Source organism: Leopardus geoffroyi, chromosome B1, assembly GCF_018350155.1.
Source record: "Leopardus geoffroyi isolate Oge1 chromosome B1, O.geoffroyi_Oge1_pat1.0, whole genome shotgun sequence".
NCBI lineage: Eukaryota > Metazoa > Chordata > Mammalia > Carnivora > Felidae > Leopardus > Leopardus geoffroyi.
In genome coordinates this window covers 28,238,827-28,383,005 of record NC_059327.1, presented here as the reverse complement: position 1 = coordinate 28,383,005, position 144,179 = coordinate 28,238,827, and the positions used below count along the sequence as shown (strand labels likewise).

Sequence of the window (144,179 nt, the reverse complement as noted above, 5' to 3'; positions counted from 1 at the left end):
TGGGAAGCTTAACTGACTGAGCCACCCAGGCGCTTCCCCCCAACCCCCACCCTCTGGGAATTTCTGACCAGAGTCAACGTTGTGGCTGGACTGGCCCTTGTGGTTCTCATTATGACTGCACCAGAAAAGAGCAGCAGGATGGAACTGGGCTCGGCCTTTGTTAGGATCTACCTAGGGTTGCTCAGGTTCTCTCTTTATTGGCAAATGTAAAATGTAAGAATGGGACTCAGGATGCAGGGAGGGAGAAGCGGGGGCCACCCAGGTGGTCAGTTATCCAGGTGACCCAGGGCATTCCTAAAAGGGGAACCTGATGGGTGGGGGTGGCCTGGTTTCTTGACTGGTTGGTTTGCTAGTAGCTGTATCCTACAGCGGACAATGTGTTTATCGGGATGAGTGTCTTTGAAATGGATACCTTGGCAATTAAAAACTTAACGTCAGGCGCATCCACCACAGCTTCCCAGCATTTCTTTACTGCAGGAGCTGTTCAGCCTGGGCACAGAGTAGACCACAAGTGCCACAGGAATGATCCTCAACTAAAGAGAGGCAGTAATTGGTGAATTAAAAAAAATCTCTTGCTCTGGGTATGGTCTGCAGGGTCTCCCAGTGGGTCCCTCATGGGCAGACCATTGCCACCACTGTAACCTGCTCACTGAGGAACATTTATTGACTTTCCTCTCTTTGTCTTACTTCTCCAACCTTTTTAATATGCTTCCTGGGATACCCTCTGAATAAACTACTTGCTCCCAAATCATTGTCTTAAAATTGCCTTTTGGATGGTTCAAAAACTAAAAAAACAAATTACTAATAATCTAGTAAGCCAAGGGACTTTCTCTTATTATGCCCCTGACCTTGTAATTCCTTTTACAGAGTCTGTGACCTCTGGGCTCTAAAGTTATTAGTCAGGGAGAAATGTGGCTTTGAATCCCATGAGACAAATTTTGTTATTCATCAGAGTGAATAAAGATTGAATAATAATCAGATTCTGTTGGTTATAAAGCCAAAGCAAAATATTCATTTATCAAACATTTTTGAGAAGTCTGAATACCAAACTGTTGAACCAATCATTTATAATCCATTTCCAAGAGACTTGTATTAATTCTAGTATTAATTCCCTACGTAGACCCAACTTATTCTTACCCAAATTACTTACCCTCTCAGCAGCTCCATTTTTCTTATTTGTGGAATGGAGATAATCATGCTCGCCAGCTCCTTCACAAGGACACTGTGAGGATTAATGAGTTAATGCCAGGAAGCACGTTTCTGCCTTAGACGAATGTTGCTATATAAATGCAAATTATTGCATTACAGCTAGGCTTACATGTGCTAATGCAATAAGTTTTAGATCCTAGCTTCTTTCATAACACTGAGAAATAATTCTCCTCTGAACACAGCTTTCTCAATTTTGTTTTGTCCAAGAGAAAAAGCAATCAGTGTGAAGGGTAGCCAGGGATGATAGAGTTGCTCCTCATACTTTTTCCCAGACCCTCTCCCTGTCTGCTAATTGCTCAGTGATTGTGTGTCTACTCTCTCCTCAGCTACCGTGCAGGGATCATCCCTCTCTCACCTGCTGTGTGACCAGGTGTTCCCATCACTCCTGGAACCCTTTGTGGCTTATTTAAATGAACTGTCTGCTTCTATTAAAAGAAAATCATCCTATATCTTACTTTTTGAATTCTTACAGAATCCTTCTTTCTCCTAATTCACCTTTGAAGCCTGACTCAGTAGAGTCTGGGCAGTGGTCAAAGAGGAGAGGAGTAAAGTCTTTAGTATTCCGTTGATCATATTTTCCTCCTGCATAACACTTGGGCAACTTTCCATGACCTGCAGGATGACGTCCACACTCCTCAGTCTGGCACTCTGCCTCGTCCGTTCCTAATTCGACCAAAAGGCTCTTCCATCCCTCTCTGTCACTATTATCCTGCACAAAAAGAACACCCTTCTCTTATCTACCTTACAGCTCAGAACACCTGGATTTAATCCTGTTTGGGCCCTTACTACCTGTGTGATCTTGCATAAATTCCTTTTTAGCTTACATTTTTTTTATCAACACGTATACACGTGGTACAAAATTCAAAGGTACAAAAAGTGTAAAAGCAAGTCCAACGATCTGCTGTCTGCAAGCTGAAGAGCCAGGAAAGCTAGTGGTAGAATTCATCCCGACACTGCAGGCCTCAGAACTGGGAAGACCGCTGGTGTAAGTCCTGCAGTCCAAAAGTGTGAGAATCAGGAACTCCAATGTCCGAGGACGAGAAGATGGACCTCCCAGCTCAAGAAGAGAGAGCAGGAATTTGCTCTTCTGCTGCCTTTTTGTTCTATTTCAACCCTCAACAGGTTGGGTGAGACCCACCCACATTGATGAGGGGCATCTTCTTTACTCAGTTTACCAACTCAAATGCCAATCTCTTTTGGAAGGCACCCTCACAGACACATGAATAAGATTTTATTAGGTATTTGGGGATTTCTTAGCCAAGTCAAGTTGACAGATAAAATTAACCATCGCAACATATTATACAAATGAAAGGTACTAATTTTGTTACCTAGCTATATCTTGTGTGGGTGTGTGTTTCATCTCTACACTGTCACACATGTTCTTCCCTAACTCCTCCCAACACTCCAGCTTTATCTCAAGTGTCTCTTATCCTTATTCTCAATGCTCCAGTCACTTTGAAATTTTAATATCTAGTTTTTGTTGCCTAATAAAAACAAGGATTTATAGTCTTTTTTTATTTCTTAAATTTTTTTTGATGTTTATTTATTTTTGAGAGACAGAGAGACAGAGTGTGAGCAGGGGAGGGGCAGAGACAGGGGGAGACACATCATCGGAAGTAGGCTCCAGGTTCTGAGCTGTCAGCACAGAGTCTGACGTGGGGGCTCAAACCCACAAACTGTGAGATCATGACCTGAGCCAAAGTAGGACGCTCAACTGACTCAGCCACCCAGGCGCCACTATAGTCTTTTATTAAAGTACAGAGGGTGGGCAAAAAGGGGGAAGGTGATCAAAAGGTGATCAAAATTCCAGTTATAAGACAAATAAGTCCTGGGGATGTAAGGTACAGCATGGTGACATAGTTAACAATACTGTATTGTACATTTGAAAGTCGCTGAGAGAGTAAATCTTAAAAGTTCTCATCACACATACAGAAAGTGTAACTATACATGATGATGGGTGTTAACTGAACTTATATAATTATTTCACAATATATACATACATAAAATCATTATGTTGTACACCTAAAACAAATACAATGTCATATGTCAATTATATCTCAGTAAAAACAGTTTTATTTTGAGCCAAGTAGCACTATACATTTTCAAAACATTAAACAACAGTTCCCAAGTTACTCGACTCATAGTCCTACCCCACCTACAGCTCTTTCGAGTGTTTTATTTTTTGTGGTATTTGCAGATATTATTATCATAATGTTCTGTTCTTGATTTATTAATTTCAGATATTATCTGTGAATTCCTCATGGAATGTATTCCTCAACGGAATTTCCTCATGGAAAATAAGGATTTAGCATTCATAAGCCATCATTCCTAACAGTTCTCCTCTGATAATACCAGCAATTTAGATATATCACAACTTAAAAAACAAATATTGTGATTTCTTCACTGTGATTACGTAATTATTGTTCACTACTAAACCCAAAGTATAATTTGATTACATTTTATTTTCTTTTTAAGTTTATTTATTTATTTTGAGAGAGGGAGAGAGAGTGCCCATGAGCAGGAGAGGGACAGAAAGAGAGGGAGAGAGAGAATTCCAAGCAGGCTCCACACTGTCAGCACAGAGCCCCACATGATGCTCAATCCCACGACCATGAGATCACAACCCAAGTGGAAATCAAGAGTCAGATTATTAACCCACTGAGCCACCCAGGTGCCCAATTTCTGGCCTTATCTGGAATTAATAGTTGATTCTTCCATTCCTTTGCTTAAAGTAAATGATATGCATATAATCTTTTTTCTCCCAACTCTTCACAGAATCATAAAACCCACTTAAGGGGTGCCTGGGTGGCTCAGTCGGTTAAGTGTCGACTTCCACTCAGGTTGTGATCTCAGGGTTCATAGGTTTGAGCCCCACATCAGGCTCTGTGCTGACAGCTGGGAGCGTGGAGCCTGCTTCAGGTTCTGTGTGTATCTCTCTCTCTGGCCTCTGCTGCTCATGCTCTGTCTCTGTCAAAAATGAATAAACATTAAAAATAAAAAAACAAGGGCACCTGTTGGGATGAGCACTGGGTGTTGTATGGAAACCAATTTGACAATAAATTTCATATTTAAAAAAAAATAAATAAATAAAAATAAACACGACCACTTAATAGTATTTTTCATATCCTCAAATGCATCAGTGCTGGTGTGCATGCATCTGTGTTTTCTTAGAGCTTACTAGTCATCTACTCCAATCTAACTAGTTGTTTTCTAGGCTTTTGGCAAAACTGTTATCCCAGGACTTTCTTTCTTACTTTTTTTTTTTTTAGTTCTAGGACTTTCTTTTCTCATCACCTAGGGCGTTCTCTCTCTCTCCTTTTTTAAGACTTTATACCAACATGGGGCTCAAACTAATGACCCCAAGATCAAGAGTCACACATTTACAGACTGAACAACAAGCCAGGGACCCGTCAGGAGTCCTCTTTATCCCTCTTCTATGTTGTATCTCCTATTTCTTTTGATCCCATGTCTACCTCCTTTTTTTTTTTTTTTTTTTTTTTTGGAAATGTACTTCATTTTGAAGGAATATACCATGCAGAAAGTTCCTGAGAAACAGGGTTTGGGAGGTAAATGTTTATGTCTGAGAATATCTTTTATTTTCCCGTCACCATTTCTTAAAATTTTTTAAACATTTTTTTAAGTTTTACTTATTTATTTTTGAGAGATAGAGCGAGCACAAGCTAGGGAGGGACAGAGAGGAGAGGGGAGACACAGAATATGATGCAGGGCTCAAACCCCTTGAACCCTGAGATCATGACCTGGCCAAAGTCAGATGCTCAACTGACTGAGCCACCCAGGTGCCCCTCCCATCACCATTTTTGATAGTTTATCTGGGTAGAGAATTCTAAGTCAAAAATATTTTTCCCTTAAGATTTTGAAGACATGTCACCTCTGCTTTCTTGCTTCCGGTGTTGGTAATAAGTACAGCATATTTCTAATTCTTGACCCTCTGTAGATTGTAGCTTTTTCTTTATTCCAGTGAGGATGATTCTGGGAAGACAGCAGCAGCAGAAGCATTTTGAATCTCTCCAAATCTTCACTTAAAAACAGAGTAATTAAAGGGAAAACAAACAAACAAACAAACAAAAAACTAAGAGATATCCCCTGAATCCCAAAGTACAAGCAGGTGAGAACAAAATAGCAGCCGTCAGTCATAGGACCTGTAACATCATCTGCGTTTATGCAGGAGAAAAGCAGGGGCAAGTAATGGTATTCTGAAAGACCTGAAAATAGGAGAGCCCCATGGCTAACAGGTATTCATCGGAAAGCACAGTGAGTCAAATTTAGAACAGCATCTGAACATGGGAAAGGTTTTGTCCACTCCAGCAGCAGGTGAGAACAGTAAATGTCTCCCTTGTAAAATAAGCTGGACAAAACAAATATTAAAACTATAAGTCAAGACATCTTGTCTAAAAAAAGAACAGCCAAAAAATAAAAACCCTTAAAACCACATGTTGAAAGAGTGTGCCTCATATCTAATTATATCAACCTGAAAATCACCAGCCCAAGACAGATTCTAATAAAATTATTGGACTTGAAAGAAAAATTGTTTGGGCAACTAGGCACAAACAGCAAATGATATAAAGGAAAGAAAATTAAACTATCATCAGACTTTTGTCAGCAACAGATTATGCCAAAAGAAATGGAGTGTCTTTAAAATACTTAAGAGCAGAAAATGTGTAAAGGATTTTATATCCAGCAAAAATGACTTTCAAATAAAAAGGCAGAGGCGGACTATTATTAACACACATAAACTCAGACTTTCTTGTGTGTTGTTTTCATGGGCCCTTCCTGCGGAATCTACTAAAGGAGAGCTTTGAACAACCAAGGTAACTGGAATACTCACATAAACCAAGACTATAATCTAATACTTCAGCTAGGTGTTTCTTCATGCATTATCCTGGGAATTTGAAGGATGGTTTCAATCTTAAAACTTAGTTCAGAGAATTGTTCTTGTATTATTCATTTGAAAATCCCCTCCCCTAAAATAGGTGGGGAGAGGGTGTCTGGCTTGCTCAGTAGGTAGAATGTGCAACTCTTGATCTCAGAGTTGTGGGTTTTGAGCCCCAATTGGGTGTAGAGATTACTTAAAAATAAAATCTTTTTTTTTTTCTTTAGAAAGAGAGAGAGTGTGTGTGATCGGGGGAGAGGAGCAGAGGAAGAGACAGAGAATCTTAAGCCAGCTCTACGCTCAATGCAGAACCTAATACAGGGCTTGATCCCGTGACCCTGGGAATCATGACCTGAGCCGAAATCAAGAGTTGGATGTTCAACCGACTGAGCCACTCGCGTGCCCCAAAAATGAAATCTTTAAAAAAAAGGAAAAAGAAAATGTCTTCCCCTTATATATATTTTTTCTCTTTCTGAAACTCCTATACATCAGTTTACCATATGTTCTGTCTCTTTTCCTTTTTGTTGTACATTTTGAGAGTTTCTTGACTTTATCTTCCAGTCTCTATACTGAAAGTTTTTATTTTTCTTTTAAAGATTTTATTTTTAAGTAATCTCTATACTCATTGTAAGACTCAAACTCACAACCCGAGATCAAGAGTCACATGCTGTACGAACTGATCCAGTCAGGCACTCCTGAAAGTTTTTACTTAATTTCTCATCTTTTTAATTTCTAAATGCTCTTCCTGCCATTTAAAAAAATATTTTTAACATTTATTTATTTTGAGAGATACAGAGAGACAGAGCATGAGCAGGGGAGGGGCAGAGAGAGAGGAAGACACAAAATCTGAAGCAGGGTCTTGGCTCTGAGCTGTCAGCACAGAGCCTGACATGGGGCTCGAACTCACAAACTTTAAGATTATGACCTGAGACAAAGTCAGACGCTTAAATGACTGAGCCACCCAGGCACCCCTCTTCCTTCCATTTTTTTTAACAGAATTGTGTATTGTTTCATGAATAGAGTATCTTCTCTGATTTCTGTGACGATATTATACTTACAAGGTTTTTCCTTTGCTCTTTATAGTATCTGTTTCCTTTGAGTCATTTTTCTAGTCTTTGTATTTCATGATACTGGTTTTCTTCCAATGTATGAAGACCCATGATTGTCCCCTCATATTAAATTGGAATATTACAAAGCTGACTGAAGTTCTGTGAGCATAGACTGGTTTGACCACTATAGGCATTTAGGCAAGGACCTAGTGATTTAAGAGACCTAAAAATATCAATTCTTGTAACTTTTCCTCTGGGACCATTCTGTTTCCCTAGAGAAGTGTCTTGTGTTTTTTTTTTTTCTACCTAGGAAGTATAACCTTGATTGCTACCATTCTGGGAGATGAACAGGAAAAGGTGGTTGGTTGGGTGGGGTGGGATGTCTGCCTTTCAATATGCAAATTCTTACTTATTCTGTTTTTTATCAGTCCTGCACCTGACTGTCTTTAATGCTGCCTGGTGTCCTCAAGCATGGAACTTCTCTAATTCAATTTCTCCAGATTATAAACCTCTGGTATCCTGCAGAGGCTGGAGGAAAGTTGTCACCTAGCTATGAAACATGGGGAAAAAGAACTGGAATCTATTTATATACAGATTTTTAGCTGATCATTGGTTTTAACCCCATCACTTACCCTTACCTTCCACTGCTCCTAGTGCCTCCAGGGACTGACACTTTCTGTGTTTTTTTTTTTTGGGAAATGGACTTGCTCCTTTTTGTCATCTTCCTTATGCAAACATGTAAGGTTTCAGCCTTCTCTGTTCTGTTAACGTTATTAATCACTCCCCCCCCACCCCCGCTTACTATCTTCCAGAAATTTGTTGACATACTATTGTTGTCTCTGTTTTTCTTTATCTTTGTGAGTTCTTATATTTAAAATTCATTTTCTGTCATTTTATTGGGGAATTGGAAGGAAGAAGCTATAAACAAACCTGTTCAATGTGTGCTTAAAAGGGAGTCTTCCTTTCTATTGCTTGAATTAAAGTATTGTGTTACTTTCTGTAGCAGGTTTTCACACATGCTGTTTCCTCTCTGTAAAAGACTCATTGTCCTTCCTTCACTCTGGAATACCCATTCAACTGATGTAGTGGGTTGAATTGTGTCCCTGCAAAAGATATATCTGAGCCAGTACCTGTGAATGTGACCTTATTTGGAAATAAGACCTTTGCACATGTAATTAAGTTACAGATCTCAAAATGTTACAGATCAGTCTTAAGGAGTGGTTTTCTCATAAGAGAAAGAAGAGGGAGATTTGTGACCCACATGATGAGGTTTTGAAATGGTAGGGATTTGGAGCTGATGGCCAAGAAAGAATCTTGGAGACATCTTTCGTGCAAAAAGGTGATTTTATTAAAGAACAGGGACAGGACCCGTGTGCAGAAAGAGCTTCACTGGGGTTGTGAAGAGTGACTGGTTATATGCTATAGAGTTGAGGAGGTAAAGGCAAACAGGAGGCCTCCAGAAGGACTCTGATTTGCTTAGGAAGATTCCTAAAATGCCAGGGCCTTACTATTGTCAAGCTAAGGTTGTTTTCCCTCCAGTAAGGCATTAACAAAGGGCAGTAGGGGGTTCCTGGAGAAATGTTATACTCCAAATTTGTCTCAAGTATTTGTCAATGGGCTGCAGGTTATAAGGAAATTTAATTTTACCTGCCATTTCCTTCTTGCCTTTGTTCTCCGTATCATCATGGAAGGGAGGGTGATATTAGAGCTCCAGGAAAATGAGTCTATAGGTTTTTGGAAATTAGGCTATTGGTAAGATTGCCTTTTTTCTTGTAATTTACTAAGATATTTATAAACTGATGGAGACTCATGTCCTGCATGACTGTGATCTCTATCAGTAAACTATTTGTTTTCCCCTTTTCTGTGTTCTTGGGCAGCAAGAGTTGCCTGAGGAATATCACACATATCCCACCTGGAGCTGGAGTTGTGTGCTAGTTTGTACTTTGCCCCCTCACTTGCCTTATGCTCCCTCATCACACAGACACAGAGAAGACCCAAAGGGCTCTCTGTGAAGACAGGAGCAGAGAGTTAAGGGATGCAGCCACAAGCCATGGAATTCCAGGAGGCAGGAGAAGCTAGAAGAGGCGAAGAAGTATTCTCCCTCTGAGGCTTCAGAGGGAGCACGCTCCTGCCAACACCTTGATTTTGGACTTCCGGGCTCAAAAAACTGTAAAAGAATAAATTTCCATTGTTTTAGGCCATTAACTTTGTGGTTATTTGTTGTGGTGGCTCTAGGACACTAATACTCCTGGATAATTTGAACTCACTCTGCAGGTCTCTGCCTAAACATCACACTAAAATAGGTCCACCACATTCAGTCCCTTTAATATACCACCTCATTGCATTCCTTTGTAGTATTACAACAATTTTCATTGTATAATCATTTGTTTACTTTGTTTTGTATCTACTTCTCACAAGTGGCAGGACTATATTAGTCTCATTTACTCTTACATCTTTCTGACACAGTGTCTTTTATATAATAGACGCTTCATTCATTCATTCATTCATTCATTCTTCTACAAGGTCTTCCTTCATTTTTTTCAATTCTACCATTATGATGGGTATAGCTACATATAACTATGATGGGTATACCTTACTACCCTAACTATATTACTGATGACCTAGACTTAAAATACTATAATTGCTTTTTCATGTGTACATAATCTATCTCCCCAACTCCACTATGAGGTCTTGGCATTCTATTCACTCATTCACTCATTTGTCTGCATACATTAAGTAAAAACCATCTACACGTAAGCTAACAAGTGACACATAACCTCTACATCCAGAAATCAGACACAATTAAAGAGCTAGAACAAGCTGTAATATATAATGTGATAAATGCCAAAGAAGAGGTAAATGTGCAGGGAAAAATTTAGCTGAAGAGACCAGGAAAGTCTTTGTAAAGGAGGTGACCTTTAGGCTCTCTATCCCCCCAGAAACCACAGCATCTATCATGATGGAAGCAAATAAACCTTTTTTGGTGGTGGTCATGATAGCTCCTTTAAGAGCTAATCATTTATTGGACACTGTGGTTAAGTTGTCTTCTCCTCTGTCTCATAATCAAGACTTAAAGCAGCCAGAGGCAGATGCAACATAATACTCCCACTGTATCTCTGGTTGGGAAAAAAAATTAGTGACCTTGTGGGCTTCTGTATTTATAAGTTTTAATCACAATTTTACCAAGGATTCCCGAGGCTGGAGCAATGTGTTCTACACCTCTGTTAACCTGTATATGCCCCTAGTTTTGTACCCAGCACAAGTATATATTGTAGAGGTATGTGTTCATATTATGTAATTATATACTTGTGTGCTTCCCCCACTAATTTGAAAGCTCAAGGAGAAACACTGTGACTTATTCATCACTGTATGCCTCTTTCCTAACAAAATGCCTGGCATGCAATAGGAGAACAGCACATCTTTGCTAATTAAATAAATGTCATTTAGTTAAACTTGCTCTGTCCCTGTAAGTTCTCATTTTGGATAATTTCTAAGAGCTGAACTTTTTTTTTTTTCACATTTTAGCTCCTCTGAAATTGGAGTATATATATATATATATATATCATATATGTATGTATATATGTATATACATACATATGTATATATGATATATATGTATATATATGTGTGTGTGTATATATATATATATTTAATATTTATGGTTTTTTTGAAAGAGAGAGTATGAAAAGGGGAGGGGCAGAGAGAGAAGGAGAGAGAGAATTCCAAGCAGGATCCACACTGTCAGCACAGAGCCCAATGCAGGGTTTGATCTCACAAAACTTGAGATTGTGACCTGAGCTGAATTCAAGAGTCAGATGTTCAACTAAGCCACCCAGGTGCCCCTAAGGGTTGAAATTTTTAAAAATTTTCTTTAGTTTATTTATTTTTTGAGAGAGAGAGAGAGGGTGAGAGAGAATCCCAAGCAGGCTCTGTGCTAGAATTGTGGAGTCCGATGCAGAGCTGGAACTCATGAACCATGAGATCAGGACCTGAGCCCAAATCAAGAGTCAGACTCTCAACTGACTGAGCCACCCAGGATCCCTGAGTTGAACTTTTTTAAACTATGGTTATGTGTGCAGCCATCTAAGATGCCTGTAAATCAGGACTTAAACTGGATGGGTGCTCTTCTGGAGTTCCTGGACCCAATTCCAATGTGTTACGGGGGTGGGGAGCTTCCCATACACAACACCTAGACATTTTTTTGTTGTTTTAAGACTTTATTTTTAAGTAATCTCTATACCCAACATGGGCTCAAACTCACAATCCCAAGATCAAGAGTCACATGCTCTACCAACTAAGCCAGCCAGGTGCCCAAAATAGCAATTCTTGAACACCAACCAAGTGTCCAAGAATTCACCTCAATTCTGACACTATCTACCTGGAGATAGAATCAGATTCCACAGGTTAAGGGTTCAATTCTATGAGATGCCCTTCTCCAACCCCGATCTCAGACACCAGTCACAAGCTCCAGGCTGTTATCTGTGTCTCTGACCAACAGGCTACAGATGGAGGTTCCAGCAACCTCCTCCTTAGGTTGAACTAATTTGCTAGAGCAGCTCACAGAACTCAGGGAAATATGTTTACCAATTTATTAAAGGATATAATAGAAGATATGAATCAACAGACCAGTCAAGAGATACATAGGGCAAGATCCTAAACAAAGAAGCTTCTGTCCTCATAGAGCTTGGGCCTGACTCAGAGGCATGTGGAAATGTTATGGTTCCTGAAACTCTCTGAAAAGGACCAAAGAGTTATTCTCTTGGGTTTTTATGGAAGCTTCATTACATAGTTGTGATTGACTAAGTCATTGGCCATTGGTTGATTCAACCCCCAGCCCCTCTCTCTTTCCCAGAGGTCTGGGAGTTGTGGGACTAAAAGTTTAATCACAGGGCACCTGGGTGGCTCAGTCGGTTATGTGTGTGACTCTTGGTTTTGGCTCAGGTCATGGTCTCACGATTCATGGGTTTGAGCTCCACATTGGGCTCTGTGCTGACAGTGTAGAGCCTGCTTGGGATCCTCGCTCTCCCTCTCTCTCCCCCTCCCCTGCTCTGTCTCTCTCTCTCTCTCTCTCTCTCTCTCTCTCAAAATTAATAAATAAACTTTTTTTAAAAATTCAAAAGGTTAATCACAACCTTTAATCATAAGGTTGGCTCTCCTCACTTCCAACCTCTAGCCTTGGTGAGCTCCAAAAGTCACCTTCATTAATAACAAGACACTCATTTCACCTTTATGGCTCTGAAGCATTTTCAAGAACTGTGGATGAAGACCAAATATATCTGAGAAATATATTTTGGTCATCTGAATGATCGAGTGTATGTATTCTTATAAATCATTACATCACAGGTACTCATTAATTCTCAGATCCACATCCTGCTGTTCTATTTGCTTTGTGTTCCTATAAATAGGTATCGTGTAGAAATTTATCCACAGTGAAACAAAGGACAAGAATAGCCACATCCTTCCTTTATACTACTTTCACTAATGTGGGCACATTAATCCTGATGGCAATTAAACGTGGAATACAAGCATGTGCCCAGAAGAAACCTGCTAGTTGAAGAGTCACAAAGCACACACATACATACACACAAGAGAAAATTCTCATCTCATCAATTCAATAAATAGTGTAAAAGATCTACTGGTTTGGCTATGGTATTGTCCAAATGCCTGTGGTTTGCTCTCTTCTCTCACCCAGAGGTCAAACTTTTACGGAACCTGGTCTGGATCACCCGGCGGAAGAACCAAGCAGCACTCAGAGATCTTGGAAGGCAGGAGGTTTATTTCACGCCGGCGGGCTCAGAGGAGATCACTCTCCAGAGGTCTGAGTCCTGCATGTAAGCATGGGGGACAATTTATTGTCTGTTACTTCCGCATTGGTAGTAATTTAGTGCGCAGGAGAGGCGGGGCAGAAAGAAGAACCTGGAAGGGGAGTTTTCGGGTGGGGACTGGAATTTCCCTATCAGTCCTTTGCGCCATCTTATAACATAATTTTTCCCAATCAAAACTACCCAGATAACGAGGAAAACCTCTTGGAAGAACTAAAAGATATACCTCTATGCCTCTTTGATCAGTGGACATTTTTGGGTTTGTACTCAGATTCTGTTCAGGCTCCTTGAGAACCTTCTTTTCTGCAGAAGTGGCCTCAGTGTCCCTGGCCAGAAAATAGCAGCCCACCCCTTGCCTAAAGACTATAGAAGGCTTCATGGGGCTTCTGGGTGGCTCAGTCAGTTAAGTGCTCAACTCTTGATTTCAGCTCAGGTCATGAACTCATGGTTCATGAGTTCAAGCCCTACATCAGGCTCTGAGCTGACAGTGTGGAGTCTGCTTGAGATTCTCTCTGTCTCCCTTGCTCTCTGCCCCTCCCCAGCCAACATGTGCTCTCTCTCTCGAAGTAAAGAAATAAACTTTAAAAAATAAATAAATAAAAATAAAGACTACATAAAGCCTCAAATGAAGCAGATGTCCTGTGCTCTTCAGGACAAAATTTGCCCTCCTCCTCCAGTGTGGCACCCTCCTCCCCTCCTGGCCACACTAAACCAGGAACAAGGAACAAATCTCACTGCAGCCTGATTGGAGAGGTACTGGCCTTGCCACAAAGAATATTTACTGAAGGAGCTTCAAGGCCTGGCTAACCTATCTGGGAGTGGATGTTGAGGGTGCTGGACCTGATTGGGGACAGTATACTAACCTGGATAAGGAAGAGTTTAATATGAAGCACTATTATATCACTCAGGATTTAACACCCTGACAATGGAACCAGTTCTAATGTGCTGTTGAGATGGCTTTTAGAAGTTTATGGGGGAAAATGGCCCACATTAAAAGAAGCGGAGATGCCAGAAATGCCTTGGCAGGGTGTTAAGGATGGCGTTTAAAGGCTCAGAGATAAGAACATGTCAGAACGAATCAATTATTTAAAACTCAAGGACCCACTCTGTTCCTTGTGAGGGCCCAAAGGACACTCCTTTCACTTATGCAATGAGGAATGTTCTAGTGAGAGGGACATAGCACTCCTGAGACCTCCTCAGTTGTGATGTCCTCCATTACTGAGGGCTGATGGTTCCAGATGCTGTTATAGAACCATTCTCCTTAATGACAATGGGGATGGAAGGATTCCAGAATAGTAGACGTTGGGGGACAGATCTTAACCACCAGAGACAAGGTGAGCTCACTTACTATAACGTTTGGTCTGGTTGGAATAGTTCATGGTTGGTCAGCTCATTGGAGCAAGCTACAAATGAAATGGGCTGCACTATATCCCACCGCATGCAAAAAGTGTTCTCAAAAGACAGCGGTGAGGAGAAATCCATTTAAAGGTCTGAGTTTCAGGTAGTGTACCTGGCCACCCACTAGTATGGAGAGAAAGGGGTAAGGATATCATGGTATCTTGGACAGATACTGTTGGGAAATACCACGTTGTGGGGAGGGACAGTGGGAGCACTCCACCCCAGCATGGAGGAATAGTTTAATACCTACATTGCTTAAAATTGTCACTGCACAGTGATAATAAAAAGTGAACTGAATTTTAGGCATTTTTATTATTGTTTGAAATGTAACGCCCGAGGTCGTGAAACCCCCCACAAGAGACCACCAGAGTCGTAAGTCAAAGCCAAGCGGCAAGGGTCGTTTATTGCAGGTTCGAACCTGGACCTCCGCACACTCGTTGCCAGTGACGCTAAGAGGCCCCGATCAGCGTTGGTACAGCGTTTTTATAGACAGAGACAAATAGCATAGGGGAGGTTTCAGATTATGGGGGGCCTGATTAGTTGATTTTAAAGTAAGGACATTTGTTGTTCTCTGATTGGGCGTCCTTTGTCTGTCCTTTGGCGGGAAGGCTTTGTCCGTTACTTGTGGCGGGAGAAAAAAGGGGAAGGTGGAAGGGGGAAGGGGGAAGGGGAGGTATGTGTTAAGCAAGCAAGATTACAGAAGCGAGAAAATGCTGGTTAGTAAGTATTTTCATAATCTTAGGGTATAGCAAACTAAGTCTAGAAAAATTTAACGGTGCTCACATCGAACAATAGGCAAGACATACAAAATTTTAAATTCATTTTCTACAGAAATTGTCTGCCAACAACATATACCCCTCTTGCCTGCACAGGAGCGGACCATTTTTGCCACTGTCTCCCTAGTTCACCATTGCTCATAGGCTGTGGTGAATAATTTGGTTGGTCGGTCAGAGCTCTGGAAGGAATAAGACCGTGGATGTGACAGCCTGGGGGCCTATAGGAGTGGGCCAAAGTGTGATGCCCGTCAGAGTGGATCCATTGCAGAAGAGGCATTAAACAGCTAAGGACTTGCCCAAAATGTCAGACTTCTATCACCAGCCACCTGGTGCCTGAACAAAGACGGCCAAAATGGAGCCTAGCGGCATAGACTCCCTTTCACCAAGGCTGATTTAGCGATTGCGATTGCGGCTGCTAAATGTGTCTGGTCTATCACTAGCAAGGACTGCCACTGAGCCTGCAATATGGCACTTTCCCTCAACAAGGAAAATCAGTGCCATGGTGGCAAGTTAATTACATTAGATCCCTTCCACCCAGGAAGGAGCAGCCACTCTCCTCACTGGGATTGACACATTTTCTGAGTTTGACTTCTTTGCCTACAATATCTTGGGATCCCACATAACAAAGCCTCACTCTGCATACAAAGGGAACCAATTAACAGCAAAGAAGTCACAGGAAGGGCCAATGGCCACAAGATCCATTGGCCCAACCACAGATGGCATCACCTAAGTACAGCTTGCCTGATAAAGAGGTGGGATGCTTTTAAAAATGCTCTTAAAGATGCAGCAATGGCACCAGCTTAGAGAGGACTCGCTCCAAGTTCAGGCCAGGATGTTATTATACCTTCAACTAACAGCCTTGATATGGTGCTGTGCGCAGTGGCTTTGTTCACTATCACTTCTGGAGACCCACTTGGAGAATTTATCCTTCTTATCTCTATAAGTATAGGTTCGCTCTGTCTACATATCCTGGCTGCCAGAAAGGAAACGCTTCTGCCTTGGGACACCCTAAGGGTTCTAACAAACTTATAGCTATAGCTGTCACATAGTCATTCCGTGTTCATGCCATTCAACAAAAGGCAAAAAAAAAGATGAGTTACTACACTGGCAGGGGCAGGTGTCCGTGTTCATCATGAGGAGATAGAGCTAATGCTATAGAATGGGGCAGGAGAGGTGCCCTTGGGACTCAGAGGACCCACTGGGGCAAGGCATGCTACCCTCGTGCTCAGTTTTAACTCAAAATAGGCCAATTGCAGCAGAAATGGCATAAGGGCCTGGGAACCAGGGGCTCACCTAGCAAGGATGAGGGTCTGGGTCACTTCAGTAGGTAAGCCTCCTGGGATCAGAAGAAATGCTTGCTAAGGATGAGACAAACTAGCATAGGTAGAGAAGGGAGATGATGAGTATCACTTATGACCTCCAGACTGACTGTACCAATGGGGCTTTAGCTCACTTCACCAATGCTCTTTTGGTAAGTTCTGCTCAAGAAACGTGACCAGTCTCCATCTTGAAGGAGCCAAGACAGGATAGAATGAACTTAAAGCGAGACTCAAGTAGATCTGGGTATTAGAATGAGTGGATGGCAGTGGCCACTGTTGGTACTTTACCGGATCCCCTATAATTCTGTAATTCTTCCTGTGTGCCCGTCTCCCATTTTCTGGGCTCTTTTGTTTTTAATGGCTTGCACATGCAACTTTATACAACTGACTTTATGTCTTTATACAACAGACTGCGAGCTACTGGAGCCTCTGCCTATACTTGCTGGGAGCCCAAAATACCTGGGAGTTTGTATCCCCTGGAGACGGCTTAACCAGTAACCAATTGGTGAGAATATGAAAGTCAAGCTTCCTTGCCTCAAGTTTCCACAAACTCTGAAATGTAATTCATACTCCAGAGCTCCCCATGGGATCATGCTAAGGCTAGTGATATTGCCTGTGGTAGGCAGAATTCTAGGATGGCTGCCAATGACCCACACCCTTGTATAATCCCCTCCCCTCAGGTATATACAGCACCTGTGAATATTGTGGACTATCGCTCCCGTGGTCATATTGTATTACATGGCAAGGTGAAGGGATTTTGCAGTTGTAATTAAGGCCCTAAATCAGAGGACTTTGAATTAATATAAAAGGAGATCATCTGAAGTGAGCCTGATCTAATCAGGTGAACCTTCCAAAGAAAGCTTAAGCCTTTCCTGAGAAAGGGAGCCTTAGTGAGGAGGTGACTGCAGTGGTTCAGGCAGGAGTTGATGATGGCCGCTGGGCTAGAGAGAGGGTAAAGGGAAGCGCTCAGTTTACAGATAAACTTTAGAGGCAGAATGATCAGCTTGCTGATAGCTTAGATAGGAATTCTCTCAAAACCATCTTCATATATCTTTAGACAACTCTAATTCAACTAACAGCTGATAATTCACTTTTTGGACAGCTGTAATTAAGAGAACTTTCTTTTCTTTGGTGCACTAAGTCAGCCTCATAGGACTCTGCCATTTGGTCTAGCTCCCATGAAATGTACACATCTGACAGTTGATTTTTTTATTACAATGGAAGTACCTGACATTAAGCTTTTGATTGTTGAAGCATCTACTTCAAAGACTACTTTCTCAGGGCCTGGGTGGTTCAGTCGGTTAAGCGTCCAACTTCAGCTCAGGTTATGATCTTGCTTTTCCAAGTTTGAACCCCCATCAGGCTCTATGCTGACAGCTCAGAGCCTGGAGACTGCTTTGGATTCGGTCTCCTTCTCTCTGCCCCTCCCCTATTTATGTTCTGTCTCTCAAAAATAAACATTAAAAAAAATTTTTTTAATTAAAATAAAAAATAAAATTCACCAGTAAGGAGCAAAATCCTTCTCTCTGCCCCTCCCCCATTCATGTTCTGTCTCTCAAAAATAAACATTAAAAAAATTTTTTTAGGGGCGCCTGGGTGGCGCAGTCGGTTAAGCGTCCGACTTCAGCCAGGTCACGATCTCGCGGCCCGTGAGTTCGAGCCCCGCGTCAGGCTCTGGGCTGACGGCTCAGAGCCTGGAGCCTGTTTCCGATTCTGTGTCTCCCTCTCTCTCTGCCCCTCCCCCGTTCATGCTCTGTCTCTCTCTGTCCCAAAAATAAATAAACGTTGAAAAAAAAAAAAAAAATTAAAAAAAAAAAATTTTTTTAATTAAAATAAAAAATAAATTCACCAATAAGGAACAAAATCCTAGGCCCTCAACCCCAATAAAAGCAGAACTCCAGGCCCATGTGTACTCTGTCCCTGAGAATTTTCTGTGTGGCCTTACGTGTACCAAGGACCCTCCAGGACCTGTGAGAAAAAACCTTATTTTTCTTTCCAAAATTCCCTGATAGTTGATGCTGAGATGTGTCTTATAATCATAACAAGAATCACAAAGGCCATTCCAGACACAACATTGGCTCTGAAAGGGGAAATGTCCAGTGGGATCTCACCTCTCAGGCCTAGGTGAGTACCCACAGGCATTGGCTAAATATCAGCCACTACTAACTCACGTTGTGCCCTTGGCAGGCTCAGCCCTACCCATTTTTTAAACCCATGAAAACCTAGTGTGGTAAGAAATGAGAAGCTCTCCCCAGGGGTAAGTAGTGGGGAAATGGAAATTACTGGTAAACCAAAGGTGAAGAGAGTGCTGGAAGTCTGTGTAAGCCCTGAGCCAAGCCTGCCTACAATTTCCCACCCCCCCACAAACAGATACACTCACTCACTCACCATTTCCAAATATAGCCTGTGTGTCTGATTTGCCTTGTAGGGTTCTCTGCCCCCAAGCAGCTTCCTCACTGGAAATAAAGCTTGGTCCTGAATTCCAGCATGGCAAACCATATCCCAGATTTCCTGGATTTATTCTACTGTCTTTCTTTAGAACTCTTGAGGGGCGCCTGGGTGGCGCAGTCGGTTAAGCGTCCGACTTCAGCCAGGTCACGATCTCGCGGTCCGTGAGTTCGAGCCCCGCGTCGGGCTCTGGGCTGATGGCTCAGAGCCTGGAGCCTGTTTCCGATTCTGTGTCTCCCTCTCTCTCAGCCCCTCCCCCGTTCATGCTTGTCTCTCTCTGTCCCAAAAATAAATAAACGTTGAAAAAAAAAATTAAAAAAAAAAAAAGAACTCTTGTTATTCCTTGCAGTGACTCTACTCTGAGTTTCCCCTGACTTGTGATTTGCAAATGCACCTGCACAGCACTGTTCCCACTGCTCTCAGAATCAGGTTTTCTCTCTTGGAGAGCACTGTTGATTTAGAGCCACCTGGAGTTTGCCACATCCCCATGGACTTGCTGTTTGATTGCACACCTCTTCCTCAGGCTGAGCTGATGCCCCTGGGGTTTCTCTACAGCACTGCCACTTTTTGGTCCTTGTTCCCTGATCCTGCTTGTTAGAATGTCCCAGCAGGCCATGCAGCTCAGACTGTGAATTATGACATATGACTGAAAGAATGTTAGAACTCAAAGGAATCTTACAGATCATCTTGTCTGGGGCCTCTCAAACTTTTCTCTGAACCACGCGTCTCAGGAAAAAAACACAAATAGCAGTGAATACCTTCTCTTTACAGACAAGAAAACAAGCTAAGTGCCTCACCAAAGGTCTTACAGCCAGTTATGATTAAGAACTAATTACCTGAGGAGCACCCTGGTGGCTTAGTCAGTTGAGCATCCGACTCTTGATTTTGGCTCAGGTCAGGATCCCAGGGTTATGAGATCAAGCCCCACATCAGGCTCTGCATTGAACATGGAGCCTGCTTAGGATTCTCTCTCTCCCTCCACCCCTCACTCACACTCTTTCTCTCTCTAAAATAAAACAAACAAAAAACTAATTACCTGAAATGTAGTATATAGCATTTATGTATCATTAAGAGTCACATTGATTTGGATCTTTTTTCTGCCAACTTGGGTTTATCACCAACCTATAAGAACTTTGAGGGATAGTATGTGCACAATTTAACTTTAAAAACAGCCACTGAGAGGCACCTGGGTTAAGCGTCCAACTTTGGCTCAGGTCATAGTCTCATGGTTCCTGGGTTCAAGCCCCACATCTTTATGCATTTGTCAATTGATGGACATTTGGGCTCTTTCCATAATTTGGCTATTGTTGATAGCTCTGCTATAAACATTGGGGTGCGTGTGCCCCTTCAAATCAGCATTTTTGTATCCTTTGAATAAACACCTAGTAGTACAATTGCTGGGTCATAGGGTAGTTCTGTTTTTAATTTTTTGAGGAGCTTCCATACTGTTTTCCAGAGAGGCTGCACCAGTTTGCATTCCCACCAGCAGTGAAAAGATACCCTCTTTCTCTGCATCCTTGCCAACATCTGTTGTTGCCTGAGTTGTTGATGTTAGCCATTCTGGCAGGCATCAGGTGGTATCTCATTGTGGTTTTGATTTGTATTTCCCTGATAATGGGTGATGTTGAGCATCTTTTCGTGTGTCGGTTGGCCATCTGGATGTCTTTGGAGAAGTGTCTACTCATGATTTTTGCCCATTTCTTCACTGGATTATTTGTTCTTTGGGTGTTGAGTTTGATACATTCTTTATAGATTTTGGATGTTAACCCTTTATCCGATATGATATTTGCAATATCTTCTCCCATTCCATAAGTTGCCTTTTAGTTTTATTTATTGTTTCCTTTGCTCTGCAGAAGCTTCTTATCTTGATGAGGTCCAATAGTTCATTTTTGCTTTTATTCCCCTTGCCTCCAGAGACACGTCAAGTAAGAAGTTGCTGTGGCCAAGATCAAAAGGTTGTTGCCTGTTTTCTCCTCAGGATTTTGATGGTTTCCTGTCTTACATTTAGGTCTTTCATCCACTTTGAGTTTATTTTTGTGTATGGGGTAAGAAAGTGGTCCAGTTTTATTCTTCTGCATGTCACTGTTAAGTTTTCCCAACATCATTTGTTGAAGAGACTGTCTTTTTTGCATTGGATATTCTTTTCTGCTTTGCCGAAGATTAGTTTGCTGTACATTTGTGGGTCCATTTGTGGGTTCTCTGTTCTATTCCATTGATCTATGTGCCACTACCATGCTGTCTTGATGATTACAGCTTTGTAATACAGATTAAAGTCTGGAATTGTGATGTCTCCAGCTTTGGTTTTCTTTTTCAACATTACTTTGGCTATTCGGAGTCTTTTCTGGTTCCATGCAAATTTTAGGATTGTTTGTTCTAGGTCTGTGAAGAATGCTGGTGTTATTACGATAGAGATTGCATTGAATTTGTAGATTCTTTGGGTAGTATAGACATTTTAACAATATTTGTGCTTGTAATACATGAGCATAGAATGTTTTTCCATTTCTTTGTGTCTTCTTCAATTTCTTTCATGAGTGTTCTTTAATTTTCAGCATATAGATCTTTTACCTCTTTGGTTAGGTTTATTCCTAGGTATTTTACATAAAAGAGTCTTGAAAAAAGATGGTGGGCACTATAGTAAGTCGGCCAGGCCTGCCATAATGGAATATCACAGTCTGGTTGGCTTAAACAACAGAAATATTTTTGTTTAAGATCAACAGAAAGATCAAGGTGCCAGCAAGATTGGTTTCTGCTGAGGCCTCTTTTCCTGGCTTGTGGACAGATGCCTTTCTCTGTGTCCTCACATGGCCTCTCCTTGGTGTTTTCACACACAGCCAGAGGGAGATCTTTGGTGTCTCTTACTTTTCTTTCTGTCTTTTTTTAAATGTTTATGTATTGGGGTGCCTCGGTGGCTCAGTCGGTTAAGCGTCCGACTTTGGCTCAGGTCATGATCTCACAGTTCTTGAGTTTGAGCCCTGCATCAGGCTCTGTGCTAACAGCTCAGAGCCTGGAGCCTGCTTCAGATTCTGTGTCTCCCTCTCTCTCTGCCCTTCCCCTGCTTGTGCTCTGTCTCTCTGTCTCTTTCTCAAAAATAAATAAATATTAAAAAAAATTTTAATAATAAATGTTTATTTTTGAGAGAGAGAGAGAGAGAGAGAGAGAGAGAGCACATGAGCACGCACGCACTCCAGCATGGGAGGTGCAGAGAGCTACGAGGACAGAGGATCCAAAGCAGATTCTGCACTGACAGCAGCAAGCTGCATGTGGGGCTCAAACTCATGAACGGTAACATCATGACCTGAGCCAAAGTTGGACGCTCAACTGAGTCACCCAGGTGCCCCTCGGTTCTTTTTCTTAAAAGGACACCAGTCCTATCAAATTACGGCCTCACCCTTACAACCTCATTTAACCTTTACTACACATTCCTAGAGGCTCTATCCCCAATACAGCCACACTGGAAGTTAGGGCTTCACTAGAATGTGGGAAGGACACAATTCAGTCTATTAAAAGGCACTTCCTCAAGCTTTTCTCAGTATTATGCACCAACTCACTCCTTTGCTTGAAAGTTATCTCATGTGTTTACAGAAGAGACACAACAAAGAATTAGTGTTTGTCAGGGTAACAGCTTTGCCTTTGTGATACAATGTTTATTGTGTGAGTAACGGGCTTATCTGTCTCCAGAGAGCAAGCAATACCTGAATTCACCTCCTATTCCATGTAAATGCAACAATGTAAATGCAAGGCAGAAGATTTGGCCACTCTTCATCTTCCTGTCACAACCCACTCTGCACTGATCAAATCAATTATTAACAACTCCCAGCCTTCGTCTTAATTTTGTTCAGGCCTTTGCTGTCGCTGGGTAGCTTAGTTTTTTCTTCTCTGGAAATACTGCCAGTTTTCTCCATATAGTTACACTGGCAGCATATATATTAAAACTGGTTCAATAAATTGTTGATATCTGATACAGCAAAAAAGGAAAATATTATGAAAGCCATAGGTAAATGCTGGACTAAATTTCTCCCTTGAACTCTGAAGTTAATGGTAATAATAGTGTTGGTTAATTTTGTTAAACTCTTTAGGTAAAATGCTTTCCTTTATTTTTAAAAAAATTTTAAATGTTTTATTCATTTTTGAGACAGAGAGAGAGAGAGAGAGAGAGAGAGAATTAGTGGGGGAGGGGCAGAGAGAGAGGGAGACACAGAATCTGAAGCAGGCTCCAGGCTCTGAGCTGTCAGCACAGAGCCGGACCAGGGGCTCAAACCCACCAACCGTGAAATCATGACCTGAGCTGAAGTTGGACACTTATCCGACTGAGCCACCCAGGCACCCCTATTTTTTTCCATTTATTTTAGTTGCAAAAGCAATATATAAAGTTGTTTAAATTAAAAAAACACCCAGGAGTATAAAGTAAAAAATTAAAATCTTACCCACCTGCCTTATTGTTACCCCACTCACTCATTCTCCCCACTAGGGATAATCGCCTAGTCTGATGTGTTTTTTTCTAGATCTCTTACTAAACACACACACACACACACGCACGCACGCACACGTACACATGTACACATGCACACACACATACACACACACTCCCTCTCTTTCTGTGTGTGTTACTTTTAAAATAAAAATTGGATGATACTTTGTATTCATGCGTTTCACTCCTCAATGTATCACAAACAGAGAGATGAAATGAAAATTGCAGGAGACTGATAATTGTTGAATCTGGATAATGGATACATGGAGCTACATTATTCTCTTTATTTCTGGGCTAAAAAAAATCACAAATATCCTTCAATGTGAGAAAAAAAAAAGAAAAGAAAAGAAACGTCAGAAAAAAAGGTCAGATGTAGCAGAGGCAGGGATAGAGGGTGGAAGACTTGGATGAAAGTATTCAAAAGGTACAATTCCAGGGGCGCCTGGGTGACTCAGTTGGTTGAGTGTCTGACTTCGGCTCAGGTCATGATCTCACGTCTGTGAGTTCGAGCCCCGCGTCGGGCTCTGTGCTGACAGCTCAGAGCCTGGAGCCTGTTTCGGATTCTGTGTCTCCCTCTCTCTCTGCCTCTCCCCTGCTCATGCTCTGTCTCTCTCTCTCTCTCTGTCAAAAATAAATGAACATCAAAAAAAATTTTTTTTTAAGGTACAATTCCAGACAGAGATAAATTAGTGCAGGGGATGTAATGTACAATATGATTACAGTTAACGCTGCTGTATGGTATATTTGCAAGTTAAGAGAATAAAATCTAAGACTTCTCATCATAAGGGGAAACAAAAACATTTTATTTCTTTCTTTTTTGTATATATATGAGATGATGGATATTTATTAAACTCATTGTGGTAATCATTTCACAATATATGTAAGTCAACTCATTATAATATACACCTTAAACTTAAACAGTGCTATATGCCAATTGTATTTCAGTAAAACATGGAAAAAAATAAAGTTCCATTGTATAATATCATATACAGAAGGAGACTGCTGATGAGAGAATTGAGTTTTCCATATACTGTGTCAAATTATGTCTAATATCTCCCCTTTCCGCCACCGACTCCCTACCGTAAACCAGGATATACTTCATCACTAAGGTCAATTCCAATCTTTGGAAGACACTGAAGGAGTTTGAACCCAAAAATGTTGAACTTGGTACCATCACATGTACACTCTCACACTTCTCATACTTTGCCTGAATTACAGTGACTGGCATTCTTCTGCCTTGCTCCACATTGCTTAATTCTAATCTTGGTCACCTTTCCAGGTCCACAGTCTCTTTAGGATTGGAGACCTGAATTCTTCTCAGTTGTTGACTCCAGTGGTTGATCTCTCTGGCTACCTATTTTTTTAAGTAGGGTCTGTGCCCAACATGGGGCTCGAACTCATGACCCTGAGATCAAGAGTGGCATGCTCTATCGACTGAGCCAGCCAGGCACCCCTTTGGCTGCTTATGTGAATCTCTGATTTCCATTGCCTCCAGAATTCACCTTTGTTTATTCCCCAAGCCTCTTAAAGCACTCCCTACCTTACTTGTGGACTACCTTGAGATCAATCTTGTTGATTTTCCCGATCTCTCAAAAACTTTGTTCTACCTGTTGGTCTGGACTCACTCCCCACCTCCCAGGACATGCCACATCTGTTCTGCATGGCCTATTCCACTGTAGGTCTAGTTCAGGGTCTGCATAATCTCCTGTGGAACTGTGCTCTGTGCCTATAATAAGACTCTTCAAATGCTCAAAAGATCATTTTCTACATACCTGAGAAATTTTCAGACATTTCTAGAAATGGAAAGAAAGTGTAAACAAAGAGTTATTCTGAAGAGAGAGAAGCCAGTAAGAATCAAATTATAACCGTTCAGGTGAAACTGGGAAAGACCTGTACTACAAATAGAGATTATGATGGTGTGAGTAATCTCATGAGGCTAGTTAAAGATGACTTATTTTAGAATAAAGGAAATTGCATAGAGATTAAGGGGTCATATTGTCAATAAATAATAAATTCTACAGGGGCCCCTGGGTGGCTCAGCCGGTTGGGCGTCTGACTTTGGCTCAGGTCATGATCTCACAGCTTGTGAGTTCGAGCCCTGAGTCTGGCTCTGTGCTGACAGCTCGGAGCCTGGAGCCTGCTTCGGATTCTGTGTGTCCCTCTCTCTCTGCCCTTCCCCTGCTCATGCTCTGTCTGTCTCTCTCTCAAGAATAAATAAACATTAAAAAAAAATTTTAAATAAAAAAATAATAAATTCTACAAAGTAGAAATCTCTGCCCAAAATAAAATAATAAATGAAGCTATCAAGAAAAAGAAAACTTTTTAAAAAATCAATTGCTTGGAAATGTTAAATGAAACCTCTAAATAACTCTTAGGTAAAGAAGAAATTAAAACTGAAATTACACAATAAAACTGATAAATTCTGAAATTATAGGTTATTTACAATATAACAACTATACCACACTAGTGATCAGAACTTTTAGAATTTGGTTTAAAATCCTATTTAGGGAGGAGTGTCTGGGTAGTTCAGTCAGTTAAGTATCTGACTTTGGCTCAGGTCATGACCTGGTGGTTTCTGGGTTCAAGCTCCATGTCTACATCAGGGTCTGTGCTGACAACTCAGAGCCTGGAGCCCACTTCGGATTCTGTGTCTCCCTCTCTCTCTGCCCCTCTACCACGAGCGCACATGCGCATGCTCTCTTTCTCTCTCTCTCTCTCAAAAATAAATAAACATTAAAAAAAATCCTATTCAGGGAAAATTCAATGATGTTTAGTAGTTATATTAATAAGTACAGAACATTGATCATTATACATTTATCTCAAGAAACAAAAAAGAGGGGGGGCACCTGGCTGGCTCAGTCAGTAGAGAATGTGACTTTTGATCTCAGGGTTGTGATTTTGAGCCCTATGTTGAGTATAGAGATTACTTAGAAAAAACACAAACAAACAAACAAAAAAGGAGGTAAAATAAAGGAATGTTCTAAGTAGTACACCAAAATCAGAAACTGAAGGAAAACATTGACAGGTTTAACTACAAAACTTATTTTTTAATTTCTAGAGCAAAATGCACCATAAATAACAATAAAATGCAAATGACAAACTGGGAAAAATACATGCAACATATGGCAGAAATATATTTAATACATCTAGCATTAGTATATCTTTCAGATCAATAAAAATCAAGAAACACTTCAGTAGAACAATGAATGGGGATTCAACAAAATTTGCAGAAACAGAAGCTAAGATAGTATTACCCAGATAAAAAGATAGTAAATTCACAGACCATCAGAGAAATGCAAATCAAAGAAAAAGAAAATACTTTGAATCTATGAAGCTGAGAAAAATTTAAAGGATCGATTTTGCCCAGAACTAGTATGGAGGGGCGCCTGGGTGGCTCAGTCGGTTTAGCGGCCGACTTCAGCTCGGGTCGTGGTCTGGTAGTCTGTGGGTTCCAGCCCCGCGTCGGGCTCTGTGCTGACAGCTCAGAGCCTGGAGCCTGTTTCGGATTCTGTGTCTCCCTCTCTCTGACCCTCCTCTGTTCATGCTCTGTGTCTCTCTGTCTCAAAAATAAATAAACGTTAAAAAAATTTTTTTAAATAAATAAATAAATAAATAAATAAAAGAACTAGTATGGGAATGGGAAACCGGCATACTTGTCTACTACTGATAGAAGTGTAAACAGGTGCAAATTTTATTTTGGAAGGTTGATTTTGACAATATGTTTTGTATTTAAAATTTGCATATTAACTTGATGGCCCCAGCAGTATGCTTATCTCTCACACCTGCCAAAATCTCATTGAAGTGATGGAAAATACATCAAGGGAAGTTCTTGGGCTGTCTGACTGGATCAGTTGGTAGAGCATGAAACTCTTGATCTCAGGGTTGTAAGTTCGAGCCCCACATTGGGATAGAGATTACTTAAAAATAAAAATTTTGGGGGAGTGCCTGGGTGGCTTACTTGGTTAAGTGTCCAACTTTGGCTCAGGTCATGATCTCACGGTTCATGAGTCCGAGGCCCACATTGGACTCTGCTGACAACTCAGAGCCTGGTGCCTGCTTTGGATTCTGTGTCTCCCTCTCTCTCTGCTCCTCCCCCACCTGCACTCTGTCTCTCTCTCTCTTAAAAATAAATAAATATTGGGGCGCCTGGGTGGCGCAGTCGGTTGAGCATCCGACTTCAGCCAGGTCACCATCTCGCGGTCCGTGAGTTCGAGCCCCGCGTCGGGCTCTGGGCTGATGGCTCAGAGCCTGGAGCCTGTTTCCAATTCTGTGTCTCCCTCTCTCTCTGCCCCTCCCCCGTTCATGCTCTGTCTCTCTCTGTCCCCAAAATAAATAAACATTGAAAAAATAAATAAATAAATATTAAAAATTTGTTAAAATAAAATAATATTTTTTTAAGAAAAAGATGTTCTTTGCCTGGTGGGGAAACCATAAACTAAGAAACCTGAAGCCCAAAATAGAGGCCTCATACCCAGCTTTCACCAGTGGTTTCTAGGAAGAACTCAAGTTCACAGTGAGCCGCAAGATGTCCCCTAGAAGGCAAAAATGCCCTGGATTGAGAACCACTAATACAGATATAGACATTAGCATGGTCTTACCTATATCAAGGTCTTAACAATGATCTTGTGGGATGAGAATACAGAGTTTGACTTCTGATATGTTATTTGAATATATCATACACACACACACACACACACACACACACACACATTTCCTTACAGTCATTATTACTCTCACTAAAAAAATTCTGAGGAGATAAAAGGATGAGGCACACCATTTTGTACCCATTGAATAAAGCCTCAGAGTAAATAAAACCTGAATATGTTATTCTGAGTTTAGGGGGAAGAATCCAAACTCCAAATGAGAGAAACTGGACTGGTCAAACCAAACTGCATTTTAGGAGAAGATCAGAAATAACTCCTGAGAAAATATCCTGTGGTATTTTGTGAGGGACTTGTTTTCTGAAGAATTTCAGTGTGAGGTCATCTCTGATATTCACCTTTAACTTGAAGAGTTTTGTACTGTAGGTGAGCTAGGTGATGCTTTACTGAGGAGCCAGTGAGAGGATACATCACTGAGTGTATGTGTTACCCTCTCGTAGATTTACATTTATTTCTCTAGTCGCTTCCTTCGTAGATATGAGGTCTGATACATTTCCAGTGACCTATAGGTTGGACTAAGAATTAGAGAATCGATCAATACAACAAAATGTGTATCAGAACTCTGGATGGGGCGCCTGGGTGGCGCAGTCGGTTAAGCGTCCGACTTCAGCCAGGTCACGATCTCGCGGTCCGTGAGTTCGAGCCCCGCGTCGGGCTCTGGGCTGATGGCTCAGAGCCTGGAGCCTGTTTCCGATTCTGTGTCTCCCTCTCTCTCTGCCCCTCCCCTGTTCATGCTCTGTCTCTCTCTGTCCCAAAAATAAATAAACGTTGAAAAAAAATTAAAAAAAAAAAAAAAAAAAAGAACTCTGGAAAACAAAAATCACTCAGCTGGCAGCACCCATGAAAGTAGGCCTCTTTCCAAAAAACAACGCTGGGAAAAAAGAAATCCTGTGCTAAAATTTTAATAAATCTCATGTATTACTTTACCATGGTATTATATTTAAAAAGATAACATGCCTCAGAATAAGAAATGACTAGAAATTTAATTTTTTCTGCCTGCTTTTAAATTGATTCACACACCATGAAATTTACTTACTTATTTATTTATTTATTTATTTATTTATTAAGAGAGAGACAGAGGAAGGGGGCACCTGGGTGGCTCAGTCAGTTAAGCCACTGACTTTGGTTCAGGTCATGATCTCACAGTTCATGAGTTCCAGTCCCGCGTCAGGCTCTGTGCTGACAGCTCGGAGCCTGGAGCCTGCTTCGGATTCTGTGTCTCCCTCTCTCTCTGCCCCTTCCCTGCTCATGTTCTGTCTCTGTCTCTCCCCAAAATAAATAAACATTAAAAAAGAGAGAGAGAGTGCACAAGTTGGGGAGATGGGCAGCAGGAGAGAGAATCTTCAGCAGGCTCCATGCTCAGCTCAGAGCCTGACCCAGGACTCAATCCTACTACCATGGTATCAGGACCTGAGCCAAGATCAAGAGTCAGGAGCTCAACTGACTGAGCCACCCAGGCAACCCTAAAATTTACCCTTTTATTCTGTACACCGCAGTGGCCTTTAGTATACTTACTATGTTGTGCAACTAGCCCCAGCTGGTAATTCCAGAATATTTGTCACCACCCCCAAAAGAAACCCATATCCAGTAATGATCACTCACCATCCCCCATATCTCCTGGCAACCACTAATCTACTTTCTGTCTCTATGGATTTGTCTATTTTGAACAATTTGATATAAATGAGATCATACAGTATGTGACCTTCTGTTTATGGTTTCTTTCACTTAGTATGATGTTTTCCAGCCTCATCTGTGTTGTAGCATGAGTCAGAACTTCACTTCTTTTAGGGATGCTTGGATGGCTCAATCAGTTAAGCAATAGACTCTTCATCTCAGCTGGGGTTTTGATCTCAAGGTCTTAATCTCAAGGTTGTGAGTTCAGGTCCTGCACTGGGTCCTCCCATTGAGTGTGAAACCTACTGAAAAAAATAAAAAGAACTTCACTTCTTTTGATGTCTGAATAATATTCTATTGTATGGATATGCTACATTTCGTTTAGCATTTATTAGTTGATGGATATTTGGGTTTCTACTTTTTGGCTATTATGAATAACGCTACTATGAACATTTATGTACAGGTTTTTACCTAGATGCATGTTTTCACTTCTTTTGGGTATGTACCTAGCAGTGGAAATCCTAGATCTAATGGTAAGCCTATATTTAACTTTTTGAGGAATTGTGAGACCATTTTCCACAACACCTGCACCATTTTACATTCTCACCAGGGAATGTATGTATGAGGGTTCTAATTCTTCATATCCTCACTAACACTTATTATTTCCATTTTTTTACAAAGAAATTTAAACTTAAACCTGTTGGATATGAATTTAAGACGAAATCTGAAAATGTGTGCATTCAAATATTCTTCAGGTATATACCACATTGCTCATAAAGAGACAGGATTTAGAAATAATGAATCCAAGCTAGTTAGAAGAGGCAAGTTAAACCAATCTTCAAACTGACCTTGGGATTACAGATCTGCACTTGAACTCTGCAAGGTCTGCGACTTGAGAGAAATTGTTAATCTCCTGAACCTCAGTTTTACTTCCCTATTATGGTAATAATTCCTATTTCCAGAATAGCAGCCTGGATTTGGGGTCCTGAATCTTATATGGTTTTGAGGGCCCATGTTTAAGGAAAAGAATAAAAAATTATGAACACAAAATTAGGTGTGAATAAGAAAAAAATATCATTAACAAAACACAGATGTAAGCAGTTGGAAAATACCACAACACCATGAGATTCAGGAAAATAACACGATATTTTATTAACTACCTGATACACCTCTAATATATGTTCTTTCCATGTTTAGTCTTCACTTTCTCTTAAAACTGCTTTGTGTGATATAAATGTTGCAGTGCCATTTTCAGTAGTGAGAAAAGGAAAAGAATGTAGTCTTCCAGCTTGGTTGGATAATTTTTTTATTATTGATAGTTGGGATATTGAAATAATGTGAATTTAAACCTATATATTACTGTTTGAAGCTCTATTACAGGTTTGTGTCCTACAAACAGAAATTCTGGTAAATATTGGTGCTGAGCACAATAGAAAACATTTATTTATTTATTTATCCATTTATTCACTATTTTTTATTAAAATTTTGTTTAATGTTTATTTATCTTTGAGAAAGAGAGAGACAGAGTGGGAGTGGGAGAGGGGCAGAGAGAGGGGAAGACACAGAATCTGAAGCAGGCTCCAGGCTCTGGGTTGTCAGCACAGAGCCTGATGCAGGGCTCAAACCCATGAACTGTGGGATCATGACCTGAGCCAAAGTCAGATGCTCGACTGAGCCACCCATGCACCCTGGAAACATTTAAATCATGATGCAACTTCTCAGCATATACACTAGACACAGAAATGGCTGTTAAATAAAAAATTTATGACACGAATTCAAATTAAATGTATCCCCAATTCAAGATCCTCACAGTCACATCCTAAAATTGCCCACAGCCCTTTGAACACCACCCTAAAGGAGAAGGGAAGTGGAAGAGGGAAATGAAGTTGAATCCATGGTCTTAACCAATTGCCATTAAAATATATTTTATAAATTTTAACCAAAACATACAGCCATGCAAAGACACTGCTGCAGCCTCTTTCAGGATCTTGGGAGGGGTCAGGCAAATGAGAATCTTGAAACTTACATTTCTTTTTTTTTTTTAAGTTTATTTAGTTTTGAGAGAGAGAGAGCAAGTAGGAGAGGGGCGGATAGAGAGGAAGAGAGAGGATCCCAAGCAAGCTCCACACTGTCAGTGCAGTCTGGCATAGGGCTTCAACTCAGGAATAGTGAAATCACGACCTGAGCCGAAATCAAGATCCCAACACTTAACTGTCTGAGCCACCCAGGCACCCCCTGAAACTTATATTTCACTGGCTTTGTGCTAACCCTGCCCCTGCCTATTTCATAGAATAGCTGTGGTGAGTGAGATAACATGTTAACTATTTACTTGTGTTCTGCACAGAACTTTGCAGAGTTCCAATCCCACCAGAATACTACATTTTTTAATGTCATAAAACTGGTGCATCTCAGTGGGTATATCTTTTCTTGTTGGAAAAACAAGAGAAATCATCCTTCCCCCCCCTCCCCTGCATACTATATAAAGCTATAATAGAAATAGAACACACTATGAACATGATCGCTTCTATTTTTTTCTATGATAGGCAGTTTAGTATATGATATGAACCAAAAAATCATATGGAAATAATTTCTTTAAAGGTTATATTAATGTAATAAAGAGTGATGACAATACCTACAATATCTAGAATTCTGCATAAATATACCCAAGTACTATTGTTTAAAAAGAAAAGATTGCCTATGTGGATTTTTTTCCCCCAAATGTTTTCAGGTAAGAGAGTTCTGCATTTCTAATTTCTTTTTAACATTTATTTATTTTTGAGAGACAGAGAGAGACAGAGTGTGAGCGGGGGAGGGGCAGAGAGGGAGACACAGAATCGGAAGCAGGCTCCAGGCTCTGAGCTGTCAGCACAGAGCCCGGTGAGGGGCTCAGACTCACAGAGTGTGAGATCATGAGCCAGCTTAGCACCCAGGCGCCCTGAGAGTTCTGCATTTCTAAAGAAAAGACAGACTAAGATTTTGATTGAGATTTTTCAATAGAACAAGAAAAATTGTGCAGGATGTGTGAGTCTTTCTCTTAGACTGACTGACCTTGATTCTGAGTGTATGGGCACAAGCCCTAGGGTGGGGTGGGAGTGCTGGAGTGACGGCACTGCTATAATTAGAGAGTGGGAAGTACAGAATTTTTCAAGTACAGAGGCTGGTTTCCTCAGTCCTGATGCAGGGATCGCTCTGTACAGTACTGTATGCATAGCTGCCCTCTACTGGATGGAATGACAATTTGCCCAAGTTCATTGAAACTGGAATTCATTTACTAACATTTAACAAATATGACTTTCTTAAATATTGTGTTGAGTTTCAGGGATATAGATATGGGGAAAACAGTACCTTCCCTCAAATCGCTCATGGAAAGTTGGGGGCGACTCTAAGAAAATCAGTGATTGTACTATAATAGTGGTAGACATAAATACTATCAGATAATAGAGAAAATACTATTTATACTCCACTTTAGTTTATTATCTAGTATGACCCCTGTTTTAGACCTCATCTGATAAAATTATGCAAGACATTCTGTAATTTTTACCTTAGGAGTGAGGATGACAGATAAAAACACACACAGTTTGAATTTCAGACGAAGATTACATAGAACATACTTCTATCATTGTTACTTTTGCAGGTAAGCATCTTTCAAAACCAAAAGATTTAGAATTAAGTATAAAAGTATTTAAGAAAATTTTGGCTTTTTAATATGTCTGAGTAATCTTAGGAGTTTAGTTGAAATTGTATAGCTAAAATAATCTATATAGGCTATAATTTTAAGGTTAAATTTTAAGCTTACAGTATTGGAACCATGAAAAAAAATCTCAAGAATCACTATATTTATGCTTAATTTTTTTGCATTATAAAAATTATTCAATACTTAGGAAAGTTTGTTCGTTGGACAACTAATACATAGAAAAAGAGCACTGACTTCATTAAATTTATAAGTGCAATTCAAAAAATAAGTTCAATTATCTAAGTTTATAAATGGGACCAAATATTTAGCAAGTGCCTTTGAAAGTAATTATTATAGCTTAATACATTTATAAATCAAATAATAGGATTTGCAAGGTGGATTCAAAAGCTTAAGGAAGAAACAAATTTTAAAATGTGTAACCTTAATAAATAGCACACTAATTTTACAAAAGCAAGGAACCCTAGAGTAATCTTTTCTGGGCATAAAAGCAATCCTCAAGGACGCCAAATGCATACATTGAAACCATTCATTCATTTGATAAATATTAATGGAACATTTACTCTCCGTATAGTGTCTGAAGACACAGTAGTTAACAAAACAAACAGGAATAGTTTCGCTTTTGTAGATAAAGCATGGTGTTTGAGAGGATATGAGAATTATGGATTTTAGTTCAAGTCAGAAGACAACAGTCAATAGGTAGAAGGAGGGGGAAATTCTTCTACAAATGAAATAGCTGAGGGTTCCTATATGGAGCCCAAGGAAAGATCGTGTAATATGGAAGGAGGAGGTACAAGTCAGATTTTAGATTCAAAGGGAGTGCGTATATTTAAAAGAAAAACTGATAGAAGAAACAGATATAATTTTAGAAAACATCTTCTTTGTACCTGGAAAACTCAGAAAATATAGACAAGCCCAGGGATGAAAGATGAGATTATAAGTCAATAGACTGTGATAAAAAGGAAGTAGGTAGAAACAGAAACTGAATTAGGTGCAGAATGGCAGAGTTAGAAAAATCCTTGCTTTGGGAAAATCACCATAAAAATTGATCAGACCAAAAAAAAAAATCAATGGATATTAAAATTATTCAGTGAAAGTTTGATGGGAACAGCAAATATACACAGTCTCAAGATATTTCCTAACAAATCACATATTAATTGTAAAGTGAAAAAGTAACTTTATAGTGGAGAAATCTGGTGGACACTACCTTGAGTGATCAAAGTTAAAATTACCAGTTAACAGGACAAATGGGCATAATGTTCTTCCTGGTGTGATAAATTGAGAAGGACCAACATCATGCATGTGGTGTTCCCGCCAAAAATGAATAACCTGATTCTAATTATAGCAAACCCAGGTTGAGAGACACACTGAAAAACAACTGGCCTACACTCTTCAAAAATATCAAAGTCATGAAATACAAAGCAGAGTTGAGAAGAGTTCTAGGTTTAAGGAAACCAAAGAGACACCACAACTAAATGTAATGTGTGGTTACCGATCGGCTCCTGTATTTAAGCATGAGTGGAATAAATGATGGATTTTGAATATGGGCTATACTGTAAGATAATAGAATTGTTACAAGGTTCAATTCCCTAAATTTAATCACTGGACTATGTGTTATATAAGAAAAATTCCTCGCTTTGAGCAGATAGAAACTGAAAGATAAGTCATGACATATGTAATTGTTCTCACGTGTCTCAGCAATAGTAAAAATAACATATGATACATACTGAGAGAGAAAGAGGGGATAATGGATTCAAGGATAGATATCCTATTAAAGCAAATCTATCAAAATGTTAATAATTGGTGAATCCAGGTGAATATACATAGAAGTTCATGTGTTCTTGAGATATTTCTGAGTTTTGAAATGGCTTTTCAAAATAAAAAATTCAAGGTGCTCCTGGGTGGCTCAGTTGGTCAAGTGTCCGACTTCAGCTCAGGTCATGATCTCACAGTTCATGAGTTGGAGCCCCACATCGTGCTGTGTGCTGACAGCTCAGAGCCTGGAGCCTGCTTTGGATTCTGTGTCTCCCTCTGTCTCTGTCCCTCCCCTCCTCTCTCTCTCTCTCTCTCTCTCTCTCAAAAATAAATACATTAAAATTTTTTTGATTCAAAATAGAAAATTAAAAAAAATAAAACAAAAACTGAATTCATGACAAGTAGAACAAACTTGAAAAGATCTCACAGATTACAGAAAAAAGGGACAAAGAAAAAATGATAAACAGGAAGCTAACAAAAATGAAGGACAAAGAACAAAAAAATTTGCGTATCTGTTTTCCTGAAGACGCAGGAAGAACAACTGTTATATTACGTATGCTATAATGAATGCTGTTATAGAAAAAGAAAATTGCTAATTGCAGGAAAGCCAGTCCGCAGGCAAAAGGGTCCATCAATTACCAGGCAAAATTAAGTTTTGAAAGACCAATATTCAAATAATTTGAAAGATGTAAAAATACAGAATTAATTCTGGATAACAGTTTTAACTATAATTAAAAACAGAAGAAAGCAATAATTATTGAAAATGAAAAATATAATTAATTAACAAATAAACTCTGGGTCTAAAATTCCAGATGATATCAACAACTGGTATGAAAATTATGTTAACCTCCTTAACTAATGATTAAGGAAATCAATAGGTACTGTTTCTTTTGATACTGTTTCATTAAAGAGTATAGGTTTTATTATTGCTTAGCTAACAAAGGTATTTATACCTGCCGAAAAACTAGAGGAAAACAAAAGAAAATATAGTCCATGTATCAAAAGATATGAAATAAAAGAAACAGCAAAGATGCATGAAAAGTAGTATAAAATGAGATGACTAATGTCAGTTATACCTGTAAAGGGTTTGCACTACTATTTATTTATTGTGCATGAATGATGGAGGGGCAGAGAGAGGAAGAGAAAGAGAATCCTAAGCAGTCTCCATGCTGCCTGCACAGAGCCCGATGCAGGACTCCAACTCACAAAACTGTGAGATCATGACCTGAGCTGAAACCAAGAGTCAGATGCTTAACTGACTGTGCCATCCAGGCACCCCTCTTTTATTTATTTTTTAATGCTTTGATACAATTTTAACGTTAGGAATCTATTTTACGTATATATTTACACATTTGCCAAAAGACAAATAGACACAAATCCCTGCTTGGGATTCTCTCTTTCCTTCTCTCTCTGCCCCTCCCTTCCTTTCCAAATGAATAAAATAAACTTAAAAAATATGATACTGTTTGTTAACTAACTTGAATTAAAATAAAAACTTAAGCAATCTATCAAAGTAATATCAACATTCTTCACAGAGCTAGAACATACAATCCTAAAATTTGTATGGAACCAGAAAAGACCCTGAATAGCTAAAGCAATCTTGAAAAGAAAACCAAAGCTGGAGGCATCACAATCCCGGACTTCAAGCTGTATTACAAAGCTGTAATCATCAAGACAGTATGGTACTGGCACAGAAACAGACACTCAGGTCAATGGAACAGAAGAGAGAACCCAGAAATGGACCCACAAATATATGGCCAACTAATCTTTGACAAAGCAGGAAAGAGTATCCAATGGAATAAAGATAGTCTCTTCAGCAAATGGTGCTGGGAAAACTGGACAGCAACATGCAGAAAAATGAACCTGGACCACTTTCTTACACCATACATAAAAATAAGCTCAAAATGGATGAAAGATAGGAAACCATCAAAAGCCTCGAGGAGAAAGCAGGCAAAAACCTCTTTGACCTCGGCCTCAGCAACTTCTTACTCAACACATCTCCAGAGGCAAAGGAAACCAAAGCAAAAATGAACTATTGGGACCCCATCAAAATAAAAAATCTTCTGCACAGAGAAGGAAACAATCAGCAAAACTAAAAGGCAACTGATGGAATGGGAGAAGATATATCAGATAAAGGGTTAGTATCCAAAATCTATAAAGAACTTATCAAACTCAACACCCAAAAGACAAATAATCCAGTGAAGAAATGGGCAAAAGACATGAATAGACACTTCTCTAAAGAAGATATCCGGATGGCCAACCAACACATGAAAAAATGCTTCACATCACTCATCATCAGGGAAATACAAATCAAAACCATAATGAGATACCACCTCACACCTGTCAGAATGGCTAACATGAACAACTCAGGCAACAACAGATGTTGGTGAGGATGTGGAGAAAGAAGAACACTTTTGCACTGCTGGTGGAATGCAAACTGGTGCCAGACACTCTGGAAAACAGTATGGAGGTTCTTCAAAAAATTAAAAATAGAACTACCCTATGACCCAACAATTGCACTACTAGGTATTTATGCAAGGGATACAGATGTGCTGATTTGAAGGGGCACATGCACCCCAGTGTTTATAGCAGTGCTATTGACAAGAGCCAAAGTATGGAAAGAGCCCAAATGTCTATCAACGGATGAATGGATAAAGAAGATGTGGTATATTTATACACACACACACACACACACACACAATGGAATATTACTCGGCAGTTAAAAATAATGAAATGTTGCCATTTGCAACAACGTGGATAGAACTAGAGTGTATTATGCTAAGTGAAATCAGAGAAAGACAAATATCATATGATTTCACTCATATGAAGAATTGAAGATACAAAACAGATGAATATAAGGGAAGGGAAGCAAAAAGAATATAAAAACAGGGAGGGGGATAAAACATAAGAGACTCTCAAATATAGAGAACAAACAGAGGGTTGCCGGAGGGGTTGTGGGAAAGGGGATGGGCTAAATGGGTAAGGGGCATTAAGGAATCTCTCCTGAAATCATTGTTGCACTATATGCTTACTTGGATGTAAATTAAAAAAATAAATAAATTATTTAAAAAATGAAAAGAAAAACTTAAAAATGTTATAAAGAGATTCATCCTATATTGATAAAAGATCTAATATACATGAAAATATAATCCTCATAAAGCTTTATGTACCAAATAATATAGTTCTACAAATATGAGCAAAATAGCCATAAATTTAAGGAGAAATTGATTGAAACATATTTCTCTGAGTGCACGATTCTCTGATTTCTTGGAAAGTTTAAAAGACAAACATTAAGTAGATTAAAAAAATAATTTTGACAGTCTGACTAATGTGAGTAGTAAGACAGATATAATATGTGTATGCTACATTTTATGCACTGTAGAAAATAGCAATAGAAACTTTATTAATATCACACATTTTAGGCTACATAACCCCCCCCCCAATAAATTCCCCAAAGCAAAATTGCACAGATCACATTTTCTGATTGTATTGTAATTAAATTGGGAAATAAGAATAGAAAAAAACAACATCTAAATAACTTAGAAATTAAAAAGGCTTGGGGCGCCTGGGTGGCTCAGTCGGTTAAGCATCTGACTTCAGCTCAGGTCACGATCTCGCAGTTCATGAGTTCGAGCCCTGAGTCGGGCTCGGGGCTGATGGCTCAGAGCCTGGAGCCTGCTTCTGATTCTGTGTCTCCCTCTCTCTCTGCCCCTCCCCCGTTCATGCTCTGTCTCTCTCTGTCTCAAAAATAAATTAAAAATAAATAAATAAAAAGGCTTTTCCAAAATAACTCTTGTCATGAAGAGGAAATTAAAAATGTAAATACGTATTCTTTAGAAAATAATAATGGAAATACCAAATATAGAAAGCCATAGGATGAAGCCAATGTATGACCTTAAAGGCAGACTCACAGTCTTAAAAATGTTTTCTTCATATGCAAAAGATGAAAATAAACTAACCAAACTAAGAAGTTAACAGTAAATGAAGTACAGGTGTATCTAAGAAAATGATACGAAATAAAATAGAAATCAATTTTCTAGATAATGGCAAATAAATGGTAGATTTTTTTCTTCAGAATTTCAAAAAGGAAACAAAAATGGGAAAAGAAGAAATAGAAATTGATGTTGTAGGTTTGGTATCATTATATAGAGTTGCTCACAAGATAATTCTTCTATTCAGTTTCATCATGGCATTTTACTTTTGACCTTTCTATACAGAGAACAAACTAGTGGTTGCCAGAGGGGAGGGAAGTGGGGGGAGAGGCTAAATAGTTGAAGTTGATTAAGAGGTATAAACTTCTGGTTATAAAATAAATCACAAGAATGAAAAGTATAGCACAGGATATGTAGTCAATAATATTATAATAACTTTGAATGGTGACAGATGGTAACTATGCTTACTGTGGTGAGCATTTCATAATGCATAAAATTGGCAAATCAGTATGTTGTACACTGGAAGCTAATACATGTCAACTATACTTCAACTTTAAAAAATAACACCTATTTTCTTCCCTACTAATGACATATGTCCATTGTAAGAAATTTGGAAGTTACAGAAAAGCACAAAAAAGAAAATAAAAATCACCTGTAATCCTGCAGCACACTTTCTTGGGAAACACTTTTTTTTTGCTTTTCTGTATACTTTAACCATGTAAGTATGCATCCCTAGAATGAGTTTAGTTTTGCCTATTTTTGGCCTGTATATAAATGGCAACACACAATATGTATTATTTTCTGACTGACCTCCTTCCCTTACCATTGTGTATTTCATTCATGTTGTTGCATCTAACTGTAGTTTATTGTTTTCACTGCTGTTAATGAAATGATGGATGCTGCTAATGAAAGGTGGATGAATATGCCATTGTTTGATTTGATAGATATTTGGGTTGTTTCCAATATTTGGCTATTATGAGTAGTGTTGGTATGAAATTCTTACACATGTCCTTGGGTGCAAATTCCTAGGAGTACAATTGCTGGGTACCTTAACTCTTAAGTGTAAAAGGAAGGATAAGGGAGACACCTGGCTGGCTCAGTCAGTAGAGCTTGCAACGCCTGATCTCAGTGTCATGAGTTTGAGCCCCTCCTTGTGTGTAGACATTACTTAAAAAAATAAAAACAAATGTAAGGATAAGGGTCAATGAAGGAGAAAATGAGAAGTAGGTCAATTATGAACTTTTGTTTATTGTCAAAATAGAGTATAAAAAGAGCAATAAAATTTTATTTCACAAATGGAGCAAAACTGGAACTTAAAATAATCTCTTGAAATACCAATGTTTTATAGGCACGTAAACATAAAGCAGTTCTTACCACTTTGGGGAGTGTCACACATCTGACAATCTGATAAAAATACAGAACCTTTTCTCACTAAGCTGAAATTAAACATTTCATTTTCATATCACTTTAGTGTATTCACAGATCCCTGAAACTCCCCTTTCAATTTAAGGTAAGACCTTCAATCCAAGGAACAAAAACCTTGCTGTATACTGATTTCTTTAAAAAAAATATCTATCTCATGACATGCTACATTCCAGTTTCAAAATACATTTAAAATTTGCCTTAAATTAAGTGGCTATTGGGAAATGAAATGTTGTACCATTTGGGTTCCTTGTCCCAACATCTTTACCCATGAACGTGCAGGATGCTTCAAGCATGGACTGCAAAACTAAATCCAAGTTCCTCTACTGGAGTACCTGTATTCTATGATCTACATAACCCTTGAATCAGGACTGTTTTTTTTTGTTTTTTGTTTTTTTTTTTAATTTTTTTTTTCAACGTTTTTTTTATTTATTTTTTTTTTTTTATTTTTGGGACAGAGAGAGACAGAGCATGAACGGGGGAGGGGCAGAGAGAGAGGGAGACACAGAATCGGAAACAGGCTCCAGGCTCTGAGCCATCAGCCCAGAGCCTGACGCGGGGCTCGAACTCAGGGACCGCGAGATCGTGACCTGGCTGAAGTCGGACGCTCAACCGACTGCGCCACCCAGGCGCCCCTAATCAGGACTGTTAAGAGGCCATGCTACAAAGAGATAATTTAGATCCTCCAAACTTGTGATGTGTTTGCTACCTCCAGGCTCAAGTTCTAGCTAAAGGCAGCTGGCCATTACCTGTGGAACATATATAAAGCCCTTCCAAAAATTTTAAATTATAAAGTGAACAAAAATTGTAGCAGAATGGCTGTTTCAGTAGAGCTGAGGAAACCTGGAGGCTTACTTAAGCAAGGCCCATTCTGTTCAGTTTATGGAAGAAAACCCAGCTCTCCATCTGAGTCGAAAGGATGCCAGTAGCAAACATATTACATTCACGTAGTCATTCGACACACGTTTGTTGAGAGCCTATCACGTGCAAACGGGGTATGCACTGAGCACACGTTTCACGTTGGGACACCGAACTAGTCTACAAAGTCCACGTCCACCCAGTCCTCCATCCCCTGGCTCTTCAGGCCTTCCCCAACAGGACCTCTTGCTCCACCCAATGCGCACGTGCAGAAGTGACCGCCTCCGCGCACGGATGCCTCCGCGTGCGCACGTGCCTGGGAGCACCGCTTGTTCCTGAAGTTTCTTGGGAAGCAAGTGCCAGGAGTTTTGTTTCGCTGTGAAGATTTTGATTCTGAGGAACTGACTGGACAAAGAAAGCTGCATAAGGTTTGTGGGGAATGTGGTGGCGACTTTTAGAAGCTGGCAAGGTTCTTGGTGAATTAGGGAAAGCATGTTAATCATCATGAAGTTCAGGGACTCTTAACTTGAGCCCAAAGGTGGGCCTCCGCCGGCCTGGTTACTGGCTAAATAATAGCTTCCCTTGGATGAGCTACTTCCCACGCTGGCGCGTCCTTCGCCCCCGTGCAGAGGTATCCCGACACCACGGAGATTCAGGTACCGGTAACCGGGAGGGGAAACCCTACAGTTTGGACGGATCCCCGACCTCTTGATTCTCAGTTGCCACAAGGTCGAAGGGAGCAGTGCGAATGCCGTGTGCCTCGCACGGGGCCAGGCGCCAGGGTTGGATTAGCCTCCTAGCGGTTTCCCTGGGGGCGGGGCGGGACCGCGGCGGGGCTTCAGGATCCGGGAGTTGCCGCCCTCTCCCGCCGCAACTTGGCACCCACGCACAACCCAGCGACTCCCGAGCTTGGAGGCGGGGAACGCCGCCCGGGTGACGGCTGCTCTCGCGAAGTCGCGAGGCCCTGAGCTGCCCGGGCCACCCGGGGCGTCCGCGCGCCGCATCGCGGCGGAGCAGAGGCCGCGCGCTCGGACGATGCCCGCCGGCGCTGGCCGCCCGCTGTCTCGCTGCAGGAGCCCGTGGAGCTCGGGGTGGCGAGGGCGGCTCGGGAGGCGGGCGTGCAGGGTGAGCCCGAGGTGAGCATCCCCCGACGGCAGATCGGGCTGGCGGGCGGGCGGACCTTCGCGCCCGGGGAGGCGGCCGCCGCGTGTCCGAGGCGCTTTGGCCGTTGTAAGGGCTGAGTGGAGGTTTTGCGAGACTGCTTCGCTTTGATCATTCTTGACTTCTTGGTTCAGTTCTTTGAACGTACTGAAACTTTTCGGGTCCCACCTTGGCGTGGGTGCAGAAAAAGCCTCCTGACCTCAGGTAGTTTAGTATGAGCCACTGCCTAAGCCCATTCCTACTCCAGTCTTTTAAGGCAGTTTCCATCGTTTCCGCTCTGGGGTTGAATTTATTTGGAATGCTCGGTTTGAGGTACACGGCCGCCCTGGTGGCTGTGTGGAAAGCAGTTTAGTAAGGATGGTACAGAAAGTGGAAAGGTCGACAGTTCTTGGGCTTTTCCAGTGCACTGGACAGTTCTAGTGCTCCTCAAGTTTTAAAAATTGTGGGCTCCAAGTGCAACGTAAAGCACCCCAACACGTAAGTGCAATGCTTGCCTTTTGGGGTGACAGATGAGTGTGGGACTATTTCAAAATATAAAGTGGAAGTGACACAAAATTGTAATTCGCTTATTTACGTTTTTGAATTTGTTTTTTTTGTCAATTATGTGCCAAGTGTGTATGTGTGGAGGTACCAATAGAAATGGTACAAGCTTTAAGAAAAGTGTCATTGAATTCACATTTTAGAAAATATATTAGGTAATCTAAAAAGGTTTTAGACTTCATTCACAATATGTCAGTGTTCATTGGAAAGGAGGACATTTTAACAGAAGAGGCCAAGGGAACTGGAGGACTGAAATCAGTATTTATAGGTATTTTCAGTGCTTTGTCATTGCTCATTTTCTTAAAAGCTTCTAATTTAAACACACACATAGAAAACTGTCTTTATCTTATTCCCCAGATATTTTAAAATCTGAGTCTAATCATAAAGATGTCAAAATTTTGGAGACCGTGCCTAAATGTCTTGAAAACCTATGCGTATTTTCTTTTTAAAAATGTATTGAAGAATTTGGGGCGCCTGGCTGGTTCAATCAAAAGAGCATCTAACTCTTGATCTCAGGGTCATGAGTGTGAGCCTCACGTTGGGTGTAGAGAGATTACTTTTAATAAATAAATAAATAAAACTTTTAAAAAATTATTGAAGAATTCGTATGACTAGGGAAAAATTGCAATTATCTTTAGAGGTTAGTTGTTAATCAACAGGAAAAATAAGTATGATAAGTTTTACTTAAATTTTCTGGAAATTTAACACTATTGATAATTTTAGTGTGTATTTCAGCCTTATTTTTATAGTTTACTACATTAAAAAGGTTTTATCATTTTGCAGTATATACATATGAAATCATTATGTTGCACACCTGAAACTTATAAATGTTATATATCAATTATGTTTACATTTTTAAAATGCTTTCTACAACCAGTAAAATATAATTAGACTACTTTTGTTAGTAAAATATATTATAATGGTACTTGTACTCAATTGCAAGTGACTTAAGGATTACTTTTTCTCTCAGTACACCAGCTACTAAGGCACTTTTAAGTTATAGAGTTATTTTTTATTATACTTAAACATGATATAGTTTACCTGGATTACAAAATTTTTAAATTAGGGATAACAATCACCGTTTTTACAATACCTGAAGATTAATTTTAGAAAATTGGCAATTCTGATTTTTGGTAAATGTGTTGCTTTGGTCAGCTTTTGCTATGTTCCTATTTTTTATTTATTTGTAAATGTCTTTGCTTTGAAGAAGAATGCTGTAAGGAATATGAAGTGCCTGCTTGTTATCCCGTTAGATGTGATGGAATCTGATTAACTGCAAACCCTAAATGTGTTGCACAGTTGGGATTAATTTTCCTTTAACCCTTACCTTTTTCCATTCATATTTGTTACGTACTTTTATCAAAAAGGAACTCTTTTTGGTTTAAAAAATATTTCCAGAATACCAGTGTTTTATTCATTGATTTTTTGTGTGTTTATAAGTGATATTCTAGGCTGATTTGTTTTTACTTTGTGATACTTTCAGTTATATGAAGTTAGTCCAGAGGTAGGCTTAGATTGTCAAAAAATAACTTTTTAAAAATAGCTCTATTTTACAAGGTGAAGTAAAGATGCATAGTAAGCTGAACAAACTTAAGAGAATTTTTGAAAATTTACACAAAAGTAAAAAATATAGTAGAAAAAAATTAAAGAAAAATATTTTTAATAAGTGAAAATAAAAATGAATTTTTTCTTTTTCTGCTGAATTCTGTGGTTCAGGTTGTGCAGATTGTTGTGTTAATCCTCAGATCAGTTTTCTAAGTGTGCAGGATGATTTAGTGTTCGTCTGGCTGTATTTCACGGACCCGAGACCCACAAAAAAACTTCCATGCTGTTCCACCATCTCGGCTCCTCCCCCCAAACTTAAGAGAATTTTAAACTCATTAATAGAGTAAATTTGATGATTGCTTTAATGAGCAATTTTGCCTGTTTAAGATAGTCTCTGAAGTCTGGTAGCAACTCTATATCCTTGGAATGTATAATCCACATAATGCAAAGCCTTTGTAATTACTGCCCTGTGAAACTAACGATAGTTAGTTGCTCCTGAGAGTCGGTCTTTAATTACCACAGCTGAGACTTTGGCAAAGCTGCATCTGCTGCTGTCATTAGTATGGCTGTGGATATATGTGAACAATTAAATCCTTATCAGAACATCATTTTCATATTGGATGGCTTTGGTAGTGCTTATTAGACCCTATATATATAAAGCTATTTTGATTTTTAAGTGTTTCTGACAAGTTTAACCTACTGTAACTCAACTTGAGGATATGGAGGACAATGTCGCAAGAGAGAAAATCACTGACTCGAGTGTCTAGCTTCTTAGAATACAATCTGAAACTGGCGCACACACCTCGAGTTGGGGGGCATACTTACTTTTTGCCAGTGAAGGTAAAACTTAATTTCTTTTTCACTTTTATAAGCATAAGCTTGTTAGCACTGCTGTGTTTATAGGTTGAACAGCAAAACTGCAAAGTGTGTGTGTGAGAGAGAGAAAAGGAGGGGAATGAGTAAATGGCATTTTTGTATATTAAATCAGCAGAAACCATTGTAATCCTCTTGTCTAGAGGTTCTTAATTTAGGACACATGGACTTTGGTAATTACTTGAAGCCCCTGATTGTTTGCAAAAAAAATGTGTGGATTGTGATAATTTTTGCTGAGGAAAATATATAGCTTCATCAGACTCTAAAAGATGTGAGCCTCTCTCCCCCCAAAACAAATTTAGCAATAATAAACTTGAAGTAGTTGTACAGGAACATGTTCCCAGTTTATAAAGCGTAATAGCTGGATATTAGCAGAACTGGGATTCAGACCTAGGTTTTGACTGCCAGTCCTTTGCTGCTTTCTTTAGTCTATAGTTATTGCACCTTGTAGTGGCCTCTTTTTTGATAAGCCAGTGTTCTATACTCTGTGGCTTACAAGTAAAGCTTTTAGAGGGACATTTCAAGTTCATGTAAGCATTTTAATGACAGGTCTTAGCAGAAACTATGAGCAAAAAATGAAATGAATGAAGACATAAACAAATATTTCCTAATATCAGTAGATGAAAACATTGCCATGATTTTGTACCATTAGTATAAAAGAACAAATCCTGGGGCACCTGGGTGGTTCAGTCAGTTGAGTGTCCCAACTCTTGATTTCTACTCAGGTCATCATCCCAGGGTCATGGTCTGTGCTGAGTGTGGAGCCTCCTTGGGATTCTCTCTCCCTCTCTCTCTCTCTCTCTCTCTCTCTCTCTCAAATAAAATAAAAAATAAATAAAAGAACAAATTCAAAAGGGACTAACCTTTTATAAAATCAAATTCTTTGCTAGTAGAATTACATATCATAATGGTGGTCAGGAAAGTCTGTAAGCCCTTTGACCTTGGATTTATGCTTTCTTTTTTTTAAGTTTCCTTAAACATTTTTTTTAATGTTTATTTATTTTTGAGAGAGAGATAGAGCACAAGCAGGGGAGGGGCAGAGAAGGAAGGAGACACAGAACCCAAAGCAGGCTCCAGGCTCTAAGCTGTCAGCACAGAGCCCGATGTGGGGCTTGAACCCACAAACTGTGAGATCAGGATCTGAGCCACCCAGGTGCGCCATTTTAAGTTTTTATTCAAATTTCAGTTAGCTAACACACAGTGCAACACCATTTTCAGGTGTGCAATATAGCGATTCAACACCTCCACACAACACCCTGTGCCCATCAGAGCAAGTGCACCTCCCGAATCCCTATCACCCACTCCACCCCCCACACAATCACCAGTTTCCTTTCCACAGACAAGAGTCTGCCTCTTGGTCTGCTCCCTCTCTCCCTCCTCCCCTTGCTCATTTGTTCTGTCTACTAAATTCTAAATATGAGTGAAACCACATGGCATTCCTCTGTCTCTGACTGACTCACCCTGCCCAGTACAACAGTCTCCAGGTTTATACGTCCTTTATACTCTGTGGGGTATATTGTGTATAATGAAATAGTCAAGGAATAAGAAGCAACTTCAAAGAGCAAAAGGGCAAATTTTTAAAGAAAAGTTTCACAAATCCATCTTTCTCTCTCAAAAACCCAGCCTTTTATATTTGCAGTTGTCTTTAAAGCCCGTTTCAATCAATTAAACCTAGTATTTTAGTTTTTCCAAGTTTATTATGTGCCTGAGATGTTTATTATGTTTATTTATTTATTATGTTATCTGAGATATTTAGCCCATACAAATACATGCACTTTATATATTTTTGTTCTCCTTTTTTTGAAGGATGTTTTAAAGTTTATTTATTTTGAGAGAGAGCACAATTAGGGTAGGGGCAGAGAGAGTTCGAGAGAGAGAATCCCAAGCAGGCTCTGCACAGTCAGTGCAGAGCTGGACATGGGGCTCAATCCCATGAACTGTGAGATCATGACCTGAGCCTAGATCAGGAGTCGGACGCTCAACCGACTGAGCTACCCAGGCACCCCTAGTTTTGTTCTCTCTTAAAGCTAAAAAGAGAATAGGGCTTCACAGATCAATAAATCATATGAATATTTGAAAAAGAGAGGATGAATGTTAGATTATTAACATTAAACTGTAAGAATTTAAAAATTTTATCTCATTATGTGATCAAACACATACTAATAATAATAACCAACACTGAATAGTGCTTTGTTCTGTAAGTCAGTTGTATATATTGCATATATTAATTTAGTTACTCATACAGCAGGGGAGATTGATCAGCTGAATTAACTTGACTAGATATTTGTTAATTTTCCTATTTTTTTTTTTTAAATTTTTTTTTCAACATTTTTATTTATTTTTGGGACAGAGAGAGTCAGAGCATGAACGGGGGAGGGGCAGAGAGAGAGAGGGAGACACAGAATCAGAAACAGGATCCAGGCTCTGAGCCATCAGCCCAGAGCCCGACGCGGGGCTCGAACTCACGGACCGCGAGATCGTGACCTGGCTGAAGTCAGACGCTTAACCGACTGCGCCACCCAGGCGCCCCTAATTTTCCTATTTTTAATATATGAAGAAATTGAGGCACAGAGAGATTAGGTAACTGGTCCAAAGTTGCATAGTTAGTGAGGGCAGAACAGGATTTGGAACTAGGTGATCTGGCTTTATCATACTGCCACCAGAACTATTTATCTCTGATCTAAGTCATGAATGAATCAAATAATTTTCCTTTAAAAATAATTTATCTGGGGGCACCTGGCTGGCTCAGTAGGTAGAGCATGAAACTCTTGATCTCAGGGTCATGAGTGCAAGCCCCACACCGGCATGGAGCCTACTTTAAAAAAATTTTTTTGCAAAAAACCAACAATTTATCTAAATTACTTACGCTAAATTTTTTAAGGAAAATTATTTGCTGCAGATTTTCTGAGTCTGAAGAGAGCTAATGGCAAATTGGTCTGTTTTGTTCACCTCATATTTGTAGACTATTTAAAAATGGGACTAAAATTTTTAGTCTAACAGAAGACTAGCATCAGAAAAGCCAGGAAAAATGATGCAAATTCATTTCCTTGCATAGGGTGTCTGGTTAGTTTTCTTCTGGAGACTCGATAATACTCAAATTTTCCTACAGGTTTATTGGAATTCTCCAGTCTGTCTACTTGGTGTAATCCTCACCAGGTTTATTTTAGTATTTCAGACATGGCTTCTACAGAATTTTTGAGAAGTCTTGTTACTACAGTCAGGTAGACTCTTAAAATGAGTATGATGTTAGAAATACACAAATTATATTGAAATCCATTCTTGATAGGATAAGGGTACATATTATTATTGTTAGTTGTTAGCTTCTCAAATTTAAACTTAAATATGGAAAAAAATTAATTTTAAAATGAACATCATGCCTCTTCTATCAGAAGGATATATAATTAGATATATTTATTTAAGAATTATAATTGCATATTAGTGTTTTCTGGGTATGACTCCTTTACAGATATACATGATCCAATATTAAATAGTTATCTTTTGGGACACCTGGGTAGCTCAGTCAGTTGAGCGTTGGCTCTTGATTTTGGCTCAGGTCATGATTTCACTATTCATGGGATGGAGCACTGCATCAGGCACTGCACTGACAGTGCAGAACCTGCTTGTGATTCTCTCTCCCCCTCTCTCTCTGCCCCTCACATGCCCACACATGCTCTCTCAAAATAAACCAACATTAAAAAAATTTTTACTTTGGGGTGCTTGGGTGGCTCAGTCAGTTAAGCGTCTGACTTCAGCTCAGGTCATGATCTCACAATTCATGGGTTCGAGCCCCGCATCAGGCTCTGTGCTGACAGCCTAGAGCCTACTTTGGTTTCTATGTCTCCCTCTCTCTCTGTCCTTCCCCTGCTTTCTCTCTCTCTGTCTCTGTCTCTCTCTCAAAAATAAATAACATTAAAAATTTTTTTTTGCTTTATCTTTCTGGCCTCAACCTTGCATTTCTTTTAGGTTCAGCAGACCAGAATAGGTAACTAATAATTGATGGCTGTATTTTCCATACAAGATGTTGAATTTTTTGGACCAACACAGAAAGATAGCTTAATGTTTTAAAGTGAAAACAACACCTTGAATAGCAAGAATGATTCAGTACACCATTCATTGACTTTGAAGGGCTATCTGAGGAATACTGTTGGTTTTTAACTAGAAAACAATCCAATGCAAGAGGAAAAGTTGACTCATTGTTGGTTCAGTCCTAGTTAGAAATTTATCAAACGATGCTTCATCTATTACCTGTATACCTATATTAATAAAAATGAATTGTGTGGGTTTTTAGGTAAGACCAATTTTAGAGATTACTTTGTTATTAGGGAAAATAACTGATAAGTCTTCTACAAGGATTAAATAAGGAGCTCTTTATTATTATTTTTTCTCTTCCAAGAGTTTCATGTGTTTAACTCCCTTGAAAATTGTATGTCATTATCTTTAGTCATCTGATTATGCCTTTGTATTTCCCTAATATGTTTTTAAAAATCTCATGGCCGTAATATATTAGCTACTAATCTCATTCCTGTGCTTTTACAACAATTCCCTAACTCCTTTTGTATGTAATTTTCTTCTGCCACACAGAGAATGCACTCAGTTTGGAGTTCTATTGATTGATCTCTTCATCTTTGACAGCCTGGTAGCACAATACACATCCGTATTTTGTACCCTTCGAGCAACACATCTGCTTTCCAGAACTTTGGTCAGGCAATCATCTCTCTGTTTATATCTGCATAGGGAGGAAAGAAGTGGCTTTAGGCTGGCAAGGGGGTAACTTTCCTGCTGTTTCATTTGCTTTTCACTTGTTTTCAATACAGTAACTTAGAGGAAGGCATTCTTTGTATTTATTAATTGGACTCACTAAGTAGTAACAATCTCTCATTATGTTCACTTATAAATTATAAAACAAGGTTGATATATAGGAGGAGTGTAGGTAATCCAGGTTTTTTCCATGTAAAATAGGTTGCAAAGTATCCTTTGCTAGTTTACTTCATGGTAGAGTGTTTCTTTTCGGTTAAGCCTGTTAGAATTTGGGCATTTGAGAAGGTTGAAGGAAGAGCTAGGACTGGAGGATTGAGTTAATGAAGGGTTGACTTGTTTTCTCACCTTTCTCTGTGGCCAGGATGACCGTGACCTCTTTGTGGAACCTGATCTATTTTTACCAAAGCTCCTGGACTCCAAAGGGAAAGGAAGCAGGGGAGTCCTAACCCTTGGGGGCCCCTTAAGTTTAATTATTCCCCTGATGAAAAGCAGCTGGACTAGGAGTACTCTTTCCCATAGCCTAGACTCTTGGGATAGTCTTTAAAGCATATAAATTACTTTTAACTTTACTCTCATTTGACTGTGTATAATTAAATAGATACAGGATCCTCCTTGGGACTGAAGGGAGAGCCTGCCCCCAAATTTTTAGAAAAATCCCTTCATACACTATAGGACATCAAAACAAAATTAGGACTTCTGAGTCACCACAAAACCATGGAAATGTTTGAATACTGGCTTTTGCTTCTAGTTTAAGAACCCTCATACTGTAGATTGATTAAGGCAACATAGTCAACTGAATTTGGGTTGTAATAAAATAATTAAACCACATAGTTTAAAAGATAATCCGTCCCTCCTGTTCTCTTTGCCCTCAGGGAGACAGACTAAATCTTAACGATAAATACAAATGAGAAGGCCTTGAGAAATGAACTGGTAATTCTTAGACCTTTCCTTCCTGGAGTGCCCAAATTTAATGATGCCTGATCATCTGGATTGGTGGTTATCAAAATGTGGTCCCAGTACCATCAGCATTACCTGGTCATTTGTTAGGGAAAAAAAAAAATTCTGGGGTGCCTTGGTGGCTCAGTCGGTTAAGTGTCCGACTTCAGCTTAGCTCATGATCTCACGCTCTGTGAGTTCAAGCCCCGCTTCAGGCTCTGTGCTGACAGCTCAGAGCCTGGAGCCTGCTTCAGATTCTGTGCGTCCCGCTCTCTCTGCCCCACCCCTGCTTGCGCGCTCTCTCTGTCTCAAAAATGAATAAATGTCAAAAAGAATTTTTTTAAAGAAAAAAAAATTCTTGGGCTTCAAGCATAGACATACTGAATTGGAAACTCTAGAGATGTGGGACCCAGTAATCTGTTTTAATAAGCTCTCCAGGTGACTGATATATGTTAAAGTTTGAGAACCACCAACTCTAGATCATCAGGAATGAACCTTGTTTGTTTGTTTGTTTTTTGCTTTGCTAGTCCATTGCTTCAGTGTAAAAATAATTATTACTTATTACTCATTTGGTATTTTGCCTGTGTACACACCTGGAATAGGCATCCTGTGTTAATTACATTGAAGATATCCAAATTAAAATTGTTGGTGGCTTTTAGAGTTCTTTTTACTTCCTTGTCTTTCCTTCTTGCTGGGTACCTGGAACAAGGTAGCTACTTGATAAATACTTGTTAAATGAATTGATTGCCTACCTCCCTTTCCACCCGAAAAGAGCAAACCCACAGTCTTTTTAAAAATTTCTTTCAGATTCTTCCTTGCCAGGAGCATTAGGCCTGAAAGTGACGTTTCTAATTCAGAACATTTCTTTCTCCTAATAGTGACTCTGGTTGAAAAGAATTGCTTGCTAATTCTAAAAATGGAAAAGAAGACGGGGGGGGGGGGCGGGGGGGAAAGAAACCATTCTTATGTAGCTGATTGGATGCTTTCCTCAGAATTACCTACCAGTAGATCTCAAACCTAGCTTACATCAGAATCACCTGGAGAACTTGTCCAATCACAGATTGCCGGGTCTAATTCCTAGATTTTCTGATTCAGAAAGTCTAGGATGAGCCCAGAAGATTTGCGTTGCCAGCAAGTTCCCAGGTAATACTGATGCTGCTGGTCTAGGGACCCCAATTTGAGAATCACTGCCCTTCGTTCACTAAGACCAGAAATACAGGTAATTTCCTGAATGTGAACATTAGTTGCTGGTGCTTGTGTATCTAGGGAACTATAATTGGAATGTATAGTATATAACTAGGTAACAAACTTACTGAACAGTATTTTTTAGAGGTGTCTGTTAAAATCTTTTTCAACACAAAGCTTTTTTCAGACCTCTATAAAAATTGATTGAAAACTCAGCCACCTAAATATCTGAATTTACGAGGAATAGATTCTTTACCCAAATCTTGCCACACTGGTCATTTCTGTGCTTCTTTTCACTTCAAGCTTTGTTGAGAGTTTAGCTAAGCTCCTCCACAGTATAGCTGCCTCAGCAGTCATTTTGTTTGGCCAGGCAGCCTTTGGTGACCTGAAACTGACCCTAGCTCCTTCATGCAAATGCATGCCCTAGATATTAGCCCTCAGAGTCACAAGTAAATGGAAGTTTCTGAAATGACTTCCCCAGCAGCCCTTTTGATCACCTGTCTCTCCTGCCTCCCACTGCCTTTCCCTTACGTGCCGCTTGGTTAAGACCCCTGTGCAGCTTACCAAAACCCTGCTCTTTTGTTTTGAGTTGACCAATCCATCTTAGCCCAGGAACCCCAAAGCACTCTGTTCACAGACCTTAATAAAGGCATGTGCCCAGGTCCTGCCTCTGCATCTTCACTCTGCCTTCATCTCCTGTGTAGTCCCTTGAGGTGTGTCCAGTACTTCCTCCAGGACCTGTAACAAATTTCTCTTCAGTTCTTCTTGTGGTCTGTTGTTGAGCCTTGGTTCACCATCCACACCCCGTGCTCCAGTTAATATGTGTCAATTTGACAAATTCATAACAAGCTTACTTAATTTTCCGATATAATTTTATACCCAAACACGTGTTGCTTGTTCATCTTCTTTTTTTTTTTTTAATTTTTTTTTTAATGTTTTATTTATTTTTGAGACAGAGAGAGACAGAGCATGAACAGGGGAGGGTCCAAGAGAGAGGGAGACACAGAATCCGAAGCAGGCTCCAGGCTCTGAGCTGTCAGCACAGAGCCCGACGTGGGGCTCGAACTCACGGACCGTGAGATCATGACCTGAGCCGAAGTCGGACGCTCAACTGACTGAGCCACCCAGGCGCCCCGCTTGTTCATCTTCTTAAGTTGATCTGTTTCTGTATTTTCTGGCCTTAAATACCAGTTCCTAAAGAATAGAAAGTTGACATTTCATGTGGATTTTTTTTTAAGTTTATTTATTTTTGAGACAGAGAGAGACAGAGCATGAACAGGGGAGGGGCAGAGAGAGAGGGAGGCACAGAATCAGAAACAGGCTCCAGGCTCTGAGCCACCAGCCCTGAGCCAGACGCGGGGCTCGAACTCACAGACCGCGAGATTGTGACCTGAGCTGAAGTCGGACGCTTAACCGACTGAGCCACCCAGGCGCCCCCCCATGTGGATTTTTTTCTCACAACTAAACAGTTTTGTTGACCTGACTCTCTGCCATTTGAATTCTTACATAATACATTCTTAGCTTCTCCCGAAACAGGTTAAAAATGAGGTGAAACTGGGGCGCCTGGGTGGCTATATATCAGTGAATATAGAATTCTCATATTTAACAGAAACTTTAGTGAATATTTTCAACCATACCCATACAAACATACATTCCTCTGCAGATTAAATTCAGAGTTACTGTACTACATAGGTTCTAGTAGAGAAAAGTCTTGAAGGCAGTTTTTCTTTATTTTTTTAATGTTTATTTATTTTGAGAGAGAGAGAAAGACAGAGAGCACCCACACAAGCTGGGGAGGGGCAAAGAGAGGGAGAGAGAATCCCAAGCAGGCTTCATGCTGTCAGCACAGAGCCTGACGTGGAGCTCGTTCTCATGAACCGTGTTATCACGACCTGAGCCAAACCCGAGAGTGGGACGTGTAACCAACTGAGCCACCCAGGCATCCCTTAGTTTCTCTTTTAATGAAATGCCTCCCATGAATTTGTGGAAAGGCTTACCAAATCAGTACCTTCTTTATTAAATTTGTAGTTGGTGTTGCTTTTTTAAACTTAAAATTTTTTAATATTTATTTTTGAGAGAGAGAGACAGTGTGAGCAGGGGCAGGGGAGGGGCAGAGAGAGAGAGAGGGAGACACAGAATCTGAAGCAGGCTCCAGGCTCCATGCTGTCATCACAGAGCCCAATGTGGGGCTCAAACTCACAAACTGTGAGATTATGAGCTGAGCTGAAGTCGGATGCTCAACCAGCTGAGCCACCCAGGTGCCTTAGGTTGGTGTTGCTTTTTAATTTCAGTGTCCCATAGCCAGTTTTTCCCCTTATTTCAGGGGTTTGCCACTGTTTTGCTATTCCAGAAAGTCTGAAACAGCTCCGTGCAAGGGTTTTTGTGTTTTGTGCTTTCTTAAGCAACTTCTATGATCAAATTAAGAGTATTGGTAACTTTTACATCTTCATACATATTTGTTTTTTATACACCCCAGTTGTCTTAATTTACAAGTTTGCTTTGGATTCTTTTTTTTTTTTTTTTTTTTAACGTTTATTTTTGAGACAGAGAGAGACAGAGCATGAACGGGGGAGGGTCAGAGAGGGAAACACAGAATCCGAAACAGGCTCCAGGCTCTGAGCTGTCAGCACAGAGCCTGACTTGGGGCTTGAACTCACGGACCGCGAGATCATGACCTGAGCCGAAGTCGGCCGCTTAACCGACTGAGCCACCCAGGCGCCCCTACAAGTTTGCTTTGGATTCTTAAGTGTACTGACTTAAAAATTATCCTTTAACTTAGTACAGTTACAGTAGACAAGCAAATGGACTAATCGTTGATTTCCAAATGTACATGTCATCCATCTAATTATTACTAAATATTTCATACCATTATTGGTATTCTTATGTGAATGCTAGCTCCAATCGTGGGAATTTGTGAGTGATAGACTATCATCATTAAATTCTCAGAATTTTTAGTTTCCAAATTAGTTGTCATTTTATTTTTATATGTCAGTCTCTTATCCTTATTACCTTGATATTCTGTGACTATACTGACTCTGATTTTTTCTGTGTATTTTTTCCACTTTTATTTCTTTGGGTCCTTTTGGCAATAACACTTCATTAAATCACTTCACTAAAACATTGGCAAAATAATCAGTAAAGGTTAACATGTTCTTTTGTTTTTACAGAGTTTTAAAATGTGTAGTAATGACGTTTTCTTTTCAAAAGTAGATCTACAATGTCTATTTTATTTTATTTTTTTAAGGTTAATTTATTTATTTGGGGGTTGGGGAGCAGAGAGAGAGGGAGACGGAATCCCAAGCAGGTCCTGTGCTGCCAGCACAGAACCTGACACAGAACTTGAACCTGTGAATTGTGAAATCATGACCTGAGCCGAAGTCAGACACTTAACTGACTAAGCCACCCAGGTGCTCCTACAATGTCTATTTTAAATACTTTTTTTATTTTCTTGAATGCTTAACTTGGAAAATAGAAAAACTCTAGAATTTGGAGTTCAAAATTTTGCTGGATGTATCAGTAATAAAAACATACTTTTTCTTAAAGAATGTGTAGCACTTTAAGGTATGGAATAGCATCATATAGAGATTATTATGTAACCAGTAGTACTATCCTGAAATCAGGGCATAAATTATATTTTAATATTATCCTGAAATCAAAGCATAAGTCTGTTATCCTGAAATCAAGACATAAATTTGAAGCTAATTATAAACAGGTCATTAAGATTTGGACATATTTTATAATTGCTTATTGTTTCCATGGTGCATACAATTAGAGTTATGGCTTAAATGTCTCTAGAAAGAAACTTAAAAAAAGGTTAGGATAGTTTAGTGGTTTAGAATCCAGATATCAAGATTGGACTTGAAAACCAACTTAGCAATTGGATAACCTTAGGCAAGATTCTTAAATTTTTTTATTCTCCCTGTTCTCATCTGGAAAAAATGGTAATACTGCTAATCAGTGCAGATTAAATGAGATACTGTATATAAAGTACCTAGATGGTGCATAGCATGTACCATAACTGTTTATAGTGACTTAATTAAAATTTTGGTATAAAACTATCAGTGTTTGTGTTTAGTGTTTTTTGCTATATATAAAAGTCCAAGGACAAGCTCATCTGCTATGTCACAATGTCATTTTCTCTGCTAGATGGCTGCATAAAAGTGGTGAGCTGATTCTGAATAGCAGATGAGAACGTACTAAAGTGAAGAGAAAGACTTAGGAAGAGGAGAGGAGAAAAGAATGCAAGGGTGTAATAGAGAAGGTACTGAGACATGCAGAAAACGGAACCTACCCTCCCCCAAAATGAAACAGGACTAAAAGGAAAGCAGAATTCACGAGGAAAAAAATGGCAGAACAAAAAAGAGTTTATTCGTGACGGAGAATGTGACCATAATTTTCTTTACCTCTGCCTTTTCTTTTTTTGTAGATACTCCTTTGTCATTTTTCATGTATGGACTGAGTCCTGATCATAACTGTATGATGGTAGATTTCATTGAGGAGTGGTAAGTATTTCAAATAATGGTTTTGTTACTGCTGTTACTTATAATACTGTATTGATTTTTTAAGCTCACTGTCAGTAATCTACTTTATAATTGACTTATAAATAATTTCACAGTAAAAAGGATATGTGAGGAATATGTGTATTTTTCCACACATTGAAATACTAAAGTATCCTTTGCAGGAAATTTTATTGGGTTCTTATTAGGATCTGTGATTGGTGCTGGAGATTTAAAAATGGGTAAATTATAGTCCAGTGGAGAACATTGACCCATACAAAATTGACCTTAATTTTTTTTTTAATTTTTTTTATTTTTAGCGTTTATTTATTTTTGAGATAGGGAGAGACAGAGCATGAACGGGGGAGGGTCAGAGAGAGAGGGAGACACAGAATCTGAAACAGGCTCCAGGCTGTCAGCACAGAGCCTGACGCGAAGCTCGAACTCACGGACTGCGAGATCATGACCTGAGCCGAAGTCGGACGCTTAACCGACTGAGCCACCCAGGCGCCCCAAAATTGACCTTAATTTACCATAAGTATTGACTCTTTGAATAACTAAATTGGAAGGTCAGGCCAATATTCAGATATTGCTTAGAATATTTGTGTTATTTGAGGTTTGGAATTACCTTTGAGCTAGTACTTAAACAGAATAAGACATTTATTTTGTAGCCAGATTGTTTTTGTTTCTCCATTTTTAATCAAAAGTGTTATTGTCACATGTGGTCACCCACATATTAACTGGATGGGTTTTATTTATTTATTTATTTATTTCCAACGTTTATTTATTTTTGGGACAGAGAGAGAGCATGAACGGGGGAGGGGCAGAGAGAGAGGGAGACACAGAATCTGAAACAGGCTCCAGGCTCAGCCATCAGCCCAGAGCCCAACGCGGGGCTCGAACTCACGGACCGCGAGATCGTGACCTGGCTGAAGTCGGACGCTTAACCGACTGCGCCACCCAGGCGCCCCTAGATGGGTTTTAAATGATACTTGTTTGATTTTGAAAACAAAACATGTCAGGGGATGGAAATTGGGCCAACTGTTGACATTTAAAAAAATAAAAGTGCCATAGTCATACACAGACGTACTCTGAGGAAATAAGTTTTCTAAGTAGTTTAAAAGTAAGGGTATCAAGGCTCTTTAACTTCTGAAACTGCCAAACTTTTATGACATCAGCTTGCATACACAGTACAGTTTTTTGCACGTACCTGTGTGTGGAACCACAGAGAAAATGTAAATAAATAGAGCTTGGTAGTGGTAGAGAGTGGGATAGGAATAGGAGGAAGCAAAACATTTTACGGTTTACAGCTTTAAGCCTGACTGAAAACAGATGAGAAGAGTAAAGCTTAGGAGCAGGTGTTTAGTGAGTGGCAGAATCAGGACAAGAAATCCATGTCTGCTGACTTCTTGTATAGTCTTTTGGTTACTATGTCATAAATACTTCAAAAGCATTCTTTTTCAAGTTAATTTCATAAAGACAATTTGGAAGGAAAGTGAAAAGTTGGACTGTTAAGTTGCAGGAGTTTGAGCTCTGTAGCCAGGTTATTAGCCTCAGCTACTTGTAACTGGGCCTGAGATTTTAAGATATTTTTCTGCCAGTGTTTTAACTAGTCACTGTGTGATCAGTTCCAGACTTTTTTTTTGCATTTGGGGAAAAAATTGCTTGTTCAGTCTTAGCAAAGTCTTCAAAACAAACCTGAGAGCTTCTCTTAATTTTTTTGGGTAAATCTCAGGTTTTTATTTGGTAACATTTCATAATCTATTTATTACATTCACCCCCGGGGTAGTAAGAGTTTATTCTTCCATAATCATTCAAATCAGTACAGTTTTACTCTAAATGTCCAGGAGTTTAGATATATAGTGCATTCTAATGTATGACGTTTTCTTTTTTTTAAAAAAATTTTTTTTTCAACGTTTATTTATTTTTGGGACAGAGAGAGACAGAGCATGAACGGGGGAGGGGCAGAGAGAGAGGGAGACACAGAATCGGAAACAGGCTCCAGGCTCTGAGCCATCAGCCCAGAGCCTGACGCGGGGCTCGAACTCACGGACCGCGAGATCGTGACCTGGCTGAAGTCGGACGCTTAACCGACTGCGCCACCCAGGCGCCCCTGACGTTTTCTTTTGATACAGCACATCTTTCTAGAGAAGTGGTTGATGTGGGCACTGATTTTCAGAAGCACACAGGTTCTGCTTATCTAACTCTTTAAACCTAAGTAAAACAAGTATCAATGGAGGAGAGTTGTTCTCTTGGGAATTACGTTTGCTTTTTTTTTTTAATCTTCCTTGTTATTTTCTGTAGTGAGTCCAGGTAGCTACTGGAATTACTGTGTAGTTATAAGCCCTTGTCTCTGACTCACAGTAATGCCCTCCAGGGAAATAGGACTCAACAGATGGCTCATCTTTTCCAAGAGGATTTGATAAGCTTCACATGGTGCTTTTCCTAAAAGATTCTGGGATTTGGCAATAGCAGAATAAACAAAGATTATCAGAAAAGAAATAAGATAGTCCTAATGTCCATCTTAAATACAATTAAAAGTGTAAGAAAACTACATGAGCTTCCTTTGCTATTTTGTTTCCAGTTTCTGTTAATTTTATATGAAAAATGATCTAGAAGCATCTTTTGTTTAGTAACTTCTGCCTGTTGTGTATAAGACTAGGAGGCAGTTTGGGTTTTTTGGGGTCTTTTTTTTTTTTTTTTTTTTAACGTTTATTTATTTTTGAGACAGAGAGAGACAGAGCATGAACAGGGGAGGGGCAGAGAGAGAGGGAGACACAGAATCCGAAGCAGGCTCCAGGCTCTGAGCTGTCAGCACAGAGCCCGACGCGGGGCTCAAACTCACAGACTGTGAGATCATGATCTGAGCCAAAGTCGGACGCTTAACCGACCAAGCCACCCAGGCGCCCCTTTTGGGGTCTTTTTAAGTTTATTCATTTAAGCAATCTCTGCACCCAGTGTAGGTAGGGCTTGAACTCATGATCCCAAGATCAAGAGCCACATGTTCCATGGACTGAGCCAGCCAGATGCTCCTAAGGGCCAGTTTAAAAAAACAACAACAAAACAACTATTTGTGATTATCATTGTTCTTCATGTAGGCATTCCCAATATCACTGCCTCCCCCTAAGCCAAACCTCAAGTTAAAGAAGAATTTGAGAGAGTTTAGGGTAGATTTCTGAGACACTACAAGGATGAAATTGAGCTTTCTTTATTGTGTCTTCACAAAGTGTTGACATGTAAACCTCTGGATAACTTGTAAATTTATCTTATGAGATATGTGTCACAAAAAAATGGCTACATAGATGTTGAATCTGAAATCAGTAAGAATAAACGATCTGATACTCAGCCAGATGCTGTTGCTAAAATTGATAGAAAAAAGTCAACAACATTCTGTAAGTGAAACAAGAGAATTAATAGATTTTACTGGTAGCCGCTAAGGGGCATCCTCTGCCCCTTTAAGGGGTTATAGGCTTCTAGTCCATGAAAAATAATGGATCATTTAACTTTACCTCTTCAGTACCCACCTCCCCCCCCCCGGCCTTACTAATTCAACAGACATTTATTGGAAATCTGTGTGAAGTTAGGTGTTAACCCTTGAATCATTAGGCTGTATGTTTTTTGCTTTTTGGGTTTTTTTTGGTATGAGCTTTTTTTCTTACCACGATACAGATCATAATCTTGCTCTTTTATGATCAATTCAACCTCACCTTTTGGGAGATCTTTCAAAATTCCTCCAGTATTCATTTTTCCCTCAGAGTGTTCTGTTTGTTTATGATGGCATCAGAAGGAATTTTTCAAGACCTTCCATTTTTCTGTCACCACCCCATTCCTTTCCATGGGGCTGGATCTTTCTGCCTTTGGTCTCAGTGTAATGTTTCACTCTCACTTTTTTTAAAATTTTTTTTTTTCAACGTTTTTTATTTATTTTTGGGACAGAGAGAGACAGAGCATGAACGGGGGAGGGGCAGAGAGAGAGGGAGACACAGAATCGGAAACAGGCTCCAGGCTCCAAGCCATCAGCCCAGAGCCCGATGCGGGGCTCGAACTCACGGACCGCGAGATCGTGACCTGGCTGAAGTCGGACGCTTAACCGACTGCGCCACCCAGGCGCCCCTCACTCTCACTTGGAAACTCCACATTACCAGAAACAAGTACTAGTCACTGTGTCTGTGTTGCAGACACTCTCTACCTTTTTGACTACAATATCTTTTGTGTTTTTTTTTTTTAATTTTTTAAGTGTATTTATTTATTTTGAGAGAGAGAGGGCGCGCGCACAAGTTGGGGAGGGGCAGAGAGAAGGAGAGACAGAATTCCAAGGAGGCTCTGTGCCATCAGCACAGAGCCAGATGCAGGGCTCGAACTCACAAACCGTGAGATCATGACCTGAGCCAAGATCAAGAGTCTGATGCCTAACCGACTGTGCCACCCAGGTGCCTACAGTCTCTTCTTGACATGGCTCCCATTCCATCTTTACTATTGTGCTGTTTAGTTTTATTATAATCTCTTTCTCTTTAACCAGTGGGGTTTTTTTTGTTGTTTATTTTTTTTACCAGCTTCTTTACCAGCTGGATTTGTCCTGGTCACTTATTTCATTAATAATTTCCCTAAGGTTCTAGATTTCCTTTCCCCGGAAATGCCTCACATTTCTAGAGAGTATAATGAATGATTATACTGTACCTTCATATCCAACTTGAAATATTGTATTATGTTCTCAATTAGGATCTTATTTCATTACAAATATTTAATTTATGTTGGCACCATTTAATAAATAAACCATGCCTTTCAAGTACCTACTCATCCACATTAATTTTAAAGTCATTTTTATCTAACTGCAAGAAAGAAATCTTACTGGGATTCATAAAGGAATTGCCTTCAATCTGTATCTTTTTTTCTCCTTCATCAGTCTCAGCACAGTTATTGTTCGGGGTTTTTTCACTGTTACAAAGAAGCAATTTTGGTCTTTTGTTCATTTTCTCTATTATAAATGTATTTTCTTATTTTAATTAAATCAGACTTTTAATAATTAAGAGTGAATTAAAAGTTACGAAATCCGTAAGAGATTCTACTCCCCAGCAGATTGGGAGGAGGCAGATTAGCAGAGCACAGTAGTAGCAGTTATTGAAAAAATAGTTGTCAATGTTAATAGGTCAATGAGTTGAGACTTCACCAAACCAAAATTAATTATCCCTCTGTCTTGCTAGCCTGGAAATTAAAACATGTATGTGTAACTAAGTCTAAAATTAATCAGTATATTCACCCTTCTATAGATAATATGGGACCTTAGAACACTTTTTTTTTTTTTTAAGTAAGCTCTTAGACCCAATGTGGGGCTTGAACTCACAACCCCAGGATCAAGAGTTGCATGCTCTTCAGACTGAGCCAGCCAGGCTCCCCTAGGATCTTAGAATGATTTTAATGCAATCCCTTTGAGATAACATGGTAGAAAAATACAAAAACAGAAAGTAGAAAGGATAGTACCAATAACTCAAGGCATAATTATTATTGAACTTTTGCTGTATTTTTGCCAGGTTTTTTTTCCCCCTGCTGAATTTACTTTATGTCCCACGGTATTTTCTTCTAGTAGAAACAGGTCAGTTCCTGCTTAAAGTATCTCAGACTGTCTCTTCATGCATTCTGTTTAGTGAAGAATTGTATGATAACCCAAACCCTGAGTTCAGTATTACATATTTACATTAAAAAGATGTTACTCACAGTGAGAAATAGGGAGATGCCAAGAACATGTCCTTTCCAGGCACATGTCTAGTGAGAAAAGACTTTTTAAAACTTTCTTCACACTTTAACTATCTAATCCCTGTTTCTTCAATATTTTAACCTCTGAATATTTATTTTATATTCTTTGTAAGCTTAGAGTTACTGTTCTGTTAGCTTTAATTTCTTTTCATATACAAAATATCACCACTTTCTATATAGCATTCAGTGAACTAGCCAATTCCAAATCAAAGCACACACTTCACTTATAAAAATGTCAAATTATAAAAATGTTGTAAAAACTGAATGATACAAATAACCAAGTAGGATTAAGAGTGGAAATGGATTAAGGGTGGCTCAGTCTGTTAAGCATCTGACTCTTGGTTTCCGTTCAGGTCATGATCTCATGGTTCTTGAGGTCAAGCCCCACATTGGGCTCCACACTGACAGCAGGGAGCCTGTTTGGGATGGTCTCTCTCCCTCTCTCTCTGCCCCTCTCCTGTTCCTATACGTGCACACACACTCTCTCTCTCAAAAAAAACAAAAAAGCTGGAAGTGTAAAAGGACTTGGAACATTTGTATAACAATAACTACCGCCACCAACAAAAGCAAACTTTCCTCCATATTTCTCAAGATGTTATCTAGATTGGTAAGAACTTTTTGACATGTGATACCAGAATTCACAGATAACTTCTGATTTTTCCATTTACGCAAAGCTCTGTGAAAGGTGTTAGAATTTTCTTCCTAGATATTCTGATTCCTAGCAAAGTTTTTGCTACATGTAATGGCATAGCCTTACAAGTTATTTTTTATCCTGATATGAAGTATAAAATATTCTACTTTCTTAAAAAATTAACTTTTGTGGTTTTTTGTTAAGATAATTTCATTTTATTAAGTTTTTATTTTAATTCCAGTATACTTAACATATAGTGTTATATTAGTTTCAGATGTACAGTATAGTGATTCAGCAATTCTGTACATCATTACTCAGTGCTCATCATGATAAGTGAACTTTTAATTCCCTTCACCTGTTTCATCCATCCCTTACCCACTTCCCCTCTGATAGGCTTTATTTTAAGTGAGTACCCTCAGTTAAAATTATTTTTTTCCCAATAAGAACATGTTTTACCTGAAGCATACTTCTGAATGCATGATCTAAAATACATATATGCACCACAGGAACTAGGAAAAAAAAATTAACTCTAATTTAGTGGAGGAAGGAAATAACAAAGAAAAATCAGAAATAAATAAAATAGAGACCAGAATAAACAATAACTTAACTTTTCAAGTAATGATCAGTTTTCCAAAAAATAAACAAAATTGGCAATGATTTAACTACATTAAGAAAAAAAGAGAAAAGACTCAAAAACCAATATGAGAAAACACAGAAATACATAGTGTGATAATAGATTACTATAAACAATTATATACTAACAAATCATGTAACTTAAGGAAAAAAGCAGATAATTCCTAAAAATGTACAAGTTAACACGATTGAGTCATGAATCTTGAGTCCAAAAAATAGGAAATCTTCTTATACCAATAATAAGAATGAAAATTGAATTTGGAATCAAAAATCTCCCAGCACAGAAAAGCCCAAGACCATATGATTTCATTGGTGAATTCTACCAAACATTAAAGAAAATAACTAATGACAATTTTTCTCAAAATCTTACAAATAGTGAAATAGAGGGAACACATTCAAAATCATTCCATGAAGCCAGTACTATTCTGATACCAAAGCAGGATAAAAACAAAACAAGAACAAAAAAGTGTAGTTCATCTGATAGAAGCATTGCTACTTGCACATAATTTCAAAAAGTCATAATACTAAATATATATAATGAAAGACAGTTGTCTGTTGTCCCATTCTCTTCTGTTCCTAGTTATACTTCCTAGGGGCAGCAACCTTCAACTTCTGTAGTTACTTTCCTAGGTATTCACCTCCACACTTACAGGTAATATGCTTTTACTAGTGTTTCTTGATTTATCAATGATAGAAATTATCCATTGATTTTTGTCATCATTGTAGATAAGAACATAACTCCTAACCACCACCATCTCACTACCTACCTCCATCCTTCCAACATATTTATAGTTTTTTGTTGGAAATCAGTCCTCACATTATTATGATCTAGATATTTTTTTCTACAACTGTGATTGTCTAACTTTTTTCCTTAGAATTAATAGCTTTTTTAGCCTGCTTTTAAATGTAACATTTTTTCTGCAAATGTGCTAGTACTTGCCAGTAATGGTTTTTGGGGTGCTAAGATACATAAGTTCCTTTTTCTTTTTAAGTTAGAGAATTTTTTTTTAATTGAAGTATAGTTGATGTACAATGTTATATTAGTTCCAGGTGTGTGGAGAATTCTGTTCTGGAGCCTCCATTGTCCTGCTTCAGTCTATACTGAGGGTTTCCTAGAAATTGTGTGCCACTTTCATCCATCCTAGGTCACTACTCTGGGTTGGATTCATTCTTTTTTTTTTTTTTTTTTTTTTATCCCACATCATCTTTATTTTAGATTCATTCTTTTTTTTCCCACCCCAAAGCACATCTTCCAGTAGTTTTCTAAGAAAGGGTATATGTTAATACTTCATGTATGTTAACCCTTCACACCTGCCAAAGACTTTCTCTTACCCAAGTACTGACATCATGTGAGCCAGGCAGGGTAAAAGAGTTAAGGATTCTATAACTTTCTACCCAAGTCCTGTTTTTCCTGGTGTTACCTGAGTTGTGAAACTTCAGTCTTACCAATACAAGCTGCTGTATTCTGGTTGCACAATCCTCATCTCTGTCTATACCAGTTTCATATTTGGAATATTCATATAGTCAAAACTATCAAAGACAACAATATTTGATCAAAGCATCCTTTGTCTACCAATTGTTATTATATCATTTGATAGCAGTGGTCAAATTAGAGACTTGATTTCACCTTCTCTACATTTCACCTAATCGGTGAATTTTAGAACACTGAGATGGTTCCAGTTAGAATGAACACAGTCTAATTATATTACTATTTTAAAATTTTAAGAACTCAGGTTGATAAAAAATTTTAAGCTCATTTAAATAAATCATTAAAAGCCAAGTTTCAATATAGTAATATAATTCTGGTTGTACAAGTTCCTCCTGAAACATTCAGGCCTCTGTTTTCTTTGTCAGTAATGGGCTGGGTATTAGGTCAGGATGAGTGCCAGTTTGATACTTTAGGGATTTTTTGTTTTTTACTTTAGGAAATTTATGAAGTGTAATAGTTACAGTATGGAATGCTAAATGGAGAGTATTGGGATTATTGAAAAATAGCAAATGTTTGGTGGTCACATATTTTTTGTTAGCACCATTCAGCTGCCTACCACTCAGTTGTGTAACATGTCTATCATTTTTTTTCTGTTGTAGATTGCCATACTTTGGTATACTATTGTCAACTTAGTAGTAATCTTTGGTGGGGGAAATAGTAAATAGTACATTAAAGTTCATAATTGGTAGTTGTTAATTTTTTAAAAATTCATATTGATTTTAATAAATGTCCTGAAATCAGAAACATTGAAATTTGAAAAAAATATGTTGCCTAGAAGTGATATAACACAATTGTTATATCAGTCTTCAGTCATACACACATAACGAAACCCCGTGAATGAGTGGTCAGAAAGAGGGAGGATATTACTGTAGGTATGTGAAGCACAAATTTGTCTAAACCCTCTGTGTGTATTTTTTTCTACCCTCACTTATATGTTCACCTGGTATAGAATTGAAAGTTTTCCTTTGAAACTAACAAGGTTGTTACACACTGAGCTGATGACTTGCCTGCTATCTATCATATTTCTTCTTTCCTAAGTTGTTCAGTTTCGCATTTTTTAAACTTCATATAAATGGCATCCTACTTTACTCTTTCACAACTTGTTTTGACATTACGTTTCATGTAGCTGTAGTCGATTCATTTTCACTCATGTTGTATTCCCTGGCATGTTGTATACCACAGTTTATCCATCCTGCTGGTTAGTGATGGACATCAGCAACAATGCTGCTCTGAATCAGCCCGATGCAGGGTTCGAACTCAAGAACTACAAGATCATGACCTGAGCAAAACAAAGCTCGGTTTGCTTTTAGGTGTACATGTACAGGAGCTTTTCTAGGATAATGGTTGTCAGAGATGTTGGTTTTAAAATTTGACATTTCCACTCTAACTGCAGTGCAATACAATCCAGTTCAAATGCTGACCATCTGTATTTAGTGTCAAACTCCACTAGAACTAAGTCTTCTGCAAAACTGTCCTTACTTCAGATGTCAGTCGTAAGTGGTTCCCCAAGCCGCCCATACCTGTGACCAACTGCTTACAAATTCAGAGGTTCCCACGAACCCCCTCAGTTTCAATAATTCACTAGAACAACACCCAGAACTCGAAAAGCACAGTACTTAAAATTAGTTTTAGGGGCGCCTGGGTGGCGCAGTCGGTTAAGCGTCCGACTTCAGCCAGGTCACGATCTCGCGGTCCGTGAGTTCGAGCCCCGCGTCGGGCTCTGGGCTGATGGCTCAGAGCCTGGAGCCTGTTTCCGATTCTGTGTCTCCCTCTCTCTCTGCCCCTCCCCCGTTCATGCTGTGTCTCTCTCTGTCCCAAAAATAAATAAACGTTGAAAAAAAAAAAATTAGTTTTATTACAAAGGACATACATAGAATGCAGTCCTGGGAGGGTCCTTAACAGTCCATGTCTTCCCTCCGTGAAGTCTGGAGGCATCACCCTTACAGCACATCATTGCATTCACCAATCAATAAGCTCCCTTGAGCTGTAGTGTCCAGTGTTTATTGGGGTTTTATTAAGGAGGTGCAATTGATTAAATCATTGGACATGTGATTGAACTCATTCTTAACCCTTCTCCCGGGTGGGGCAACTGAAAGTCCTAGCCGTCTAATCACGTACATGGTTTTCTGGTGACCAGCCCCAATTTTGAAACTATGTAGGGGCCCACCATGAGTCACCTTTTAGCATAACAAAGTCACTCCTGTCATTTAGGACATTCCAAGGGTTTTTGAAACTCTTTGCTGGGACAAAACCAAATATATTCTTTATATAGGATCCCTTTAATCACCCTTCAAATTTAAGACCGTAAAGAACTTTTGTTAATGAGGATTATATCTCCTGTACCTAGTTAAAATCAAGAAATTTTTAAACATATTAATTTTTCATTTAGAAATAGCAACACATCCGTCATATTGACATAAGTAATATTTTAATGAAAAATAACTATTTCCCAAAAAAGTGCTGTTGTTTTCTATTACTGCAAATTAGGCTAATAGAAATCAGGTGTGGGGCACCCTGGGTGGCTCACTTGGTTGGCTTGTGATTTCAGCTCAGGTTATGATCTCACAGTTCATGAGTTCAAGCCCAGTATCAGGCTCTGCGCTGACAGCATGTTTATTTTTGAGAGAGAGACAGAGTGCAACTGGGGGAGGGGCAGAGAGAGAACAGGAGACACAGAATCCGAAGCAGTTTCCAGGCTCTGATCTGTCAGCACAGAGCCCGATGCAGGGTTCGAACTCAAGAACTACAAGATCATGACCTGAGCCAAGTCGGACACTTAACTGAGCCACCAAGGCACCCCTAAAAAATAAACAAACATTTAATAAATAGATAAATAAATAAACTTAAAAAAGAAGTGAATTCTCACACCTGCTTCTGCATTTAGTCTTCTGCACTTTTTGTTGTTTTGGTTGAAGAATATGAAGATAATATGACCTCACAGATACGTTGGTGGAAAAGAGGACCTGCTGACACCTTGAAATGCTCTTAAGGACTCCCAGAAGTTTTCGGATCACACTTTGTGAATTGCTTCTTGAGTATTTATACCTAGAGAATGGAGTTACTAGGTCAGAAGATAATGCACATCTTCATCCTTACTAGATAATGCCTAGTTGTTTTCTAAAGTGACAGTACCAGTTTACACAGTCACCAGAAGTATATGAGAGTTCCACTTGCTCTGGCACCTTTTTAAGCATTTGATATTGTCAGACTTTAATATTTTCTGATCTGAGAGGTATGGAAAAAATATTTCATTGTAGTTTTAAATTTGTGTTTTTGTTTTCCATATGGCTAGGTTCTGTTTGAATACTGTAGATTGCCTCACTGATTTGAAATACCATTATTAACATCTGCAAAATCTTGGGGACTTTTGGTCTTTTTTTCTCACTCTGGTATTCCATTGTTTATTTTTGTGTCGATAACTACAGTTTTAAATTGCCTATTATTTACTATCCTCTCTCTTATTAATAAAACCTAAATTTAATTGAGTGATATGACCCAGCTAATTATAATTGCTATAATTATTGAATAAATTATAATATTTAATAGTGCCAGTTTTCTTCCTCCAGTAACTTTCTCAGAATTTGCTTGATACTAAAGAATACCTTTAGTATTATTTTTGTCAATTTCAAGATTGAATCAACTTTAGAGGCTTAATGTAGGACAATTTTAAATTTTCACCATAATAAGTATTCCTCAAAAATAATGTATGCTCATTCCCTCTTTAAGCAAGTCTTTTATGACCTTCAGAGTTTTTAGAAGTCTTCCTATCAGCCCAGACCATTTCTTCAGTTTATTCTTATGTATTTTATATTTTTTGTTGCAATAGTGAACAAATTATTTTCATTTTTAAGAGTTTATAAATTTATGAAGATAAAACAAGGTAATAAAAATATAAACTGATAAATGCCTCCACATTCCTAAACCACCTAGTATTCTTTTCTCCATAGACAACTAACGTTATCGATTTCTTTTAAAGATAATTTCAGGGTGCCTGGGTGGCTCCGTCTGAGTTTGGCCCGGGTCATGATCTTGCAGTTTGTGAGTTTGAGCCCCACATCAGGCTCTGTGCTGACAGTTCAGAGCCTAGAGTTTGCTTTGGATTCTGTATCTCCTTCTCTCTGCCCCTACCTTGCTCACACTTTGTTTCTCTCTCTCTCTCTCAAAAATAAGTTAACATTAAAACAAATTTTTAAAGATAATTTATGCACATTTAGCCACTTTTATGCTTCGGTTTTTATTCTGGAAAGTTCCAAAATATATGAAAATAGAATACTATAATGAGTCCCCAAGTACCCATTTTCAAGCTTCAGCAGTTATTAACTGGATAATTTTAAAGCAAGTAACCCAGATATTATATCACTCTTTGTTTTGTGTGTGTGTGTGTGTGTGTGTGTGTGTGTGTGTGTGTTAAATCAACTATTGATTTTAAATCAACTTTATTGAGAATGCAACCTAGGAAAAAGAGATGAAATATATGAATTAGGTGTTAAGAAACATGAAAAATAAAGGTGTAGAAGTTTAAACACAGGTAACTAAAATTTCTATTCTAAGGAAATAGAACAATGCCACAACAATATTCAGAGATAAAGTTGCAGAAAATTTCACAAAAGTGTCAAAGATACCAAACCTTAAATACAAGTCCATGAAATATTTACACTAGAACATTATAATGAAAATGCAGAACACCAGAGATGAAGAGATTTTAAAAGCTGTCAGAGAAAAAAGATTTGCCCTTAAATGAGTGACAATTATATTGGAGGTGATTTCTTAACAGGAGCAGTGGGTCACAGGAAGTAGTGGGATAGTATCTTAAGAGAGCTGAGAAAATAGCAGTCAGTCTAGAATTTTATACCCAGGAAAATTTAACCTATACAGGATGTCTTTCAAAAAAAAAAATAGAATTTGTCATTCAATTGTAAAAGATTTAAAACTTCCCCTTTATGTTCAGGGAAAAGACCAAGGCACCTGCCATTATCACTTATATTTGACATATGTTAGAACTTCTAGCCTGCACAGTAAGGCAAGCACAAGAAATAAATGGTATAATAATTAGAAAAAAGAAACATGCTGAAAATCATTATAATATGCCCTTCCTCATTCAGAAAGGTTATGATTGTTCATGAAGACAAATTATTAGAATCAATAGAAGCATAGCAAGGTTGCTGGCAGTGTACAGAAATCAGTTTCAATGAAAGTCATTTTGCCTAACAGTTGAGTGTATTCATGCCAATGTCAGACTGCCTGGCTTTGAATTCCAACAAACACTTCCTAGCTTTCTGTCCTTGGGCACATTATTTAACTTACACTTTTTCCCCTAATTTAAAATAAGGGAATCTTATAGGGATATGATGATTAAGTGGATCAATATATATCTAAAGCACTTAGATAAGTGTCTGGTTCCTAATAAGTGTTACAGATAAATACTGTCATTATCATGAACACCACTTTAAACATTAGCAGTGAATAAAATACAACTTTTTAAAAAGATAATGTGGGGGCGCCTGGGTGGCGCAGTCGGTTAAGCGTCCGACTTCAGCCAGGTCACGATCTCGCGGTCCCGCGTCGGGCTCTGGGCTGATGGCTCAGAGCCTGGAGCCTGTTTCCGATTCTGTGTCTCCCTCTCTCTCTGCCCCTCCCCCGTTCATGCTCTGTCTCTCTCTGTCCCAAAAATAAATAAACGTTGAAAAAAAAAAAAAAAAGATAATGTGTAGGGATTTAAAAATTATGACAAACTTAGAATAAATCCTTTATTTTTTTAATGTTTGTTTAGTTTTGAGAGAGACAGAGCAAGGGAGGGGCACAGAGAAGGAGACAGAGGATCCAAGCAGGCTCCAAGATGTCAGCACAGAGCCTCACGTGGGACTCAAACACCATGAACCATGAGATCATGACCTGAGCTGAAGTTGGACATTTAACTGACTCAGCCACCCAGGCACCCCAGAACTTACAATAAATTATTTAAAACATGTTATACCCTTGTGGAAAAAAGAAATATTTATTGAAAGATATAAAGGACATGAATAAATAGGAAGATAGCCCATGTTCAAGAGAGGAAGACTCATAAAACAATATCATTGATCAGTAGTAGATCAGTGAAATTCCAATTAAAACTTAAACAAGATTTCTTATTAGACAAACTTATTTTACATTTATTTATTTATTTATTTATTTATTTATTTATTTATTTACATCCAAGTTAGTTAGCATATAGTGCAACACTGATTTCAGGAGTAGATTCTTTAATGCCCCTTATCCATGTAGCTCATCCCCCTCCCACAGCCCCTCTAGCAACCCTTTGTTTGTTCTCTATATTTAAGAGTCTCTTATGTTTTAGACAAACTTATTTTAAAATATTTGTATAAGAGCAAAGGTGTTTCAAAAAACAAGATTTGTTTTTTATTTTCTTTTGGTTTTATCCTAACATATATCAAGATTTATTATTGTGTGGTGTTGGTGCAGAAAGACACCAATAAAACAGATCAGAGAGCTAGAAATCATACATATGTGGAAAGTTGATTAATGTCAGAGATACCAGAGATAAATAGGGAAAGGAAAGATTTTTCTAATGCTACCATGGTTTGATACTCATATGGAAAAATTGAGCCCTTCTTACCTCAGACTAACATGAATTTCAGGTTATTTAAGGACTTGAAGGTAAAAGGCAAAACTATAAAACTTTCCATAGAAGAGAATAGAGAGGATATTCTTTATGATCTTGGGGAGAATTATTAAAGTTTATCAAAAGCAAAAACAAAATATAAGGAAAAAGTGTATAAATTCAACCACATTAAATATTTTTCAAAAAAGTGAAAAGGATAAGTTTAAAAAGTGAGGGGAAATTATTTGCAACAAATATGATTGATGAAGTGCTCATATCTCAAAAAGATTTTTTTTGGGGGGCGCCTGAGTGGCTCAGTCAGTTAAGCGGCCGACTTCAGCTCAGGTCATGATCTCACGGTCCATGAGTTCGAGCCCTGCATCGGGCTCTGTGCTGATAGCTCAGAGCCTGGAGCCTGTTTCAGATTCTGTGTCTCCCTCTCTCTCTGACCCTCCCCACATTCATGTTCTGTCTCTCTCTGTCTCAAAAATAAATAAACGTTAAGAAAAATTAAAAAAAAAAAGATTTTTTTTTGGCAAATACATAGAGTAGAATAAATAGCCTCGTAAAAAAGTGGGTAAAAAACATGAACAGGCATTTCACGGGTTTGAAAACACAAATGACCAATAAATATACACAGTCTTATGAAAAATCAGACAAATGCAAACTAACCACAGTGAGATAGCATTTGCAGATATTGAATCTGCAGGAATTAAAGTCTGGGCCAGTATTATGTGAGTTGAGAATATGGAACAACTGGAACTCTCCTACACTGCTGGTGTTAATATAAGAATCCAGTATAATAAAAGGTTGAGAAATTAAACTACACAAAAATTAAAATTTTGCTATGGGATACAAATGCCATAAATGAAATTAAAATATTGCAACCTTTATTATGACAGACAAAAACTAATATCTCTGTGTATAAAATCCTTACAAATCATTAAAAACCATCTTACGTGTAAAAAAGAAAAAATGGAGAAAAAGATAGGAGGAACAAGTGACAGGAAAAAAATGACTCAACCTCACTAGTAATGAAAGAAATGCAAATTAAAACCACAAGATTTTGTTTTTGTTGTTGGCTAAAATAAGTTTGATAAATACTACTAAAAAAATCTTCAAAGAGAATATTCTCTTATTTTCCTTGTAGAAGTAAACATTAAAACAATAATGTTTTAGTGTTGAATTATTAAGAGACTGAGAAAGGACCACCTGAAATTAGGATTATGAAGTCACAGCAATCAGGGAAGAGTGGGGCAGATTGGTCAAGAGTATCAAATGTGAACAGGCCAAGTAAGTTATGAGCCAGAAGTGTGCTTACGTGAGTGAGAGACTGATGTGAAAAAGGTAACTGAAGATTGCTGTTGAGGTGGAGCTGGAAATCAAAGTAGATTGAGGAGGAAGTAAGGTGATCTAGATAAAGACATGTATAATCCTGGTAGAATCCTATTTTGGTTTTGAAATGATCAGGTTTGAGCCTGTTTAAATGCTGTTGGGCAAGATGCAGAGAAGCAAAGTGAGTAGGGATTCACTCACTTTGAAATTCATAATACAGTAGAGAGATAATTGAGACAATGGGAGTATGGGAGAAAGAGCCCTGAAATGGAAATCATAAGACCTAGTTTTTATTGTCCCAATTAGTTGTGTTGTTTCATCTCTGACAGGGGTTGGCAAACTCTTTCTGTAAAGGGCTAGGTAGTAAATATTTTAGTCTGTGGGCCCCAGAGTGTCTGTCACATTTACTCAGCTATGCTTTTCTAATAGTAAAGCAGCCATAGACAATAGATAAATTGGTGTGGCTGTGTCCCAGTAAAATTTACTTACCATGGACCCTTAAATTTGAGTTGCAGATCATTTTTTAAGCGACAAATACTATTCCTGACTTTTTTCCAGTCATTTAAATTTCAGTCCCTATGAAAACTAATAGTGGGCCAGCATTTGCCAATCCCTGATCTGTAAAATGAAAGATACGACAAAAATGTATTTTATTTCTCCATTGTATAGTCTTAACTAAGGGATTCTTGGCTTAATTTCACTAAGTGTGTATGCAGTTTATCATATGTGTGATCTGATTTAACCATTTGCTTATCAAATAATTCTTAGTCTGAACCATTTAGAACTCTGCAGAAGAACTCAGAAATTACTTTTGTGACTTAAGTTCTGAGAGTATTCTTTATTCATCAGGAACTTTTTCTTGAGATTACTAGAAGAGGAATGAATGATCTTTGCCATATCTGCATATCATCATTACAGTAACTTCTGTAATATTCTAAAGTAGACTTATTTTTTACTTAAGTATATTTTGGGATGGAAAATGAATAGGAAGTCAGTATTATTTGGCACAAATAGAAGGTAAGTGTAAAAATAAGTTAGAACAGTATTATTTGCCAGAAAATCCTGAAACTGAGGCATTGCTTTTGTTGTTGTTAAAGATCAGCAAAGTTTTAGAGATTTTAAAGATAAATTAATAACAAGCTGATTCATACAAAAGTTTGAAAGAGAACTGAAAAAAAACTTTCTCATTAATGCTTTTGTGTATCTGCAGTCATCCTGAGTTACTTGTATAAGGACTCAACTGATAGCAGTTGAGTCTCATTAAAGAAACTCTAAGGCTAAGTTTTTCACTTGAAACAGGTTCTGTTATTAAGACTCTTTGACAATCAGGTTAAAGATTTTGCAGGTTTATTTAGTAATCTCTAATCTCCCAAACATGCAAGTCCTTAATGTTTGATGATGGTCTTCGGAAACCCAATACAAATATTCTTCTAAAATGGACTTCAAGAGGATCAATTATTTAGCCTGACTATTTGACATAAAAGGTATCTATTCTTTGGCCATTACTTGTCCCTGAAAAATGTAATACAATTCATAATGCACACAGAGTAACACACTGCAGAAGTTAGTGAATTGTTGGAGGTTAGTTGAGTAGTTGCTAGTATTAGAGAGCTATTAAGAGCTAGTATTAGAACCAACATCACTTGACTTCTAAGCTGGTTATCCTTGCAGTCCTGTGTTTCTTGACAAATAGTGTAACTTGGTTCCATAGGATAGACTTTAGGAATATACAAATAGTTAATTGTGTCCATTATAGCATACAGGTGCTACAACCATGTGAAATATTATTGATATTATCAGCCTCAGAGAAGTTAGGCATTTTGCCTGATATAACATTGTTAATTAATGGTAGAACCAAAATTTGAAACATTATGATTTTTTTGCCTTTCTAAGTAAAATTCATTCTTCATCTAAAACTTCATCTAAGTTTTCTCTTACAAGCTGAAACACTCTTTTACTCCCAGAAATTCCCAAGCCCTTTTCTTTTTTCCCTTTAACTTGTCTTTATACCTTTTATTTCTTGCCATTTGCCCTTGTGAGCACCGCCAGCCCACTGTTACAGGGAAGCAGAGATAAAGGAAACAAAGGCATTCTTATTTTATTCTTAATTGAAAAGGTAGTGCTCCTGATATTTAGCAATTTGCTATAAATTTTTGATGTTCATTACCAATTTCTCTGTCGCTTCCTCTTTCCTAAGATGTTTTTTTAAAAAAAAAAATCATAAGTCTATGAGATAATCATAGTCTATTGAGAGAATCACTTGTTATTTCTTTTTTAGTGTATAGGCAAAATACTTTTAAAAGGTTTATGTAGTAAATGAGATGTACATATTTCCTATTGATAAATCTCCCTTGCATTTCTGGGGTGAACTCAGATGGTTTGTGATATATTAATATCGTTTTTACTTTAATTTTGTTAAGTTTATTTGAGAGAGAGAGAGAGCACGAGCAGGGGAGGGGCAGAGAGAGAATCCCAAGCAAGCTCCACATTCCGTGCTGAACCCAACATGGGGCTTGATCTCACAATTGTGAGATCATCACCTGAACTGAAATCAGGAGTTGTATGCTTAACCAACTGAACCATCCAGGAGCCCCATAATATCATTTTTACTTTTAGAATCAGTTTGTAACTTCTAATTTAATTTCTGCTTGACAGTACTAAGATGATGAATTCTTGTAATTCCTTCTTAAATCAATTTTAATAATTTTTTCCTAGAATGTATTATTTTGTATAATCTTTAAGTGTGTTAGCTTAACATTGATCATAATATACATACTTATTTTTTAAGTGTTTATTTATTTACTTTTGAGAGAGAGAGCATGAGTGGGAGAGAGGCAGAGAGAGAATCCCAAGCAGGATTCACACTGTCAGCATAGAACCCGATGTGGTTCTTGATCTAACAAACCACGAGATTATGACCTGAGTGAAAATCAAGAGTCAGACACTCAACCATTTGCATACATATGTAAAAACATATCCTGTTATATACTACAGAACAGGATATGTTTATGGGACTGTGAATATGAATATAAAGATTTATATGAATTTGTTATCACTTTAATATGGCTAAGTTGTTTAGGCTGAAGTTTTTCAAGTATTATTCCTACTTGAAAAATTGCTGGGTGCAACTTAATAAAGAACATTGAAGGGCGCCCGGGTGGCTTAGTCGGTTAAGCGTCCAACTTCAGATGCTCAGGTCATGATCTCACAGCTTGTGGGTTTGAGCCCCACATCAGGCTCTGTGCTGACGGCTCAGAGCCTGGAGCGTGCTTCACATTCTTTGTCTCCGTCTCTCTGCTCCTCCCTTGCTCATACTCTTCTCTGTCTCTCAAAAATAAACAAACATTGGGGCGCCTGGGTGGCGCAGTCGGTTAAGCGTCCGACTTCAGCCAGGTCACGATCTCGCGGTCCCGCGTCGGGCTCTGGGCTGATGGCTCAGAGCCTGGAGCCTGTTTCCGATTCTGTGTTTCCCTCTCTCTGCCCCTCCCCCGTTCATGCTCTGTCTCTCTCTGTCCCAAAAATAAGTAAACGTTGAAAAATTAAAAAAAAAAAATTATTAAAAAAAAAAAAACAAACATTAAAAAAAATTTTTTTTAAAGAACATCGAATACCATTGTGCCCTGAATATTCATTTTTCACTACAGTTTTTAACTTAGCTAATTTGTGACTTAGTGTTATCCTAAGCACTAAGGAACAAAACCAGTGAATTTCAAAGGCCCACTTTATTAGTAAATTGTACTAGAGGAACATTGTATAAGAAACCATACAGCTAAAATAGTATCCACCTTTCCTGAAAATACAATTTAACTATAGCTAAAGGCAGTATTGAGGATTGTTGCAGCACTTGGCCTTTCAAGTATATTCAAGTGATGGTAGTATCCCTTTGTGTACAGTAGGTATAGATCACAATTAATTGAAAAGTTTTCTTGTAATTTAAGTCATTAAATAAATTATTCTTCCTTTTCCCCCTTACCAGATGAACATGGCTATGTTGACAACTATCTCTAAGGCTGGTATATCTTGGCAGCAGTATTTCTTTTTTGGTTGTTGTTAAAGATTTTATTTTTACATAATCTCTGCACCCAACACAGGGCTCAAACTCACAATGCCAAGATAAAGAGTCACGTGCTCTACCAACTGAGTTAGCCAGGTGCCCTGACTCAAGATAGTGTATCTTGTGGGTGTTCTTGTTAGGTGACAACACCACTGGTGCCTGTCAGTGAAGCTAGATGAGAGAAAGGCTGATATTCTGTTTCTAGAGATTTCTGTCTATTCAGATTCCCTATTCTGATCCATGTTTGGGAGATTGTAAGATTATCTCCCATAAAGGGTGGAGTGGGGATTGAAGGGAAAATCTTTTGTGAACCTTCTGTAGAATTTTATCCTTTATGATCCTTCTGTAGAATTTTGGCAGCTCTTAATGTAGATTATGAGCTAAGTTGGAACTAAGCAGTTAATAGCTATCAGGAGGTCCATGAACCATATTATGAAATGGTATGAAAAAATCCATGTCTACATATATTTCTGTGTGTAGACTCCATAACTTTCCTTCAATACCTAGTATGAGTTCTACTTGAAAGGTTAAGAATTAACTGTATGTGTTGGGTGGGAGGGGAGGGAGGGTTGGAGAGAGAAAGAAGGGAGGAAAAGAAATCTGTTATAGTATGACAATATATGAGGTCTTAATCCATTTATAGAGTGATACTATGGAACATTAGCCAATGATTGACTGTTTAGGCAATCCACTGTAGGGATAGTCCTGTAGTAGTTGGTTTACAACTTTAGGTTTTTCCCACAGGCAGAGATTCTGATTTAGAGAATTCATTCTGTTCACAGAAGTGTATAGACAAAATGCTTTTTAAAAACATAGTATCTGGCAAGATTTTTACCAAATGTTAATAAAAAATTGTTGTTCAGAGGTGACTGGGTGGCTCAGTCAGTTGAGCATCTGGTGTCAGCTCAGGTAATGACTCACAGTCCGTGAGTTTGAGCTCCACATTCGGCTCACTGCCGTCATCATAGAGCCTGCTTCAGATCCTCTGTCTGCTTCTCTCTCTGTCCCTACCCCATCAAAATTAAATAAACATTTTTTTAAAATTGTTTGGAAGTTATTAAACTTTTCAGGAACACACACTTTTAGTTACCCCATTACAGTTTTATAAATTACAGAGAAAAGGTTTATTAGAAGCTACAAAATAAATATTTAAAACATTATGTAAAAGCTAAAGCTGTTAATTTTTTATTTTGGGTGACCTGACAAATTGTGATTGGAACCTGTTGTGAGTGTGACCAAGACAGTGTGTTCAATTCCATGTAAGAAATTTTAAAGTTTTACTGCCATTGCCTCTTACTTATTAATTGACCTTTTGTTTAATAATTTCGGGTTGATTTTAGGCCACCAACAAAATGGAAATGAAAGATATTGCTAAACACAAGACACTATGGGAAATGAACTCAACCAGTGAGCCTTTATTACTTGCTGGTGTAGAAGTCAATCCTTTGAAGAAATTCACTATTCCCAAGATCAGGAGGGCAGCCGGGAAAGGTAATATTTACTATTTCCAAGGAAGGCGGGGTTATTTCATAACTATTACTGCATTTTTCTGATTCTTAGTTTGTGTTCATCTTCTGTTTTGACTATATAAAATTAGATGAAGTCATGCCTTTAATTCCTTAAACACACATGTACCTTTGGTTCACACACAATGAAACAGACATGTCTCCTATCCCTTTCATAAGTACACTTAAAATTGCTGGACATTATACACAAAACAAATAGTAGAAGACTTTGGAAGGTGTAGAGAAGATGGACCACTTAAAAACCCTGGGACTCAAGGAATGTCACTGCAGTAAGTTCTCTGGATTTTATGTTTTTGTTTCCTCCATGTCTCAGATCATATGCCAACAGTCCAGGAATACCAGCTGGAATAGACACAGAAAGCCCCAAGAAAAGTGTCTTCTCCCTTGAAAAGGACTAGGAAAGGCACATCCTAGAAAAATAGAAACTTATTTGACAGTATATCCCTTACTCCTACAAAAAACTAGGGGGAAAAATATAGCCGGTACACCTTTGTTAGCAAAAGCTAAGTGGAGGGCTTAGACTTCTATCCACTCCTCTCCCCTTCGTGGCAGTAACAGGTTCCCCTCCCTGGCATCCCCTCCCCTGCAGTGTCAGTGGTTTTCCATCCCTGCCCTGTGGTGATGAGCCACCCCTTCTCACTTGGAATAGAGTCCATGAAGACCAAGTATGGAGCCTGGACTGCTATCACACCTGTCAGTTACAAAACACCTGTCCCTTTCCCACATTGTCATTGGAGGCTGAGTCAGGAGCAGTGACTTCTACCCCTTTCTCATGGCAACAAAGCACCCCCCCCCCCCCACACACACACACAGTGTTGTTGGAGACTCTGTAGGGAGCCAGGACTTCAGTCCAATCTGGTGGTAAAGAAATCAGTCCCTCCCTTTTCTTACTGGCAGTTTCCCCTGTTAGCTCAATTTCAGTAGAGGCTTGGTAAAACCCAAAATTAAATATGATCCAGAATATCTTAACAATATCCAAAATGACCAAAATAAAATTTTTTGAAATCACTCATTTTCTACCAGCCAGGAAAAATATCAACTTGAATGAGACAAAGTAATCCATAGATGCCAATACTCTGGTGAAACAGATGTTGGAATTAATCTGACAACGCTCTTAAGGCAGCCATTATAATGGTGTTTCAGTAAGCAACTATGAACACTCTTGAAACAAATGAAAAAATAGAAAATCTCAACAAAAAAATGCAAAATGTAATAAAGAACCAAGTAGAAATTTTGGAACTGAAAAATACAATAATCAAAATAAAAACTCAAAGGATGGATCCAGAGAAGAGTTGAGAAGAAGACATTGGAAATAGTGAATTTGAAGATAATAATAATAGAAATTACTCAGCCTGAATGACACGGGAGAACATACACATGCACACACAGAAAAAAATACCAGAGCTTCAGGAATGTGTGGAACAATAATATAAGATTTAACATTTTTGTCCTCAGTGTCCCCAAAGAAGAAGAGAAAGAGTGTAGAAAAGTACTTGAAGGAATATTGGCTAAAAAATTTCCCAAATTTGGCAAAGGGCATAAATCTGCATAGTCAAAAGGCTGAAGGTTCCATAAACCCAAAAAGTCCATGCTATAGCACAGCATAATCAAACTTCTGAAGACTAAGGACAGAAAAATCTTGAAAGCAACTAGAGCAACCACATATCTATAAGGGAAAAAAAAAATTTTTAAGTAAACTCTATGCCCAACAGGGGGCTTGAGCTCATGACTCCCAAGAGTAAGAGTCATGTGCTTCAACCAACTGAGCCAGCCAGGTGCCCCTATAGGGGAAATTTTTTTTGAATGACAGAAGATTTCTCATTAGAAACCATGGAGCCTAGAGGAGGTGGCATAACATTTAAGTATAGAAGGAGAAGAACTGTCAACCCGTAGTTCTGTCCCTGGCAAAAATATCCTTCAGGAATAGAAATGAAGTAGACATTTTCAGATGAAGTAAATTAAAATTTTTTCATCAACACATGGCTGAAAGAATGGCTGAACAAAGTTCTCTAAACAAAGCAACAGGAGAGGGAAGCTGGGAACATTAGGAATTAAGGAAAGATTCAAAATACAGGGAAATATAATGAGCCATCCTTCTCTTGAGTTTTATAATTATGTTTGACAGTTGGAAAAAAAGTTGTAACATTCTCTGATGTGATTCTCAGTGTATATAAAGGAAATAATTATAAAGTGAGATGTTACCATTGGAAGGAACTGGGTGAATGGGAATATAGGTGCTCTCTGTATTATATATTACAACTACATGTGAATCTACAGTTACATCAGAATTAAAAGATTTTTATAAAAATAGATCAAAATCGGGGCGCCTGGGTGGCGCAGTCGGTTAGGCGTCCGACTTCAGCCAGGTCACGATCTCGCGGTCCATGAGTTCGAGCCCCGCATCAGGCTCTGGGCTGATGGCTCAGAGCCTGGAGCCTGTTTCCGATTCTGTGTCTCCCTCTCTCTCTGCCCCTCCCCCGTTCATGCTCTGTCTCTCTCTGTCCCAAAAATGAATAAACGTTGAAAAAAAAATTTTTTTTTAAAAAATAAAAAATAAAAAAAAATAGATCAAAATGGATTTTTTTAAATGTTTGAGTAACCCATAGGAAGTCAGGAAAATGAAATCAAGAATTGAACAGTGGAGGAAAAAACAGATAAATGGCAGGCTTAAGCCCTAACATACCAATTATATTAAGTGTAAATGATATATACTAATTAAAAAAACGGGTTGACACAATATATTTTTATTTATTTTTTTAATATGAAATTTATTGTCACATTGGTTTCCATACAACACCCAGTGCTCATCCCAACAGGTGCCCTCCTCAATACCCATCACCCACCCTACCCTCCCTTCTACCCCCCATCAACCCTCAGATTGTTCTCAGTTTTCAAGAGTCTCCTATGGTTTGGCTCCCTCCCTCTAACTTTTTTAGAGTCAATGGGGGAGTTCTTCTCCCCCATGGTCTTCTGTTAAGTTTCTCAGGATCCACATAAGAGTGAAAACATACGGTATCTGTCTTTCTATGTGTGACTTATTTCACTTAGCATAACATTCTCCAGTTCCATCCACGTTGCTACAAAAGGCCATATTTCATTCTTTCTCATTGCCACGTAGTATTCCATTGTGTATATAAACCACAATTTGTTTATCCATTCATCAGTTGATAGACATTTAGGCTCTTTCCATAATTTGGCTCTTGTTAAAAGTGCTGCTGTAAACATTGGGGTACAGATGCCCCTATGCATCAGCACTCCTGTATCCCTTGGGTAAATTCCTAGCAGTGCTCTTGCTGGGTCATAGGGTAGATCTATTTTTAATTTTTTGAGCAAGCTCCACACTGTTTTCCAGAATGGCTGCACCAGTTTGCATTCCCACCAACAGTGCAAGAGGGTCCTGTTTCTCCACATCCTCTCCAGCATCTATAGTCTCCTGATTTGTTCATTTTGGCCACTCTGACTGGTGTGAGGTGGTATCTGAGTATGGTTTTGATTTGTATTTCCCTGATGAGGAGCGACGTTGAGCATCTTTTCATGTGCCTGTTGGCCATCTGGATGTCTTCTCTAGAGAAGTGTCTATTCGTGTTTTCTGCCCATTTCTTCACTGGATTATTTGTTTTTTGGGTGTGGAGTTTGGTGAGTTCTTTATAGATTTTGGATACTAGCCCTTTGTCCAATATGTCATTTGCAAATATCTTTTCCCATTCCATCGGTTGCCTTTTAGTTTTGTTGATTGTTTCCTTTGTAGTGCAGAAGCTTATTATCTTCATGAGGTCCCAATAGTTCATTTTTGCTTTTAATTCCCTTGCCTTTGGAGATGTGTCAACTACGAAATTGGTGTGGCTGAGGTCAGGGAGGTTTTTTTCCTGCTTTTTCTTCTAGGGTTTTGATGGTTTCCTGTCTCACATTCAGGTCCTTTATCCATTTTGAGTTTATTTTTGTGAATGGTGTAAGAAAGTGGTCTAGTTTTATTCTTCTGCATGTTGCTGTCCAGTTCTCCCAGCACCATTTGTTAAAGAGACTGTCTTTTTTCCATTGGATAGTCTTTCCTGCTTTGTCAAAGATTACGTTGGCCATACTTTTGTGGGTCCAATTCTGGAGTCTCTATTCTATTCCATTGGTCTATGTGTCTGTTTTTGTGCCAATACCATGCTGTCTTGATGATTACAGCTTTTTAGTAGAGGCTAATGTCTGGGATTGTGATGCCTCCTACTTTGGTCTTCTTCTTCAAAATTACTTTGGCTATTCAGGGCCTTTGTGGTTCCATACAAATTTTAGGATTGCTTGTTCTAGCTTCAAGAAGAATGCTGGTGCAATTTTGATTGGGATTGCATTGAATGTGTAGATAGCTTTGGGTCGTATTGACATTTTAACAATATTTATTCTTCCAATCCATGAGCGTGGAATGTTTTTCCATTTCTTTGTATCTTCTTCAATTTCTTTCCTTAGCTTTCTATAGTTTTCAGCATACAGATCTTTTACATCTTTGGTTAGGTTTATTCCTAGGTATTTTATGATTCTTGGTGCAGTTGTGAATGGGATCAGTTTCTTTATTTGTCTTTCTGTTGCTTCATTTTTAGTGTATAAGAATGCAACTGATTTCTGTACATTGATTTTGTATCCTGCGACTTTGCTGAATTCATACATCAGTTCTAGTAGACTTTTGGTGGAGTCTGTCCGGTTTTCCATGTATAATATCATGTCATCTGCAAAAAGTGAAAGCTTAACTTCATCTTTGCCAATTTTGATGCCTTTGATTTCCTTTTGTTACCTGATTGCTGATGCTAGCACTTCCAACACTATGTTAAAGAACAGCGGTGAGGGTGGACATCCCTTCGTGTTCCTGATCTCAGGGGGAAAGCTCTCAGTTTTTCCCCACTGAGAATGATATTAGCTGTGGGCTTTTCATAAATGGCTTTTATGATGTTCAAGTATGTTCCTTCTATCCCGACTTTCTCGAGGGCTTTTATTAAGAAAGGATGCTGAATTTTGTCAAATGCTTTTTCTGCATCAATTGACAAGATCATATGGTTCTTTTCTTTTCTTTTATTAATGTGATGTATCATATTGATTGATTTGCGAATATTGAACCAGCCTTGCAGCCCAGGAATGAATCCCATTTGATCATGGTGAATAATTCTTTTTATATGCTGTTGAATTTGATTTTCTAATATCTTATTGAGAATTTTTGCATCCATATTCACCAGGGATATTGGCCTGTAGTTCTCTTTTTTTGCTGGGTCTCTGTCTGGTTTAGGAATCAAAGTAATGCTGGCTTCATAGAATGAGTCTGAAAGTTTTCCTTCCCTTTCTATTTTCTGGAACAGCTTGAGAAGGATAGGTATTATCTCTGCTTTAAATGTCTGGTAGAATTCCCCAGGGAAGCCATCTGGTCCTGGACTCTTATTTGTTGGGAGATTTTTGATAACTGATTCAATTTCTTCACTGGTTATGGGTCTGTTCAAGTTTTCTATTTCTTCCTGTTTGAGTTTTGGAAGTGTGTGGGTGCTTAGGAATTTGTCCATTTCTTCCAGGTTGTCCAGTTTGTTGGCATATTATTTTTTATAGTATTCCCTGATAATTGCTTGTATTTCTGAGGGATTGGTCATAATAATTCCATTTTCATTCATGATTTTATCTATTTGGGTCATCTCCCTTTTCTTTTTGAGAAGCCTGGCTAGAGGTTTATCAATTTTGTTTATTTTTTCAAAAAAACCAACTCTTGGTTTCGTTGATCTGCTCTACAGTTTTTTTATATTCTATATTGTTTATTTGTGCTCTGATCTTTATTATTTCTCTTCTTCTGCTGGGTTTGGGGTGTCTTTGCTGTTCTGCTTCTATTTCCTTTAGGTGTCCTATTAGATTTTGTACTTGGGATTTTTCTTGTTTCTTGAGATAGGCCTGGATTGTAATGTATTTTCCTCTTAGGACCTCCTTCGCTGCATCCCAAAGCATTTGAATTGTTGTATTTTCATTTTCATTTGTTTCCATATATTTTTTAATTTCTTCTCTAATTGCCTGGTTGACCCATTCATTCTTTAGTAGGGTGTTCTTTAACCTCCATGCTTTTGGAGGTTTTCCAGACTTTTTCTTGTGGTTGATTTCAAGCTTCATAGCATTGTGGTCTGAAAATGTGCATGGTATGATCTCAATTCTTTTATACTTATGAAGGGCTGTTTTGTGACCCAGTATGTGATCTATCTTGGAGAATGTTCCATGTACACTTGAGAAGAAAGAAACAAGGGCCCTGAATGATACAATATATATTTTTTGACACAATATATTTTTTAAGATGACTGAAGTGTATAATGTTGATAAATCCACTGCAGATATAGTGATACACATTTTTTAAAGTAACATAGGCAGAAAGGCCATGGAAACAACCAAAATAAAGCAAGACTAGCTTTATTCATATCAGATAAAGCAGAATTCTGAGGAAAGAAAATTACCAGGAACAAAGAGGGATGTTGCATAATGATGAGAGAAAGGGTCAATCTACCCAAAAGACATAGCAAACCTTAATGTGTATACATCAAACAACAGAGCTTCAATATGCATGAATCAAAATTGTTAGAAATTAAAGTAGAAATGGACAAATTCAGATTTATAGCTGGAGACTTTAGTATACCTGTGTCAACAATTGGTAGAACTGAACTATTAAGGCAGAAAATCAGCAAAGATACAGAAGAACTTGACACCATCAAACAACAGAATCTAATTGACATTTATACATGACTTCACCCAACAACAGCAGAGCAGATATTCTTTTCAAACGCTCATTTGACACTTATCAAGATAGACAATATGTTGGGTCCTGAAACACATCTCCCCATATTTAAAGAATTGAAGTCGTACAGAATATGTTCTTGGACCATATGCAAAGTAGAAATTCATAGAAAGTAATAGGTCTCAAGACACATGGAAAATAACACATTTCTAAATATTCATGAGATTTCAAGAGAAATAAAATGCATTGAATCAAAATGAAAATGCAACATAGCAGAATTTTAGGGACACAGCTAAAGCGTTGCTAACAAATTTATAGCACTGAATACTTAACATTAGAAAATAGAAAGGATTTCATATGATCTAGTAATTCCACAACTGGGTATTTATCCAAAGAATACAAAACACTAATTCAAAAACCTGTATGTTTATTGAAGTATAACTCACAATAGCTAAATTATGGAAGCAGCCCAAATGTCCATTGATAGATGAATGGATAAAGAAGACGTGGAATACACGTTCTCTCTCTCTCTGTCTCTCTCTCTCTCTCTCTCTCTCTCACACACACACACACACACACACACACACACACACACACACACTGGAATACTATTCAGCCATAAAAAAGAATGAAGTCAACATTTGCAACAACATGGATGGATCTAGAGAGTATAATGCTAAGCAATATAAGTCAGAGAAAGACAAATACCATGTGATTTCACTCATATGTGGAATTGAAGAAAATTAATGAACAAAATTAAAAAGAGACAAGCCAGTGGGGCACCTGGGTGGCTCAATTGGGTAAGTGTCCGACTTTGGCTCAGGTCATGAATCTCCGTTTAGGAGTTTGAGCCTCCTGTCTGGCTCTGTGCAGACAGCTCAGAGCCTGGAGCCTGCTTCAGATTCTCTGTTTCCTCTCTGCTCCTTCTCTGCTCATACTCTGTCTCTCTCAAAAATAAACAAACACGGAAAAAATTATTAAAAAAAGAGAGAGAGAGACAAGCCAAAACCAGACTCTTAACTATAGAGAACTGATGGTTACCAGAGGGGAAGTGGGTAGAGAGATGGGTGAAATAGGTGAAGGGGAGTTAAGAGTACATTTATCTTGATGAGCACTGAGTAACGTATAGAATTGTTGAATCACTATATTGTACACCTGAAACTATATGTTAACACTGTATGTTAACTGTTCTGGAATTAAATTTTTTAAAAATAGGAATGATTTCATAACTAACTTCAGCTTCCACCTTAAGAAAATAAGAACGGAATAACAAGCCCAAAACAAGCAAAGAAGGAAAATCAATGAAAAATAAGTTGGTTGATTGAAAAAATAAAAAACTTGACAAACCTTTAGCAAGACTGACAGAAGGGACAAATATTACAAATTACCACTATCAGGAATGAAATGGGATATCATTTCTCACCCACAGCATTAAAGGTTAATAAGGGAATACTATGAACAGATCTGCTTACATAAACAGATGAAATAGACCCATTTGTCAGAAACTACAAAGTAACAAAACATTGTTGGAAAAGAAATCTCCAGACCCAGATGGTTTCACTGGAGAATTCTAAACATTTAATTAATTAATTATTAATTTATTAATTTATTTTATATTTGAGAGAGAGTGAACACAAGCTGAGGAGGAGCAGAGAGAGAGGGGGACAGAGGATATAAAGTGAGCTCTGCACTGGCAGCAGTGGGCACAACGCAGGGCTCAAACTCATGAACCATGAGATCATGACCTGAGCCAAAGTAGGACACTCAACCGACTGAGCCACGCAGATGCCCCAGAGTGCTATACATTTAAAATAGAGTTAATACAAATTCCACAGAACCTCTTCCAGAAAATAGAAAATAATTTTATGATATTACTAGCAGACAAATGCAATACAAAAAAAGAACAACACATGCCAATATCCATCATGAATATTGGTGCAGAAATCTTATACAAAATATAAGCGAATTCAACAGCACTGTATATAAAATGAATTAGACCAGAGTACCAAAGAAAATTTATTTGAGGGATGCAAGCCTGGTTTTGTATTTGAAAGTGAATCTATATTTGCATGATAGAGAACAATTGCATAATCATATTAATTAATGCAAAGAAAGCATTTGACAAGTTTCAACACTCATGACAAAGACCCAGCAGACTAAGAACAGGGCAATTTCCTCAGCTTGATAAGGAGTATATTAAAAATGACTGTAGCTAACATCACACTTAATGATGAACAACTGAAGTTTTCTCTGTAAGAGAAGGCAAGAACATTCTCATTTACCATTCTTATCAACATAGTGCTGGAAATTGTAGCCAGCGCAAAAAGTGAATGAAATTGATTTAAAAACAGAGATTGGAAAAGAAGAAATAAAACTTTCTGTTTGAAGATAACTATGTAGGGAAACCCAAGGAATTTACAAAAAAAAAAGTCCCCAACTAGTAAGTCCAGCAAGGTCACTGGATGCATGATTAAAATAGAAAAATCATAGAAGCAACTAAGTGTCCATAGATGGTTGAATGGATAAAGAAGATGGAGTATATGTGCACACACACACACATACACACAGGAATATTAGCCATAAAAAAGAATAAAATCTTGCCATTTGTGACAACATGGATGGACCTAGAGGGTATTATACTGTGTGAAATAACTTAGAAAAACACAAATACCATATGATTTCACTTAACATGTGGAATCTAAAAAACAGAACAAGTGAACAAGAAAAAAGCAGAAATAGACTCATAAATACAGAAAAGAAACTAAGGGTAGCCAGAGGGGAGAGAAGTTGGGGGAATGGGCAAAATAAGTGAAGGGGATTAGGAAGTACAAACTTCCAGTTATAAGTTAAGTCATGGGAATGAGAAATACAGTCTAGGGGATATAATTAATAATATTGTAGTGACTTTGGATGGTGACATATGGTAACTATACTTATTGTGGTGAGCATTTTGTAAAGTATATAATTGTTGAATCACTATGTTGTATACCTGAAATTAATATATTATTGTATACCAACTCAGCTATGTCTCAATTTTTAAAAAATGGAAAAAATCAGTTAAATTTTTATAGATTAGCAAGGAGCACATGAAAATTAACATGAATATCAAACATAATGCCATTTATAATAGCTCAAAACATGAAATACATATGTAGAAGTCTAACAAAAACATGTATGGTGTTTTTATGCTTTAAACAATAAATGCTGATGAACAAAATCAAAGAGAATCTGTTACTGGGGAGGTGTACTTACATTCATGGATTAGAAGACTCAGCATAATGAAGATGTCAGTTCTCCACAAATTTAGATTTATTGCCATTTCTCTCAAAATCCCAGCAAGTCTTTTTGTAAATAAGTTTATTCTCAAATTTGCATGAAAAGGCAAAGAAACTAGAATAGCTTAAACAATTTTGAAGTAGAAACACAAAGTGTAATTACTCTGCTCAATACTAAAAGCTTACTCTGTAGCTACAGTAATCAAGACAGCATAGCATTGGCAGAAGAATAGACATCAGTGGAACAGAATAGAGACTCCAGAAATAAACCCACATTAATACACTTGTTTGATTTTCTTTCAATTAATTTTTATGAAAGTATATTCAATGAAGGAAAGGTAGTCTTTTCATCAGATATTGCTGGAGCAATTGGACAGCATCCATAGGCAAGAAAATGAACTTCTCCCTACTTCACACAAAACATAATTACAGTTGAATCATGGGTGGGGCCTGGCTGGCTCATTTTGTAGATCATGCAACTCTCGATCTCAAGATTGTGAGTTCAAGCGCCAAACTGGGTGTAGAGATTACTTGAAACTAAAATCATGGAAAAGGAATCATGGGTTTAAATGGAAAATGTGAAACTAAAATTTTTAGAAGAAAACATGACAGAATATCTGAAGAATCTAGAACAGTTCTCAGAAGTGATGTCAAAAGCACAAGGTATATAAATTTGAGCCCCACACTGGGTATAGAGATTACTAAAAAAGAAAATTAACTTTAAAAAAAAAAGGAAAAGTTGATAAATTGGCTTCATCACAATTAAAAATTTTTGTAAAAGACTGTTAGGTAAGTGAAAAGACAAGCTTAGTGGGAGAAAAGGTAGGGTTTTGTTTTTTTGTTTTAAGTATAGTTGACACACAATGTTACATTAGTTTCAGGTGTACAGCATAGTGATTCAACAACTCTACATTATGCTGTGCTCCCGACAAGTGTAGCTACTATCTGTCACCATACAATGTTCAACACTGTTAAGTACCATTGACTGTATTCCCTATGCTGTACTTTTTCTCCCCAAGACTTATTTATTCCATAATGGGAAACCCATATCTGCTACTCCCCTTTACCCATTTTACTCTTCCTTCCACCCCCCCTTCCCTCAGGCAACCATCAGTTTTTCTATTTATGGGTCTGATTTTTACTTTTTGTTTTTTATTTTCCACATATAAGTGAAATCATGTGGTATTTGTTTTTTCTCTTTCTGACTTATTTCATGTAGCGTGATATCCTCTAGGTCCATCCATGTTGTTGCAAATGGCAAGATCTTATCCTTTTTTGTGACTGAGTAATATTAAATTGTAAATATATATACCACAGCTTTTTGAAAAAATTTTTAATGGTTTTTTTTTTTTTGAAAGAAAGACAGAGCATGAGCTGGGGAAGGGCAAAGGAGACACAGAATCTAAAGCAGCTCCAGGCTATGAGCTGTCATCACAGAGCCTGACGCGGGGCTGGAACCCATGAGCTGTGAGATCATGACGTGAGCCGAAGTCAGACACTCAACCGACTGAGCCACCCAAGCACCCCTATATACCACATCTTTATCCACTCATCTATCATTGGACACTTGGGCTTCTCCCATACCTTGGCTATTGTAAATAATGATGCGCTAAACATAGGGGTTCATGTATCTTTTCACATTTGTGTTTTCATTTTTGGGGGTAAAAACCCAGTAGTGGAATTACTGAATCATATGGTATTTCTGTTTTTAATTTTTTGAAGAACTAACATTCCCACCAACAGTGCACAAGGGTTCCTTTTTCTCCACATCCTCGTCCACACTTGTAAATCATGTATCTAAGAAGAACTCAGATCTTGAACATGTAAAGTGCTTTGCAAATTCAATAGTAAGAAAAAGACATTCCAATAGTAAGGAAAAAAACATGAACAGACATTTCACTAAAGAGGATGTACAGACAGCAAATGAGCATATAAAAAGATGTTCAACATCATAGCCATTAAGGAAATGGAAACCACAATAATATACCACTACTCATTTGATGAAACAGCTAAAATTAAAAGAATAACAATGCTAAATGTTAGCAAAGATATGGAGAAACCAAATCAGTCATATAACCAGTGGAAATGTAAGATAGCTCAGCCACTCTTTGAAAAACAGTTTGATAGTTTCTTAAAAACACCAAACGTGCAATTATCATATAACCCAGAAATTGCACTTTTGGGCATATCCCAGAGAAGTGAAAACTTAGGTCCACACAAAAACCATACACAAATGTTCATAGCAGCCTTATTTGGAATAGCCAAAAATTGGCTACCACCTATGTTTACAGTGAGTGGATGGTTAGACTATGGTACATCCATACCATGGAATACTTAGCAATAAAAAGAAACCATCTACTGAAATAACAACTTAGTTGGATCTCAAAGGGATTATCTTGAATGAGAAAAGCCAATGTCCATAGGTCACAAATACAAAATTCTACTTAACAAAACATTCTTGAAATGACAAAGGTATAGAATATGGAGAACAGATGAGTAGTTTTCAAGACTTAGAGGCAGAGAAGGGGAATAGGGTTATCAGTATGATTCTGTTTATAAAACAGTAAGGGAGATCTTTGTGGTGATGAATCTTGATTATAGTGGTTGCCATGAATCTATACATATGGTAAAATTGCATAGAACTATACACACAAACACAAGTATATGTAAAACTGATAAAATCTTAAGATCTGTGGATTGTACCAATATTATTTTTCTGGTTTTGATATTATATGTCATTGTGTAGATGTACAAAGATGTAATTTTAAAGTCAAATAACCACTTGCCCTTTTCTTTATCTTTAGCTTACTTGTCACCTTGTTGCACCAACACTAGAGAGTATAGTTTCATACATGATACTCTTAACCAGTGCCGGCTTGATGTAGGCTGTGATCTACAATCATCATGGCAGTTTGGGGATACAAAACTGGTTCACAATGAGGATCTGGAAAAAAAATTTACTTCTAAGAGGTAAGTTATTATGACCTAAAAGTTGAGATTTTTTTTCATTTTTACTATAAAGTTTTATATAAATTAGTAATTTTTACCATTTGAGATTTGGTAAGTACCACTAAAAAAATAAGTACAGAGATTATTTATTCATTATTTTATTGGCTTCTCATGGCCTTGTGTAATAGTGAAGAGCTAAGTGTGATATTTTGGTTAATAAATTTTACAGGTTAACGTAGCCAGATTTCAGACACTTGTAGTTTTTTAATCCTGATAAATTTTTCAGAAGCATATATCAACACATTTATTGAGCAGCCATTTTATAGATTCTTTGTGCCTCCTGCATAATATAAAACAGCAGTTAAAGAATTCAGAAAAATGGGGGCACCTGGGTGGCTCAGTCGGTTGAGCATCTGACTTCGGCTCAGGTCATGATCTCAGAGCTTGTGAGTTTGAGCCCCGAGTCAGGTGCTGACAGCTCAGAGCCTGGAGCCTGCTTCAGAATCTGTGTCTCCCTCTCTCTCTACTCTTCCCCCCACTTGTGTTCTCTTTTTCAAAAATAAACAAACATTTAAAAAATTTAAAAAAGAATTTAGAAAAATAACTTTTTTTTCCTTGACTCAACCATTCAGAAACTTAGTTGATGTTTTAATTTGGCAAGATTATATCTGGCTATTTGCAGCTATTCCACTAGAGCCACTATTTTTTTTCTTCTGAAAAACTTTTGAGTGTAGTTAACACATAGTATTTACATTAGTTTCAGGTATACAACTATTTCTGATATTAATTTTTCAAAAGTACTACTTGTACTTTTTCGGAAGGCATAATCCATTATGTTGTTTTGATAAGAAAGAAGAAAAGCATATGCAATTTCTCATTATAAACATTTTGCATTTATAGGTCTAGATCTTATGTGAATACAATATAGCTTTTTCATTTTCTGAATTTTTCTTCTTTATCAATTTGCATTTAATGTAAAACCTAACTGTAGTTTGATGCAAGACCCATACTTAGAACTCATTTTGGAATGTTTTTTGTTTCTTTTTTTGTTTTAAAATTAATTACTCTTGACTCAAACATACATACCCCCTGGTATCACTTTGAGAGAATTGGTGGGAATGACAGATATAGTTGATAGCATATTCTTTCATCTAGAAACCACAGTTTTGAGCAAAAGTAGAATGGACTGGATATATCCTGCCACTTCCAAATTGAAGTAATAATTTGATCAAAAATTAATTCCTGGTATTGCTCTTTGATTTTGGTTCTTTTAGGCTTTTTAAAATTTTACCCTTTTTTGTAATGCCCCCCTGCCCAACACTTAATTTACCTCTTAAAGTTAGCAGAGAAATTAGAACCATGCAACAAGACATGTAAGAACATTGCAAATAACCAACAATATAGGGGCGCCTGGGTGGCGCAGTCGGTTAAGCGTCCGACTTCAGCCAGGTCACGATCTCGCGGTCCGTGAGTTCGAGCCCCGCGTCGGGCTCTGGGCTGATGGCTCAGAGCCTGGAGCCTGTTTCCGATTCTGTGTCTCCCTCTCTCTCTGCCCCTCCCCCGTTCATGCTCTGTCTCTCTCTGTCCCAAAAATAAATAAACGTTGAAAAAAAAAAAAAATTTAATAAAAAAAAAAAATAACCAACAATATAGATTTATTGGTTTCTTAGGTATTTGCCCAATTAGACAAACTCATTTGTTTCCCATAGTACTTTATACTCATTTTTCTTACTACAAATATTGGTTTTGTCAGATTCTCCTGCATTGTGAGTTTTATCTCATTTGTGTTTATGTCCATAGCATGAAACTGGCAACACAGTGGGCACTTAATTGTTAAATTAAGTCAAATTTTTCTTTCTTTTTTTTTTTTTTAAGTGGAATGTTTCACCAATTTGCATATCATCTTTGCACAGGGGGCCATACTAATCTTCTCTGTATCATTCCAGTTTTAGTGTATGTGCTGCTGAAGTGAGCACAAATTTTTATTTCATATTTTAAAAATCCATAGGTTTTAAAGGGCCCTTAATTAACCTTAAGGCACAAATGGGAATAAAATAAAAGGAAAAATAAATAAGAATGGTTAGCAGAAATCAAAAAGAATGAAATCTTGCCATTTACAACTACGTGGATGGAACTGGAAGGTATTATGCTAAGTGAAATTAGTCAGAGAAAGACAAATAAATGACTTCACTCATATGAGGACTTTAAGATACAAAACAGATGAACATAAGGGAAGGGAAGCAAAAATAATAAAAAACAGGGAGGGGAACAAAACATAAGAGACTCCCAAATATGGAAAACAAACAGAGGGTTACTGGAGGGGTTACTGGAGGGGGATGGGCTAAATGGGTAAGGGGCATTAAGGAATCTACTCCAGAAATCATTGTTGTACTATATGCTAACTTGGATGCAAATTAAAACAATAAAAATAAACTTTAAAAAAGAATGGTTAGCAGAAGAAAATAATAGAATGAAAAGAAAAGGTATAGTAACATTGACTGCTTCTGGCTTTTCTTTTTATCACTCACCTTAGAGGAGTTAATATGTCTATGGGCTCAGCAAAAGCAAGTATCTCCAAAAGGACACTAATTTCCACTTCTTATCTCCATTCCATCTATCACTTCTTAAATGTGAAATAGGTGAAAGCGTTAATAATCTAAACATCTATGTATTCGATCATTCATTAAACATCTGAGTGCCTATTGTGTCAGACACTATTTTTGATACCCTCAGAGAAAATGAGTGTTTTTTCCTCAGCCTTAAAGAGTTCACATTCTAGTTTAGAACACATACAGCTAAATATAAAATACAGCGTTATCATAAACATACAGGTGCACAGATGAGGGACTGATTATTCTTAAGAATTTTAAGAGATGCTTTAAAGAATTAAACTTGAGCTGGTATTAATGGGTAAAAGAGAAATTGAATTATTCTTAAGGCCATTGCCTTATTTGTATCAGTTTGACCCTTTTTGTTTTAATATTACTTTTAAACATTTCAAATTTATTGAAAGGATGTCATTTTAAAGATTGTCAGTACCCAACTTAATGTTATCGTTGAATTAGTACTTGACATCTCCATTTCTGTTTCACCCCAGATGTAGTCTGAGCCGTCCGTGGTTTACTTCATTTACTTTAACGGTAATTGATTCCAAGGGTGGACTGAACTAAATCAGTTTGGGTCAGTAACACACTGAAGATGGGTTGACGTGGGGGTCTCTAGGAAAGAGAAGCCAATCTGATGTGAACAAGGAAGCATTTTGCTTAAGCTACTGATAGCACCACTGAGGTAATAAAGAGACTAGTGTTAGGACGACCCTAAAGCTGAGGACAGCAGGACAAAGAGAAGGAAAAAACCTGGATCCTTGATGACATCTGGAGCCACAGAATCTGTCAACCCTGATAAAAGCTGCAAGATTTCTGAATTTCTTGTTATAAGAAGTCAACTTATTTTTAAGCCAGTTTGAACAAGTTTCTGTGCTTGATGCCAACAGCATTCCAGCTGATACTGAATTTCGTACTGGGACAGGGGTACTGGCAAGTAAGAGATTGTGTACTATGGATTTAATTTGGAGAGAGGGCAGTAAGGGTGCCAACTTGAGATGTTGGTGATATTCCCTTATACTTTGGGGCATAACCATTTGCTTCCTGAGGCTGTGATTTGGAAGGAAATTATACAGAAATTTGAGGATATTGAAGTGCCCTGACCATGTCCTACTTAGACCCAAAAGACCTTAAACATTCAGATTGCAGATTTGGTAAGAAAGATTCTTTCTTCATGTGGTTTCACAGGTCAGCCTCATAAAATTAGATTGAGGTAAAGAATTCATCTTTTCTGAAGTTAGTTTGAATTTGGGATTAGAAAAGAGATTTAACGGGAGATAAGTGTGCTATAGAGCACATACTTTCAACCTTCTCGATACCTTCTTTAAGTATTTTCTACTGGGTAAATGGAAACTACGCAGGTTTATACAGTAAAGGTATTTTTTAAATGCAATTTGGGGGAAGAAATGGATAGTTTCTAATTGGAATGCAGTAGGTAAAGGCCATTCCAAATTCAGAGCCTTGGAAGATGGGAAGATTTAGAGGCTTGTTGCCAGGAGACAAAGTCCTAATTGCAACCATTGTCTAACCGTGATCTTGCTATGGTTACTAGCCTTTAGAATTTTGAGGGTAAAGAATACTAGCTGCTTCTTTTCAAAAGGACATACTGTGTGCTAAGGGCCAGTTGACACTGACCACTGCTGTATCATTGTTTACTTTTCTGAATTTAATTGTAGTTATCCTATTTTTTTCCTTTTACCAATGTATTTTGGGTGTAGATAATAATCTTATAGCTGTATTACCTTAATGGATGTTAACTATAGGGATCTATATCCAGACCTGTTGGAAATGAAGGCATGTTAGTCAGATCATGGATCTGAAGTTAGATGCAGTAACTGGATGACATTTTGGCTTGTTCCCTTTTTGTGAGGTAGGTTGAAGGGTTTTGTGTGAGCCTAAGCATTTTTGAAAGTATATGTGTTAGAAGAAGGGTGTGTGCAAAGGGTAACCAAGTTAGTAGACTATAGTCTTTCTAACAATTCTAAATCATCTTACATAATTTAAACTATTTTTTTTGTCCTGTTCTCCTTTATTGGTTTACTGATGTACAGGCCTGGTCTGTATGGTTCACTAGGATACTGTATGAGACCTGCCTGGAAATCCTGAGATGAAGGCAGTGTCTCTATTAAGGACCGCAAACAAGGAAGCTATAGGTCTAGTTGCTGCTTGGCAGCCTTCTTAAGACTTAGAGGAGCCAAAGATAAAAGTAAAGCTATAGACAGCAGTAAGGAGAGTCAAAGCAAAGAAACTTGAATCCTTAATATTTTGGGGGAACTGAGTAAATTCAGAATCTGCCTTCAGTAGGCAGCACAGTGCATCCCCAAAAATGCCCACATCTTGATTCTTAGAATCTGTGAATATGTTATTTTACATAACAACAAAGACTTTGCAGATCTGATTGCGATCACAAACCTGCAGATGGGTGATTATCTTGGATTACCTGCGTGAGCGCAGTTTCGCGATATGAGCTCTTAGAAATGTAAGAGGAAGGCAGAATGGGTCAGAGAGGAGACAGGAAAAATTTCAGAGGGATTCAGCCTGCTTTTCCTGGCTTTCAAGATGGAGGAAAGGTGTTATGACTCAAGGAATGCTGGTAACTTCTAGAACCTGGGAGCAGCATTCAGCAAACAGCTAGAAAGGAAATAGGATATTAGTGCTCCGTCTGCAAGTAAATTTTGCCAACAAGTGAAGAGATCCTCCCCCAGAGCTTGAGACAGGAACACAGTTCAAATGCCACCTTTATTTTAACCTGATGAGACCTACATTGGACTTACGTCTTACTTAACTATAAAATAAACTTGAGGGGCGCCTGGGTGGCGCAGTCGGTTGCGCATCCGACTTCAGCCAGGTCACGATCTCGCGGTCCGTGAGTTCGAGGCCCGCGTCGGGCTCTGGGCTGATGGCTCAGAACCTGGATCCTGTTTCCGATTCTGTGTCTCCCTCTCTCTCTCTGCCCCTCCCCCGTTCATGCTCTGTCTCTCTCTGTCCCAAAAATAAAAAAATAAAAAATAAAATAAAATAAACTTGATTTGTTTTAATCCACTGAATCTGTGGTAATTTGTTCTAGCAGCAATAGAAAACTAATACCTGCCTTTATCATCTCCAGACTTCTTGTGTGAGTTAGAAATTATTTTTTCCAGGACTCCTGGGTGGCTCAGTGGGTTAACCATCCGACTCTTGATTTTGGCTTAGGTCATGATCTCAGAGTTTGTGGGATTGACCCCCACTTGAGATTCTCTCTCTCCCTCTCACACTGCCCCTCCCCCACTCACACTCTCAAAATAAATATTAAAACATTTTCCCTCTAGCTTTATTGAAATATGATTAACATATAACATTGTGTAAATTTAAAGTATATAATGTGATGATTTAATACATAGGTTATGAAATGTTTACCACAGTAAGGTTAGTTAACTCCTCTTTTACCTCACATCATAAACCATTTTGTTTTGTTTTTACGGTGAGAATATTAAAGCTCTTTTCTCATAGCAGCTTTCAAATATACAATACAATATTGTTAACTGTAGTCACCATGCTGTCCCATAGATCCTCCAAACTTATTAGTCTTTTAACTGAAAGTTTGTACCCTTGACCAACATCTCCCCATTTCCCCTACACCCTAGGCCTGGCAACTCCCATTCTATTCTCTGTTTCTATGAATTTGATGTTTTTAGATTCCACATGTAAGTCAGATCAAATGGTATTTGTCTTTCTCTGACTTACTTCACTTAACATAATGCCCTCAAGGTCCATTCTTATTACGTCACAAACTGAAGGATTTCCTTTGTTTTATTGGTGAATAGTATTCTATGGTGTGGGTGTGTGTGTATACCCTATATTTATCAATTCATGTGTTGATGGATACTTAAGTTGTTTCCATGTCTTGGCTATTGTGAGTAATGCTGCAGTGAACATGGTGGATACAGATACCTCTCTAAGATAGCAAGTTCATCTCCTTCAGATACATACCCAGAAGTGGGATTGCTTGATCATATAGTAGTTCTATTTTTAATGTTTCGTGGACTCTCCATACTGGTTTCCATAGTGACTGCACCAATTTATGTTCCCATTAACAATGCATCAGGGTTCCATTTCCTCCACATCCTCACCAGCACTCTTTATCTTGTCTTTTTGAGAATAGCCATTCTAACAGATATTAGACAGTGTCTCATTGGGTTTTGATATGCATTTCCCTGATGCTTAGTGATGTTGAGCACCTACCTTTTCATGTACTTGTTGGCCATTAGTAGATTTTCTTTAGGAAAATGTCCATTAAAGTTCTATGCCTATTTAAAAAAAATTTGTTTGGGGCGCCTGGGTGGCGCAGTCGGTTAAGCGTCTGATTTCAGCCAGGTCACGATCTCGCGGTCCGTGAGTTCGAGCCCTGCGTCGGGCTCTGGGCTGATGGCTCAGAGCCTGGAGCCTGTTTCCGATTCTGTGTCTCCTTCTCTCTCTGCCCCTCCCCCATTCATTCTCTGTCTCTCTCTGTCCCAAAAATAAATAAACGTTGAAAAAAAAAATTTAAAAAAAATTTGTTTAATGTTTATGTTTGACAGAGAGAGAGAGAGAGAGACAGAGCATGAGTGGGGGAGGGGCAGAGAGAGAGAGGAGGACACAGAATCTGAAGCAGGCTCCAGGCTCTGAGCTGTCAGCACAGAGCCCGATGCAGGGCTCGATCTCATGAACCTCGAGATCATTACCTGAGCTCAAGTCAGATGTTTAACTGATTGAGCCACCCAGGCGCCCTGCCCATTTTTTAATCAGATTGTGTTTTTGCTTTTGAGTTGTTATGTACCTTATGTATTTTAGGATATTAACCCCTTACTAGATACATGGCTTGTAAATACTTTCTCCTACTCCGTAGGTTGTCTTTTCCTTTTGTTGGTTCTTTCTGCTGTGCAGAGTATTTTAGTTTGATATAGTCCCGATTCTTTATTTTGCTTTTGTTGCCTTTGCTTTTGGAGTTAGATCCAAAAAATCATGGCCAAGACTGATGTCTAGGAGCTTACTGCTTATGTTTTCTTCTGGGAGATTTATGGTTTCAGGTCTTACAGTCAGGTCTTTTATCTGTTTTGAGTTAATTTTTATGAGTGGTGTAAGAAAGTAGTCTATTTTGCATATAGCTGTCCAGTTTTCCCAACACCATTTATTGAAGAGACTGTCCTTTTCCCATTGTATGTTCTTGACTCCTTTGTCATAAATCAATTGACCACATATGCCTGGGTTTATTTCCAGACTCTATTCTGTTCCATTGATTTATATGTCTGTTTTTATGCTAGTACCATGCTGTGTTGATTACTATAACTTTATATTATCATTGAAATCAGGGAGCATTGTGCTTCCAGCTTTGTTCTTCTCTCTCACAATTACTTTGACTATTTGGGGTCTTTGTGGTTCTATATAAGTTTTAGGATTATTTATTCTATTTCTATGAAAAATGCCATTGAAATTTCGGTAGGGATTGCATTCAATTGTAGATTGCCTTGGGTTGTATGGACATTTGAAAAATGTTAATTTTTCTAATTTCATGAGCGTGGAATATCTTTTTATTTGTGAGTTCTTCACTTTGTCTTAATAGTGACAATAGTGTCTTAATAGTTTTCAGTGTACAGGTCTTTCCCCTCCTTGATTAAATTTATTTCTAGGTATTTTCTTCTTTATAATGTAGTTGTAAATGGGATTTTTTAAAAAAATTTTATTTATTTTTTATTTTCATTAGAGAGCATGTGAGCAGGGGAGGGGCAGAGGGAGAGAGAGAGAATCTTTTTTTTTTTCAATATATGAAATTTATTGTCAAATTGGTTTCCATACAACACCCAGTGCTCATCCCAAAAGGTGCCCTCCTCAATACCCACCCCCCACCCTCCCCTCCCTCCCACCCCCCATCAACCCTCAGTTTGTTCTCAGTTTTTAAGAGTGAGAGAGAGAGAATCTTAAGCAGACTCCATGCTCAGCACAGAGCCCCCGCACTGGGCTCCATCTCACAACCGTAAGATCATGATCTGGGCCAAAATCAAGAGTTAGATGCTTAGGGCGCCTGGGTGGCGCAGTCGGTTAAGCGTCCGACTTCAGCCAGGTCACGATCTCGCGGTCCGTGAGTTCGAGCCCCGCGTCAGGCTCTGGGCTGATGGCTCAGAGCCTGGAGCCTGTTTCCGATTCTGTGTCTCCCTCTCTCTCTGCCCCTCCCCTGTTCATGCTCTGTCTCTCTCTGTCCCAAAAATAAATAAATAAATAAATAAATAAATAAATAAATAAATAAATAAAGAGTTAGATGCTTATCTGACTGAGTCACCCAGGCACCCCTCTTCTCTTCCTGATAGTTGTTTTTAGCTTATAGAAGTGTAACAATTTTCCGTATATTGATTTTGTGTCCTGCAACTTTGCTGAATTCATTTATTAGTTCTGAGAGTTTTTTGGTGGAGTCTTTAGGATATTCTGTATATAATATCAAGCCATCTGCAAATGTGACAGTTCCAATTTGGATGCCTTCTTTTCCAATTTGGATGCCTTTTATCTCTTTTTCTTGCCTAATTCTTCTAGGTAGGACTTCAATACTATGTTGAATGTGTAGAGAAAGTTTGAATTCTTAGTAGGGCAAATTCTTTATCTCCATTTCTTTGTGCCAGTTATTAGAGGTTTACTATATACCTTTGGTGGAGTCATGTTTCCCTGATTCTTCATAATCCTCATAGCTTTGCATAGGTGTCTGTGAATTTGAAGAAGTGGTCACCTCTTCCAGACTTTATACATTGAACGTTGGTAAGTGTAGACCTTACCTGCAAGTGGGGGCAGGGTACCACGGCTTATGGTAGCTCCAGATCTGAGGGGGTGGATGGCAACTCATTGGATTAGGTCTTGGCCTGCAGAGTATTGGCAGTTTTGTGGTCCTTGGTGAGCGTTGCCAGACATTCACCTTGGTGAATTCACCTTGGTGAGCTCATTGCATGAGCTCTTGGGGTTCTCAGTGTCTTCTCCTGGTCCGTCAGCTAGGGACCAGAGCAAGCAGCAGTAGTGGCCTGAGTCTGTCATGCGCACACACTCAGTTGCAGGTGCCTATGTTGTAACAGGGGTCAGCTGCTAACACATGTAATGGTGGAAGTCAGGACAGGCAGCACAGGCAAGCCACCAGCATGTGTACTGGCAGCTGGATCTGGCTGTGTTCACTACCATGTTGGTTGGATCTTGCCCTGGACACATAGCAATGTGGAAGTCCGTGATGGAGATTGGGCCAGAGGGTATGCAGGTGCATAGTTGGGAGTGGGTATAGGCCAGCGACAGAAGACAGGGCTTAATCTGGCCCCACATGCAGCCGTAGGAGCCTTCACTATGGATGTGGTCTGATGTGGCTGCAGGATCTCTGCATGGTGTGCACACAGCATTTTAGGCTGGTGACAGCTGTTTACCCAGCAGCATATAAGTACACAACTGGAGGGGGCTTGCCCTGAGCACCTGCATGTTGGTGAATGTCAGCTGCCGGAGTCTACATGGGTGTGTTACACTCTCGGAGCCAGAGGGTCTTTGGCTGGCTGCTGGCAGAAAGTGGGTAGAGAGACTTGGGCAGCTGGTGTCAGCAAATATAAATAGGTGGGTCTGAAACTAGTGAAATTTGCAGGGGTATGCCACAGCTTTGTGGCCGTTGGTTTCTTCAGTAGTGAAAGCTGCTAGTGTTTGTTGAACAAGTCAGTAGGAAGGTGGTTGCTCCTGTTGTATGGCTGCTACAGGTAGCCTCTGCTTTTCTTCCTTGTTCCCAGCAGTCTCTATATGTCTCAGCTTTGCCATTCTCTGGGTGGGTAAAACCAAAGCAGATCCTTGATCCTTCGTGAAGTGCCCCAGAGGGGTAGGGAAGCTGGTTACTCACCTCACTCTCACTTTTCTGGTGAGGGGAACTCTTTTTTACCTGGGAAATACCCTTTTGGGACCGAGCAATGCCAGCTTGATTTGTGCGCTGATACAGGCAAACTGAAGCTGTTCGTCCTTCCCTTTTTGTGCAATTACTCTCAGTTTTTTTTTGTGCCACCATGTTGCTGCAGTTTCTTAAGTGAACGCCAAAGCTCTGCCAGAGCTGTTTCTGTTTGTAGGTAGCTATGTAATTGTTGATCTTTTCTTAGGGGGCCAGAGGGTGGGGTCTGCTACTCCACTGTCTTTGTGACATCACTACCCTTGAATCAAAGATGTACTTCTGTAAACTTAGTTAAATCCCCATTTTTCTTAGCTTGACTATGCTTCATTTCATGTATTCTGCTTTTTGCCAGCTAGACATTGATCACCTGTCAGCAATCTGATGGATTTGAAAACATTTAAATTCTTTTTCCAGCCCTCCAAAACCAGTTACTTCATTTTATTTAAGTATTTCCTAAAGCACATACTTAACTGAATACTCTCATTCTCTCCTCCACATACCCTAGTAGCTAAGTAAATAGCATTCTTTTATTTCCACTTAAACTTTGAGATAATGATATACTTCAAAAGTATTTCATTTACTCAAAAAAATTCACTACCTATTATATACACGGCATCTTGGAATCTATTCTGTATAATGTAATCAACTGTGACTTGGGCATTCTGTCTGAGGCACTTATACCTTGTACTCCGTAGTAGTTAATTTCAGTAGATAAACATCATGGTAGCACACCATCAGTTCTAAGTTCATGGTCTTCCAGAAGATATCCAGATCATATCTTGTTTCTACCACTCATTTGTTGTGCTGTGTTAACTTATACATCTCTATCCATGTGAATTTTCTTAGCTAATAAGTCTTTTACATTTATTTAATTAATGTATAATCAAATAGTGGCTAAAAAAATAATGATCAACGCACAACCAAGAGTATATCTGCAGATTCAACATTTGACTACTGAGTTGTTTTTGAACTTTGCACTTCAGAGCTTTAAGTATGTGTAGGATACAGGGGCTGACAGATTGTGACACTCCTCCCTCATCAGCATTGTGGCATAAAAACAGAAGAAAATATTTCTGGAAAATTATTCTTAACTGTTAGGTATTTTTTATATTTAAGATAATATAAATATCATGTTGGCATAGAATCTGCCTGCTTCTTGGTAATGATGCAGGCAGGCTGGGTCCTCGACCCTGGAGAGGGGTCCTGCAGGACCATCCAAGAGGATGCTTGGCTTTGGGCAGGATGGAAATCAAATGTCAGCCAGGAAGTGAAAAAAAAGAGTGTATTGAATAGCATTAGGTAACAGGCAGAATACAGCAGATGGAGAATGAGTCTCATCCCTTGGGGTTAGCATTTATACTGGAAAGGGGTAGAAGGTATATTTTCTTACAGGAGTCCAGGGTAGGATTTAATCAAAGGCAAGTGACAGGTGAATAATAGGTGTTATTTTCTGATCATCGAAGGTAAGGATTTTTTTTTCATGTGTTTATTTATTCTGAGAGAGAGACAGAGCACAAGCGGGGAGGGGCAGAGAGGGAGAGAGAGAATCCCTAGCAGACTCCACACTGCCAGCACAGAGCCCGATGTGGGGCTTGAACTCACCAATTGTCATGACCTGAGCCAAAACCAAGAGTCAGACACTTCACCAACTGAGTCACCCAGGCACCCCAAAGGTAAGGATTTTGATGCCAAAATTTGGCGAAGGTTTGTTTGAAGCTAATGTCCTGGAACATGTTTAGGATCTGAGTCTCAGATGTAATCAGATGTTTGGGGGCCTAGGACAAAACTCCTAGAATGATTAACCTTCTTGTTTCCCACTTAGGGTGGGAACATAGCTTCTTTGGTTTATTGAGATGCAAAAATATAGAACATGAGTAAATGGGGCCTCGCAGAAAAACAGCAGAGGCAGATCCTTTCTAAAAATGGGATCTCATGGGGTGCCTGGGTGGCTCAGTCAGTTGAGTGTCTGACTTCGGCTCAGGTCTTGATCTCACAGTTTGTGAGTTCAAGCCCCACATCGGGCTCTGTGCTGACAGCTCTGAGCCTGGAGCCTGCTTCGGATTCTGTGTCTCCCTCTCCCTCTGCCCCTCCCCCACTCATGCTCTGTCTCTCTCTCTGTCAAAAATTAATAAACATTAAAAAAAATGGGGTCTCTTTAGCTTCTCTCTCTCAGTAATAAGTCACATTGTATGTATTAGATCTTTATATTCTTATTTGATTACATGTTACTACAAACACAAAAGACTATTCAAATTTATTTAACCTGTGGTATTTGAAATGGAAGTCTTGAGACTCAGAGCTTCTGTCATGTAATAAATTGACATAGCTCCTAGTGTCTGATAACTCTGAAGAGCCAGCCTTTTAAAAAAACTTCTAAAGACACTGGAAAAATAAATATTCCAATTTAAAAATGGGCAGAACACATGAACAGACACTTCTCTAAAGAGGACATATAGCTGGCCAACAGACAGATGAAAAGATGCTCAACATCACTCATCATCCGGGAAATGCAAATCAAAACTACAATTGAGATATCACCACACACCTATCAGAATAGCTAATATCAACAACACAAGAAACAGGTGTTGGCAAGGATGTGGAGAAAGGGGAACCCTCTTGCACTGTTGGTGGGAATGTAAATTGATGCAGCCACTCTGGAAAAATGGTATGAGGTTCCTCAGAAAGTTACAAATAGACCTACCCTACAATCCAACAATTGCACTACTAGGTATTTACCCAAAGAATAGGAAAACATTAATTCAGATGGGTATATGCAGCCTTTGCTTATTGCTTACAACAACCAAACTATGGAAGCAGCCCAAGTATCCATTGAAAGATGAGTGGATAAACAAGATATGGTGTATATACAATGGAATATTACTCAGCCAAAAGAGTGCAGTCTTGCCATTTTCAACAACATGGATGGATCTAGAGAGTATAAAGCTAAGCAAATTAAGTCAAGTCAGAGAAATGATACCATAGAATTTCATTCATAATGTGGAATTTAAGAAGTAAAACAAAGAAACAAAAAAAAAAGACAAACCAAAAAACAGACTCTGAACTATAGCGAACAAAAACCAGAGGGGAGGTGGTGGGGGGATGGGTGAAATAGGCGAAGGAAATTAAGAGAACACTCATCTGAGGTGCCTGGGTGGCTTGGTCAGTTAAATGTCCGACTCTTGATTTCAACTCAGGTCATGATCTCGTGGTCGTGAGATCAAGCCCTGTGTCAGGCTGCACACTGAGTGTGGCGCCTGCTTGCGATTCTCTCCCCTACCCCTCTCTCTGACCCTCCCCCACATGCACGCATGTGTGCACATATACTCTCTCAAAATAAATAAATAAACCTTTTTTAAATGAGTACACTTATCTTGATGAACACTGAGTAATACATGAAATTTATGAATCGCTATATTGTACAGCTGAAACTAATACAGCACTATATATTAACTACAGTGGAATTAAATTATTTTTAAAAAACTTCCATAGACTAATTTTCTATTGCTCACCTTTATCTAAATCATATGTAATCCTAAATGTTTTTCAGATGTAATTTTGAAAACATGTATTGAAAACAAGAAAGTATTTATCAGTATTATAAATAATACAAGTGGGGCCTCATTGGCTCAGTCAGTTGAACGTCTGACTCTTGATTTCGGCTCAGGTCATGATCCCAAGGTCATGGGATTAAGCCCCATGTCGAACGTGGAGCCTGCTTATGATTCTCTCTTTCCCCCTCTCTCTCTAAAATAAAGAACAACAATAAAAAAATAACAAATACAAAACTTGGGAATATTTTCTACTTTATAAAGGTTTTTAGAGTCCTGGGTCAAATCTTTACTAGGTTATATTTTTACATTTTAGTCAGACCTTTAAGAGGATATAATGTTAAGCCGATACGATGACTAGGTAACACAAAGAATTATTCGACCCAAAATGTCAATGGTGTGTGCCACTTCTGTGAAACCCTGCTCTAGGGTTTACGCGGTATACCTTCATATAACGTTATATTCGTGTGTAGTGTTAAGAACCTTGCAACAATGAACATTTCCTTCCTTCCTCCCATCCTTTGTGCTGTTGTTGTTAGTACACCCATGTGGGAATTCCTTCTAGGTATGCTCAGAAAGCTTATGATGTTCCAGATTCTAGGAAAAACCAGTTGAGAAATTGGGAAAACAAAAATGTAATTCTTCTGTGAGAATTAAACCTTATCAACATGGAGATCTTAGTGTTTCATAGAATCTACTGATATCAAGTTGAAAGCAAGAGCAGGAGATGATGATACATGGAGTTGAAAGTTAAGGTTGCCATTTCCAGGACCTGGGACAGAGTGGTCATGATATAATCAGTCAGTCTTGCTTGTAACTGTTACTATGTGTTTTCTGGTCCTGTGTAATGTAAACAGTTAGTCATACAAATAAAATCAACATCAATATGCCAGTGTGCTTGGTATACTTTGTACAGACTCTGTGAGTGCCATTCCAGAGAACTGTTGGGAGCATGTGGTATTCAAGAATAATTTTGTTTTTGTGGTATACACATTACTTTTTAGGTTCTGAGGTTCTCCACTGTGATGATCATTTGGAATCCCACTTCCATTCTATTCTAGTGATCAAACCTCTTTATTATATCACCTGATTTGGCAGTTGTTGCTGCTGCTACGTCTGAACAAGCCATATAAAATTCCCTTTCTAATCTGCCAATTGGGAGATACAAGTTTTCTATGTTTAAGTAGTTCTTGTTGCAGAGTACAGTCAAAATTGCAAGAATGTATATACTTCAGGGGCACCTGGGTGGCTCAGTGGGTTAGGCGCCTGACTTTGGCTCAGGTCATGATCTCGTGGTTCATGAGTTTAAGCCCCACGTCGGGCTCTGTGCTGACAGCTCAGAGCCTGGAGCCTGCTTCCGATTCTGTGTCCCCCTCTCTCTCTGCCCCTCCCCAGCTCACACTCTGTCTCTCTCTCTCTCAAAAATGAATTTAAAAATTAAAAAATTATAAAAAAAAATGTATGTACTTAAGATTACAATCAGTTTTGAGTAGGATTCATAATTTTCTTACTTTTGTGTTAGGAGTACACTATAATCAAATCCTAGATTATTTTTTCCAGCTGTTATCTGAATCCCTGAGAAATAGAGAATGTCCCTAATAATTTACCATACATGTGTCTCTATATGTATTTAGGAAATGCATGTTAAAGAATCTTTATAAAAAAAGAAAAATGTATGTTCTTTCGTCCATAGCACAAATAGGTGAGACTTTGAGCTCTGGAACTTAACAGACAAGAGTTCCCATATATAATTACAACTCTGTCACCTTGCTGCTTTGGCAAGTTTAATTCTCTGAACTTCATATTCCTCATTTTTAAAATGAGTATAACAGGGGCTAGAGAGACTAGGGAAAAAATGGGCATAACAACAGCAATTAAAAAATAACAATAGTCAATTGCTCAAGGGTTCAGAAAAAAATTAGGAAAATGCATGTAAAAGTTAAGTCTTAACATATTGGGCATATTAGCAGCATTCAAGAAATGTTAGCCCTTATTATCATTGGGCTATACGGAATGTAGTCCATAATCCTGGATGAGTAGTTATCTACTTCATGAACTCTTTCCTTAGATGATTTTCAGCCTAACTTGTTACAATAGACTAGTGGTGCTTCTTAAATTCTTTTTTTAAATGTTTATTTTTGAGAGACAGAGTGCCAGCAGGGGAGGGGCAGAGAGAGAGGGAGACACAGAATCCAAAGCAGGCTCCCGGCTCCGAGCTGTCAGCGCAGAGCCCAACGCAGGGCTCGAACCCATAGACCGTGAGATCATGACCTGAGCCAAAGTCGGACACTCAGCCGACTGAGCCACCCAGGCGCCCCAGCATAGTGGTGCTTCTGAATGTTATCAGTGATTCTCTTGCTTTCTAACTGCAGTAAGTCGAAATGTTTATTTTCTCCTTGAAAATTCTGTCAATATTCTCACTTAACTTACACACAGTTTGTTTTGCTTTAGGTCAGAGATGCGTGAGAGTGGAAGACATGGCAGAGAACTTGAAGAACATTTCTGCTTTTTAGCACTTACTCAGAATGATGTGGCTGAAATATATCAAAATGGGATAAGTACCAGAGCATCTACATTCAAGATATTAGGAAATCCTCTTCTTGGAATTTATGTATTTAGACATGTTGACATTGCTTTGAATTATGCTCACAGTAAAAGCATTACTGTAGAAAGTATTATAATTTTTAAGGTAGGTAGCATAAAACAAATACTAAATGTTATATTTAGTTGCTTTAAATTGACCCAAACATATTCTCCTTTCAGTCTGAATTATTAGTGTACTTAAGTTGCATTATATAAAATAAATCATACGTATATTACTGTCATCATCGTCATTTGAAATTTTCCCCTATTTCTGACTTTAGTAGGGTATGCAACATAAAACAAAAGTCCCAAGTAAGCAAATTCAGCCTGTATCATCTTTGTCTTTATTTTTTTCTCTGTCTTAAATGACGCTTTTCTCTTTCTTCCTCTTGTTTAGACCATAATTAATACCACAGTGCTTTAAGTGTTTTTTTCACAAAACATCGGTTACAGAATTCTGACTTAAGCTAAAGTTACTAAACTCCTACTGTTAATTTTTTTTAGGTTTTTATTTATTTATTTTTGAGAGAGAGAGACAGAGAGCACAGAAGGGGCAGAGAGAGAGGGACAGAGAGAGAATCCTAAGCAGGCTCTACACTGTCAGCACAGAGCCCGATGTGAGGCTCAGACTCACAAACTGTGAGATCATGACCTGAGCCAAACACTTAACCAGCTGAGCCACCCAGGTGCCCCACTAAACTCCTACTCTTTTAGTTAATAGTATTACACAATGTTAATTTCTTTTTGTTTTATTTTTTAATTGAAGTATAGTTGACACAGTGTTGCATTAATTGCAGATTACAACATAGCAGTGTTTAGTTTTGCAATGTTTATCTAAGGTTTAACATTTGGAAAAACTGGATACACGTGTATATATAGGACCTCTGAACTAATTTCAAAACTAGCAACTTTTTTGAAAGTCTAAAATTACTCAAAATTGAAAAAAAATAAGTCTTTCCACATCTTAAGCATCAACAAATTGGTTAAGATAGACTTTTATGGTTAAATTTAGCTTTGCCAGGACTAATAAAATCAGAGTAGGTAGTCAGGATCCTCAGATTTGTAATATAGGATGTGTGTACACATAAAACCAGTGCTTCCTTTGGAATAATTCCTTATGTGCTTAGGCCTCGAATATTATCAAATTAATAAAGCATAATTTATTTTTATATTAAAACAATACATCCTGATTTTAGAAAATCTGGTGCATACTAAGAAGCTCCAAAGAACTCATTAATAACCAGTTAATTTTTTTGTATATCTATACCTCGTCTTCTGTTTATGTGTGCAAGTATGCATGTATAATTGTAATTAAAATGTATTCTTTACATACTATATCACTTTTTTCACTGATTATAAGGTGAACATTTTTAATTGCATTAAATAAGTATTTTTCTCTAATAACCTTTTGAATAACTACCCAGTATTCTACTATATAGCCTTACCATTATTTGCACAACAAATTTTAAAATTTGGGGATATAAGTTACTTTTTGTTTGTTTGTTTTTGTGTTTTACATACTACTTTGATCATCCTTGTAGGTATATTTTTATGCCTATGATTATTTGCTGTGAATTAATTGGTTAATTCCTACCTAGGAGTAAGATTAGGAGCTGTAAAAGCTTTTGATATGTAATGCCCAGTTATCCTGAGAAAGGTTGTACTGATTGACATTTCTATCCACAGTGTGTCAGAGTATAGTATACTTTTTTATAAAATATAAATATTTTATATATAAATAAATGATATAAATAAATAAATAAATATTTCATAAAAATATATATAAAAAATATATATAGTATACTTTTTTTAAAAAATCTTTGCCAGTCTTATATGTAATAGTTTCTCATTGATGATTCAGTTATTTTTGCAGTCACTGCTGAGTTTAAACATTCTGCATATATTCATTAATAATATTTAGTGAGTTGGCTATATCCTTTGCCGTTTTGGTGTTTTCTTTTTTTTCTAGTTGATTTGTAGACATTATCAATTCATTAAAGCATATTGTGTGAGCTAGGCTTTTCTCTGGACAATATTTTATCACTTAATGTTTTCTTTTTTAAAAAATAAACTTTTCCAATTTGTAATAAATTTAAATGTACAGAAAAGTTACAAAGAAAATACAGAAAGTTCCTGTATACAGTTCACTCAGCATCCCCCTATTAACATTTCACATCACTATGACACATTTGTCAAAACTAAGAAACTAATATTGTATTTGTCAATTATATTTCAGTAAAAAAGTAAAAGTTAAAAATAATAAAATAAAAAGACTAACAGAGACTAACATTGGTACGGTACTGTTAACTAGGCTACAAACTACCTTTTGCCAGTTTTTCTATTGTTTTTCTTCTCTTCTAGTACCCAAATGCAGGATACCACATTACATTTAGTTTTTTAAATTATGAATGAATGTATTATTATGTTAAAAAATAACAATAATAGAATTGCTGAATTTAAATGTTTATTTATTTTGAGAGAGAGAGAGAGAGCAGAAGTGGGGCAGAGAAAGAGATTGGCAAATAGGCTCCACGCTAAGTACAGAGCCCAACACAGGGCTCATTCCCATGACTATGAGATGATGACCTGAGCCAAAATCAAGAGTTGGACACTTAACTGACTGGGCCACCCAGGCACCCCTTGAATTCCTGACTTCAAATAAAATGTGTACTTTTTGTCATATGAATTATATGTTCATCCACCTTTTATCAGTTAATTGTATTTGTTTTTTTAATTTTATACTTGTTTTCCATACATGACCACATAAATGTTTCTTTGTATATCCTACTCAATGCCAATATCTTCCCTGATCCAAATTAATATATTAATATATTGTGTATATGCTACATCTTAGTCTTATATTGTGTATGTTTTATACATAAAGGAATTGATTCACATAATTTCTGGGGCTGGCAAGTATGAAATCCATAAGGCAAGATTTCTATGCTGAAGTCTTGATGAAAAGTTTCTTCTCTGAGACACTTCCCTTTTTACTCTTAAGGCCTTTAGCCAATTAAATGAGGCTCACCCACATTATCCAGGGTAATGTACTTAAAGTGAACTGATTTTTCATCTGGGATTTTTTTATCATCTCAACAAAATACCTTCATAGCAGCATCTAGACTAATGTTCAATCAAACATCCAGACACTATACCCTAGCCAAATTGATCTATAAAATTTACTGTGACATATGCTATCTATAAATTATTATTAAAATATATTTCCCAGGGCACCTGGGTGGCCCAGTCAGTTGAGCATCCAACTCTTGATTTCAGCTCAGGTCATGATCCCAGGGTCATGGGATCAAGCCCCATGTTGGGCTCCATGCTGAGCGTGGAGACTGCTTGGGATTTCTCTCTCTCTGTCTCTCTCTCTCTCTCTCCCTCCCTCCCTCCCTCCCTCTCCCCCCGCCGTTGCTCTCCCCCACTTGTGCGCTCTCTTTATATAAAATTAATTAATTAATTAATTAATTAATTAAGAATCCTTAAGATTTGTTGGTAAACAGTGATATTTTATTTTTAATTTTTTTATTTTAATTCCAGTATAGTTAACATACAGTGTTATATTAGTTTAAGCTGTACAATATAGTCATTCATAAGTTTCATATATTATTCAGTTCTCATCAAGGTAAGTGTACTCTTAATCCCTTTCACCTATTTCACCAACCCCCCTCCCCCACCTCCCCTCTTGTAACCATCTATTCTCTATAGTTCAGAGTCTGGGGTGGTATTTTTTTTTTTTAATTTTTTTTTTTTATGTTTATTTGTTTTTGAGAGAGAGACAGAGCATGAGTGGGAGAGGGGCAGAGAGAGAGGGAGACACAGAATCTAAAGCAAGCTCTAGGCTCTGAGCTGTCAGCACAGAGCCTGATGTGGGGCTCAAACCCACAGACCAGGAGATTAGGACCTGAGCCGAAGTCAGACACTTAACTGACTGAGTCGCTCAGGCACCCCCAGAATCTGTTTTTTGGTTTGCCTTCCTCTTTCTTTTTTTTAACTAGACTCCACACCCAATATGGGGCTTGAACTCATGACCCTGAGGTCGAGAGTTGCATGTGGACACTTGGGCTGCTTCATAGTTTGGCTGTTATAAATAATACTGCTATAAAATACGGGTGCATATATCCCTTTGAATTAGTGTTTTCATATTTTTTGGGTAAATGCCCAGTAGTGTGATGGCTGGATCATAGGGTAGGTCTTTTTTTAATTTTTTGAGGAACCTCTATACTGTTTTCCAGAATGGCTTCATCAGTTTGTATTCCCACCAACAGTGCACGAGGATTCCTTTTGCTCCACATCCGCACCAGCACTTGTTGTTTCTTGAGTTTTTTATTTTAACCATTCTGACAGTTGTGAGGTGATATCTCCTTGTGGTTTTGATTTGTATTGCCCTGGTTATGAGTGATGTTGAGCATCTTTTCATCTGTCTGTTAGCCACCTGTATGTCTTCTTTGGAGAAAAGTCTGTTCGTGTCTTCTGCCCATTTTTTAAAAGTTTTTATTTAAATTCCATTTAGTTAACATACAGTGTAATGTTAGTTTCAGGTGTACCATTTAGTGATTCAACAACTTCCATGCAACAGCCAGTGCTCACCACATGAGCACTCCTTAATGTTCATGCTCCTTAATCCCCACCACCTATTTAACCCATCCTCCCACCCACCTCCACTCTGGTAACCATCAGTTTGTTCTCTATAGGTAGGAGTCTGGGGGCACCTGGCTGGCTCACTCAATTTAAGTGTCTGACTCTTGGTTTCGGCTCAGGTCATGATCTCATAGTTCATGGAATTGAGCCCCACACCGGGCTCCAAGCTGACAGCACAGAGCCTGCTTAGGATTGTCTCTCTCCCTCTCTCTCTGCTCCTCCCCTGTTCACTCTCTCTGTCTCTCTCTCTCAAAATAAATGAATAAAACTAAACATTTTTTTTTTTAAAAGAGTCTGTTTCTTGTCTTTCCTCTTCCCCCCCCCCCCACCATGGTCATTTTTGTTTTCTTAAATTCTACATATGAGTGAAATCATGTACTATTTGTCTTTCTTTGACTTATTTCACTTAGTATAATACTCTCTAGCTCTATCCATATCATTGCAAATAGTAAGATACCATTCTTTTTTATGGCTGAGTAATATTCCTGTGTGTGTGTGTGTGTGTGTGTGTGTGTGTGTGTATGTGTACACCTCCTCTTCTTTATTCATTCATTAGTCGATGCACATTTGAGCTCTTTCCATGATTTGGCTATTGTAGATAATGCCTCTATACATCAGGGTGCATATATCCCTTTGAATCAGTCTTTTTTTAATTCTTTGGGTAAATACCTAATAATGAAATTGCTGGATTATAGGGTAGTTCTATTTTTAACTTTCTGAGGAACCTCCATACTGCTTTCAAGAGTGGCTGTACCCATTTGCATTCCCACCAACAGTTTAAGAGGGTTCTCCTTTTACTGCATCCTTGCCAACACCTGTTGTTGTTTGTGTTTTTGATTTTAGCCATTCTGACGTGTGAGTTAATATCTTGTAGTTTTGATTTTCATTTCACTGATGATGAGTGATGATGAGCATTTTTTGATGTGTCTGTTGGCCATGTGTATGTCTTCTTTGGAATGTCTATTCACATCTTCTGCCCATTTTTTAACTGGATTGTTTGTTTTTTGGGGGTTGAGTTTTAGAAGTTCTTTATATATTTTGGATAGTAATCCTTTATCGGGTATGTTACATGCAAATATTTTCCCCCACTCAGTAGGTTGTCTTTTAGTATACTCATTTGTTTTTGATGTACAAATGTTTTGTAATATTTTACAGTTTTATGTTTTAGGTTTATGGATTCATGGCACATACGCTTAGAAAACAATTCTCACTTTGAGATTAGATAAATACTGACTTTCTACAGTGTTTGCATTATTTAAATATTTAACCGGTTTGGCATTTATTTTGGTGTATATATTAAGGTAATTTAATTCTTTCAATTGTTTTATACTTACTTATATGTTTTCGTTTCACTTATTTCAAATGGTACTTTTAACATTTTACTGTATTTTTATAGATGCTTGGACTTACCTGGGGCTTTTTATTTTGTTCTTTTTCCCCACTGCCTTTTTTTGTGGTAATACCATCCTTTAAAAAAAATACTTAATACTGAGGCACGTGGGTGGCTCAGTGGGTTAAGCGTCCAACTTTGACTCAGGTCATGATCGCACATTTCGTGGGTTCGAGCCCCATGTCAGCAGAGAGCCCACTTTGGATCCTCTGTCTCCCTCTCTCTCTGTGCCTCCCCCGCTCATGCTTTCTCTCTCACTCTGTCAAAAATAGGTAAATATTAAAAAAAAATTTAAATATATTTAATACCTTTGAAGTGCAAGTCACCTGCCCTGTTCCATAATTCTGTTATCTCTGACCCAAAACTTTCTTCTAAAAACATTTTTTTGAAATTTTCTGGGCTGTTGTTTGTTAGTATTCCAAATAAGTTTTTAGACTAAAATTCATTTCTACAAATAGGTTTTCTAAAATTTTAATTACAGGTATTATAGTCCTAAGTTTAATTTAGAAGGGGAATTGATATGAATACAGTAAGTCATCTTATTCATCTGGGATATGGATTATCCATTTGTATTTCTTCCCTTAAAAAAGACAGCTTTAATTTATGTTCTGTATGGGAGTTTAAAATGTTCTAATATATTTTTATGACCTGCTTTTTGCCTTTTTTTTAGGTTCTCTTTGGAAAAGTGAAGAAAATTCGGCCTTCATTGGATAAAAACAAAGTTTCTTTGGATCCTTCTCCTAACTTTGATTGCCACATGTCAAGAAGTATACCTTCTCTGAAAGATGCCATTGAGTTACAAGCCTACAATTCAGCAGTATGTTAACTTTTGGGTTCATGTGACTACTTGAAAGTGACATGCTTCACACTATATGATACACAACTTAAAACAGCTTCTTGAAATATTAAATGAAAATCCCTTATTTTATTCAATATAGTAAGACATTAAATAAATAATGAAAGCTCTTTAATATTTGTGATTTGGGAATATAGTAAAGAAGTTTCCAAATTTGCATTTAACCTTGTTCAAAATACAGTGGCTGCTTTCTTTTATTTAGTTGTTCCATAGAGTAATTCCTAACTTGCAAAACATGCCAACTTTTTTATAACAAGCTATTTTGAAATCACAACAGGAGAAAAGGCTTATATGTTCATCATTACGTGTGAAACAGTAATTTTCCATCATAAATTGCTGAGATACTTAGTAGACCTTCCCTCTTCTGTAGAATATTAAATTATATGTGGTAAACATTGCATATCATCATCTATATGACTAAATGAAGATAAATTTTCTAGAAGTATGTATATGCTCCCACATGTAAAATGTATCAAGCAATTATTATTTTCCTAATTAACTTTCTCTTCCAAATAAAACTTAGGGGTTAACAGCATATGCAAAACATTGAACTTTAAAAAATTTTTTTTTTCTTTTTGAGAGAGTGAATATGAGCAGGGGAGGTGGCAGAGAGAAGGGGACAGAAGATCTGACGGGGACTCCACACTGACAGCAGAGAGCCAGATGCAGGGCTCGAACTCACAAACCGTGAGATCATGACCTGAGCTGAAGTTGAACGCTTAACCGACTGAGCCACCCAGGCACCCCTAAAACGTTGAACTTTTAATGGAAAAAAATCTTTTTTTAAAAACAAATAGTTTCTGGGGCACCTGGGTGGCTCAGTTGGGTAAACGTCCGACTTCAGCTCAGGTCATGATCTCACCATTTATGGGTTCAAGCTCCTCATTGGGCTCTGTGCTGACAGTTCATAGCCTGAAGCCTGCTTCAGATTCTGTGTCTCCCTCTCTCCCCTCACACTCTGCCCCTCCCCCGCTCACGTTCTGTTTCTGTCTCAAAAATAAATAAAATATTTTAAAATTTTCTTTAAAAAAGAAGAAAAATAAAAACAGACTGTTTATGCTGCTGCCCACACTAATAACATACCAAAGAAAATATGTGTGGTTGGGAGAAAAAATTTATACCTCCAAAAAAACTAGAGTTAAAGAATGCGGGGAGAAGAAGTGGGTATATGGAAGCAGGTGAATAAATAACAAACATGAAGTTAGTTACATAGCTTTTTAAAATATGAGCTTATTCAATTCTGCTAACACTAATTAGTTTAAAATGTTTTTTTTCCTTTGTTTTTCAGGTATACTTCTATGAATACAATGTTCTTTCAAAGCCAGTAGATAAACCTAGGCATTGTCTTCCATATGCAACAGTAACTGTAAAATTTATTGGCCAAAAAGTAGATAGTGGACACCTTATTACATCTTTGAGGTTCCTTTCAACAGGATTTCCTAAGAGGGCTGGTAAGATACAGACATTATTATGCTTCTGTAGCATGTGTGCTGGTAGGAGAACTTCTGAATATTATTTTCTAATACGTTATCAGTCTGTAAGCAAAATAGTTATGCTTTAACTTTTTAATTTTATGTATCTGGAATTATACTACAGATGTTTTTGTGACTCCTTTTGCTCAGTATTATCTTTGTGTGATTCTTCTTTTTTTTTTTGAAGTTTATTTATTTATTTTTAGAGAGAGTGACTAGATAGAGCACAAGCAGGGGAGGGACAGAGAGTGAGACACAGAATCTGATGCAGCCTCCACACTCTGAGCTGGTCAGCACAGGGCCCACTGTAGGGCTCTAACCCATGAACCGTGAGATCATGACCTGAGTCAAAGCCAGATGCTTAACCGACTGAGCCACCCAGGGTCCCATTTGTATGATTTTTCTATGCTGATACGTATACCTGAGTTTCTTCATGTATATGTATTCACACACACACATTATTCTGTTTTTTGACTACACACTATTCCTCTGGGGATGTTTGGATACTTGCCAGTTTTCTTCATATTCCAGACATTGTGGTTTTAAACATTTATGTAAGTGTCTCAGTGCATATGGGCAAGAGTTTTGGTATACAATAATATAATGTCTACATCAGAAGTGTACAACTTAATCCAAAGATAATATCAACTAGTTTTCAAAAATGGTTGCATCTGGTTACATAATTACTCTATATCTTTGCCAACACATACACTTTTTAAAAAAATGTCTGTTTCTGCCAGCTCAGTGAGTGTGATATGTTATCATCATCGTTTCAAAAAGAAACTATACTCTTGAAAAGCCATCATATCCCTTTCCCCTCAGGCCTGCCCCTAAGCAGTCACTAATCTGCCTTCTGTCTCTTAGTACGACTGACCCTTGAACAACACAGAGGTTAGAGGTGCCAACGCCCACTCAGTCGCAATCTATGTTTAACTTGTAACTCCCTGAAAACTTCACTACTAATAGCCTAGTGTTCACTGGAAGCCTTACCCAGAACATAAACATTGATTAATGTGTACATTGTATGTTATATATTCTATATACTGTATTCTTACAGTAATATCTAACTTTTTCTTAATTTTTATTGGCATTTCTAGGCTATGTGGTTCATCTGTGAGGTTTTTTAAATTGTGGCAAATCTCCAAAAAATTTTCCAATATATTACATGAAAAAAATTCCATTTATGAGTGAACCCATGTAGTTCAAACCCATATTGTTCAAGGGTCAACTGTATTTGCCAATTCTGGGCATTTCATATAAGGGAATTCATAAATACGTGAAGCAAAGTGGCCTTTCATGAGTAGTGACTTTCATTTAACTGTTCTTAAGGTTCTTGCATGTATTAATACTTCATTCCTTTTTATGGCATAATATTACATTAAATAGAAACTATATCAGTTGAGGACATTTGGGTTGTTTCCATCTTTTAGCAATTATGAATAATCTTGCTATGAATGTTCTTGGACAAATTTTGGTACAGACCTGTGTTCTCATTTCTCTTGGGGTATATAGTTGGGAGTGGAATTGCTGGGTCATATGATAACACTGTTACCACTTGAGGAATTGCCACACTGTTTTCCGAAGTGGCTGCACCAGTGACATTTACACCAGTAGTATACGAGTGCTAGGATTTTCCACTTCCTATTATTTTTATTATCTTACTTTTTGTTTATAGCTACCCTGGTGGAGGAAGTAAATGTTTTCAGGGTATAAGTTTTATGCTTCTTTTGTTAAATTTATTTCAAGTATTGTATTTTTGCATACCTTTGTAAGTAGAGTTTGCTCAATTTCACTTTTTATGTTCCTCTTTGAAGTATATAGCAATAGTGTTATTTTTGTGTATTGATCTTGTAAATGATCTTGCTGATCTCATTATTAGTTCTAATAGTTTTTCAGTGATTTCTGTAGGATTTTCTATATAAAAGATCAAGTCATTTACAAATAGAGTTAGTTTTACTTCTTCCTTCCCAGTCTGGGTGTCTTTTATTTCTTTTTGTTGCCTAATAGCCCTGGCCAGGACCTCCAGTTGAATGTTTAATAGAAATGGTAGGAGTGGACATTCTTACCTTATTTGTAAACTTAGGGGAACGTATTCATCCCTCACCAGTAAGTATGATGTTAGCTATGGAGTTTTTTGATGTCCTTTATAATGAGGAAATTCCTTTCTAGTCTTAGTTTGTTGAATGTTTTTATCATGAAAGGGTAGTAATTTTGTCAGATCCTTTTGCTGCATCTATCAAGATGATCACATGATTTTTAGTCTTCATTGTGTTAGTGTGCTGTGTCACACTAATTGATTTTCAGATATTAAGTAAACTCTGCATTTTTGAGGTAAATTCCATTTGGTCATGGTATGTGATTCCTATTATATGTTGGTGGAATCAGTTTACTAAATTTTTGAAGATTTTCGTGTCTATATTTATAAGATACATTAATATGTAGCCTTCTTGTGATGTTTTGGTATCAGAGTAATACTGGTCTCATAGAATAAGTTCGAAAGGGTTTCCTTTTCTTCCATTTTTTGGAAAGAGTTTGTGAAGAATTGACATTAATACGTCTTTATACATTTGATAGACTTGACTATTAAAGCCATTCAGGTTTTTTGGTGGGGGGGGGTAGTTTTTTTTATCACTAAGTCAGTTTCTTCGCTTACTGTCATTCAGATTTTCTATTTCTTCTTGCATCAGTTTTAGTGGTTTGTGTCTTTGTAGGAATTTGTCCATTTCATCTAACTTACCTAATTTATTAGCATCCTGTCGTTCCTAGTATTTCTTTATAGTCCTTTTTATTTTTGTAAAGCCAGTAGTAGTATCCTCTCTTTAACTTATTGTTCTACTAATTTCAGTCTTCCTTCTTTATTTTCTTGGTCAGCTTGGCTAAAGTTTTGTCAGTTTTGTTATCTTTTTCAAAGAACCAACTTTTTTGGTTTCATTATTACTTTTTCTATATTTCTGTTCTCTCTTTTATTATTTCCCTCCTTTTTGCTTTAGGTTTAGTTTACTCTTCTCTTTCTTGTGTCTTAAGGTGGAAGGTTAGGGTATTGATCTTGCTTCTTTGATAATGTACATATTTACAGCTATAAATATCCCTGGTTTTTTTTTTTTTTTTTTTTTTTCTTTTTGAGACATAGAGAGACAGAGCATGAACAGGGGAGGGGCAGAGAGAGGGAGACACAGAATCTGAAGCAGGCTCCAGGCTCTGAGCTGTCAGCACAGAGCCCTATGTGAGGCTCAAACTCACAAGCCCTGAACCGAAGTTGGAGGCTTAACCAGCTGAGCCATCCAGGCACCCCTGAAAGTACTGTTTTAACTGCATCCCATAAGTTTTGGTATGTTGTGTCTTCATTTTCATTCATCTCAAAGTATTTTCTAATTTCCCTTTGATTTCTTATTTAATCCATTGGTTTTTTAGAAAGTGTTTTATTTCACTTATGTGTACATGTGAATTTCCCCCCAATTTTTTCTGCTACTGATTTCTAATTTTATTCCATTGTAATTGGAGAATATAATTTGTATTATCTTTATCCTTTTAAATTTATTGACCCTCTCATGTGGTCTGTCCTGAAGAATGTTCCATGTATACCTGAGAAGAGGGGAAGTTTTGTTTTTGTTGGGTAGAGTGTCCTGTAAATGTCTGTTAGACCTAGCTGATTTGAAGTTTGCTCAATTTTCTGTTTTCTTGATGAGCTTCTGCCTAGTCATTCTATCCACATTATCCCTCAGCCAGATGGCTTAAAATGGAGGCAATAAAATAAGGATCTTTCCTTACTTTCTACTCTCACCCATCCATAATCTTATAGCTAATTACTTTAATCAAAGAATGATGGATAGTAACTAGACTTACTGTGATGATCAGTTTGCAGTGTATTCAATATTGAATCACTATGTTGCACATCAGAAACTAATTAATATAATACTGTACATCAATTATACCTCAATTGAAAAAAAGGAAAAAAAGCAATAAACAATGATGCCTTTCAGGATGATAAAGTTTGAGAACACCTGTATTATGCCCAAAGTCAAGGCCACATGTGTTGGCTATCAGTGTACTCCTCTCCCTCCAGAGTAGTCTAGATCTTTGCTATCCAGTACAATAGCCTTTAGTCACATGTGGCTATTTAAACCTAAATTAGTTAAAATTAATAAAAATTTTAATTCCTCATTCACACCACCCCTTGTTTATGTACTTGCCCACATTTCAAGTGCTCAGTAACTACATGTGGCTATTGGCTACTGTACTGGATAGCATAGATAAAGAACATTTCCATCATCACAGAATACATGGTGCTAATAACTATTTGGTAGTTTGCTTTGTGATTGTAATTTCATTTTCTTACAGTTTCTTATATTATGAAGATGTTGGGTTTTTTGTTCTCCTTTTTTCATGTGTTGTTTGGTGAGACTGCTAAAAATGGGAATAAATTTAAAGGGCCTTCATCCAGTTTAAGCGAATAATGTAACCCGGTGATTAAGGTTCTGCTGCTTATAAATTGTGATCTTGGGCAAATAATTCTTTACTTCCTTATCAATAAAATGGGAATGTTATGAAGATTAAATTAGTTAATGTGTATAAGGCATCAGAAAAACCATACCTGGCATTCCCATTAAGTACTTTATTAATTAATATTATGTATATGTTAATATGCATTTACCATACATTTATGAAATTCAGGTTATTAAACTGATTTAAGTTTCTTTTCCCATGTTGCTTTGTATTAATTTGTCTTAATCTTTTTTTTTTAAGTCTATTTATTTTGAGAGAGAGAGAGACTGTGTGTGAGCAGGGGAAGGGCAGAGAGAGAGGAGAGGGAAAATCCCAAGCAGGGTCCACACTGTTAGTTCACTCATGGTGTAGAGCCCAGCACAGGGCTTGAACCAAAAAATCTGTGAGATCATGACATGCGCCGAAATGAGGATTCAGACACTTAACTGACTGAGCCACCTAGACACCCCTGTCTTAATCTTTGTAACAGCTCCATAACATTATTTTTCTAGTGTATTTGTATAGTACATACATACAGTACTTTTATAATTCTTGATATGCCGTATTTATTTAACCAGTCCTATTTTTTCAAGTTTACTTATTTTGAGAGAGAGTACAAGCAGGGGAGGGGCAGAGACGGGGGGAGAGGATCGAAAGCAGGCTGCATGCAGTCAGCGCAGAGCCCGATGCAGGGCTCAAACCCATGGGATCATGACCTGAGCCGAAATCAAGAGTCAGAGGCTTAACTGACTGTACCCTGCAGGCACCCCTACCCAGTCTCGTTTTTAAATTTTTTTTTATTTGAGGGATTCCTGGGGGGCTCAGTCAGTTAAGCATCTTACTGTTGATTTCAGCTGAGGTCATGATCTCACCATTGTGAGCTTGAGTCCCATGTCAGGCTCTATACTGGGCATGGAGCCTGCTTAAGATTCTCTCTCTCTCCCTCTCCCTCTGTCACTCTCCTGCTTCTGCTCTCTCAAATATTTTAATTTGCCTATAGGTGACACACAATGTTACATTAGTTTCAGGTGTACAACATAGTGATCCAGCTCTTCTCTATAGTATTCTATGCTCTCCACAAGTGTAGCTACCATCTGTCACCATGTAACGCTGTTACAATATCATCGACTGTATTCTGCCTGCTGTGCCTTTTACTCCCTTGACATATTCATTCTATAACTGGAAGCTTGTGTGTCTCTTTATGTGCCAGTAACATACTGTTTTGATTACTGTAGCTTTGTAGTAGATCTTGAAATCTTAACCAGTCTCATATTGATAGTTAGGTTTCTGGCTTCCAGCTGTCTTGGATTATGGTACTAAAAATCCTTGTGTATATATTATTTATGCAAGTATATCAGAATAATGAATGCATAAAAATGGATTTACTGGAGGGGCACCTGGGTGACTGTCAGTTGAGCATCTGACTTCAGCTCAGGTTATGATCTTGTGGTTCACGAGTTCAAGCCCCACACGAGGCTCACTGCTGTCATCCTGTCAGCACAAAGCCTGCTTTAGATCCTCTGTTCCCCTCTCTCTTTGCCCCTCCCCTGCTTGTGCTCTCTCAAAAAATAAATAAAACATTTTTAAAAATAGATTTACTGGATATTATGTATTACATTTTGCTGAAAACTGTAGATTTACTTCCCAGGAAATTAGTACCGGTTCATACTCCCATGAACAGTATAAGAGTGTTTATTACATCTGCAGAATATTAATTATTCTTTGTAGTCTTTGCCAGTCTAAGCAGTTTTTAAAATTTTTTTTTCAACGTTTTATTTATTTTTGGGACAGAGAGAGAGGGACAGAGCATGAACGGGGGAGGGGCAGAGAGAGAGGGAGACACAGAATCGGAAACAGGCTCCAGGCTCTGAGCGTCAGCCCAGAGCCTGACGCGGGGCTCGAACTCACGGACCGCGAGATCGTGACCTGGCTGAAGTCGGACGCTTAACCGACTGCGCCACCCAGGCGCCCCGCCAGTCTAAGCAGTTTTTAAATATGGCTCTGTGTATTTAGTGGAGTTGGACATCTTTTTGTGTTTGTTGACAATTTTTATTTGTGATTTTCCTGTTCTTACACTTGCTCACATTTCTATTGCAGTATCTGTTTATTAATCTTTTGAATGTGTCTGTGTACTCTTTATGCACTCTAATATATGTGTAATGATGTACAAAGCTTGCTCATTCAGAAAATACTTCGTACCAGTTTGTCCAAGTTTTGTTTATCATGAGTTTTGACCTACTAAGGTATTTAATTTACATGTAATTGACATCATTTCTTAATTTCTAGTTTTCTGATCTCCAGACATTCTTAAAAAGTACTTTTCTACCTCAGGATTATAAAACCATCTCTCTGTCTTTTCTTCTAATACTTTCATGGTTTTATTATTATTTTTTTCAATGAATTTTATTTTGGAGTGAGTATAGGGATCCACCTTTTCTTCTGTCCACTGCAGCTCCTCCTCTTAAGAACTACATTTCTGTTATGGTCAGATTTCTACTATAGCTTATTATAATTAAAAAGTATAGTTACAGGTGCACCTTGGTGGCTCAGTTGATTAAGCATCCGACTTTGGCTCGGGTTATGATCTCACAGTTCGTGAATTCCAGCCCTGCATCGGACTCTTTTGCACTGTTGACGCAAAGACTGCTTGGGATTCTTCCTCTTTGCCTCTCACTACCTGTCCCCCACTTGCACTCTCTCTCTCAAAATAAATAAATAAACTTTAAAATGTATATAATTACAAGTGGTTATAGAATTTAGAAATCTTCAACAAAGCTATCTTTCGATATATCGTGAAAAAGAATCTCATGGTACTTCCCAGTAATATGATTATAGTTTCGTATATGTCATAAATCTCACAATTTCTCATCATTAATTTGTTTTAATAAAGATATTTTTATGGTGTTATCTATGAATTCTTTATGAATGGCTTACTTGGTAAATATGCATTCTTATAAGTTTCTTTGTTATTATATGTAGTTATTTGTGAAATTTTAGGAATAAATTTCTATAAATTATAAGAGAAAATTTGCTTTCATTGTCAAGATTTTTGTTTGTATATATTATTTGCAGGAATACTTATTTTAGTGGAACAGGGGTAGTGCTTTGCTTTTGCTCCTGGGAAGGATTTTTTGGGTCCTTTTTGATCTGTTTCCCCACCTCATTCCCCTTTCCTTCCTGTTTTCTTTCTCAAGGTAACAGTAGATAAAAGGGGGAGACAATTTTGCCTATTAATATGTAGATTCTATTATTAAGTATCTGAATATACGAAATTAATATAAGAAATACCTAGTCTTTGAGCAACATGTTTTTATTCCTTTTTAATTTTTCTATTCTTTGTATTTGTCAAATTCAAAAAAATTTATGGTAAATACTTTCTTAGTAAGGCCTCTAGGACACAGTTTCCTGGTACATCATTTATATTTTATTGGTTTGTCTTTCATCCTCTTCTCACCTTGCTTTTTCTGAGACACATACTTTAATCATCATTAGGCTATTTATCGAACTTTCATTTAAAACCACTTATGACTGGGGTGCCTGAGTGACTCAGTTGGTTAAGCATCCAACTTCAGCTCAGGTCATGTTCTCATGGTTTGTGAGTTCGAGTCCCACATTGGGCCTGTGCTGACAGCTCGGAGCCTGGAGACTGCTTTGGATTCTGTGTCTCCCTCTCTCTCTGCCCCTCCCCCATTCATGCTCTGTCTCTCTGTCTCTCTCTCAAAAATAAATAAGCATTAAAAAAAGAAAAAACCACCAAGACATGGTTTATTTGAATTAAGGGTTGAATGTAGAAACCCTTTCCTTCCTATTTTTTCTTAATTTTCTTATTATTTCTACAGAAAGAATCTGCTCTCTGAATAACTGTACAGTTGCCAAAAGAATTGGAAAAGGAAAAGATGCTACTGTCATCTTTGAACATTTCAGGAAACCTGTAGATCCATTTGTTCAGGAAAACTGTTCTTGCGGCGCACTAAATTCAGAGATAAATCCTTCCAACACAAATATTTCTAATTCCTATGGAAATGTGAAAAATGGAAACATTTCTATATATGAAACATACGGTGGACAGATGGAGCACAATTTAGCAGAATGTGGAGACACTTCTCGTATATATGATTCAGGTCTTTCATTTATTCCCAGTGATACCAGAGAAAGTGTTAATGGTGACCCCATGTTAAATTTGGCACATCTCAAAAATACTTTAAGTGGTCTTTCTGCTGCTTTCCCCCTTCATAACAATACTGACTCAAGCACAGTCATTACTTCAAAACTCATTAAAGACCCAAGACTGATGAGGAGAGAAGAAAGCATAGGAAAACATAATTATATTACAGATTTAAATGAGATTTTGCCACTTGAGAAGAGTTTAGATTTTGTGAATTCAGAAATAAATCTGTCATCCATGCCAAATAATTCTGCCTCCTCATCTGAAGTTGTGCCTGGTGATCATTCTGTTCTTACTAATTGTTTGGATGCCCCTAGCTTCAAAATTTCTTTTGATGGTTCACAATCTCAAGCTCACAACTTGGACTTTAACAACTATGATTATACAATTCCCAGTAAAATTACCCCAGCAGGACAGTGTAAGGGCCAAGATAATTTTTCCTTTCCAATGTGTTTGCCAAATGTAGTTTCAGAAGTTGAGAACCAAAAACACAATGAGGAAGAAGCCCAGAGATCTGAACTGAGAAGCAACATCCCACTTTTAATTGAAGAAAACAGTGAAGCACATAACTCTTATGAATCAGTGAATATTTGTACAAAAGGGCACAGTAATCACATCTCTCTGGAGTCATGGTCTTCTAATTTAGAAACTGTATCTCAGACTGGTCAGCAAATGTCTACAGCTTTTCCTCTCCAAAGGAAAGAAAGCATACATGAGTACACCCAAAATATTGGAGAAATGAGAGACTTCACTGGCCCCGAAGATAATTCCAAACATGGAGAAAAGCAGGTTTTGTGGAAGGAAATTGATTTTACTAAGGAAGCAAAAGTCAGTCCAGTAGATAATTATATTTCTTTGTACCAAGAATACAAAGAGGATGAGAGTCTTGATTCTTATGGGAAAAATTGTGATCAAATATTAATTGCTCAAGAATTAGAAATACAAAAATCTTCCACATCTACCACAAAGGATGAATATGAGCTAGATCATCTAAGTTTGGAATTACAAAGAGTGGAGAGCCTTTCACAGAAGCATCCCCAACTCTCTTTAGACTATGAAGATAACATTCATACAAGTTTTGGAATTTCTCAAAAACTAATGGAACTAAAACTGGGAAAACCAAATCAAAACTGTGTTAGCGTTGTGACTGATGCTTTCCAGGAAGCAAAAGACATTCCCCAGGTCAAAGAACTGCCAATTGATGCAATTATTTCATCTCATGACATTAAACCAACTCATGACAACTCAGATTATAACATAACTAGAGAATATGTATGTGTCCATGGAAGAAATGAAAATGACCCAGTGTCATTAGAGAACATACAAAGAGACTGTGGAGAAACTTTTCAAATTGATGAAGGTCATACTCTGTTCTGTAATGCAGAGTTGCACGGTGATACACACCTGAATATTGATTTCAGAGAACAAGGAGATAATGATAATGAAAATGAGGCTAAAGAGGAAGACATTGCCTTGTCTACAGAAAGCAGAGAAAATATATATGGAGAGGAGAAGCAGGGTTTTCATACAAACCAAAGTTACACCAACATAGATGAAAGAAGGGAGAATAAAAATTACAACAATGTAGAAATTCTTAGTTCTGAAGAATGTTGTACACTTAATTTGAGTTCGGGGGAAAGACATGTGTCAACAGAAGCTACATTGTTAGAAAATGAAGACACTATGACTGCCACACAACAAAAAGATGCTCCAAATACTGGCAGGACTGTAGAGCATTTGGCTTACACAGCATTTCCCAAAGTTGAGGGGTCTTCAGAACATGAAGCATCAAGTACTGCAGTGCAGACAGCTGGTGCTACGGTGCCTACATTGGGCACAAATCGTGAAGATCACCAAAGATACCAGATTGAAGAAACTTGTTCTTCTGAGAGTCTAGATTTTGGGTTGTTAGTAAAACATAGGGTTTCTGATTGTGAAATGGATATGGATAACAATAAATTACATGACTCATTTCATCAGTCAGTAAGTGATACTTCAGTTCTTCAGAGTTTAAAATTGGAAAATAAGATTGAAGTAGGATTGGAACAGTGTGATGATGCTTTTCTAATTCAACAACATAGCCATAGAAATGATCCATGTGAAGAATTTAGGGCCATATATGAAACTCTGAAGTCTCGTATTGATTGGGAAGGTCTACTAGGAAGCAATAATGGGGAGAGGGAAGTTTCGCAAAGCTCCAGAAGAAACGAGAATAGTGATCAGCATTACCCTAAGAAAAGTATTTGTTTTTATCCCTCTACACAAAAAAACAAAGGAGAGCTCAATCCAATTTTACTTCCAGATTTACAAATTAGAATCACGAATACATTTATGCCAGGATTCAATCCCACTTTTGAATCCCTTGCATTGAAAGATAATTTTTGCAAATACATAACTAAAACCACAGGACCAGAAATAGATGAGGAGGGGAAAGTGTCAGGATTTGAAATGTATTCCCACTGCTCTGGTGAAAATTCAGGTTATCCATGTGAAGATGAATTTGGTAATAGAAGGCAAGAATCAGGACTAGTGAATAAGTCTGAAATTGCCCTTTCTCTTGATGTGAGTCATAATACACAAGTGAATCATGTGTCTGAAAAACAAAACAGTGGACCTTTGCCTACTGAACCCTCTAATGTCACAGCATTAAATAATGAAAGCAGATGTTCCTTGACAGGGTCAAAAACTGATTGTAATATTACAAGTAAAAAGGACACACAATCAAGAATTAGCAAAAGAAAGCGACGTATGCCTTTTAGGGACCAGAACACACCACATAAGGATTTAAGACGTCGTGAAATTTATGGGAAGAAGAGGAGACTAACCAGTCTAGACTCTTCTGAACATTTTTCTTCATTATCCCAAGGACGAATTAAAACCTTTTCAAAGTCGGAAAAACACATCAGGAGTGTCCTTGATATTCTAAATAGTGAAGCATCTTTATGCAAAAGCAAACGTCTTTCCAGAAGACTTGACAGAGCTGTTCTTCATTTAAAAAAAGCTCATAGAAGAGTTCACACGTCTTTGCAACTTATAGCTAAAGTAGGAGAAAAAAGAAAAGGCCCATTACCAAAATCATATGCAGTAATATGCAATAATTTCTGGGAAAGTTGTGACCTTCAAGGTTATAGCTCTGTGTCTGAAAGAAGATATTATTCCACTAAACATTTTTTGTCAAAAAGAAAATCCGGCAAACCAGGAGAGAAAAGAGCTTTGGGATTTGAAGTGGATAAATCATTAACTCATGTATCAAAGCCCAAGTCTTACAAAGCAAGTAGAGCGAGAATCGCAGAATGCATTTCTAAGACAAATATGGCCAGCAGTGTCTCCAGAAGTCACACCACCATTCATGTAAGGGAATTTTGTGATCTTGAGTATCCTGAGTCACAGTTAGCCCTGTGCTCCACATCCCAAAGTGCCAGTCATTCCGCTTATAACAAGAGCCGGATGAGAAATCGAAGATCGTCAGAACTTCAGCTGTTTTCTGGAAAAACTGGATGTCTATTTTCCCCAGCCTGCCCAGATGCGAAAATAACTGAAAAAGAAAATCAAGTTGGCATAAAGTTTTTATCAAACATTAATAAATATGAAAATCCTGAGAACCACTCAGCACACAATAATATTAAGGATGCAGAAAACAATTCCGAGACTAATAAAGTAATAAATACGAGTAATTCAGTATCATTAAGTTGCATAAAAGAAGACAAAGTAAGTTTTAGCACAGACACAAGTTATAATGCAACCTGTATAACACACACAAAGGTAAAAACTGACATAGTTATTTCAGTTTTAGAATCAGATATCAAGCACCTTTTAAATGTTGATGTCTGCACACCAGATAACCTTATTTTATCTGATTGTAAAGGCAACCTGGAAGTAAATTTGCCTGTAGAAGAACGGACAGCTGCTAATCAGAGCTCCAAACCAGGCACTGTTCCAGAAAACTTCCTTAAGGACCCATTAAATCTAACTCTGATAACACACAAAAAGTCTGACAGTATTCCTCAATTGTTATCAACCACAGCAGTGATAGACAGTGAAGGAGAATCTTCAGAATCTTATTTGGATAAACAGAGAATTTTTGCTGTAGATTCTTTTACAACATCCACCAATGTACCACACTGCCAGCCAGGATGTGGTGGAAAGGAACTTCTAAAGACAGAACAATGTTCTTCATGTAATTGCTTCCATATAGATGGGAATGAATCACATGTTCTTGAGGATTCTGAGTTGGGTCTCAGATTAGTAACTGAAGAAAGTAAAAGTTGTAGGAAAAATACAATGAAGGAACTATTTTCCAATGATAGTTGTTTGCTCTTAAAAGATAATGTGAAGGGTTCTTCTTCAAAAAAGTGTATGGCAAATAAAGACATTTGGGACAGAAAAATGTGGAAAGTTAAACAAGCAGAAAAAGCAAGAGATTCACTTCACAAAAAAAGCGTGACTGAAGGATGCACTGTTAAGACTCAGTTCAAAAATCAAAAGAACAAGATCTTAGAAGAATCCTCCTACTTAAGCAAGAAAACAATTAAAAATAACTTGATTGATTCTCATCTAAACGTTGAAAACATTACTGAGGCAGTCGCTTTGAATAACCCAGTTTCTAATCATCTTAACAAAAGAGAGAAAGAAGGGGGAGTTAAAGTTAGTAATGACCCTCAATCTGACTCTGCATTGCATTCGGAAATAGCCTGTAATTCCAAACCAGGCATTATAGGAATGAATCATATTCCTGTTTTACATACTGAGTCTCAAACTTCCGAAGTCTCTACTCCTGAGAAGAAGCCTGCATCATACATGAATGGATTAAAAGAGAAACATTGCTCAGCTAATCATTCAGCTCTTACAGCCAGGCTAGCTCAGATTTTGAGAAGGGCAGATGAAACATCATCTTTGCAGATTCTACTGGAAGAAACTAAGGCCTGTCAAAGTATTCTCCCTTTATTTGTTGAAGCTTTTGAAAGAAACCAAGAATGTTCTCTCGAACAAATCCTGATTTCAAGAGAACTATTAGTAGAACAAAACCTGTGGAATAATTGCAGACACAAATTAAAGCCATGTGCTGTTGACTCCTTGGTAGAACTCCAAATGATGATGGAAACTATTCAATTCATTGAAAACAAAAAAAGGCTCTTAGGAGGTGAACCAACCTACCGAAGCTTGCTTTGGTATGATGAAACACTGTACAGTGAGCTGCTTGGTAGACCACGTGGATTTCAACAACAATCCAACTTCTATCCTGCTTTTCAAGGAAGATTGAAGTATAATGCATTCTGTGAGTTACAAAACTATCATGATCAGTTAATTGAATTATTTGAGGAAACCAAAAGGGAAAATAATTCATACTATGCATTCTTAAAATACAAACGACAGATTAATGAGTGTGAAGCAGTAATGAAGCGTTGTTCTGATTGCTTTGACTTTTCTCTTTCCGTTCCATTTACCTGTGGAGTTAACTTTGGAGATAGTTTAGGAGACCTAGAAACCTTAAGAAAAAGTACTTTAAAGCTGATTGGTATGTATGGGGACTCTCCTAAAGTTGATTCCTATCCAGGAAAACAAGACCATTTGTGGATTATCATAGAAATGATCACCTCTAAAGTTAATTTTATTAAGAGCAGTGAGGCAATAAGTATTAAAATATCTCTTTATGGTCTGGAACATATCTTTTTTGATGCTGCAAAAAGTCTTATTTGGAAAGAGAAGAGAGAATCTTTCAGCAAAATATACTCAGGAGAGAAGAATAGAGAAATGCTACTCAAAATGAATCAGTGTGCTTTTTCTAAGTTGAAAAAGATATATGATACATTGTCTAAGGATTTAAGCAGTGAACAAATTTCTAATACTGTGCTTGAGAATATGGAGATTGCTTCCAGAAAGTCAGATGATCTAATAAACAAAGCACCAGTTACCCTAGAAAACTGTGGGTTTAACAGTACTTTGCTTTCACACCCAGATATCTGTTGTATTAGCGAAATACTAGATCAAGCTGAATTTGCAGACTCTAAGAAATTACAGGACCTCACTTTGAGATGTACCGAACACCTAGAAATTTTAAAAAAATACTTTCAGATGCTGCAAGAAGACAACATAGATAACATTTTTATCACAGAAGAAAACGTTTTGGACATGGTGAAAAACCACAATCATGGGGCCATAATTTTAAAGCCTGCAGCCATTGAAACCTATGTTGAAATTGTCATGCTTTCAGAAACCATTCACTTTCTTAAAAACTCAATGGCAAAGAAACTAGACAAACAGAGGTTTCGAGGTATGCTTTGGTTTGATTTGTCACTTCTTCCTGAGCTGGTTCACTGCCAGGAAAAAATGGCTTCTTTTTCATTTCTTAAAGATAACTCAACAGATGGCCTTTGGAAAGTCATAGAGACTGCTATTTCTGAACTTAAGAAAGATCTGGATATTATTTACAAATATAGTGAAGCTGTTAATTGCTCATACGCTCTTCATTTGCTCTCAAGAGAACTTCAGGAACTTACAGAAATACAAAAACTTCTAAAGAAGTCTCAGTATTCCGTTTCCACATATATTGACTTTGTGCCATGTATAGCATCCATAAATTACGGAAGCACAGTGACAGAGTTGGAATACAGCCACAACCAGTTTTCTGCACTGCTCAAAAATATAATGGCTGCCCCTCGGAAAGATTTAGGGAAAATGGCCCATATTATGAAAGTCATGAAAACTATTGAACATATGAAGATAATATGTACTAAAAATGCTGAATTAACCATTTCCTTTATTTTGTGCCAAATGCTACATAACAGAAAGAAGACTTCCCAACTGCAGGGAAAAGAAAAAACGAATGTGCATGTAAAACCTAGGAAGGATAGCAATAAATCTAGTATTTATATGAAGGTGCCCTCAATTTCAGAGTGCATAATGAAAACTGTTTCAAATTCTTCTGAAAAACGATCTATCACTGTAGACAAATGTGGAGATCCTCAAAAACAACAGAAAAACACTACTGTTTCCAGCTGTAAAAAACAAAAGGTAACAAATGTTTTAAAACAAAAGCCTATGTAAGTATTATTTTTGAGAACAAGTCTACTCTTCAAACAAGTAGTTTGCAGATTGGTAAAAATTGAGAATGCTTGGAATATTACCTTGCAAAATGAATTTACTAACTATAGAATTGGATTAGGGGTGCCTGGCTGGCTTAGTCGGTGGAGCATTCACCAACGGTGGAGCCCCATAATGGGCATAGAGCTTACTTTAAAAAAAAGAATTGGATTAAACAGTTTTTATTATCTTTATAATAAAGTGAAATGTTTCTCTATATGAGAAATACCTTGCAAATACTTATTTTTAAACGTACAATTAAATTTTTTAATTTGGAAAACATTTCTTGGAAGAATGTAAATTTATATAACTTCTTAAGGAATAGTCCAATGTGAATGTGAGTAAGTTAGTAATTTATTGAGTAACTCCTATATAACAAGGCTATACTTGATGTAGTAAGTATTAAAAATTGGCTAATGGAACCTGTGTTCTTGACCATTATCATCCACATGGAAAAATAGGACAGATTTTTTTTCTTAACTTTAGAGAGAGCATGCGAGGGAGGGAGAGGGTCAGAGGAGGGGCAGGGGGGAGAGAGAGAGAGAGAGAGAGAAAGAGACTTTCAAGCAGGCTCCACGTTGACATGGGACTCAATTTCACTACCATGAGATCATCATGACCTGAGCCAAAATCAAGAGTCCGACACTCAACTGAGCCACCCATCCACCCCAGGACAGATATATTTAAATAGATGATTATAAAGGAGTTACAAGAAGTCCTACATAAACAAGTTTTATTTAACAAATTATAGAAAATATTTATTTTATACCTGGCACTGTTGTAATAAATGCACAAATATTAACTCTTTATTCTTCACAAAATCTTTATGATGTAGGTACTGTTATTACCTTATGTAAAGGTATGAAAACAGACACATAGAAAGGTTGAGTCACTTTCCCAGGGTTACAGAGTTAGTAAATGGATATAAAACCAGGCAGTCTAGCTCCAGAGCCCATAATAAACTGATACTTGCCTCTACTCTACCCTCAGAGGCTTCTCTTAAAATAATTTTTTGGGAATTTCAGTTCAGAAGAGAAACCTATATGCAAAATGAAAAATGGGATTTTTTTCTCAGCTTATTGTAATTGTATTTGTTAAACTAATTCTAGACACCAAGAAACCAATCATTTATTTCACTGTGTTTATAGGAAAATGCTTAATAAACAACCAGTTTGTAAGCATACATCCAAAACAACAGTAATACTCCACATCAAGAGTAAAATGAGAATAATAAAAAGGTGTTGTAAGTATTGAGAAGAAAAGTAACAACAAAAAAATTGTGTTTTTTAATTTCATGGAAGAGCATAGGCCAAAGCGTTGCCTTAAATTAGGAAAAAATGGTATTTGATGAAGATTAAAATGAAGAGGGGGTATCTAAGTTATGGAAAATAATATGAGCAAAGATACAATGTTTATTGACATTATTTGAGAAATGAGTTTCAAATTAAGTCTGGAACAAAAATTTAATTTAGTGGACAAGTAGTAAACTAAAGATGGAGACAAATATTGTTTCAGATTATAGAATGTCTTAAATATAGGCAAAAAGAATTTGAACTTCATTCTGTATTGAAGCGTAACATCCTGTGAAATGTGTTTTTCAGTAATTTAAAGGGTAGAGATTCTGAGGACAGTTGGGAGTAGCAAGTCACCCAAGGCTTACAAGAGGGTGCTGTCTGACAGACTGAAAAAAGAAAGTCCAGGGGCGCCTGGTTGACTCAGTGTGTGAAGCATCCAACTCTTGATTTCGGCTCAGGTCATGATCTCATGGTTCATAAGATGGAGCCCCATGTCGGGCTCTGCACTGGCAGCACAGAGCCAGTTAGGGATTTCTCTGTCCCTCTGTCTGCCCCTTCCCCACTTATGCTCTCTCTCAAAATAAATAAACTTAAAGAAAGTCCATATCTGGCAATTATTTAACAATGGAGCTTAAAAACCGGTTTACTAAAAGGAGTATGTATTTTTAAAAAAAGGCAGTGATAAATGGACCCCAAGATTTGTTCTGAGATACGGGGATAAAAAAATATTGTAAATTGTTTATTTCAAAGTTTCTCCAAACATTTAAGACATAATGGGAAGTCCAACAGAATCACTCGTTTTTGAAGGTAGGAGGATCATTAATGAATGTTGTTTTAGACAGTGCATTTTAGATGATGACCAAACAAGCAATTGTAAGTACCTGTGATGAAAATATATAGGTATTGTATTTTATAACATTGCCAATGTCGGTTCTCTTTGTAACTTTTAAACACAGGTTGACATAAAAGATGTCACAAAAATCAACAGAGAAAAGGCAACATTCAAGGATTCCAGGTAGGTTGCCAGCAGACCTATGTGAAGAAAAACTAAACAGAACTAAGCACATACTAAGGAACAATACTAAGACATTTATTTACATACCTCTATTGGATCATACCTGTAACTTAAAGGACAAGAGTAAATTTAGGAGGGGGAGAATAAGGTTTCAGATTATACAGTGCTTTATTAAGATTTAAAGACTTTGAACTTCATTCTGTAAGTATTGAAGGGTAATGTCCTGTGAAATGTATTTTTTAAGTGATTTAAAGATAAGGAAGTTCTGAGTAGAGATAGAAGTAGTAAGTTAGAGAAGAGTGATTTTTTTTTAGAGGAAGAAAGTAAAATTCATACTTGACAGACATTACTTAAAGAATTGATGGGGATTAGTAGCTGGTTGGCTAAAAAAGGAGATGAAATAATATAACAAGTGATTAGATTGAGTTTTTTAAACTTGTAATTGTTACAGACCAATCAGATTTCAAAATTGGTTAAAAGATAGAAATTGCTGACTTATATTACTAAGAATTTGGTCATAAACACGCATACGTATATTATAAATACACAGCTGTTTTCATGAAAGGATGCTTTAAAACCTTTAATGAATTATTTTTATTATTTCTGAACTGAATTATTTTTATGAAAAATTCACTACACTGTTCATATTTTTTCATTTTGACATGAAATGGTCCCACTGTACATGTGGACCATCTCTTATTTCATTCAGCTCTGTAATATTTTCAGTTTATGACAAGCTTCATTTTTTTTCCATGTTTTTTTTTCTGTTTTATGAAGGAGAATGAGTAATATGGAATACAAAAGATTAGCATTCTCATTTCTGTCTTACTTGGTTTTGCTTTTTTCAATACACATTTTATTTACTACATTTCTAGAATCGTTTTCTAGACTCTTGAAATAATTGCATAGTGGCATAAAGATGAATAGGTTTGTAAAGGGTTAACATAAACCACTTCTATAATCATCTTAGTTTTGGTAACTAAATCTAGGTGGTATTTGCTACTCAGAGAATCGAACTTTGTCTCACATAGCGGAAAATAAGTTCAAAGATAAGTTTAATACAGGGTGCTGTCTTCATGGAAGAATATCCTCTAAGAGAGTACATAAAAGAATGACCATACAGGCTGCTGTCAATCTATAGGGTTGAGACATTACTGAAACTTCATTGGAAATGTGATAAAGTCCAAACTGTAGTCTCTGCAAAATGTCAAAGTGTTACATGGGATTGGATGATGATGTAGGTTATCACTCAGCTGCCTTTGAGAGAAGCTGGATTAAGTAAACTATGAGGCTTTTAGTTTCATGAATTGGATATATAAATTCCAGGCCAAAAATTAATTTCTCCTGACTGGGGAGCAGTGATTACTTTTTTCTTTTCAACATGTTCTTTTCCACATGCAATTCAAAGAATTTGATGAGACACCAAAAAAATATAATTATCCTGGGGACCTATATTAGCTATCTGACTCTAGACATTTCCCTAGTGGATACTTCCTTCAGCCTGCTTGAAATTGTCTAAATTTAGGTAGAAATGTCAAGGATATTAAATTGGCATGGTATTCTGGAGGTCTGTGTTTCCTATTGTCAACCTTGAGTAGACAAAATACCTTAGTAGCTCCTGATGACAGTAGGTGGTCTTTTGGCAGGGGCAGGGCACAGCTGGTAGTTTCATCAGTTGCATATAACCATTTACAAGTTGCATATAGTTGCACAAGTTTCATCAGTTGCATATAACCATTTACAAGTAACGAAGATCATCAACAGTTGGAGGTATATGTATGCAAAACTACAGTAAAATATTGGACATAGTTGCCTACTTCTAAACACCTCTGCTAGGAATTGTCCAATGCATAAAGTAATTACAATATTGACTGCACTATATATATTTCAAAATATATTAGAAACACATTTGAAATGTGGAATATTATCACCGTCAGCAGGAAAAGTAGCTAAATTCAAGGCAAGGGAGTAAAACTGGGTAAATAAGTTACATATATACTGCTGATAGAGAAAATGTAAATCTTAAGAATTCTTCTGAATAAAAATTTCAAATACGTGTTTATATTAAAATTGGGGACTCCATATATTTAAAGTTGTTTGTATATATGTGTTACACTTAATAGGACTACAAGATCTCATCTCGAAAGTGAAAGTGAAATAGGACCAAGTTCATCTGACAATCTGAAAAGAAACCATGTATCTCCAAAAAAGGCTGAAATGGAAAGATCACTACTTGGCTCACTTTTACCTTTAAAGAATTTAAAAGACACTTGCATATCAAAGTCAGAGGGCAAAATAGATTTAACTAATATTTCATCTCATACTTCAGAAGATTTCACTGGACAACAGGGAAACTTAAGTAGCATGAAGAAAAGGGATGTGAATTTTAGTGCTGCTGAAACAAAGAGTCATAAGAAAGATTGTTGTTTTGTGAGTTGTGAACAAAAAAGTGTAGACGGCATATTTAGGGACATCCCTGCCAATTTAGAAACAAGTAACAGTGTCTTTGAACTTCAAGATCATGAAATATTAAATTCATCTATTAAAAATTCTGCATGCACCAATCCTTCAGAATCCAAATTTATCCAGGACAAATTTCCTGTTCTTCAAGTAAATAAAACACAGCCTGCAAAAACTGAGTTAAAAGGAAAATGCATGAAGGATACATTCAGTCCCAATACTATACCTGTTGGAGCATCTGGGAACATAACCCTCAGTGTAAATCAAACCACAGAACACTCTTTTTCTGAACAACAGAATAATGAAAATTCCAAAGTCCTAACTCAGAATGCTGCAGCGTGTTGGAACGAACTTCCACAGTCTGCATGTACCCCAATATATAATTCTTCTCAGCACCCGTTTGGAACTTCATATCCTTACTACGCATGGTGTGTTTATCATTACAACAACAGCAGTGGCAGCTCCATTACCCAGACATACCATGGGATAACATCATATGAAGTACAGCCGCCTCCTTCTGCGATGTTGACTGCAATTGCAAGTACCGTCCAAAATGCACATTCTAATCTTTTGTACTCTCAATATTCTGGTTACTTTTCTGGGGAGCCACAAGCAAACGACTTGGTGCCAGTGAATGGGCATTTTCAATCTCAAATGCCTGTTTCTTATCATTTTCAGCAGCCGATTTTTTCACAGTATGCTCCCCATCAAGCGTTCCCACAAGCTGCATACCCTTACCCTCCTGATTCAGGTGTGCTTCCACAAGTTCCTTGGACTTACGGTGAGTTTTATAAGTTTTAACGTTCACTTTATTGAGTTTTTACTTTTATTTTTGTACATTTATGTAAATGGAATTTACAACAGATGGTGATATATATAGCAGTCATTTTTCTGTGTAGATTTGTAGTCTTGTTCCTATCTTCGGCAGTTGAATTATGTTGTCACATGGGAATCTGGCTGTCAAAGACTGGTAATATCACAAATATGTCCTTTAGTAAAACCCAACTTTGGGAAATAAGTAAGTTATAGTTAATCCACACTGCAAAATACAATGCAACAATCACAGAGTTTATAAACATTTTCAATGGCAGTTTTAAAAACTATGTCATATAAATATACCTGTGTAAATAAATGACTAAGGGTGCCTGGGTGTCTCAGTCGGTTAAGCATCTGACTCTTGATTTGGCTCAGGTCATGATCCCAGGGTCCTGGGATCTAGCACCATGTCTGGCACCATGCTGACAGCATGGAGCCTGCTTGAGATTCTCTCTCTCCCTGTCTCTCTCTCTCTCTCTCTCTCTCTCTCTCTCTCTGCCTCTCCCCTACTCATGCCCATACTTGCTCTCTCTTAAAAATAAATAGACTTAAAAAAAATGCCTAGAAATACTGAAATGAAATGCAACAACATTTTAATTTGTTTGCTTCTGCATAATAAATCGGGATTGTGGAGAGTGCTTTTTATATTTTCTAGATTTCCTACTGTGAAAATACATTATATTGATAAGTGGAGGAAAAAAAGAGTAAAAAACCAATTTGGCAAAGAAATTTCAATCTGATAAAGCAACCTTTCTCTCTCTTTTTTTTTTTTTTTTTTAAGAGAGTGAGCTGGGTAGAGGGGCAGAGGGAAAGAGAGAATCTTAAGCAGGCTTTATGCTCAGCATGGAGCATGATGCTGGGCTGGATCCCATGACCCTCAGATCATGACCTGAGCCAAAATCAAGAGTTGGGACATTGAATCACCTAAGCCACCTAGTCGCCCCTCTTTCTCTTGGTATTCTAATACAATATTTGGGCATACGTGAAACAACTTAGTAATTTGCCACTAGAAGTTGTAATTTTTTTCTCTTAAGCACAATTCTATTTATAAAATATCATAATTAGGGGTGCCTGGTTGGCTCAGTTGGTTTAGCATCTGACTTCGGCTCAGGTCAAGATCTCAAGGTTCTCATGAATTCAAACCCTGTGTCAGGCTCTGTGCTGACAGCTCGAAGCCTGGAGCCTGCTTCAGATTCTGGGTCTCCCTCTGTCTCTGCCCCTTCCCCACTCGCACTCTGTCTCTCTCAAAAATAAACATTAAAAAAAAAGTTTTAATATCATAATTAGAACATAAATGTTTAAAATTAAATTAAAATTTATATACACCAGTATTAAATCAAATTTTAAAAACAATTATTAATAATTCTGCAAAAACTACAATTATCCACTAACACCCCAGTATTCTACCATCAGAGGTAATGTATATCATAAGTAAAGTTAACAATCTTTTAAGGTCTTAAATAGAGAAATGTAAGAGAATTTTTTTCAAATTAAAAAGTTATTTCCCAGGTCTCCTGGCTAGCTAGTCAGAAGAGTATGCGACTCTTGATCCCAGGGGCATGAGTTCAAGCCCCATGTTGGCTATGTAGAGATTACTAAAAATAAGTAAACTTCAAAAAAATGATAATAGGGGCACCTGGGTGGCTCAGTCAGTTAAGTGTCTGACTCTTGATTTTGGCTGAGGTCATGATCTCATGGTTTGTGAGATCAAGCCCTGAATCTGGCTCTGTGCTGACAGCATGGAGCCTGCTTCGGATTCTCTCTCTGCCCTCCGCCTCGTGCCCTTTCTCTCTCAAAATAAACATTTAACAAAAAAAAGAATTTTTTTTTGTTTAAAAAAAATCATTGGAGTTACTACTGACACTCTGTGACCTGTAGGGTAAAATTCAAATATTTTAGCTTGGAATGCAGGGTCCTTCACAGTATATGCAGCCTCATCTCCCACCACTTCTACCTTTGTGTTGAGGCCACATTGAACTTCTTGCTGTTCTCCCATATGACAGTTCCTCTTGTACTATTTGTGCACATTTCTCACATGATATGGCATGTGAGTATTATATGGTATTCTAATTATCTCTGTGTCTTTCCCTTCCCACCTGGCCCACCAAATGAATTTAAACAGGACTGGAAATTGTTCATCTAAAACAGAACCTGAAGAAAAACTATACAGGAGAGGAGAAAGAAATAGGAATGGAAGTGGGGAAGTATATGACTGCCCTTTTTCCTTTTTTTTTTTTAAATTTATTTTGAGAAGAAGTGCACACGTGCTAGGGAGGGACAGAGAGAGGGAGAGAGAGAATCCCAAGCAGGCTCTGCACCATCATCACACAGCCAGACGCAGGGCTCCATCCCACGTGAGACCATGACCCAAGCTGAAATCAAGAGTTAGTCACTCACCGGACTGAACCACCCAGGCGCCCCATGTACTTTTTCCTTTTTGATTAACTTGATGTGCTGCTGCTCCTGTAAGGCTAAACACCCAACCTATAGTAGATGTGGCAAACCTATGAATCGAAGTAGAAATTTTCATTTCAGAAGAAGAAAATCTTGAATACAATTGTTTCACAGAGGTTCTCAGTTTGAGCTTTCTTGTGTTCTTAAATAAAAGGATCTCTCCGGAATCAAGTCCAGCTTTGATTCTCAAAAATCTTAATTGTTAACCTGCTTAGTTATATTAATCAAGTGAAAATAAAAGGAAAAGAAACAGTTATTCAAAAGCAACTCTAACAGTGTTAGGCAATAAGCACAACACTCAGTTTTCCTGAGTGCAAATAATCTAGAGATCACCTCTCAGGCTTTCAGGAACTACCTCCTTCTAAAGGTGTGAAAATCCTTGTGACTCATTTATTGATGTTTTTGCTCATGGTGCTTGTATTCAGCACCATAAATGGAACTAAGGGAAGGGGTCAAGTGAGCCCTGTGTGCAAGGCACAGTGAATCCTTTACTCCATTTGAATCTCCCAGAATACCTACGAGGGATGAAGAGATGTTACTGTTCTTTACAGATAAGGAAAGTACTTCTTGAAGAGCCTTAAATAACTTTTTCAGGATCCCATGGCTATCAAAGGGCAGATGTGCAGTTTGAACTCTAATATCTTGGTTCTAACTTAACTCAGGTCTTCCACTAAACTATTGTGTGCCATTAGTCTGTATTGTTAACTTATCTCAAATCTTTGTGGTTTTTCTTCCAGTTCCGTGGCAACAAGAACCATTTCAGCCAAGACAATGAAAAAAAAGGCTTCTGTCTACTGAAATAAAGGGGATTTAACAAGTTTTTCCAAGCATTTTTTACTTAACGTTTTTTTATATATGTAAATGTGGTAGGAAATATAAACCATATAGCCCTGTATAAAATGTTTAAATGTAACAGCGTATCATAGAATGCAATTGGAAATCGATTTCTGACATCTAAAATACCAAAATTAGTTCCGTGCAATATTTTAGTGAACTGTACTAGGCTATTTTCAATATCTATATTTTCAGTAGGCTAGTATTTTCAATAGGTTAATGTTTCAATATCAGAAACATTAACAGTATTTTGAATTTTATATTTTGAAGTGTTTCTATCACAACTGTTAACAGCTTATATAAAGATTCTTTTGAGATTAGTCTAATGGAGTAAGGAGAGTAAATGTAACATTTAATATGATTAAAGTTAAGCAATAGTAGTAAAATCTTTAAAATAAGATTTTTGTAAAGTCTGATATTTTTTGATATATTGTTTATGGTAACATTGTGCCATTTACCTTAGATTAAAAAAGGATTTTTTTACTTTAATTGATCGATCAGACCAATAATTTTATAATTCTTGATACTTCATATAATTTACAATTCTGTGTCTAATGCAACAAATTCCTTTAATTTCAATATTTTCAATTTTTACTTACAATCTATATTTTAATAGGGAATTTGGTTTGCATATTTTCTGTTTGTCCTTGAGTAGAGATTTTTTAAGTTTTTATGTTTGAAGTAGTTTTATATCATATTGAAATTAAAGCACATTTAGCACCTTTTCTAGTGAGCCCTTTCCACAAGATTATTTCTTTTATATTGTATTTCACAATTCAAACTTTTTTTAAAAGTGATTTTGTAGCAAATAATAAGGACTAATTTCTTTAGAATATGCCATTAGTTGTATTTTAGTGATTTAAATAATGCAGCACATAGAGTTTTTTAATCCTGTGGTCATAGATTTTTTTTTCTTTTTCCAGCACTCCACAAAAGCAAAAAATGTCTCAGTAATAATCATCGTAGAACAGGGGTGTAGTGTATAACTATGGTCTTCAGCACTCTCTCTGCCCACTGACATCCATTCCTGTTTTCTGTAAGATTCCAGCTAGAAAGATCCCTCTTGACCTGACCTTTCCCCAAGTGCTAGTGGGCCCAAAAAACGTGACACAGACTTTGCATTGACTAAATCTAATAAACAGACAGCAGAGCCTCAGAGTTTTCTCAGACTTTTTATGTGAGCAAACTTTTTATGCTATCTAGCACAGGCCTCCAAAAAGAGTATAATTCAGCCAAATTTATCGTAGAATAACTAATTTTTCAATTTAGAAAAACAGTAAGAACTCCCAGGGTAAGCCTCCCAGAGTAACCAAATAGGAGAGAATTCAGATTACTTAGGGTTCTTTTCTAACAAGGGGAAAGTAAAGAGGAAAAGTCCAGCCAAGACTGCAACTGAAAGAAGGAATCTGGAGACTACAGAATTAAAGTGATATCAAAATAATACAGGTGGGGGAAGGGGGGTGTTGTCCATACAGTTGTTTTATTTGAAAATAGTGTAAAATTCTGAACTCCTGAACAGGTATTAAAACAGTAATACTAACACTTATTCAAAAGATGACTTTGTCTCAGTCATTTGATTTATGCTTGGTTATTGAAAGATGTTACAAATTTATTACTAAAAATGTCTCTATTAGGTAAACAAGAAGTTAAATGTTAAAAGGATGCTTTCTTTAAACAACATTCAGATTCTATTGATACTGTCTTGTGATATTTTTATTTCATGAGTTTTAATTTCTTCCAAAAAAATGAAAAACACATATCTAAACATTCAGTTACATTTTAAAATCTGCACTTTGAAACAGAGCATGAAAAACTGTAGCATTTTCTTTTTTCCCCCTCTCAAATATGTGCTTTGGTCCTAAAAGTAAAAGAGCAAATTAAAATTTGAGCAAACGTTGTAAACAAACAAAAAACGCTGCTTATTTGTCAATATTATTGTTTTTTGGAACTTAAGAGTTATCTGAATAAACTGAATTCCTTCTAGTTTCAGTGTTTTGGGTTTTTTTTTTCCTATTTTGTTTCTTGACTAATGAGCAAATACATGGTTGGTCCTTGGCTTACACATGCCCATTACATGAAAAACAACCCACAAAGAACTGGCTGAATTAGATGACTGAAGTGCTGGAGCCCTCCATCCACTGCAGCTGGTTTTGCCTTTATCACCTTCCTTCCTTTCCCCTCACTCTACAAACTTCTTTACTGCCTGGAGTTTCATAGGATAAACCAGAGTCCCTGCCTTCATGCAGTTCTCCTGCTGTTCAAGAGACACAAGTAATAAACGTGTGTTTATCACATCATGAGAAGTAATATGGAAGAAACAAAGTAGTGGAATGGAGAATGACTGGATGACACGTATGTAAGCTGATATATTCAGTGAGGTAATCAACCTAACTTCTATATTCTTATGTTTTAATTATATCACTCTGCCTTCCATTGATGTAAAAGTGCCTCTACAACCTAAGTTCTGAATCTAGCCAAAGATAAAACTCTACCTCCATTTCCCCAATGAGAAGATTCCCAAAATTGTTGTTTAGTGAACTTAAATAAATATATAAACTTTTAGAGATATAGATACATGTTTAAATACCAATTGGATATTATATAAAAATATTTAAAATGCTTTTTTTAGCTCATTTTGTAGAACCGTTTTCATTGTATCCTGTCCTGTATCTTCGACATCAATGTCTTTGCCATCATTAGAGCCAATGACAGAATTTTCCAAGGCAGATCGTCCTTACTTACAAGTCGTTTGAGCTGTATGCTTTTTAAATCTGTGTACATATCAAAATTACTTTTCACTGAGGTCA

General features: G+C 37.7%; 1 protein-coding gene, 1 long non-coding RNA gene and 1 other non-coding gene across 5 annotated transcripts; 1 reads left to right on the top strand and 2 right to left on the bottom strand.

Annotated features, from left to right (window-relative positions):
- Window positions 1-41,641: 41,641 nt before the first annotated feature.
- On the top strand, window positions 41,642-143,355 carry TEX15 (testis expressed 15, meiosis and synapsis associated). Of its 3 annotated transcripts, XM_045456123.1 has the most exons (12): window positions 41,642-41,741; window positions 56,738-56,813; window positions 78,639-78,789; window positions 91,631-91,796; window positions 108,278-108,515; window positions 115,114-115,260; window positions 116,588-116,750; window positions 125,093-132,429; window positions 134,750-134,808; window positions 136,932-137,809; window positions 137,947-138,049; window positions 141,276-143,355. In XM_045456123.1, exons 3-11 carry the CDS (start codon window positions 78,651-78,653, stop codon window positions 138,012-138,014), a joined length of 9,195 nt encoding a protein of 3,064 aa, XP_045312079.1. In that variant the 5' UTR covers window positions 41,642-41,741; window positions 56,738-56,813; window positions 78,639-78,650; the 3' UTR covers window positions 138,015-138,049; window positions 141,276-143,355. The 3 variants fall into 3 exon arrangements, with proteins under 3 accessions (XP_045312079.1, XP_045312062.1, XP_045312072.1); XM_045456106.1 differs by having other exon boundaries at window positions 136,932-138,049; XM_045456116.1 differs by lacking the exon at window positions 41,642-41,741 and adding an exon at window positions 42,556-42,678 and having other exon boundaries at window positions 136,932-138,049.
- Window positions 49,791-53,213, bottom strand: LOC123586742. Its single transcript, XR_006706920.1, has 3 exons — window positions 52,951-53,213; window positions 51,720-51,825; window positions 49,791-50,158 (listed from the first exon to the last, which is right to left on the bottom strand). It is a non-coding gene; the product is annotated as an uncharacterized LOC123586742 (long non-coding RNA).
- LOC123596563 lies at window positions 93,644-93,751 on the bottom strand. The gene has a single exon (XR_006711738.1). It is a non-coding gene; the product is annotated as a U6 spliceosomal RNA (small nuclear RNA).
- Window positions 143,356-144,179: the final 824 nt, after the last annotated feature.

What these genes read in the sequence shown, in the direction of transcription:
- TEX15 (XM_045456106.1), top strand. Translation starts at nt 78,651, where the DNA reads ATGGAAATGAAAGATATTGCTAAACACAAGACACTATGGGAAATGAAC. An exon ending in AAAGTATTATAATTTTTAAG is followed by an intron (nt 108,516 to 115,113) that starts GTAGGTAGCATA and finishes CCTTTTTTTTAG; the next exon opens with GTTCTCTTTGGAAAAGTGAA. An exon ending in ACAAGTTCCTTGGACTTACG is followed by an intron (nt 138,050 to 141,275) that starts GTGAGTTTTATA and finishes TTTTTCTTCCAG; the next exon opens with TTCCGTGGCAACAAGAACCA.